General features: G+C 34.8%; 5 protein-coding genes and 4 long non-coding RNA genes across 13 annotated transcripts in view; 7 read left to right on the forward strand and 2 right to left on the reverse strand.

Moving 5' to 3' along the window:
• Window positions 1-606: 606 nt before the first annotated feature.
• On the forward strand, window positions 607-13,984 carry LOC124456056. Its single transcript, XR_006952088.1, has 2 exons — window positions 607-762; window positions 13,813-13,984. It is a non-coding gene; the product is annotated as an uncharacterized LOC124456056 (long non-coding RNA).
• A 25-nt stretch (window positions 13,985-14,009) lies between these two features.
• Window positions 14,010-14,301, reverse strand: LOC124456055. Its single transcript, XR_006952087.1, has 3 exons — window positions 14,260-14,301; window positions 14,117-14,191; window positions 14,010-14,048 (listed from the first exon to the last, which is right to left on the reverse strand). It is a non-coding gene; the product is annotated as an uncharacterized LOC124456055 (long non-coding RNA).
• An 11,633-nt stretch (window positions 14,302-25,934) lies between these two features.
• LOC124456059 (probable prolyl 4-hydroxylase 3) lies at window positions 25,935-41,107 on the forward strand. 3 transcript variants are annotated; one of them, XM_047006599.1, is made up of 10 exons: window positions 25,935-26,400; window positions 27,517-27,817; window positions 28,378-28,458; window positions 28,810-28,883; window positions 29,114-29,157; window positions 29,775-29,857; window positions 30,810-30,884; window positions 31,280-31,354; window positions 40,031-40,116; window positions 40,722-41,107. In XM_047006599.1, exons 1-10 carry the CDS (start codon window positions 25,943-25,945, stop codon window positions 40,798-40,800), a joined length of 1,356 nt encoding a protein of 451 aa, XP_046862555.1. In that variant the 5' UTR covers window positions 25,935-25,942; the 3' UTR covers window positions 40,801-41,107. The 3 variants fall into 3 exon arrangements, with proteins under 3 accessions (XP_046862555.1, XP_046862557.1, XP_046862556.1); XM_047006601.1 differs by lacking the exons at window positions 40,031-40,116; window positions 40,722-41,107 and adding an exon at window positions 38,969-39,021; XM_047006600.1 differs by lacking the exons at window positions 40,031-40,116; window positions 40,722-41,107 and adding an exon at window positions 31,611-31,714.
• A 12,825-nt stretch (window positions 41,108-53,932) lies between these two features.
• Window positions 53,933-56,137, forward strand: LOC124456038. The gene is made up of 5 exons (XR_006952081.1): window positions 53,933-54,773; window positions 54,850-54,928; window positions 55,019-55,162; window positions 55,582-55,672; window positions 55,825-56,137. It is a non-coding gene; the product is annotated as an uncharacterized LOC124456038 (long non-coding RNA).
• Window positions 56,138-82,096: 25,959 nt separating this feature from the next.
• LOC124456081 lies at window positions 82,097-83,095 on the forward strand. The gene has a single exon (XM_047006617.1). The coding sequence runs from the start codon at window positions 82,097-82,099 to the stop codon at window positions 83,093-83,095; it is 999 nt and encodes a 332-aa protein (XP_046862573.1).
• A 1,516-nt stretch (window positions 83,096-84,611) lies between these two features.
• On the forward strand, window positions 84,612-114,052 carry LOC124456024 (dynactin subunit 2-like). 3 transcript variants are annotated; one of them, XR_006952074.1, is made up of 20 exons: window positions 84,612-84,708; window positions 84,781-84,855; window positions 85,112-85,208; window positions 86,015-86,079; window positions 86,448-86,546; window positions 86,972-87,031; window positions 87,561-87,581; window positions 88,403-88,441; window positions 89,770-89,810; window positions 89,893-89,959; window positions 90,154-90,225; window positions 90,305-90,370; window positions 93,556-93,600; window positions 93,944-94,021; window positions 97,029-97,100; window positions 97,340-97,402; window positions 100,145-100,184; window positions 101,021-101,112; window positions 101,499-101,667; window positions 101,896-102,185. XR_006952074.1 is itself a non-coding variant. In XM_047006569.1 (20 exons), the coding sequence occupies exons 1-19, from the start codon at window positions 84,676-84,678 to the stop codon at window positions 101,604-101,606; spliced, it is 1,233 nt and encodes a 410-aa protein (XP_046862525.1). In that variant the 5' UTR covers window positions 84,612-84,675; the 3' UTR covers window positions 101,607-101,611; window positions 101,896-102,185. The 3 variants fall into 3 exon arrangements, 2 of the variants coding, with proteins under 2 accessions (XP_046862525.1, XP_046862528.1); XM_047006569.1 differs by having other exon boundaries at window positions 101,499-101,611; XM_047006572.1 differs by lacking the exons at window positions 84,612-84,708; window positions 84,781-84,855; window positions 85,112-85,208; ... (14 more) ...; window positions 101,021-101,112; window positions 101,499-101,667 and adding exons at window positions 101,676-101,753; window positions 106,061-106,621; window positions 112,678-114,052 and having other exon boundaries at window positions 101,896-102,696.
• LOC124456025 lies at window positions 89,865-90,283 on the reverse strand. The gene is made up of 2 exons (XR_006952075.1): window positions 90,194-90,283; window positions 89,865-90,101 (listed from the first exon to the last, which is right to left on the reverse strand). It is a non-coding gene; the product is annotated as an uncharacterized LOC124456025 (long non-coding RNA).
• A 565-nt stretch (window positions 114,053-114,617) lies between the features above and the next one.
• LOC124456023 lies at window positions 114,618-121,133 on the forward strand. The gene is made up of 3 exons (XM_047006568.1): window positions 114,618-116,310; window positions 116,710-117,461; window positions 117,767-121,133. The coding sequence occupies exons 1-3, from the start codon at window positions 116,078-116,080 to the stop codon at window positions 119,926-119,928; spliced, it is 3,147 nt and encodes a 1,048-aa protein (XP_046862524.1). The 5' UTR covers window positions 114,618-116,077; the 3' UTR covers window positions 119,929-121,133.
• Window positions 121,134-124,123: 2,990 nt separating this feature from the next.
• Window positions 124,124-128,243, forward strand: part of LOC124456082 (E3 ubiquitin-protein ligase TRIM71-like) — an 18,159-nt gene continuing 14,039 nt past the window's right edge. The window contains exons 1-3 of the mRNA XM_047006618.1: window positions 124,124-124,229; window positions 125,853-126,068; window positions 126,273-126,343. Coding sequence (XP_046862574.1) covers window positions 124,124-124,229; window positions 125,853-126,068; window positions 126,273-126,343 — 393 coding nt within the window. The remainder of the gene's footprint in view (window positions 124,230-125,852; window positions 126,069-126,272; window positions 126,344-128,243) is intronic.

Here is a 128,243-nt window from a genome sequence, read left to right on the forward strand (position 1 = left end):
CGCATTCATTTCTTTTTCATTAACTCTTCCATTGTTCTTTCCAACTACCGAACTTGAATTTTCCAAATAAAATCTCCGACTCGAAGGACCACAAAGCACAAAGCACAAAGCACAAAGGAGTTATGCGTCCGCCGGTTCTCTGTGGGACTGCATAAAGCTAGCGCGCAGTCAATCACAACTCTCAAATGTCATCAATTTAATTTTCTAGTCGAAGTTATACATCAATTCCTATTCATGCTCCTTACTCGTTCACAGGCATCAACAAAAGACAATGCCTTCTTAATTTGACCCTTCTAAAATACTTGATAATCATAAGTTTTTTTTCAGCTCTAACGATAAGTTCCTAGTCTCAAATAACAATCATAATTTATTTACATAATTTTCGACTGTGCAGAAGTGTTTGATGTTGTTTGTAAGTCTACGTTGTGTATGTCGTGAATGGTGTCTGATGTATGGTAGTTTAAAGTAAAGAGTTTTTATGGACTGTTCATTGTTGTTGGCCATGGTTATTACATCTACAAATATGTAACGATACTCTCTGGTTCAAAGCATTTGCATTACAACAAACGATTTACATGACATATTTTTTTCAAAATTCAGGCACAATGTCCTATATTTGCGTTCTGGATGATTGGGAAATAAATAGGAAAGAACTAACTATTACGGACAGCAAACTAGGTGGATTGTGCTTTGGCGTGGTGAAGAAGGGGATATATCATAACAAAGACCAAGATATATATATTGATGTAAAGATGCTAAAAGGTAAAATTTTTGATTGACTGCAAAGTATGACAGTTTGAAGAGCAGTGTGCTTGTACTTTAAATGCCCAAGTTTAAAATATTTCACTTAATTAATTGTTCCAAACATCATGAAACATGCGTACATGTGCAAATACAAACACAAAATTAGGAAAGCAAAATATTGACATTGATTTTTTTAATGATGCAACTCAACGAGCCCAATACGTTAATCAGTTCTCAAGCATTATATCGAAGCAGTTTATTTTTTCCTTAAATTAATAATCTCTCATGTGAGCGCTCAATTTTATGTTGTATTATACATAGGCAGACTGGCCTATGTAGCATCAGGAATTTTACCTGTGAGCCCCAGTGATGTGTGCTCTTTCGCGCTGCCTTTCAAGAAATTTACAAAGTGAAAAATGATAAACTATTAAAGTGAAGATACCTACAATGACTAAAGTCTAAAGCAATTTGTATGTATAAAATGTTTTGGTCATACAGTGTTGTGTAAACATTAGCTCAAAGTGATATTCAAAATATAATTTTATTTGAAGAACTAACAACTTTATGTAACGGTTGGGAAAATATATTGCATTTACATATTCATTATTCAAAAATAGTAGTGAGTTAAAGTTTCTATTTCTAATCAGTGATTGTGGAATTTGTGTAAACTTAATAGTATAAAATTATAAAAGTATCTTAATATTGTGGGTCATTTTCCTGACTCAACTTGTGCAAACAAAATACATACAGTCTATTCATCTTGTACTAATCTCTAACGATACTTCCACAACTTCCACTAGGAGCAATGTTTATCGTTCTCTGTAAACAACCGCGAGGAATTGAGACGAGAAAAGAAACTGTAAAATGCAAAAGGGAAATGTCAAAAGAATTAAGTTTATTCATCAAACAAATAACTGCAATGTAGTAATCGTTATAAGTAAACATTTTAAGTTAAGCTGTAGACCTGGAATTCATACAGCGTTTGTTTGTAGTGTAAAAAGTGTATGCATCACTATGCATCACAAGTGGACATTTTTTAATTGTTAAAAAATTGTTAACGAAGTAAAGTTAAAAGATAAAAAAAAAGGGGTGAGTTTGATGATGCATCAGACATGCGTAGGCAGTTTGGAGTTGTAAAGTTCTTAAACACACGCATGCAAACTTTAAGCGTACACAAGCATGCTAAGGTTACCTTCACTTTGCAAAAACACTATCGCTAATGCGCATTTGAACCTAAAAACTTGAATATTGATGTCGAGTAGGTTTTGTTAATGTGGAGTTTTTCATTGATTTTGAGGAAGAATGAGGTGTCTGCAGTGTCTATGATTTTGAAGTAAGAGGGCGAATAGTTGGTTTTACATGAATATTGGATAAATGTCTCGAAGTTTCTCTAAAATATCGGGAATTACATCACGCGCAACTGAATGCATATACCAACATAGATTGAATCACGAATCGGGTCTTTGAATGAGAAGAAGTTTTTGATTTTAAATGATGTGAAAAATAGTCGAGTGTCAATATCTGTAAAGAAGCGTTTCACAATGTTCTGATGAACTATTTTATTTTCACATCACTTCATACAAAACTGGAATTATACGCACACTCAGCTACAGAGCATACAAACTTGACAATACGACCAATGGCTTTCAACGAGGTATAAAAAACATCACATCTATTCTTTTACGAAACTCCTTCCCACTATACTTTATTAACAGAACCGTAAAACGATACCTCGACAACAGAAATAACACAACCTCAAACTAGAAACCGAAACTCTTGATAAAACGACAAAGGCCAACGCAAACGAAAATTCCAAAAATAACAAATCAATGCTGTAAACTATCATACATCGGACATTACTCGCGACACACACAGTGCAGACTTACGAAAATTATGAAACGCTTCTGTACAGATATTGACATTTGACTATTTTCACATCATTTAAAATCAAAAACTTTTTCTCATTCAAAGACCCGATCCCTGATTCAATTAAATCAATTCGATTTTTTAACATAACACAACAGACAAAACTCATATCTTTCGACACTCTTTATTAACAGAACCGTAAAACGATACCTCGACAACAGAAATAACACAACCTCAAACTAGAAACCGAAACTCTTGATAAAACGACCAAGGCCAACGCAAACGAAAATTCCAAAAATAACAAATCAATGCTGTAAACTATCATACATCGGACATTACTCACGACACACACAGTGCAGACTTACGAAAATTATGAAACGCTTCTGTACAGATATTGACATTTGACTATTTTCACATCATTTAAAATCAAAAACTTTTTCTCATTCAAAGACCCGATCCCTGATTCAATTAAATCAATTCGATTTTTTAACATAACACAACAGACAAAACTCTCATATCTTCCGACACAAATCTCATTCATGTAAAACCAACTATTCACCCTCTTCTTTCAAGATCATAGACGCCGCACACACCTCATTCTCCCTTAAAATCAAAGAAATACGCCACATTAACAAAACCAACCCTGACCTCAATGTTCAAGTTTTTAGATTCAACACAATACTTAGTATAAAACACGATCCCCATTTATCTATCTCATTTCCTTACTATTGGTATAATTTATCAATATTATCGCTTCCGCTTAATATTGGGAAAATAAAGGTCTAAAGGCCTAATTCCACGGCAGCGAAATGCGAAATAGTTCGCGCGAAATTCTGTTTCTGCGAAATTTTCTCCTGTAATTCGATTTCCACGCATGAGAAAAAGAGCGCCAAGTTTTAAATAATATAGCAATATGGAGTTCAGCCGCAAACAATTAATTTGCCTGCTCTTGATATACCGAAGAAGAAAACGACGTTTGAAAAAATACAAAAAGAGATTTTGGGTCAGAAAGCTTTTTAAAAGTCGTGCAATACGAGGGGAATTTGTGAACTTAGTACAGGAGTTGAAACTGCACGACCATGAGTTGTTTTTTAAGCAATTCAGGATGGATCCTAGCCAGATGGAAGAGGTTTTAAGCTGGATAGCGCCAAAAATTTATAAACAGGAAACTCGGAGAGATGTTATAAAACCTGAAGAGAGATTATGTGTGACTATGCGCTATTTAGCAACGGGTGACTCTTTCTCAACCATATCGATGAGTTATAGAATTGGAGAAACCACAATATCAAAGATTGTCAGCGAAACATCGAGTACTATTTGGGAAGCAATGTTGGAGAAAAACATTTTGAACATGCCTAAAGCACCAGAAGATTGGTTAGCAATTGCCAAATTGTTTGAAAAACGTTGGAATTTTCCTAATTGCTTGGGGTGCATTGATGGAAAACATGTACTCATTCAAGCACCTGCTAGGAGTGGTTCACTGTTTTTCAATTATAAAAACTTTCTCAATTGTGCTGCTAGCAGTTTGTAATGGAAACTACCAATTTACAATGGTCGATATTGGGAAGCAGGCAGGCAAAGTGATGGTGGTGTATTTTCTAATAGCAATCTTGGCTATTCTATTCTTAAGAATCTCCTGCCAGTGCCTAGACCAAGACAGATAGACAGTTCAAATGTTTTATTTCCATTTGTCTTTCTTGGCGATGATGCATTCCCATTACGTCAGAACTTGATGAAGCCTTATGCAAATCCTAATTTGGACATAAGGAAACTTGTGACCAACTATCGCATATCAAGAGCCAGGCGTATAATTGAAAACTCGTTTGGAATATTGGCTGCAAGATTCCGAATATTTAGACGTCCAATTCATGCAAAAGTTGACACAGTTATTTCAATTACCAAAGCTTGTGTTGCTTTGCATAATTACCTAATGAATGGAAAGACATATGCTAACCGATACTGTCCATTAGGTTTTGTTGACCATGAAATCAATGGACATTTCAAAGGAGGGGACTGGCGAGATATGGTAGTTGATACAACTGGTTTGGGTCAAATATCAAGAGTTGGTTCAAACAACTATGCAAAAGATGCTAAAGAAGTAAGAGACAATTTTTGTAAATATTTTAATTCAAAGGAAGGAGAGGTCCCTTGGCAATGGCATGCATATGATGTTGATGTAAATAATTGCCACAAATCATGATAACTTTATTTAAAAGACATTAATGTCATCCCTAAAATTTGCATGGGAAATGATCATGATTCATGCAAGGAATTCAAATTTTTTTCAAAATAAAAAACATCACAACAAAACTTACAAACAAAACATAAACCTGTCAGACGAAACAAAGTGAATATTCACATTTCCCTCATTCATCATCCATCTCTTTCAGAAGAATCTGTTGAATATTTATTTTTACTTCCAGACTTTTTTTTCTTGGGAACTTTCTCAAAACATCCACAATACTTTTACAAAAAAAGAAATCTTCATCTTCATGTTCTTTCTTATCACTGCCTTGATCTTTTTCTTTTATGGCATTAATTAAGTAGTGATCAATAGGATCCATGTCATCATTTTTTTTCCTTTTACGATGAACTATAGTTGCCTGAGGTTCAACATTAGGGAAGCTTTGATTTAAAATACCTTCTGCACAAGAAATAGGTTCTGATGATGTAGACGAGGATGGGGACTGGTGTTGTGAATGTTGTGGTTCAACAGACTGGATGGTAACGTTGCTATGGGTGGTGCGATTACTTAGTGTATCCCGAAGGAATGCCAATTGACTAAAATATCTGCAGCGAGGTGGCTTATAAGCACCTGCACCTGACCTGCTCATATCTCTTTCTCTGTCAAGACATTTTTTGAAGCTATCACAGAGATTTTTCCACTTGTTTTTCAAAAAGTTAACTAAAAAAGTTAAATAGAAAAATTTAAGAAATTAAGCTAGTGAACACAATTAACACAAAGATCTTTTATTATTTAGGCAACTGCCTTTTTAACCATGCAATTGATGACTAGATGTGGTGCAGTACAATTCACAAAAAATTCAACTGTATCCACCAAGTTGCAAAATCTTGAACATCAGAGTTCCTGAACTGCCTATGACATAATCTGTAAAGGGAGAGCCTTGCATAATTTCATCCCACACCATACTCTAGTAAATATAGAAGTCACTGGTGTAAACAGTAGGGAACTTAAAAAACTTGGAGAAAATAAAACATGCATGAAATATGTAACTTCTGTGTACTCTTTCTTATTACTTATATAGCATGTTCAAAGTGCACCTTCACCTGAAGGCTTGGCAGAAAACACACCAAACTAAACCATGTACTCACCATCGCGTTTAAGTTTTTTTGCTAAATTTGCCCAGACAATCCTTTTCTTGTCTGACCGTTTGAAATCAGGGGATTCTCTCATCCATAAAATTGGCAAAGACTGAACTTCGCTAATAAGTATTTCACAAAAATCATCATGGAAATCGAGAGTTTCGTTGGCATTTATGCTATGAAGTAATAGAGCTGTGTCTTCCGAAAGACTAGTCATGTTGATTTCCAGAGACGCCATATTAAATTTTGTTTACAAAGCAGTTATTTCATTGGTTTCGCTGGTTTTTTTCGCTTGAGAGTTGAAACAATTTCAACTTTGGCGAAACAGAAATTTTTCGCCGAGAAATGTCTCATGGCAAGGGTGCGCATGCGTTATATCAGTTTCCCGCGAACTATTTCGCATTTCGCTGCCGTGGAATTAGGCCTTAAAGGACTTTTTGAGGCTGATGAGCTCTGTTTTCTATGCGCATGTCATTAAAGATTTTGATAAGTACTATCTTTTGGATAAAAATCGGCATTGTGTCAAAGCACATGCCGTTTTAACAAAATAGAAATAACAAATTACATATTTTTTAATGTAAATATTTTACACAATTTAACCAAAAATTTTTACGAATAAATTTTTTCTGTATAGCACAGAAAAGGTTAGGTGATAAAAACGCCACCACGGAAAGAAGCTTATAATAGTACATGCAAAATCGACAAAGAGGAAGGGAGGGGAGGTCAGGGAGATTTTTTGTGAAACTTCCCCTGACGATGGCCACTTGAATGGCATGGGATTTGTTTGTGAATTACCAATGATACTATCCTCTGTGCACGTGAGTGAATCACACTATGTGCATGTGAACAAAATATAACTAATTGTAGCAAACAGCCTGTTCGCACTTGTAGCGTCCGCAATTAACCTTGAACTTCATGACCATAACACGAGGACTGTTTTTGTAAATAAACTAAATAGTAACTAACTTCCTCAGTACTCCAGTACTTTTGTATATGTTAACAGATTGTTCTCCGTTTCTCCCTGATTAACATATCTCCTACTTAAAATTTATATACAAACTAACGCGCGGAAGCAATAAAATTGTTATTCGCTTATGAAAATAACTCCGTTATATATTTATGCATTATAGTGACAATAGTCCAAATAATCTCAGCTTTTTAAACCCAGTGTTAACTAAACTAGATGCTGTTGTCGAATGGTCGTTGTGAGGTTCTCAGTCTTGACCACCAAAACATTAATCTTGCAAAAAACCATTCAATAAAAATATTAAGTATTCGTATAGCACTAAAGCATTTCAGACTGTTTATTACTGGATATTTAATAAGTGTTGTTAATATGATAAAAAGTGAATGCATGGCATCAACATGGAACAAGGAAACCAATCTGTTCATATATAATCTCATGCCAACAAAGGCAAATTCATGTCATAACAATGTTTTCATCAATAATAAAAAGTACTGTTCATTCAATGTCGAATGCCACATCAGTCAAATGAGCCGAGAGTTATCATCTTGTGAATGAAAGTGACAGGTCCTCCAAAAGTATGACCAAGTTAATTTGGTGGTAAAAGTTGTTGAAGAATGGTGTACTTCTGTCTCGATGTCACAAAAATTATTCAAATGTGCCTTCTAACTGTAGCCATATTTTTTGTCTTGTCTACATCCACAGAACCAGGTTGAACTTTTTCTTTCTGTCAGCATGAGCCGTATATTATTTAGCAAAAGTTTCTCAACCCAAAAGTACAATAGATCTTCTTATTTGTCAAACTTCACTCACAAAGCAAACTGACCTTAGCACATTCAAGCCAGGTTCGTTGGGCTGTGATAAATTTCGGCAAGATTTCATCAATCATTGCATTCATCATACACATTTTATCTCTCGTCTCATCCTTCTTGACATAGTTGAACAACACAACATTTAATTTGCTAACCGTATTCACGATTGTATTTAATGATTTTAATAAGACGATCCTCCTCTTTCCGGGCCCAGAGAAGCACCATTTCCAGAGTGTAAGTTTTGCTTAAAACACGATTGTTTTTCAGAACATAGTGCGTTGCGGCTTGAATCTCGGCAATGATCGTTTGCATTCGCAAGTCGCCACTTTACTTAACATACGTTCGGATTACAAAATCTCCGTTTCTTTGTCATATTTCCTTATGATTTTGTGCATTTAACAAAAAGAAAGGTCCTTTCGCTCAGACCCTGTCGTTTAAATGGTTTAAAACCATGCAATGGTGCAATGAATTGAGAAAAAACTTGGCCGATATAATAGTAAATTGTCTTACTGCACCACTCTTCACTCCCAATAATGGCGGACAGTCAAAGTTTGTGACGTAGTGGTGACGTAGGTGCAAACACTCTATTACTTTTATATAAACTTTGTATTATTTATGTAATTATTCACTCATACTGAAGATGGCACTAAGGGATTTCTATTTTCAAAAAGAATTGTCGTCTACATGCGCATGCTAAGGTTATCTTTTTAATTTTGCTGCATCACAAATATCCTGAAAAAATGATCGAACTAATGCCATACACTGATTTCAAATAAGTGATTTGGACTAGCCTAGTTAATGCTTGGAACACGGCACCTAATCAAAAAGCAGAATGCAAAATCTCTAATGTGTCATGCTTCTTAATCATCTAGTTTATTTGGTTTTTTTAAGGTACTTGATTTATACTAGATATAGCCACACAAGTACCCACCAACCCATGCCAATAGATTATGGCTATAAAAAGCACCGCTTTTTACATTTTCAGCGTGATTTATGACGAGACCAGTTCGCCCGTGGCTGTATAAAGTTTCAGTGCCATGTTAATTTAATAAAATTCGGGATTCTGTTATTTGCAGCGTATGCAGCTCGAAATTAAATTTAATTTTAAAAACATAAAAATACAAAAAAGTTTTCAACCACTCTTTATGAGTTATTTGAATCACACTGATTTTAAAGATCGTGGCATAAAACCTTTGCAAAGGTATCATTGTTTTTTTCAATGACTGTCCAAATTCCAAATTATGAAAATTTTCAAATATATTTTCTCTAAGCACAGTAGCACTAGTAGGCATTGCCATGTGTAGTCACAAGTATGCTAGTTAAAAATAGGCTCGAAGCAACGAGTCGAAAGCTCAATAAAAAGTCATTTAAAAGGCGGAGAAACTTTTATCTTTTATGTATTAAATGCCTGGATTACCAATTTTCAAACTTATATATATATAACCGTACATCCTGTGTCCCAAGTGCAGGGGTCACCATTTTAAAATGTGATAGCCGGGAGGGCACATTGCATTTACACTTTGTATATATATATATATATATATAAGTTTGAAAATTTGTAATCCAGGCATTGAATACATAAAAGATAAAAGTTTCTCTGGATTTTAAATGATTTTATTAAGCTTTCGACTCGTTACTTCGAGCCTTCATCAGAATGAGGATATTTATTTACACGTGCTTTTAGCTTGGAGACGTTTAGAGCGAATGAATTTCACTAATTGACAAGCACTTTCCCATAGACCACAAACTGAGAAAACTATTTAACCGCAACACAATTAAATTAAGCTACAGCTGCATGAGCCATATGGAACATATTATTAATAACCATAAAAACGCATATTGAGAGAACCTGACAATACTAATGACACCATCAATGACAAAAATACACAAACTAAAACATGCAACTGGCGACAAAAACAAAACTGCCCACTTAACAGAAACTGCCTACAATCATCTGTCATCTACCAAGCAACTGTTAAACGTTTGGACACTAACACAACTGAGACATACATCGGACTTACATAAAACGAATTTAAGACTCGACACAGGAACCACAATGCCTCTTTCTGCCACAAAAAACTAAAAAACTCTACCGAACTCAGCAAACACATATAGACACTAAAAGACATCAACATCGCTCACGATATCTCATGGAACATCATCACTAACAGCAAACCGTACAACAGCGCCAACAAAAGATGCAACCTATGCCTGAAAGAAAAATTCTTTATCACCTACCAACCACAACTATCATCACTCAACAAACGTAACGAACTTATCTCCTCTTGTCGCCATAGACACAAGGCACTTTTATCCAATTTGTAACCATACACTCAACATATTATGTAATTCTATCTTAATTTTTTACCCTAACTTCCTCTTGTATATATAATCTAGCACATGCTTTTGTATTCATTTAATATTATCCCCTGAAGAGTGAGAAATCACGAAACAGGCTTGTCGGGATGAAATTGTAGTTTTTGTGTATTTTCTTCTTCTCATCAATATTTACGCTCTGCTCTTAAGCATCGAGCACTGTACTTACGGAGATTCAAATAAACAAAACTTCCTATATATATATATAGTGGAAGTGATATATATATATATATATATAATATTTTGCTTACAATTTTAACATCACTAAATATCACTTCACTTGACGTCTTTAACACTTAAAATTCAGGGGTGGATCTAGGGTAGGTCAAATCAGTCACGCGGCATATGTTTCTAGTTCAAAAATTATTTATCAAATTTAATGATTACAATTTTTTGATCATTAAATTTTCGTTCTGTAATCGTTTGGATTTCATAGTCAAAATTCTGTTTTATGTATGAAAACTTATACAAATACCACCTTACTAAACAGATCAGTAGATAAAAACATATCTAGAATTATATTAACTGGCTGAGTGATAAGCGGGATGGCTCGACTGGTTCGACCGAAAACGGAGTTAGAGAACGCTTATTTAAGCCATTCCATTGTTCAATAGCCAGATCAGTGGACGATCTGGAATAATCTCGACCGATAAGCGGGGTGGCCGGACGTATAAGGGAGTCCAATTGCTATCGTGTAATTGGTTCGTTTAAATGTTTGTCTTACTGCGATTGGTTTGACCGATTTCGACTGATAGCCAACTGAACTAACATAGTCAAGCTCACTGTCTCAATTGAATGCAGGGGCTGATCTAGAGTATGTCAAATCCGTCGCGCGACTGATGTTTGAAATTCAAAAAATTACCTATTCATATTAATTAAAAATTCATTAATTATTCTTACTTTATTATCGCATTTACTTCGTGATAAAAATCCAACTTTATTTATTATTGAAAACTAATGACTAATCCAATGAATATCTCGTTGGTAACGAGATCAGTTGAATTTTAATTGACCTGGAATAACCGACTGATAAGCGCGGTGGCTTGACTGGTTCGACTGATAAAGGAGTCTATGAACGCCAAAAACGCTTATTTCATTGGTCAATAGCCAGATCAGTGGACGATCTGGAATAATCTCGACCGATAAACGGGCGGCCGGACCTATAAGGGAGTCCACTTGCTATCGTGTAATTGGTTCGTTTAAATTTTTGTCTTACTGTGATTGGTGTGACCGATTTCGACTGGTAGCCAACTGGACTAACATAGTCAAGCTCACTGTCTGAATTGAATGTTTGATCGTTTCATAGTAATTTTTTAAAGCATTAGAGAAACCAAACTACAATCAGATGGAATTTATGGAAATCTTTTACAAATTCATATATTGACACGAATGCTGCTTTCCAAACTGGGAATTTTTTCAAGAGGGCGAAAAATTTATGCATGAATTGTAAATGCTTGGCAAAGACGATCTCGCGAGCGACATTTCAGTCATTGATGTTCAAAAGCAAGCCAACATTGTTTTGAGTTTTATCAGCAGAAATTTACATCCAAAATCGTAAGTAAAGGACAACTGAAGTGTATGCATGAATGTAATATATCAAAGTCAATTTATGCGAGTGTGTGATGCGATTTATATTAATATGGCGTATGGTAAGCAGATTGATGCTTCTAAACTTGTTGTTGAAGGACTTTTAGCTATGATTTCTTTAGTGCTTGGAGAATCGTGACCGTTATATGGAGGCGAAATCCTACATTCCTGCAAATATATTTCAATGGACAAAAAATCTTTAGCCATAATGCGCCATACTATTATTTACTTTATCATAAACAAATGTTTGGGGCTTTTCAGTTAATGATCATTGATCATTCAATCATTGGACAGTTATACTACATATTGTTTAAGATTTGAGAAAACTAACATTTATTACATGAGAAGCTGTTTACTATAACCTGTGATTTTGAGTCTTCTGACCATGAAGCTTTTTGACAATTTGACTGGAATGGTATTAAGCCTGAGTATTTCACTGACACATACATGAAATGTTGTCACATGTCACATATTGTCCCCTTTTCTAACTGAACACCTCATGTAGAGATGTAAAGGTGTGTTAATCTACAGCTCATACCAGATTGTTTGCCATAAATTCCAAAGGGCTATTGATGTATGAAAAGCATTTTCTATAAAGTAAAAATGTCTTCCTATGTATGCAGATAAACCTTGAAATTTGGCAAAACAACAAAGTATTTTTCATGATAACTAGGTAATTTTTCTGATGATCAGTATAATTTCTTAACTAAATTATTTCAGATTTACATTTAAACGAGCTTTGATCATATGAAAAGATATTTATCATAACCAGTAAGCATGACACATGAACCAATTTTAACATTCATGTAATTATATAATTAAAGACATGTTGGTTACATTCTGTTTGTATTTGATAATACAATGCTACTAGTGATTGCTATATAGCACACCTTGCAGAAGATAATAGTCTAGTGAAATGCCTAATAAACATTTATGGCATTAAGCTGTCCTTAACTGCAAATTTTCACTCTGATAATTTTTGCTTAATCTTTGGCAGAAAAAAATTTTGAGGTTTTTCTCAAAAGGTGAATTTGCTGGCACTGTTGTGGAGATGGGTAAAGGGTTACAATAAACTTGCATGGTTTGAAGTCTGAGCTTTTCTCTATCTATGAACTGTCACTTGTCGTGCCAAATTTCTAATTTAACTCATTACATAGAGGTTTGAATGGGGGTCTCTAGGGGGGTCTATACCTGACAACTTGGTAGAAATTTTAAAAGACTACATCTGTTTTTGAATAGCATTATTGTAAAATAAATTTTACGTTGCTAGACATGCTAATGAGCTTGTATTATCAAATACAAACAGAATGTAACCAACAAGTTATCAAAAAGCTTAATTATGTACTAATTACAGGAAGAATATGAGATCACATCTTAACAAATTCACTATTTATTCTAATTAAGTTAGTGCGTATTTGCAAGTTGCAATTGACTCGCGAATTATCGGAGTCATTCACAAAACCCTGCAAATATATAATAAAAATAGTCATAGCTAATCAGCTCAGGATATTAGACAAATGCAAGCTTTGCGGGTGATCACTAAAATTCAAATTTGCTAGACGTTATTATTTTGGAGAACATTGGTTTTAAAATTTCCATACTTTGGAAATTTTGAACATCTAACTATATATCAAGGTAAATAAGTATATATTTGAAAATTCCTTTTTCTTAATAGCAAAGTGTTATATTTTTCAACGCATGGGCACAGAACACGAATATACAGAAGAGTCGCTCGCGTCAGAAAGTGGTGGATGATTAGGTTTTTTGACTTTTTCCAACCTTTAAAATGATCCGAAGTCATTTTTTAAGTCATAATATACTTGAATTCAATATTAAGTACTGATGTCATGTAATTTTAATGGTTGGAAAAAAGTGAGAAATGCTAATCATCTGGCTGGAATATTGGCTGACACGAGGACGCGTTGTACATCTGAGTGACCCTTCTGTAAAATCATTATTCTGTGCACTTTATTAGATGTGTGGATCAAACATGAGGTAAACTTTCTTGTTATTGTTATTAAGCGAAGAGATAAGCTATAGAAGTTAGACCCCATGTCTGATATAATGACAAGGACATTCAATCCAAGTTTGAATTTTTATTCTTGGTTTGAATTTTTATTTTTTGTTTTCTCTTCCTAGGGGTGTTATTTGAGAGGTATTGGTTTGTTTGATCACTGAAATCTAGTTTTGAACACTCAGGTACATTGTCTAAAGAAAATTTGTGGTCATTGGAAAACATTGATAACTAGCTTATGTGTAAAGTCTTAATGTAATCTAGCTGTTGCAAAACCATTACATTTTACCTTCTTCATTTTCATTTGATTGATTAATGAGAATATCATAAATTTGGTTGCCTTCAGTTGTTTGATTTTCTTCTATAAAGAAATGAGCAACTACAGGGTTTGATGCCATATATAAAAATTGGAAAACTGGCACTCCCAACTTTTCATCTCATCAATGTTAAAACTTTCACCATGCTTATTGTCGCACTCTTTGCTAAGTTGCTCTCCTCTTATTCCTTCAAAGTGTTTTGATTAAGTCAGTATCAAAAACTTTATGTACATGTATTGCATGTCACCAACTAACGTGTAACATTGGATATTTCTTCATGTCGAGATTTCTTTGCTGTAATCAAAGTCTTTTTGTATTCATTCAGTTCTCCCTGTTTCTTTATCTACCTCATTCTATGTAGCTTGCTAAGTGAATTATGTGTATTATTTCTAATAATTCTTTTCCTCGTTTTTTGTAAAAATAGTGTTTCATTGTTTTATTTAAACTTACTTGAAATCTATTAGAAAATAAAATGTGAAAAATTACTTATCCACCCGATGGAGCATATTGAATTTCTTTTCTTTCAATTGCCCTTCGTTTTTTCCCAATTTGGGGTGGAGGATTTGGAATTTTGTATAGAATTGGCTCACTCTGAGGATTTAATCTCTTCTTTTCCATGTTGGTGAACATGCAGTCCTGAAAATTATCTGCACGCAGTTTACAATTTTTGTAATGATATTCTGCACTTTTGCCCAAAAGATCTACACGACGACAATATGTTTACCCATTCCTTTGATTGGAAATACAAAGAAATGCTTAAAAACTTAATTGCCCATGCAGCATTACATATAGTTTCCATAAGACTTGCAAACAAAAAATACGCTTGCCTCTCTAGATCCTTTGGAAAACGAAAAAAACTTAAATCAGGACGAGTTCGTTTGTTTGTGTGCAGTTGATGGCAGCACAATGAGTTCTTGACCCACCGTTTAGTTTGTTTTCTTTTGCCATGAAATATTTGTGTATGAATGACACTGAGAGTAGTACATAAAAACCTTGCAATAACTGTATAGCTTTCCAGCAAAAAATGAATGGTTGTCCTGGTTACTAATTAAATATGCAAATTCACACAGCAAAAACTTTCCAAGTTTTTTATTAAAAAAAGAGTTGAAAAACAACTTTATTGTTAAACATATACAGATTTGACAAACAAGATGAAATTACAAAGTTTCATTTACAATAATGTAGATGCAATGCAAAATAACAAGTCAAAAAACTTGAATTTAAACATCAAACATAGAAGTACTTTAATGTTTTTTAAAGATGGTCATCCACATTCAAAAATAACTGCGTCTTCATCACAACAACATTCTTCGTGTACAGTAGGTCGGTAATTTCTGTTGTAATTTCTATTAAGAAAATCTATTGTAGAAAAAAAAAATAATAAGGCAAAATACATTAAAAAAAATCCTTTATTAGTCCAAAACGATAAATCTACTGGGAAAATGCCTTTCAATATCATACACATTCTAAAAACTTTGATCTCGTAACCAATACAATTCAATGAAAAAAAATTATAAAACGCGTAGAATACGAATGACAAACGTATATTGTATTAAAACTATTTCTTACCTTATGTCCTTTATATCCTGCTTAAAAGCATTAAAATTCAATTTTATGAAAAACAACTCTCCAAAATACTAATCAATGTACATTCTGGCCAGTTTATCTGGTTGGAGTAATGGCGGACGCAAAAGATGCGCACTTGAGTACTGGGTACAAGTAGGGGACAGATTTTTCGCTTTGTTGCGCTTCTGTTATATATCTATTCTGTGCTCCTGTTGTCTCCAAGAACATATTCATGCTTGCATTATTATACATAATAACTTCCGCGGTGAACTTAACATCAACTTCATTCAAACTTTAAAATTAGCAGGTACAATTTCTCATTGGACAAAAATGTAGGATCAAACTTGTGACCTGCGGGCGCAAAAACCAAAGCTATGCTTTTTTTCTTTCATATATTTTCTTTGCAAAGAGCGCCATTTCCTATATTATTATTGTATGGTGCTTGTGCGACGTGAGATTTGTGCTACAACTTGTTATTATAAAAATTTGCGTATGATTAATATCGTCTCAAGTTGAAACAACATTATCAAAAATTACATGGAAACGGGCAAAATTCATTGCTGTCAACAAGTTGAAAAGAAAAGGAGTTAGCAAACTTTGAATAAGACATCTTAAGAATACGAAATGCAATTAAAAAATAGTGCAGACTGCGGAGTGCGAAATTGTGGTGTGTCACACAATTATTATGATAATAAAGAGATTTAGCAAACACGACGTATCATCTAAGACGTCGTGAAAATGGCGTAAAAATTGCGTGATATTCTAATATATGGCTGGATCCATGCCATATTTACGCCATTTTCACAGTGTGTTAGACGATACGTCGTGTTTCCTAAATTTCTCTAATATCAAATGTTGTGATAAGGACAAATAAAATGTTTAATGAGAAGTGCGATATTTTCGATTCTGAGAAAAGAGAGATTCAACTTGTGGATAAGTGTGTTTTATTTACATGAAAAATTAGCAAAAACTTATCTTTTAAAACAGTTCGATGACGTGAATGAAATGTCGCCATTTAAATAAATAAACACACTTACGTAACTTGTATTTGTTAAAATATTATAGATACTTTTTTACTATTTTTGAGCCAATCGGTCATGATGTTTGTTGTTACTTTTTTTCTTGTAACTTCTTTAAAAGAATATACATTCCAAGTATTCTGTGTCTTGCAAAAAATTTATAATTTTTTAAAGGAATTGCAAGAATATGAAAATAGTTGTATTTCCTGCTCATATATTTGATGCGTATATTGTGTATTTGATATTTTTTGAGATTTGTGTGTATGTAAATTTGCACAAAAAATATTTGTAAATTGTGAAAGACGGGAAAGCGAAATATGTTCATTTGCTTTCTGCCTTTCATTAAACTCTCCCCCCTGCGCCTGGATCATCACGTCGTAGTCGTGCAGGAGCTTAAGTACTTCACCGAAGGAAAACTTAGAATGATCCAAACCCGGTCTCCGAACTTCTATGTGGAACTCTCGGAACCACACCTCCAAGCTCTGCTGGCTTGATGGGACACAAGCTGGCTAGATGAGGCGCGCATGGAGGTGTGACTACCATACGAAACTACTACTACTATTAAACTCTCCAAAACGTACTATGAGCGAAGTGAGCCAAGCAATAAATAAACAACTGTAAATGCACTAAGCTGGTTAAATACAAGTATACTGTTCTTACCAATTAATGTTTTTCGTACCGTATGCACGAACGAGAAATAATCGATATTGATGATCACCTGCAAAGCTTGCATTTGTCTGATATCCTGAGCTGTTTAGTTATGACTATTTTCATAAAATATTTGCAGGGTTTTGTCAAGATTATGACTCTGATGATTCGCGAGTCAATTGCAACTTGCAAATACGCACGAATATAATATAGTTAGATAGTTATAATTAGTATAAATAGCGAATTTTCATTTTTGTTAACATTCACATGCGCTCAATGTCTAAAGTTGAACAATCCATATGTTTATTATGGAAAATACTTATAATTACTTTACCATAAACAGCTTTTTATACAGCAATTCCTATTCCGCGTTTTAACCTGATCGTGACTAAAGCACCACACTAGTTTATACGAGTACATACGAGTACATACGAGTACATACGAGTACATACGGGTGACATACGAGTACATAGAAGTACATACGAGTGACATACGAGTACGTACGAGTGACATACGAGTACATACGAGTGATATACGACTATATACTGTCACTAATGAGAAATAGCACAATTCTTCAATAATGCATTGATATTTGCATTCACTTTTGCTTGTATTTTTCTGGACTCTGGGGCAACCATTTGTTAAATTTAAATGCTGAAAAGGTATTTTATTTTGCCCCAGAGTCCAGACAAATACAAGCAAAAGTGAACGCAAATATCAATGTATTATTGAAGAATTGTGTTATTTCTCATTTGTGACCAGTATAGAGTCGTATATCACTCGTATGTACTCGTATGTCACTCGTATGTACTCGCATGTCACTCGTATGTACTCGTATGTATTCGTGTGGTGTTTTAGTCACGATCGTTTTACCCTCTATTCCCGCTTCCGCCATTCCGTTTCCGCGTTTTGCACGTACCCATAATGAATAGAGGAATGACTGACTGAATGAGCTCGCTTGTTGATCTTCTGGATTGGAATGAGACTGTGCCAAAATTCGTTGAACAATTTAAACTTGGTGAAACAAAGACCTGTTATGGCTTTCGTAACTTAATACGCACAATTGACCTTTACCAAGAAATGTCCACATTGCCTGTGAGAAATGTTCCAGATTTATTCATTTATTTTTGTGTGAGTTTCCTATCTTTAATATACGTAAGTTTAAATGTAAAATGAGAATTACGGACTTATTTTAACGCAGACGTAAAAATAATACTACAAACTTACTTCTTGGCGTTCATTGACCTTGCGACGTCTCTCACTTGCCTCTCTTGGTTTTGGTTTATAAGTTACACTGTGCTTAAATATTGTAGGTACTGCTTCCGGTTTCAATATTTGTCTTCCTTTGTGACCGCTTAGACTTTCAACAAGCAAAGTTACACAGCAATCAGACATAAAGTGCTCAAACAGACTAATGAATGTTTGGCATCGCAAAGGTTAACTCGTTGAATTTTTCGAAGCCAAACATTTTTCATGTGGTTTGCATGGCTCCAAAGATCAGGAAACACATCAGATGCAAATTTCATTTTTTCCTTTATTACAAAAACTAATGTGAGCACTGACGGTAAGGTCGACGGCTTTTGTCTTGATATTTTCAAAAATATTCACTATTTTCATAAAAACGTTACCTAGTATGGCTTTATGCGCATAATAGGGAATCCAGACACTTTTTTACAATATAAGATGACAAATTAAGTCCTCATCTTTCGTTGACGCCAAATACCACAATCTGAACGCAGCTGATTAGCGCGACATGTCATATTAAGTAAAATTATCTTGTTCATATTTTAAAGTAAATGATAAGAAACTGTAAATGTCATTCAATTCATTCATGATTGTCAACATAATCAAAATTTTATATGGATTTTGACAGAAAGTCATAACGCACTTTAAACAATTAAATTTTTTATTTTGATAACTTAATTGTCAATTATTTGACTTAAATGATTATAATACTGGAAGACAATAACATAAGATCAAACGTACCTTTCACTCTATACAACGATTTTTTGCCAAAAAATACGTAATCCGTCCAAAAGCGTCATGTTAGTCTTAGTGACGATCGCTGTTTTTAACCGTTCTGGAATTGCCAATGAAAGAAATTTCTCAACTTCCATTTATGGAAAACCGCATATTGCTTTTCAGAATGAAATTGTCAAGTGTTTTTATTCGCTATTCAAAAATGTGACATTTTAAAAAATATTTTAAATTGCATAATTTGTTTTAGCTTTATCACTCATAAAGACGTAAATCGTAGCGTTAAAATTATAATTTAAAATTGTGTCGTATTGCAAAGAATAGAAATAAAAAAAGACGAATAAACCAGTCATACCAAGATGTGAACATAATAAAAACAATATTTTAATAATTACTAAGGTCTTGCTTGTGTTTTTGAGAAAAACCTTTTTTTGCTACCAAATGTAGAATACAATAGCATGACAGATATTTTGAACTCATAAAACGCACCACAAAACGCACCTATGCCACCCGAATATTTGCAAATCATACACGACTTACGGAGAGGTAGAATGGGATTAAGCTTTGAAGTTAAATAAATTTCATTTCGAAAGTATAATGGTTACTTTGATACAACATTTTTAAAAAAGGAAAAGTTTCGAAGAGCAGGTTCGACATGTAGTGCAAATATAATATTCTTCAAGCTCTAAGTTCTTTGTATTGTATAAAAAGCATCCCCAAAGAATTTTTCGCTTTCCTATTTATGTTATATTGTATACATTCAATAAAATCGACAAATCACACGCATACCCGACAAATTTTACCTTTTACCAAAAAGACCTTTTATTTTACCGAGTATGTAATCTACTAGTTTTTACAACTTTTAGTTGAGTTGGATAATTTGTGTCACTGACATAACATTGCATAATAGAGCAATGATTTAATACACAAATTTTGCTTCAAGCCATCATCAAAGCTTAATGAAGTACAGGTCAAATTCTTATTCGTCTATTAATCTCATTGGATGAAACGCTTACTTTTGTTAGATGGTCAAGATATGTGCTTAATGGATCCTACATACCGGATCTGCGGGTAAAGCACGAATGGGGTGTGTGAAACAACCCAGTTAATAAAATCTCCTTACCATCGTTGTGACTCGATATTGTCCTTTAACTTGTTTTGTACATAGTGAGGTAGCTCTACTAAGAAATATTTTACGTTTGCATAAATTCATCTTTAAGGTGTTGAATTTTCGAGACGAAGTGTTGCATTATCTTCGAAATATTGCAAGGGATTCTAGTAAAACACAGCTTGACCAAAATATTCCTACACAGAAACAAAGTAAAGTTTAGAAGCTCTCAATACATCTTCGGAAATATTTCGGTGAATTTTGGGGTTTGAATTTCGAAGTAAAAAATTTTTTTGTTTCAACATAAGATGAACAATGCCTTATAAAAATCAGTTAAACGTGAATTAAATACATATATAGATTGCTTTCATGAATTGTAGTAATTTAAACTTAACAAGTTTGTTTGAACTTCAATCTGTAAAACATGAAGAAAGAAGAAAATAATAATGGAACAGAACACGCAAGTATTATATGCTTAAACAATTTTAAAACAACTGGTGGCTTACAGAAGTGGATGAGTTCGTTTTTACCGTGACGAAACGTTGCAAGTTGCCATGTATAAAAATAACGGGATTAAAAGGCAAAACAACTGGCTGAAACCGTTACCTTTTGTTACATTGATCGATGAAATACCTCTATAACGATCTAGTGGAAACATTAGTGAAGCAGTTTTTACCAGATAGCTGCAAGAAGTAAGTTTTGAAATGGTAGTTTGTGGATGAGCTGGCACACTTGAATTGAATAGTTATTGTAAACATTAAAAGATCAGCGTGTTGTTAGATTCAATCTTGTAAAAGTGATGCTCGATACTCTTCAACCTTTATCAACTAAAAAAGAAATGTTATTTCGTTTTACTGAAAGTTACAAGGAACAGAATATTAAGTAAACAAACGCATACCAATGCTATGACAACCGTGTACCTGCATATCTTTATAATCGTCCCAAAGGCGTCGTGGAATATATAATGAACAGAGATGCCATTGAAATTTAAAATTTGAAGATTTCCAAATCAGCACCATGCAAGATTATTCGATGTTAGAAGTGATGAACAGCATCAAGTTTGGCTGGGTTCTGAAACCCACTTACCAACTTGTCAATACACAGATTATAGAAGCAAGAAACTTCTTTGCAAACATATGTGTGCTGTTTTTTGACAAGCAGGCGTGGAACGGGAATCTCTGAGCTCACGATTTAACACTCACCCTCTGTTTATATTGGATCAAGAGGTCATTCATTTTTTAACTTTGCCATATTCTGCTGATGATCTTTCTAAACAAGCCACTCCGTCGATCTCTAAACCAAAGATGGACGAAATGGAAAGGTTGAGCAAGTCATCAGTAGAAGTAAAACCATCGCCGAGTACATCTGTACTTCCATGTAAAAAAAAATCAAATATTAGAAGGCAATGCATTCAAGAAGTTGAGTCTCATTCAAGAAGTTGAGTCTCTGTTTGATGAGCTCTATAGCATAACTGACAAAAATTTTTTGATAGAAAACACCATCCGAAAGAAAAGGATATCTCCTTAAAAGATAAATCTCTTTCGTCCAAAAGACCAAGAAAACAGAATTGCGTGATAAAAAGTTGTTGAGACAAAAGGCAAAGGACTATTTTTGCAAAAGAGTTGGATCGGTAGTTGAATCACAAAATGCGAATATTTTTGTACATGATGACAAGTGTATTGGAAAACGCAAGAGATCTACGCTTAAACCTCGTCTGTAGTCGATCTGAGTCGTCTGTAGCGCCCCTCCGTATTTATGGTATTACACAAGGTTTGTCAGCCCCTGCATACCTGGTGAAATTCTTTTGCAGCAAAGAGATAGAAATAAGATCATTTAAAAAATCATAAGATTTGCAGATAATCAAAACGCTTTACAAATCGGTGTCGGGAAAGTCCTACAAGACGTTTTTTTACTGCCAACATGTTAAGACACTATTACTAACTTATGACGCAAAAATTGAAGGCTGAATTGAATACTCTCTCCATACAGTAATTTTTTTCTTTCTGTCTACCTCAGCCATTAATAAGAGAATGCGTTATACCTTTTTATTTTATAAAACAACATAACTAATGATTTTTCAAAAATGCATGCTAACTTCATGTTAATTGCTGTCGCAGCCAGCAAGAACAAGGTGTGTGAGGAAGGAGGCAGACCTAAAGCTTACACCTCGCAAATCTTAAGATTTTGGCTTACTAAATGCAGTTTGGGTAAAAGTATGTACCCAAAAAATAACGCCCTCTTCATTCAAACGTACGTCATTAGCGTCAATCTTTATTCATGCAATTGTAATTCCACACCTCCTGGACAGACAGTGTTGTTGTGTAAAAATATTTTTGGACTTGTTTTTCTACATATCAGTGAGTGTAAAATAGTAATTGATCACTCAACTGATCTGTTTCGGGGTGATAATGTCAGAATTTGGTTTTTCCATGGCTTACAGTTTGAGTCATTGTGTGATTGTTGATTCGCTTTTAATGTCGTTCAGTGTTTTGGTGAGGTATTTTTCATGCCTTATATTTAACGTTGCATATTTCCACTCATTTTATAAACTAAAATATTTTTTACGTTCATGTATAAATTATTTAAGAATAAATACGCTCCGCATATCTTTGAAGTCGATTGGCAAAAATGTTTGTATGCTAATTGAGGTATCTTCCGCCATGTTCCTCAAAGGTGTCAACATAATCAACATACAAGACTTTTCTCAAAAATGTCATCTATGAAAACGAGCAGCTTTGTAATGTCAGTCAATAAAAACTCAACTGTCTCAGGCCCTCAGTTACAGCGTCTTATGTCTTGCCGATTTGATCCGTACTATCAGAAAATCTGTTGGATCTATCCGTCAATATAATCAAAATCATGCCGACTTCCAGCATATATACGTTCATAATGTTAAGCATTAATTTAGCTTTTAGTGTTAAAATCGTTACTTAGACTAGTCTTTTTTCTGCGAAAATTTAGCATTGGTTTGTATCTCATATTGTTTGTTTGATGTGTTAACATAAAATACAGTTGCATGTTAATTAAATTTGACTTTAACACTAAAAAGCCAAATTTAAACATACTTATTTTAAGACACTCCTTTTTTGCACGAATCCATCACAGGCCTTCATTCTAAAATTGGATTCTTTCTACTTCTGTTTCGGTGTAGTAACGAACGTTGTTAGTCTTTTTATTCAACTACTGCATCTCCTGGCCAGAAGTGGTTATAATAATTCGAAAATCGGTGGAACCTATTGCGCAAATCTTTGTCATATCACTGAAATATAAGATAATATAATAAATTAATTTCAACTTTACTTGGGGCATATGAGTGGATGGAAAATATTTACGACTGTTATAACGGGCTGTTATGTCCAAGTTTTGTTATTGGCTCACTGCCCTGGCGTACAGTTTTAGTGCAAGTGCTGCTGTGCCTTCTTCATATTTATTGGTGTTCATAGTTTTGGCGCAGTAAAGTTTGGGCCTTCATTTGCTGTGATTCACAGTTTTTGTGTGGTAATGTTTGTGCCTTGTTTAACTGAGTTGAACTTTCACTCGTCTTGTTATGAATTTCCACTCGTCTTATTATGAATTTTCACTCGTCTTATTATGTATTCGTTTTATTATCAAGTCAAATAATGCCATATAATAAACCTTTTAATAACCTCACTTTCTCGGTCTTTTTCTGAGAAATATTGGACCAAGGTATTTCTGTACAGACTGAGCCCGTAGGGCAAAAAGACCTAGCTTGGTTTCTAAGGGCTTAACAACCGATATTTCTCCGTAAAGACCTCGAGCTTGGTTATTAAGGGCTTGATAAAAGGTCTTTACTGGATGCCTGTAAAAAATAATCAACGTTACTGGGAATTTTTTGTATATTTTTTGGGTAATTATATATTGTTTAAATGCCTTAATATAGGGCCTTTAGTTATCTCAGTACAATATTCTCCAACTGCTCCATTATTCAACAGCTCACTGAATGATTTTTACTGAAATAAACTCGACATCAAAATAAATCATGTCTAGATAATGTGAAAGTAATATCCCACTGATTTTACCGATGACATTGAATCACGCCACAGATAGTGAGCTAATTAGGATACAAGTCAAAGGAAAAGGCTTGGATGCTTGAAAGTAACTTTACCTGCTCATTTTCTCTGGTTTTTATATCGACAGAACGCTAACTTTCTATATGCAGAAGCTTATCAATCCTTATCTTAGATCTACAACGAGCAAGACAAGCCAGCTGCATGAACTGTCACTATTGTATTGTGAACTCAAAGACTTGGTGAATTGCTACGAAGATATTCATTAATATAGTCATGCAACTGACTATGTACGTTGGAGGAAAAATATAATGCGTTGTAGTTAAAATACCATTTACGAAAATGCTATCTATCAAAAAGTAATAAATAGCAACATTGCATGCACACAACATATATTTTTAATGAAACATATGTATATGTTTGAAAGTAAAGCTGGCCAGCAACGACTCACTAAAAATGCTATCAGATTGTTTTTTCGTCTGTTAATTTAAAGATAGAGGTCTTGAATCTTTTTTGCTTTCTTAAATAAAAGGTCAATGTAGTAGATCGTGTAATCAAGTTATGCGGTCATCAATGATTTCTAAGTGTAATGAAATATTAATTTCCATGAATTCTGAGGAGCTCAGTTTATGTTTGAAGCAGATCAGCGTTTTTCGATTACTCTTGTAAGGTGCTCATTTAAATTTGCACAGATGTTCTTATCTAGATGTTTACAAAGGTCGTGTGTGTGTGTCATGCCTGTTGGAGCATTAATTTACCCTCTTTGTTTTTTTGAGAAATTTTGCATTTTAAATGTTACAAACAATGTATTTTTTCTTCATAGTATTATCATAATACGTCTGACATATTTGTAAAAAATGTTGAATGACGCAAACGGGCGAATGCCTTTCCATTTTGCTTTTAGGCAATGATTTGAGCAGATGTCGGGCAGAAACATAATATAGTGTATGTAATATGAAGTATTTATAATGCAAAAGATGCATTAGCACAGTACAGAAACAAACAGTAGTCCTACTCTATAAAAGTTTTTGCTAGGCGCATATCTTATTACGCATGTAATTAGCATAGTGATAGGCAGTCAATTGTTTTTCAGCAAATAGGAGACATGGGAAAGCTAGCCGCAGCCAGTAATCTAAATGAATATACAGCACCAAGTTGAGCAGTGGAGTGAGACTACTGTCTGTTCTTATACTGCGGCATTAGAAATAGATTCACTTTTCGCTAGTATATTGTCAAAATTTTAAACAAATATTGAAAATTTAATGGGATAAAAAAACCTTAGTTTGAGAAATATTTGATCGTGCTTAGCACTACCAGCACAACCAGCGCGACCTCTAGCTACGCCTTTGCACTAATTTAGCTATACATGCATCTTTGCAATGATATAGCTTAAGTTATATTGCAATAAAATTATTATTTCACTTATCTTTCAGCACATGTTCAGATTGTAATCACTTGTTGTTTGTTTTGTTTGGAGGGCCATGTGTTAACAAAATTATTATTCATTTCATTCTGATCTGTCTTTGATAGTTATATTTAAGCTTAGGCAGGTGTAATTCTTTTTGTTGTTATGTTGCACTGAAGCAAGAACGATGTGCTCTTTAACTATAAATATAAGAATACACGTTTTGTGCTTTATGTTTCAATTACTTCAATTTTCCTTAATAGAAAGAAGAGTTTTTTCAAAGTGCGCGCCACATAAATTAACCACTTTTTTAAAAAATGCGACTTCTTTGCTTCAAAATGATGCTTTTTGTAATCGTCCTGTTTTATTGCCAGCTACATATCAGTCAACAACAAGGGTTAAAGCTGCAGATTTCAAAAAACTACACGTTCAATTTCTTGACGATCTGGATCTAAAAGCTGACTGCGTATTTGATCATGTACAATGGAATGACATTTTGGACAACATCATTGCAGTTGAAGGGCAGAGAATAACTAAAAATCATGAGCCTGATGTTTTTGTCATACCAAACTTTTTCACCAATGAACAATGTGAAAAACTGATATCTACGCACAATGAAATGAAAAAGAGTGCAAAATCTTTAAAGTGAGTCTTAGCATGTATTTTGCCATTTCCTTGGCATTGTTAATAAAATGCAGTCTTTTTTTATAAGAAACAGTTAAAAATATCCTATTTGGACTCAATGTCCTTATTTTTTTCTCTGCTGGTTTCAGACTCAAAATTTTCTCATTTTTTTCTTATCATGCATTCATTTCTCTTATTTATGATAAATATTCTAGCTACAATGCATGAATTTAGAAAACACTAAGTTTATGATCAATCTTAGGATTAATGTTTCGATTACAGTATCTCAATAGTAAAATTAAATAAATTTATTGACTTCATATAGTACACACAGTTTTCTAAGATGTCAAAAAAGACAATTTTTCGGCTTTACGAACATTACTGTAGAAATTTAACAGAGATCAATTGCACGTATAAAGATTACCCTTTACAATTCTTCCTCATCCTCAAACTTTCTATGTAATCTTTAGCCCAAAAGTTTTTATTAGCTGAGTTCTTTTCATAAGTTATAATGTCAATAAAATATGGCCTTAAATATATTAATGTTGCTAATTCCATTACTTAGGGCCCAAATAGATGGATACTTAAATGCAAAACAAAAAAACGAATGAGGCAGTCAATAGTTTTATTACAGACAAAATCTGTTCCCGCTTTAAGTTTGAATTTCTCAACAACTATTTTTTTGGAAAATAACTTAAAATGCCAATATATGGCTCAATGTACTGTTTCCAGACAGCTTAACAGGATGGAATAGTTATAGATGGAATGATTTATAACATGTTATTTAAAAGCTTATAGCAAGACTGAGAATACGATTTTTGAGAGAAAACTCATCCTTACATGGGTTTTCCCAGTTAATAATAAGTATATATTTAAACAATTTAATATTATTCTCACACTTTATTGTCTAACCGGATGAATGCTCCATTCGAGTTTATGGAAGATAAAAATGTTGATTAGTAAAATCAAATATAACTTAACAAACAGATTATGTAGCTAGTAATGCTTTTTAAATGCTTCGAGGTATATAATAGTACGAAAATATAAGCAGTTTTGATGATATAAACCGCCATATAGTGTACGTTTAAATAAGAAATTAATAAATGTGCTTCTTTCTGATTTCAAAATAAATTTTAGAAAACTATGGAAATTTGCAACATCGCGACAGCTGCTTGAAACAATACATCAATCCTTCCTAAGCCCCCATGAATACAAACTTGATTTCTGCAAACAATATGACTGTGATGAAGTGTCAATTACTGGAGAGAATATTGACGAAAAATTATTGTACAATATCAGCTTTAGCTCTAGTGTATTATTAGCAAGGGGTGAAAATTCCCTTGTCGATTTACTGGAAGGTATAATTGAAGAAAAATTGGGACTGCCCAAAACGAACGCATATCACACACAATTAGTGAAATACAGAATAAATAGTGAGGTAAGCCTGTACTAATTTCGTTCATTCCTTTTTTTATTAAAGCTTCTAATTTATCAAAAAATATATATATTTTCTACAGCTGTGAACAGGCACATAGCAATCTGTATAGCTAATTGTATAATTTTGAGTGCAAACATAATTGGCCCAGAAATCTGCTTAGGTTTTATGCAGTTGATTTATGTTAGACCAAAATATCGAACTGTTGAGACCGTACATAGGTGGAAATCACGCGTGATTGCGTGCGTGACGAGCATTGCACATGAATCAAGGAATGTACTTACAATATTACATACATAAAATATATACATGCCAGTATATGTCAAGTTCTACCCACTGTTTTATTAACCAGTTTATTAGCCATTTACATTTTCTATTCATCATAAAGTTGTTTTCTTATTTCATAAAGCTATAGTATGTTTAAAGAATAAATTGCCTAAAGGCTATTTCAAAAATATAAAATTAGTGATCTACATACGCTAACAAAGTATAAGGCCAGTTCATATCGTCAGGGATCACACACTAATTTTGATGTTAACACATGCTATATGTATACATTTCAGTACAATATGCACACTGATTGTCATGAAATTACTAATGACAGAATGGCAACTATAATTGTATATCTCAATGATGTTGAACAGGTAGCATTGCATTTTAATTTTTTCAATTTTTTCCCGCATTTTCAACTCTTCTTCTTAAAAATTTTCAATGTGGACATGTAGGAACTATATTAAGATTTTTTAGACAGTTCAAATACGTTTGGCCTTATCATTTACGAATAAAAGAGAATAAAGCTAATTTTTTATTGGACATGACCCAGGCAAAGATATTCTTTAAACCTTGAAAATGATTTCCTTTTTTTATCTCTATAAAGGATTAATAAACTAAATATAAACAGCAATGTGGTTGAGTTTGTTTAGTGCTTCAACAAAAGCAATAAGCAGTGATGCAATCAATAATTTACCAATTTTATTAATCACCTGAACTTCTAGGGTGGTGAAACAGTTTTTCAAGCAATGAATATTTCTGTAAAGCCTCAGAAGGGAAAAGCAGTTGTCTGGAAAAAGTATATAAATAAATACCTTTTAGTTGATAGACATGCAGTATTAATTTGGACAACGATTGTAGACTTAAGCTTGTATGAAAATTATATGAGCGGATAGCTACAACGTTTTTCGTGATTTTTTCCCTTGAAACGAGTTTAAATTGAAGTGTATGTAATTAATATTTTCTGTAGTCCCCTTTGTGAGTATTTGTGAGTATCTACGATATAAAGTGATATATTTTTGCCTTTAGTTTAAATCTTCAAGGAAAGTGTGATGCAGCCACTTCCCATGTTGGTAAGCATTGGTTAATCCTGTTTATGTCAACCGTATCAGTTGATGCAGTTAAAATTTGCAAGTAGTGAAATTCAATTTACTATTCCTGTTGATATTACACTTACGGTGCGATATTATTTTCTCGAAAAAATTGTGTTGTTTAAAATTTTCCTTGAGAATTTCATATTTAACAATGTTTTAAACCAAATTTCAAAAAAACTCTTCAAAACACTTTTATACCAAAATATCTACATCGTTGTGCACTACAAGAAATAATAGGTTGTTTATCTCTCATTGTATTGTTCAGTTTCTTCAGCAAAAAAATCTGTTGATAGTGAGACGATTTCATTCATTGACAAATAATGTTCATCATTTTTCTACATTTGAAATAAAAAGCAAGATTTTTTTGCTTTTCGAAAATTTTAACTTAAAAAATTTTTCAGGATGATACTCTAAGAGCCTTGTAGTAGCTTGTATTAATATTGTCAACTCAAAAACTACACATGCACACTAACAAAAAAACTTATACATCTTGTCGTAATGAAATATAGTCAATGCTAGATCCATGGCTAAGAGAAGAAGAAAGAACGGAATGCATTTTTATTTTTAATTGCATATGCATGCATATATTATTATAGCTGCTAAAGTGATCAAAGGTCAAAAATTAATTTATCAAAAATGGTTTTATCAGAAACCAATAATGCCAAGCAGCAGAGAAAAGGTACGTTTACAGAACTTTATTTTTATAGTTTGATTGAAGTCTTTGTAAAACTTGAACTTACCCATTGATGACAGATCTCACTTACTCATTAAATATCATGCTTTCATTAACTTACAAAATAAGGAACGAAAAATATTTGACTTGCAAACAATAAATAGTAGAAAACATTACGAGGGAAATTTTTGTATGAGTTCTAGTGTAGACTAATATTAATTTGCAAGCTCAACTTGAGTTTAGTGTGTGCCCGAAATTCCTTTGGGCTTCAATCATTAGTACGTCGTCAGTTCATCTTTTCCTAACCACAAAATTTGCCAGTGACAAGCATTTTCTGATAATTACGAGTTTTTCTAAAACAAAAGTACGTTTCAAATTGTCTTTGAGAAAAATGTACAGGCCCACACTTTTTGTCAATGAGTTTATTCATGGATACATTAACTTTAGTACCATTGTTAAAATAGTATTATAGTACCATTGTTAAAAAAATGCAATTCAAAATTGAAAAGTATAATATAAATAACATTTCAACATTTATTGCCTCAATTTGAATGAAGGAATGCGAGAGAAGTGCTTTAGATGTTGAAATTTCTGGCGCTGAAAGGATCTTACACGAACTTTTTTTTGTTTTACAAACTTTAAAATTTATCAAGAGTGCTTTTCGTGTGTTTCTAATGATTGAAAAACTTTTGCAACAATAATGAAGGTAATTCACCTTTAAAATACCGTTTGATGAAGATGCACGATTGAAATATTTATAAAATTTTTAAAAACTCCTTTCTGAATAAAGATTGCAATTTTTAAAAACAAATGTGCAAATATGGTATCAGGTTAATAAAATACACTCTCAGGCACTAAAATAAATAACATACTTGGTGTCGAAGTAGCTAATTTTTTCATCTTTTCATAAATTTTTGTAAATGTTCAACATCGTTGTTCATGCTCTGTACATTTGAAGATTCCAGTGTATTGTGATTTAAGTGGCAGCTGTCGTGAATACATATATAACGTATCATCAACTAAGGCAGTAAAGGTAAGTAATTTGCACTTTTATTGTTAAGAGTTTTTATCACTATTCACAAAAGATTTTATTAAGCAGCGCCAACTTGGAATGAGAGCTGCTTATGTGTAGTTGAAGACTATAAGCCCTCAAACCAGTAAATACGTTAAAAAAACTAGTAAAAAAACACTGTAAAACTTGTATGTTTATTTGTAAATCTGACTAGAGTAATTCGCTCAACAAATAAAATATTGTTATTTTGTTTGAGTTGTTTTCAAATCTTCAAATGTTTCAAATGTTATTTGATATGAATGAAACAAATTCGACAGAGAAAAAACTAGGAAAGATTTAATTTCATATCAAAATGAAAGAAAAACGTTTTTGCTATTTATCTCTAAATTCAAAACAGCAATACCATGTTATTACAGTTGATGAATATGTATGAATATGAGATGGACCCATACAAAAGACTGGAACACTGTGAGCAAGCCTTGTATGAACAGGTGCGCATTCATAAATCAATTTTAACAAAATACAAGAGAAATGTGTTGAATTTTGTAAAAGAGTTAAAACCATACAATTTTGAATATTTTCAAACCAAATAAATCGAAGAACAGTCTTAATAGATTGTAGCCTTTATAGCTATCTGCTTTATCGATTTGCATCAACCTGCATTCTGTATCAACCGGCAAATTTATGTGGTATACATGCAATCCAATCATTCCAATAATTTAGAAACCATTTCTTTTTATATCTTAGTACTGTCAAGATGAGGCAAAGACGCCATTTTGAAAAGTGATAAAAGCAAAACTCAAAATGAAAAATAAGCTAAAAGAAGGATTTAAAACGCATGTCTTATCAAGCATTTTAAAAATTAAACCTAGATGATGAAATTTGCAACCGTATATAAACTCACGGAAAGCTGATATTAATCGTAAATATAGCCGGTTCTGCCACCTTTCAAGATGGCAGCTTGCCTCATTCCTAACTATAGAATTTTAGAGTAGTCAGATATCTAGTAGATTGGGCTCTAGGTCATTGATGCAATCTTTTTCAATGTTCATTCAATCTTATAAAATATGGTTTTGCAAAATTTCTCTGTAGTTGGATGTAAAATTGTCTAATCATACTGTAACCTAATTGGCTACAAAGCAGTGAAAGCTGTCCAGATTGCTTTTAATTCAAAAATGACAAAGCTGCAGTTTGTACGTAAAAAAAATCCTACCATTGTAATCTTAGCAAAATTGAGAATTACAAACAATGAAAAAAATAAGATGTTCATAAATATTAAGCTTTTCTTTATTAATAGAGGGTTAATCGTTACGCGTTTTTCGAAAAATCTTAAAATGTAATACTAGCAACTAACACTAACAGTACAGTACTTTTCGTGAGAAAATGGCAACACACGCACTCGTGAGTTTTTAAAGACTGTAATTTTGTTAAAAAAAATTCACTTGTGCACCCATAACTGTACTCGAAACGAACGTTAATTGAGATCAAAAACTTTTGAACAACTTATTGAATAAAATAAACAATTCTTATGCCCTTAATAACTGAACGCGAGGTCTTTACGGAGAAATATCAGACAGAAGTAAAGACCGAGAAAGCAAATTATTGGAAGGTTTATCATAAGACTTATTTGACCTGAAATGAAGCTTGCTTTCTTTCTCGTTTTTGCTGCTTTTTACCGGCTGGCTTTCACTTTTCTAGTTTTCGTCCAAAAAAAATAAATTGTTTCAAATCGTATCGTCTGGATAGTTAAACAGTTTTCCAAGTGTTTTTCCTTCGCATCACCTTTGTAAATGGTTTCTTGCTTTGTTTATTTTGCGTTTGGCCATTTGCATTACTAAGTTTGTTTACATTTGACTGTAAAATTACGCATTTTGGAACGTGTTCGATTACGGAAAACAATGGAATGGCAAAAATGTTTCTGAGCCAATCGAAGCGCGCCATTTTGCCGGAAGTGACGCTTGCCATATAATCGTCAAATCGTCATTCGTGGGAAAAAAGTCAATTTTCTGATTAAGCCCACTTGACAAGCTGTCAAAGAATTTTGAAATACCCATATTTCCATATGATCGCCAATCGTCAAAACACCCAAAAAGCATGGGTTCTAGGCAAAATTTGTGCACATTTCGAATAAAGCGGGACCAAAAAAAAACAATGGAAAATGTACTTCTAAGACAAAACAAATATATATATTTATCCTATAGCATGTACATGTCGTCTAGACTTGCCCAGATGGTTATAGTGCCTAAAAAATCTGTATTATGGAAAAGCTTGAACAAATTATTTTGAGCTTCTCTTGAGCTTTTAAGCATAAACGTGTTGAGGACGCCATATGTAAATAGATGGAAGATTGCTTAAGATTCTTTCAGTGATGATCACACACACCGTTCACATAAAGACATGTTATTAAGAAGTTTACAATACATCTAATATGCTATATATACATGAAGTATACTCTTATGAAGTCCGCTGATCATTGGACTGTATTAATTTACACTTAACACACCCACTTAAATTAATAGTGGTTACATCAAACAGAGGAATAGTAAATGATTCTAGTTACATTTTTTTCACAAAGAAAATATTTATAAGAGAAAAATAAGTTTAATAAAGAGCTTAACATCTCATGAGACTTTTTAAGAATTTGCAAATCTGAAATCTCGTCATGGGTTTTGTAAAAATGTCAGATATGTTATCTGCCAAAGCTATATGTTCAACCTGTATCACTTTAGATCTAACATTATCCTTCACAAAATGATAGCGTATATCTACATGTTTTATCGTTGCTGCTGCACGGGTTCTTAGAGGGAAATATGGCACTTTAGTTGTCCCCGAAGATTGTTTTTGGAACCATTACTACAATAAAGAGCTCACTGAGAAGGTTTTTGAGGTGTTTAGCTTCCTGAACCACAGGGGCCAAAGCCATATATTCGGCTTCACAGGTGGATAACGCCACCATAGGCTGCTTCCTGCTCTTCCACGACACTGCCGAGCTGCTCTCTGATAGTTTGAAAACATATCCTGTAATGCTTTTTCTATCTACAGAAGACCCCCAATCTGCATCGCCAGTAACCTTGAAGGTTTACACCAGTTGCTGACTTTCTAAAGATTAACTTATGCTCAGATATTCCCTTAAGATAGCGAAGTGCATGCTTTGCTAAAGATAAATGATTACTTGTGGGATTTCCCATGAGCTCTGATAGTTTAGTCACTATGAAAGATAGGTCAGGTCTAGTTGCAGTCATCAGATATATTAAACTACCTACTATCTCTTGGTTAAGTTTCTTATCACACCGCTCTGCAGTTTCTTTACTAATCTGATTGGCTCCCAATTCACACGGAGTTACTCTTGGCTTACAATCTAGCATTTGAAATTTAATTAAAATTTTCTGACATACTTAGTCTAATCTACGGTAACTCTGGTTCCATGAAAAGAGAATTTAATACCTAGGAACCAAGAAAGCTACTGAAGGTCTTTCATTTTGAACCTTGTACTCAAATCATTCTTTACCTCACTGAGAATATGTGTGGATTTAGACGCAATAACAAGATCGTCAACCCAAACCAAAATGATGGTAGTCTCATCCACATTTTTACGAACATAAACACAATGATCTGATTTTAGCTGATTAAACCATTTTTCTGTCAAGAAACAATGTAAAATAGAATTCCAATTGCGTCCACTTTGCTTCAAACTGTAAAGTGACTTGTTAAGACTGCACACTAATTGTTTTCCATCGCTTTCACATTTGACATAGCCCTCAGGCTGCTCAACGTATATCTCGCAGTCTATAGGTGTGTTAAGATACGCAGTCTTAACATCCATCTGATGTATTGACATATCATATAAGTCAAGAGCAAGCTGTAATAATATACGAATAGAAGTTATTTTAGTCGTTGGAGAAAGTGTATGGAAATAATCTACACCAGCTGATTTGGAATACACTTTGGCAACAAAGCGAGCTTTATAGCTTAGTTTTCCCATATGCCCCTCTTTTACTGTGTAAACCCAACGTGCCCACACTATACTCTTACCCTCTGGCAATTCTGTTAACGTGTACGTATTGTTTTCGTCTAAAGACTTTACTTCCTCATTCATAGCCTGTTGCCCCTCTGCACGATCGTCTGACTCTACTGTCTCCTCGTACATTCACGTTACAACTGACGTTACACAGCAATATTCTATGTTATAACCTAATTTGTCATCATCGTCCTTGTCCTGTTCCAAGATATAATCGTGCAGATGTTGTGGTTTCCTAATTTGCCTAGTTGGATACCTCCTATCCTAGTTTTGAGGTTCTACCGATGGGTCTACGGCTGTATTCTCTGGTGTATCTATTCTTCCGAGATGTGCTTTCCCCGCCCTAGGATCCACTTGTGGAGGGACTACTTCTCTATCTACATTACCCTTTGGTGAAAAATAAACATCTTCCTTCACATTTCTACCTGGATAATTAGAAATACTGGACTGGTATTGGTTTGTAAATTTTACATTTCTACTTTTTTCTATTTTACCTACTTCTGGAAATATAACTATGTACGCTGAGCTATTCTTGTCGTAGCCTAAAAAAATTCCTTTCCTACATCTTGCATCTAGCTTCTTTTTGTCGTGAGTGTAACAAAAGCAATATGGCCATGTTAGAAATTTCTGTTTTTTTGCCTGTAAGTGCATGATATGATTTTTCGTAATACGATTATTTTTCGAACACCTGTTACGAATATAGGTTGAAGTCAAGATTGCATGAGGCCAAAATTTCTTTTCTAACTTAGCATTAAAGAGTAGACACCTTGCCATTTCGAAGAGTGTGTGAAAGTTCCTTTCTGCAGTATCGTTCTGATGTGGAGAGTATGGAGCTGATATTTCGTGCATGATCTTATTTTTTGTAAGAAGAGATCTAAATGCTTGACTTATAAATTGTGAACCATAATCTGACCTAATAAATTTGATCCTCCCATAAGGAGATGAATCAGCAAGAAATTTTTCTGTAGCAAATAATGTATCAGAATTATTTTTTAATAGATAAGTGAAGGTTGCCCTCAAGTAGTCATCTGTAGTCACAGACATTCTCCTTTGTTTTCACACAAGAATGCATGCCATTGACAACACCCTCAAGTTTAATTGTATCCTTTAAGTTACAATGTCCTAGAATTTCGTGCCATGTTTTCAGGTTGTGCGAGCTAGATTTTACCCCATATAAATAATAGAGCCTTCCTTCCTCGTGAATGTCAAAACTTTGTTCCATCCCTACTGCTTAATGTTGCTTCATGTGGAAGGAAGGTTATTGTTACACCATTCTTAGATGCTGCCTAAACTGAGAAGATAGTTTGCGAGAAGGAAGGTACATAAAGAGTATTCTTTAAAGATACATTATGCTGGTTTCCTAAATTGTCTTGCAAAATTACTTTAGCATTGCCCCTTTTTAAAGCTAGGTTATTATGCCTGGTACCATCAGCTAACTCGATAAATGAATGTTTGGAACAAAATTGTTCTCAAAACTTACAAAGTTCTTCTCATCGTTTATTACAAGTGTGGTAGCACCACAATCAACTGATAAACTTGCCATCAAACATTTTGTATCCTTGCTGTTGCTCAGGTCATCAGTTACTTGAAAGATAAATGCATTCCTGTCTTCTTGCTTTTGAAGTCTCTCGCGTGCGTATTTTGCTCCGTCAGATTGCTGTCCGTGATCTTTCTTTCTACAGTCTTTAGTATTATGGGTACTTGTCTTGCAATTATTACACCACTTCTTTGACTTGGGACACTGATCTGATTTGCATCCAAATTGCTTGCACGTATACATTTGATCTTAGAATTAAATCCCGTTTTCAGCACACTGTCCTTAAATGATGGCTTCTCCTTTTCTTCGTATGCCCGAAGTGCGACTTTAAATTCCGAGTACGTTGGTTGTTTGTGTTTTTGCGTGATTACAGTATTAAAAGCTTTTTGTATTCCGATGGAAGGCCCTTAGCAATCATTGTTATTAGTAAAGCATCACTAACTTCTTCTACGTTCCTCAGTGCTCCTACTACCGCCTCCGCACGGAGCATGTAGTCAGTCACGCTTTCTGCTTCCCCTTTACACAGCGTGGTGAACTCTGTATAAAGCGCGATGACTTTTGGTTTACCGCTTGACCTGTAATGTTCTCTTGGGATCTTTATTGCGTTATTCCAGTTATCCTTGGTATCTCTCGTGACTAGAGAAAGTGATCGATCGTCCAGAACTTGGATTAATTCCGCAAAAACGTCAGCGTTCTTTGCCGGATTAGGTTCGTCATTTTGGACAGTATCTTTCAACTTTAAAATATGAAGATATCCCATAAACTTTGTCTCCCAAAGTTCATATTTCCTTTCGTCTCATCAAAATGTATTCGTGACCTGGTCCCAAAACCTGTTGAGGTCGCCTTATGTAAATAGATGGAGGATTGCTTAAGATTCTTTCAGTGATGATCACACACACCGTTCACATAAAGACATGTTATTAAGAAGTTTACAATACATCTAATATGCTATATATACATGAAGTATCCATATGTGATTAGTTTTGTCTTGTTCCTTTGTAGCTCGTTTGTGTTCAGCAAGTCTTATGTTTAATTTCCTGTCAGTTTCCCCGATATTACGTACAAATCATATGTGATTCACCGGACGCTCCACACAACGAAAACAACTATTTCAAACGTGTTTTTGACAAAAACAACTTACTCTGACTTCATGAAACGTAACACTTACAAACACAATGAGCCCAACGAAACGAACAACTCAACGACAACAGCAGCGATACCTTACATGAAAGGTACGTCTGAGATAATCTTGCGTATCTTACGACTATACAACATACGTGTCACACATAAACCAATAACAACATTACGACTAGTACTACAACGAACAAACTAACGAACGAAGAGGTGCAGTTTACAAAATAAACTGCTCCGACTGCCACGCCTCCTATATCGGGGAAACTGTCAGGAACTTAAACATAAGACTTGCTGAACACTAACGAGCAACAAAGAAACAAGTCTAAACTAATCACATTGCCGAACATTACCAAATCACAAAGCACAACATTGACTGGGACTCGGCAAAATGCATTACTTACAGTACTGACTATAGACATTAAAAAGTTGGTATACCAACTTGGAAACAATCCCCATGAATAGATCACAGCAATTACCGGCACCTTACAAACGACTTATTCACAATATAAACAAACGATCAACTAAAAGCATTACACTTCACACTAATTCACAACGACAATACACATTTCCTGTACACACAATACAATGACGTTAGAACCAGATAACAAATACGGCTAACCTGACGTTTACTCCTCATTTGACTCTGGAGATGACTACCGCTAAGGTTGTCGAAACGTCAGTCAACAACAACAAAAACAGTCCTTCTCAGGACTATACCAACCTGGACTATCTACATTTACAAACATGTAATGAAGTATACTCTTATGAAGTCCGCTGGTCATTGGACTGTACTTGTTTAAACTTAACAGTCATAAATCATTGAAGGATGTCCTTTACAAGAACAACATTCGATGATTGATGCTTATTTGTTAGAAGAATTAGAAATGCAATGTCTATTTTGGCTTTACTTTAGTATAAATTCATGGTTTGAATTATTTTTATTGCGCGCTAAATCGTCGAATCGCCTGATTCCCGGTTTCCATTAAAAATTACAATCATCGGCCATTGCCGCTGGCAAAATTCGATCGTCAAGATAGAACTTGGTTCATCTCGACTCATACTGACTCACTGAACACAGTTGGTGAAGTCAAACGCTGAAAGCAAATGAATTTATTTTTCTTTCGAATATTGTGCAAAATACAAATATTATTTCTATGGATTTACAATTTTAGCTATTTTACATCAAGAGAAATATGATACGTGTAAAACTGTGAACACGAAATATGAAAGACTTGCAATCATTTGCAATGCGCAACGCAAAGCGTTTACTTTCAAATTTAATCTAATACAAGTCATAAGTGTGTTGTGTTTATGGGAATGACGTTCTCTTAACAATATCTTAGACACGTCAGAAAACTGTTTTGAAACAAAATAGCAAAAATGATTTACGGTAAAAAAACTTTTAAATTTTTTTAGAAATCTAAATGACGTACTTTCCTTGATGCGAGGCTTGAGCACAGTCACGTGACATGCAATCTACGCTAGAGCTTTCGAAAAATGCAGAAAGGGTTAAACAATTAATTGGTCATATAACTAAAGAATATTTTCAAATCTTAAACAAGTTTGACGTGAATGATATTAAATACATAGTTTTATTCGAATAAGGCTCATATTATCTACTTCATTTAGTAATAGTCTACTTCATAGGCTACCCATATGTACGCACGTGCCTATTTTTGTCGCAATGTATTTGTTTACGAAGTAAAATTTAAGTTTTTAAAACTGATTTAAAAGCGATATAAATTGGTGAACGAGAAGGCAAAGTGTATTCAGATGAATGTTATCATAGCAAGAGTGAATTTTACTATCCAGACGAAGAGAAGTTTGAAGAAACAAATTAATTTTGGGCTCAACATATTTTTTCGCAATGTATTTGTTTACAAAGTGAAATGTAAGTTTTTAAAACTGATTTAAAAGCAATGTAGATTGTTCTGCGAGAAAGTAAAGTGTATTCAGATAAAAATGGTCATAGCAGGAATGAATTTTACTATCCAGACGAAGCGAAGTTTGTAGAAAACAATCCAATTTTAATCTCAACATCAAGTTGTATCGGACCATCGGCCATTTTACAACGCAAATTTCTTCATAATAAAAATAAAAAGTAAATATGTTATATACTGTTTAGGTCGGTCCGTACTTGAAAAATATTTTCACTCGGTCTGAAAAGCGGCCTGAGCCCGAAGGACAATGGCCGCTTTTGAGATCTCGTGAAAATATTTTTTCCGTACGGACCTTCCATTCGGTAAATATCATATATTTATTTGTAAATATGACGTCAGAATTACAGATATCAAGAATTATTTACAGGTAGTTGACCAATCAAAACCAGCGCTCATAGTTAATAATAATATAAATATTATAGATTTTGAAAAAATTGCTTGAAGGTAAATTATTTTTTGTAAATAGAAATTTTATTGAAAAGTTGGGAGTGTAAAAAATTTTTTTCAATTTTTTACCCAGTTGAATTGTTCATTTTAGCCCGTTTATGCTGAAGGACTTTTAAAATGTTCAAAATTGTGCTTCAGTCTTGGTCAGTTGAGACAGGCACTTACCTTTGCTGTCAGGTAATTGTACATGTTTATACATACCACGTAGCTCTTTTTTGAAAATTCTTCATGTTTTCTTAATAATTTGTATTGAATTATACATAAATTAAATAATATTTCTTGCTTCTTTTAAATACCGGATCGAACATTTAACCCCCTAGAAGCCGTTGTTGCTCAGGAGCAACAATCACCAAACGATGTGCGTACAAACTTTCGAGAACGTCCGGCCACTAGAGGGTTAATTAACAAAAACTCGCTCGCAGCCGCATCTGTAGCAGATTGCAGCCCTCACCAGCAAACGGACCTATGTATGTTGCAAGTTTCCATGAGTTGCAAGTTGCATGAGTTTCGTATCGATTTCGGCGGGCGTACGTCGCACGTACAATTTCGTGTTACTTGCTGTTAACCCTCTAGAGGCCGTTGTTGCTCACAAGCAACAATTACCAAGCGATGTGCATACGAACTTTCGAGAGCGTCTGGGTCCTATAGGGTTAAGTGAAAGGTATTCTTTTCTTTTAATAACTACATCTAACAATTAAACCTGTCTTAAATCTTATGTTTAGATAATTTTTAGCCTAGTATTTTGCAAATACCCAACGCTAAACCATACTTTTTCACTTTAGACTTTTGGAAATGCATCCTCGAAATGAGGATGCTTTGAAGATTTTCCATTCAATCTTGAAGTCTTTGGACTTTTCATAGTAATCATTGGATGCATGATAATTTTAAAGGACCAAATCATGCAGCAGTTAATAATTATGAAAAAAGCTGGAAGAATCATTAAAAAATAATCATTTCATTGAACATGATTGGTTGGGACAATCTGTGCATCATTTAAATAATAAAGAATTTTAACATTGACTTGCGTTTATATCTTAACTAACTTAGGCAGAATGGTTTAAGTTGAAAACGCATGGGAATATATAATGACAAGTAGACATTATGATTGAACAAAGTAGCAATTTTGTAAAAGATATGGCCACATGAAATATATCTAACGTAAGAAGGCTGTCTGAGTTCTGCATATTTAATTTTTCACTGGCAGCTCACCATTCCAGTTGATTGGAAAATACACTTGCTAATCATTTGCATGTAATAACATACGTTTCAGACAAACAATTTTACGGAAGTAAAAAGATTGTATGTTCTTCTCACAATGATAAAGCTGACAGCGAAATACGTATAATTACATCTGGAGTAGCGAGCCCGCACGTTTTGTTTCACTATGTAAATTTCAGGGCATTATCACTAATAATTTTGTTACAAATCTATTGTTTTTGGAGTGATTACGTAAGCACAAAAAAATCACATAGAAATCCCAAATATACAAATTAGTTTTGCCTTAAGGAATTTATAACGCTAAATCAAGGGGTGTTGATCTTCATGTATCAGCTCAGCCTGACTGACTCGTTTTAATAACATTGGTAATAAGTATGGAAAAGTTTAGTATAGTACTTTTTTCCTGTCCTCCTAGCCTATCTATTAATTTTGTCCATTGTTACGTCACTTGCTATAACACTAAAAACTACTTAAGAAGATAAATAGAGACCTGATGAACAAGCACTTTCACTTATGATAAATTTTTGCTTCCCTGTTTACTAATTAAGGAAAACCGAACTTCCAGTGAAGTTGGAGTAGTCCAAGAATTTCATTAAATTCAAGCCCACAGGGCTCAATTTTGTGGCTCCCTGCTTGTTCTTTATTTTGATTAGTTGCACAGTTTTGATGATCTTGCCATAAGTGTTACTGTTGTTATTTCATTTTCTCGTTTTGACACCATGGCATGGATTCAGGGGCGTAGAATGAAGGATAATTTGTGGGGTGGGGAACATACTTTATAAATGCATATTATAATTTGAAGAAAGCAATGGACTTTCATAAAAGTTAATCCTGCATGAATAACTTGCATATTTGATTATCGCCCCACCCCCCACAAATCATTAAACTTCCTTCGCCATTGCATGCATTATACAGTTATTTTATTGATTTTCGATAGTTCAGATCGAGATATACATGAAATTTAGAGATTTTTTTACTGAAAATTCCCAAAATGTCCCACATTTTCTTTGCTATAATGCGACAGATAAATGCAGAAAAAAAAAGGCAAACAAGCATTCTTTCTATTGCGCAATTGTAATTATATTATTATGCAATTCTATTTATATTATTAAGCAGTTCTTCTGCCGAATCTAAACAAAATATTATTTTTTTGAATAATTTTAAATATTATATGTCATAGGGAGGCGAGAGTAGGTGACTTACTTAACACGCGTAAATGATGCAATTCTTGTTCCATCTAATGATCTATTGTCATCGCAAAAATATTGATTTTTCATAAACAACAAAGAAAGTTAAAGATCATAGCGTATAGCATTTTTCGCTTTCCTTCTTGCTTAAGGCTTTACTCAGTGAGTGTATGTATAACTCCTTGCCTCATTTGTCAAAACAATTTCAACTAGTGAATGTTCGTCTTGGTGCACTTTCAAGGTTCGTCAGACATTTTTTACGAACATATGTGTACAAGGTACATAGTTTGTTATCATTTTTAGTTAGTGTTTTGATTTTTGTTAGTTTTCTAGCTTGGCAATAACCATTCCGTTAAACACACTTAATATTGCTGTTGCCTTTACTGAATTGATGACTAATAATGGATTTTCCTAATTGTTTCATTGGTTGAGTTGAACTTTACTTGTGAATATTGAAATAAGCAAGTTCCTCTTATTAAGCACTTTCTGCCATGCACACTACTTGCACCAGATACTGAATATACTAAATAAATTTGAAAACGACTAAACATTTCCTCCAAATTTGGGCATGTGTTTGTTTCAACTTATTTATCTGTATGCTTACGTGCACCTTATTATGTCCGTTTTGTTTCATTTTATTTAATGGAATTGTAGGTTACACACTAAATTCTATGAAGTAAATGAATATGGGGTCATAATTACATATTTCAAGGGTAATTCCAAATCAAGGTATAATAATTTACCCCATTTTATAGAATAATGAAAAGAACTAAAATAATTGCCAAGTTTTTGGTGTTCTGGGGTAATAATTACACCAAAAAGTGGAAGGATTTGTTTTACCTTGACGACAATATAAACAGAAGCTGGGGTGAACTAAATTGGTAATAAAAAGTGCTACAAATTACTACCAACGTCTAGGGTAAAAGTTTAATGGGGTCAACTATGGGAGTCCAAGGGCATGTTCTTCCGGAATATTTTGAAATCCAGAGCCTTGGAAACAGCATTTCCTACGATTTCGAGGGCGAATTATTTGTTGTACAATAAGTTAAATACACGTTTTTATTAGCTGCATTCTTAATGTGGCAATTTTCAAAACTGCAAATAGTTAAAGGTACTAAAGGTGGCTCAGAGAAACGTTACGCAGGCGGTAACTGTCTCCTAAAGCATAATGAATCAAACTCATCACTGCCCCTAAATAAACAGAAAAATTTGGATTAGCACAGAAAACAACATAGTAAACGATACTTCCTAAAATGCATAGGGAGAGATTGTCCTTAGCATTTCACTAGTTAGCTTACACTTGTTTAAATTGGGGCAGGTAGAGTGAGATGGCTTTGTTCTTTAAAGTAATGCTTAATTTTCTCAACGAACCACCATAAAAACAAATATAAAAACACCTTCAATACCCATCATTTATGAAAAAAGGCCAGCCTCCAGGGTTTTTCTACAAATTTTTCAACCACCTCATTTTGCAACACCTCTGATTCCTCTTGTTGTTCAATGATATCTTTGTGAATAGATATTCTACACAAAGAGCTAAGCCAACCTTGATCCATTCTATTCCTCACATAGCTTTTTACTCTTTTCAAGCAAGAAATGACCTCTCTACTGAAGCACATGTCACTGCCAAGACACAATTTAATTTTAACAAATTTACCACTTGACGTAAACAGGACTAGAGATTAAAATTGTAGATGTATTTAAGCACCTTGTTACTGCACTCTTTGTGAAAGTTCTTCTCGTTGCAACTGAAGGAAAGTTGACTCTCCAAAGTTGGAAAGTCAAAAAGAGGAATATACTTGTCTTTCAGAAGATTGATCTTGTCACGTTGAACTATGCCCTTCCATGTAGTAAATAGTTTAGGATTTACAAGATCTAAAAACTCGAACTATAATATCTTGAAATCGTTCAAGTGATGCAATGAACTGCTTGAAATTGTCAATCTTGCTTATGCCATGATTAAAATGGGTTTCCTTATTTTTAAAAAATGGAATACAAAATTATGGACAGTTCTAAAATCCTATAAAAAACACACACTAGAGAACAAAAGAGAAAGCTATCAAGATAATGCAGTAAGCCACTTATTTTACTTAATGACTCATCATCCCACCCAGCTGGTTGTTCAAGTACCCCCTCAAAAATATCTAAATGTTTTTTATAGTTTTTGTGCAATACATTGATTAATCTAGAGCAATACTGCCATCTTGTTTTACCAGGGGCAGGAAACTCAAGTTTGTTTAAAGTGAGAAAAGCTTTTCTTTTTGGGACATTGCTTGTAAATTTTAACAGGTTAAATTGATGAGGCTGACTGGCATAGGACCAGGTTCAATCTATGAGCTGCACAATGAACAAAATGGGCAAAAGGATACTCTTGTCGAAGCAGTGCTTGAACACCATTGATATGGCCAGGCAAGATAGAAGCACCATCATATGTTTGCAAAACAAGTTTTTCTTTTATATCAGAATAATCGCCAAGCTTATAGTTGACAACTTGTGACTTTGCTGTGGCATTTCTGTTCATACTTACATCCACTAATCCTAATTGCCTCTCAATAATTTCACTTGCTTTGTCAAACAGAGCAATAACACTTAACTGCCTTTTGGTGGAAGCATCAGATGCTTCATCAACCTGAATACTCATATATTTGCATTCTTTTATTTCCTTCCTAATTTCACCCTCAAGAATGGAATCAAGGCAGCTAATAAGATCATTTTAAATTTCTGGGGACACTCCAGTAAATCTTCTGTCACCAACTAAATCAGATTCTGCTAGTCTGCCGAATCAAACTAAGCAAAACATTGGAGCAACTGTCTGTATTTATCTTTGTTCAAGCTACCTTCGGACTCGTCGTGATCTCTAAATGGCAACTCTTGCTTTGACAAGTACAGCACTGCCTCAGTAACAGTTTTTAAAATTTCTCCATTTTGTCCTACCTCCTCAGTGTGACGCTGAATCTCGTTTCTTCTAGCGATTGACATAAGACAATCAATTCGTTCACTAGCTCCATACATTTTCCATATCTCAAAAGCAGTCAAATGCGATTTAGATTTTTCATGCTCTTAGCATCAGACATAATACTCCGCATATCGTTGTAGCCATTGATGGCAATGTTGGCAATGATGGCGATGTTGGCAATGATGGCGATGCTTGCAGGAAAAACATTGGAAACGGCCAACAAAACACTTTCTGCCAAATTGTAGTGCCACACAGCCAGTCCTTCATCTCATACCAATCTCTCTAAAATGCTTGCTCTTTATTTTGAATTATTAAATCAGGAGTAGGCTGTTCATGAACGATAACATTTTGTTCAACAGACGATCGAAGAGAGTATGGTTTAGCTAATAAGCTATTTACTAAATCAACATCAGTTGAGCAAATCGCAGTCGCACTTGAAGCCATTGTGTCATACACAAATACAAAATAGCAATTTTAGAGCAAACACAATAGAAAATTAATACCGACAATAATCTCATAATTTGATAATCACTAACCGCTGTACTCGTATCAAAAGCTCAAATAATTATAACCTCCGCCAATTTAAAATAGCGGGAGTTCGACTATAAAAAAGGACATTTGAGCATGCGCCAAGTGCCTTAACCAACCAGAGACAAAAAATTCTCATATAGAATTATATTCTATATTCCGCCCTATGAAAATAGGCGGAACACGTGGAGAAATCGAGCGAGCACGCACTGAAATGTGCAAGGAAAGGCGGTTGCTAAGTTACAAGACAAATATTGACATTTTGTGTTGTTGCAATTAAGAACCACCGAATAAAAACGTGAAAATGAACGAATAAAAGATAATGTTACAAATTATCTTTTAAATAATGTATATCTCATCTCGAAATAGAATAAATATTATTTTTTTGAAAATTTTTAGTCTCGCTGGGCGGGAGAAGGGGGACCGCTAGTTACGCCACTGCTCATGTCGGAACCTTTGATTTTCGAATCCCCACTTTCTTGAAGCAAATTCGAAAGCAAACCCACCTCCCAGCCAGATACTTCCGCTAGATTGCAATTGAAAATGTAGATGTTTTTACAAATATATCGTTTTACACTACAAAAGCTTGGAACCTTATCTCCTCCGCAAGATGCTAACTTTGTGTAAATATTTTGGCAAACTTTTGCTTTGTACGTGAATTATTAGTAAAATAGCATTTTCTTGCAATGCTATTCCATATTGATTTTGTGAAAGTATCTTGCTAGGAAGTCACGCGTGCGCAGACAGAAATTACGACACAATTTTAGACGAGTGGGCCTTCTGTTAGATGTCTATTCTGTGTCTAAGTAGCGCGTTTGAGGAAAAGTAGGATTGGCTATTTTCTCTATTGCTAAGACATAAATCTAGGTAAATAATATAGGCACGTTATGTACGTCACTACAGGAGCCCCCAGCTGGTGTCAAAATTAATGAAATTAATAAGAAACGATTGAAATGTAGCGTTGAGGAATGTGGACAGGACGACCAGATCGTATTTACTTTATGAGTGGTTGTGAAGGAGGGGTACTCGTACTGGTTTGACTGGGCTGGATAGTTTTGTCGTCTGTATGTAGGCATTCATCGGTATTGTTGATGAGTGTCGTAGCGAGATGTGCAGGCTTGAGGTGGTCGATAGATATGTTATCGATGCGATTTTCTAAATCAACTTTAAAGTGTTTCTCTGAATGGGGAGATAAATTTTAATGGACCGTCATACTGAGTTGTACTGTGTTGTGGTTTGAAGATCGCTCGGAAGGTGATGAGGTTTTGTCAGATGACGATCTGGAGGTGGTTGTTAATCATGGAGAGTTCTTTAAGACGGTCAACGTATGAAGTCAGATCGAGGTTTAGAGTACGAGTGGAATGGTGAAAAAATTAACCTGGCAAACAAAGTGTTGTGCCGGAGACTCGTTCAACAACACTGTGTCCAAGATCATTTTTAACGGCTGTACGAATGCCAAGCAGGACAAGAGGTAAACGTTTGCACCTGTGATTTGGGTCATTGGCTGTTTTTAATGAATCTTAGATTTAACGATAAAATCGTCCAACAAGGCCGTTAGCAATAGGGTAATATAGGCAGTGGTACGTATGCGCGTTAATCCGAGAAAAGACGTAAGAGAAGAGAACAGTTGACTTTCAAAATGTTCACCTCGATCAGTGATAATGATTTAAGGAACACTAAAACGGAGATCCAGTGAGTGACAAAAACTTTGGCGATGGTGTTAGCAGTGATGTCAGAGATGATAATAGCCTCAGGCCAACGAGTGAAACGGACGATGCAGGTAAGAAGGTACGTAAAAAAATTTGATGGAAATAAGGCACCAACAATGTCGAGATAAACATGGAAAAAATGGGAAGTAGTGATTGCAAATGTGGAAAGCGGGGCACATGTGTGGTGATGGATCTTGCTGCGTTGACAAGACAAACACGTTTGGGTCCATTGTCGCACGTCCCGATTTATGTCGGGCCAAAAATACCGGTCTGTGATCAAACATTAAGTGGGTTTAATCTCTGCATGAGAAAGGTTGTGAAGGGCATTAAAGATGGATTTTTTGAACGACGAAGGAGTATACGGGCATAGCTGGCCAGTGAAAACTTCGCAATTGATAGTTTTGTTAGAAGGGGTATCGGACATCTTTTCAGCATCAACGAAGAAGCAGCTTTACTTCTATACTAAAAAAGTTTCTCATCGCCTTGTTGGGTCACGGCAATGTCTTCTACATTGATTTGATCCGGAGAAGTGAAAGAAGAGATGCGGGAAGGGCATCGGCTACCGGATTTTGCTCACCTTGAACATGACAAAGGTCTGTAGTGAATTGAGAGATGAAATCGAGATGCGAAGTTCTCAAGGAGAGTGTTTTTTTTTATGGTTATGTAACGCATAACATAAATGGTTTTTGGTTAGTGAGGACAAAAAAGGGCCACCCTTCCAGGTGATGACAAAAATGGCGGATGGCAAGGTAGATTGCAAGCATCTCTGGGCCAAAAGCACTGTAGCGAGTTTCATGTGAACGCAAACGTTTGGAAAATAAACCAAGTGGTTGCCACATGTTGTTGACTTTTTGTTGGAGAACAGCTCTTACTTTAACGTCTGAAGCATCCGTCATGAGACTAAGTTTGGCGTTGGATTGTGGGTGAGCCAAGAGTGCCGTGTCAGGCAATGCTGTTTTAATATTGTGAAATGCAGTTGTAGCAGAGGCAGACAAGACAGGTTTAGTAGATTGGGATTTCTTTGGTGAATCTGATATGCCCAACCTGTCGGTGAGAGGCTGAGCAATACTGGAGCAACACTTCAATGAGGTCTTTACTTGCTCTGGCTAACTCTCTGGATTGGGAAGTTCATCAGATGGACGTAAAGTCAGCGTTTCTACAAGGAGATCTGGATGAAGAGATTTACATGCGTCAGCCAGATGGGTATGTTGATAAAGGTAATCCTAATCATGTATGCAAACTGAAAAAGAGCTTGTATGGCTTAAAACAAGCAGCTCGATGCTGGAATTCATCAATAAATCATTACTTGAAGACAAGTGGGTACAAACAAGCCGATTCAGACCAATGTTTGTATATGAAATCGATCAAAGCAAAGGATGGGAGAATCAATTTTGTCATCCTGTCCATTCATGTAGATGATATTTTACTTTTCTCTAACAATATCGGTATGTTAAATAAAGAAAAGTTATTAATTGGCAAACGATTTAAAGTTCAAGACTTGGGTGAAGTGAACTATGTTCTCGGCATGGTAGTTAAACGTGACCGGAAGTCAAGAAAGCTGACCATTAGCCAACCAAAATATCTTGAAGGTATTCTCAAGAGATTTCAAATGGAAAATTTTAAACCCGTCAGTACACCAATGGAAGCAGGAAAACAGTTTTGTGCATTATCCGAAGATGAAAAGCCCATTAATGTTCAAGAGTACCAAAAGATGATTGGATGCCTTACATATGTTTCTACGGCAACACGTCCCGATTTAGCAAGTGCAGTAGGAATTCTGGCAAGATACATGTCTAGACCTGGAATGGAACATTTCAAAGGAGTAGAAAGAGTTTTAAGATATATTAAAGGGACTATTAATCATGGTCTAGTATTTAAAGCTAATGAAGAAAAGCAAATGATCATTGGATATTCTGATGCTGATTGGGGAAACGATTTGGATACTAGAAGATCAATATCTGGGTATGTGTTTCAAGTCAAAGGAAGTACGGTAAGTTGGTGTAGCAAAAGGCAAACATGTATTGCAAGGTCTTCTACCGAAGCTGAATACGTCGCACTAAGTTTAGCTACACAAGAAATTGTATGGTGGAAGAAGCTCCTACAAGATGTGAATGTAAGATCAGAAAAATCATTGGTTATTTATGAAGATAACCAAGGAGCTATCGAACTATCAAAGAATGCTAAGTTTCATAACCGCACCAAACATATTGACATTGCATTTCACTTTATTCGAGAGAAAGTTGGGAATGGGTCAATTGATGTGAAGTACTGCCCTACAGATCAAATGTTGGCCGACATCATGACCAAAAGTCTATCCAAGGAAAAATTTATAAAATTCAGAGAACAATTGGGAGTTTCTGAAATCAATTAACTTTAGTCTTGTTTAATAATGATATCCTCAAGTGGGAGTGTTAGGAATGACGATACATTATATGTGTATTAAACTAAGTATAAGATATCTGCTCATAGAACTAGTCACATGATCTAGTAAGCACTATTTATTGTATGCTAATTTAAATATTTTCACCTTTTGACTTGTGTTCTGCTCGACACCGCATGGCAAATATATGTCGTTTTGCTTGTGCTTTAACAATAAATTAACAGCAGTGAGAGATGAAACGTTGGTAGAAATTAACGAGACCAAGAAATTCACGTAGCTTGCGGAGAGAGTCTGGTCGAGGAAAATTGCGGGTTTATGATAACACTATACTGCCGAAGATGAATGAAGAGAAGGCGAAGATGTTGTTAGTGCTTTGAGGCGTTTGAAGTTGCAATGAGTATGTCATCAATGTAAATGAGCACAAAATCTAGATCACGAGTGATGTCGTCCATGAAACGTTGAAATGTTTGGGCTGCATTACGGTGACCAAAACGCATGTGGCTAAATTCAAATAGACCAAAGGTTGTCGTGACAGCTGTTTTGCATACGTCTTCCTCGGCGACAGGAATTTGATGATAAGCACGAACTAAATCGTGACACTGCATATTTTAGGGGGTAAAAATTATCTTTTATTAGGGTAGTTATCAGATGGGTAATTGACTAAATTACCCATCTGATAATGACTAAATAATTGACTTTTATTAGGGTAGTTAACAGATGGGTAATTATCAGATGGGTAATTGACTAAAGAGTAATATTTACTCTAAAATCTTGGGTATTTTGCTATCCGTAATTTAAATTTCACCCTCAAAATAATGGTAACGTTTACAATGACCCTCTTTGGGTGTAAATGCAACATGTGGGTGTAAAAACTACCCCATGCGTTTGGGGCAATGCCAAATGCAATGCATTTTTTAAAATAAACATGGCGGAATTAAGCAAGAGTGAAAGAAACATGCTTCTTCGTCAGCAGAGTCGAAACCACTTTATCGGAATATTAACATTTATGGTCCATTTCTCCAAGATTTCTTGAATAAAGTAAGTATATATTATATTGATTTATAGTATATTTAAATAACACCACGTAATGTAAGAGTTGTAAACGAATACTGAATACATGCTCTCATTACTCTGAAGTTCTGAACTCTGTTGTATCTTGAATAGCCTCTTGTATTAATAACCATTTAGGATATTTGCGTACTATAGAAAAGGCTGCATTTAGGTTATTTTAGCAAAATGACCTAGAGATAGAATCTTAATTGTCTAGGGTTAAGACTATTTTTCTTTTGAGTACGTTTCTCTTTGCGATTGTCGCTCTTGAACAACTCAAATGCAACAGAGGTTGTGTTTTGTTTTAATGGGAAACATATTTTTCTACTAGAGAAGGTTTATCCTTCTGATTATATTTTAATTCATATTATGCTCGCCTTTTAATTCAACGTAAAAATGCAAAGTTTTGTTCCTTAAATAACAGGTATTTGATATTTTGGACACACAAATATTTTGTTTTGCCCATGAATTTAAAGCCAATGTTGTATATGAATTTAAATGTCCAGGTGACCACAACCTATACATACATAGGCAAAACTGAACGAAACCTACACACAAGACTAACCCAACATGCCACTAATTACAATAATTCTAGTGCTGTCTCACAATATTTATTCATTTGTCCAGACGCCAACTACATCTCACATCTTTTCTCACTTCCTGACGTTGATTCCGACCCCGATCTCACATTTATTTATCTATTTATTTACACTTATTTAAACACGGTAGTATCTCAACTTAGATCCTAAAATACAACTACATATAAAAAAAGAGTTGATTTTCAGATAGCCGTGTGATAAAATAAAAATAAAAAGTATACTACATCTAGGTATAGAATAAACAAACAAAAAAAACAAAGTATGAGCTATATAAAAAAAATATTAAGTCTATAAAGTTTATGCATGCAATGGATATTTTCTTTTAGCTTCAATATTATTCCAAGCGTCTGCACCTCTCTATGCAAAGCTACGTTTTAAGACATTTGTTTTTGGTTTTGGCAAGTTGAGAACGTGATTGTTATTTCGTACTTTATACATTCCATTACTACGTATTGAGAAAAACTGTTGAAGATAATCTATAGAATTATCTTTCATTATTTGCATCATTAAATTCCCTAATTGCGTTTTTCTCCTTGCCTCTAAGGTGTCCCAAGAGAGTTTAGCTCTTACAGAGTCTGAGGCAGATTTATAGCAATCACCTGTAATTATTCGGCCATTTTTATTTTGAAGTTTTTGTAATTTAATCTGTAAACTATCGGAGCAGTTGTTCTATACCAAAAAACAGTAATCAAAATGTGGCAATACAAAAGCATTATACATGACTTTAAGCGTGTCTTTATCAAGTATTTTTTTTGATTTACGCAGTACGCCATTTCCCTTGGCAGCATTTTTGGCCACATTTTCAATATGATTTTTCCAACTGTGCACTTATCCACAACTACACCAAGTGTCTTGGTGGATGAAACACGTTTAATGGCCTCAGTCCCTATCGATAAAATTGGATCAGCACTAACTTGGGACAACTTTTGTCTTGTTCCAATTAACATATTTGAGATTTAAGGTCAGCTTATTACTTAAAAGCCACATATGGACTTTATGTAATTCAATTTCCAAATTTTTTTGAATCTCGTTTCATGTAAAGGCACAAACTGTGAGATTTGTATCATCTGCAAAAAGTGCTGGTACGGAGGAACTAAGACAATTCGGCAAATCATTTATATAAAGTAAGAAAAGAATAGGACCAAGATTTGACCCCTGTGGTACACCCTTCGTTATATTTTTACTGTTTGAAATAGATATTCCTACTTTACATACTTGTTTTCTGTTACTTAGATATGAGATGAACCAGCTAAGCGCATTATTTTTATGCCATAAAGTTCTAGTTTTTTTTAACAAGATACTATGATCTACGGTGTCAAAAGCCTGCTGTAAATCCAAGTAAACTACGCCATTTATGGAGTGATGACAATAGCAGAATCTTTCAAAAATTTGGAAGATATTTTGTCTAATCCAGCACCTTTATCGCTTTTAAGTTTTGATATTTTTTGGTAAACTGTTTCATCCGAAATTGTAAGAAATTGAAATTCACAATCTAACGGATTTAAGTAATCAGAGAAGTCTTTAGGACTTTCAGGAAGTTTATTTGATAATTTAGGGGCGATTTCTACGAAATATTTATTTAATTGACTAGCTCTTGATTTTTCATCATAAATATTATTGCCCATTTCATCTTTGATTGTTGTAATGGTGGAGGTTTTGGAACATCGACCATTTTCACTAATGACTTGATTTATATTTTTCCACATTTCTTTTGGATTATTTTTGTTCATTTCAATATTTTCCTTACAATATCGTAATTTTGTAGACTTAATCAACTTATTAACTTCGTTACGTTTAGCTTGAAAAACTCGGTAAACATTTTCTGAGTTTGTTTTAACGGCTCACTTTTTCAAGTAATCACGCTTGTTCATCTCACATCTAATCTGAGCTGTTAGCCAAGGAGCATAAGTGCTTCTGACTTTCCTAGTTTTTATTGCAGTATAAATGTCTGATACGTGATTAAAAATGTCTTTAAATTGTGCCCATAAAATATCAGGATCACGATGATTCCTATTAGAGTCTGTCAATAAGTAAAAAAAATGGTTACTGAAATGATCAATGTTGTAATTTTTTAGATTTCTAGTTTCAACAATCTTAGGTTTTTCACGCTGCAAACATATTTTAAAACATGCGTATACCATTAATCATTACTTACTAAGAAAAACGAAACCGGCTGTATTTCAAAGACTATAAACTGCTCGAAACAGTGCAGTCTAATTTCTCTCTTTACTCTTATTTTGATAAATTTAGCAACCACGGACAGCTATCGTTAAAATGTTCTTATTTATGAGCGCGTTCTTTTTATTTTACACATATATTCATATGGACCTGTTTACTTTACCAGTTTTCACCTGCTGTAGCATCCGCTTTGGCGAATAATTGCCTGACTGGGACACTAAGGAGCGAATTTATAAGGGATATATGTACAGACATAGCATCTCATAGCATCGCTTACATAAACAACGAGGAAAGAAATAAAGTTTCTTTGCCAATTGTCACTAAATACCCACATCTCAAGGATGCTATAGGAAGTGGATTCGTATGTCATAACTCATAGAGTAATTAAACGTACAGGTATATTTAAATTTTGCGAAGTGATCTTGCGTGACAGTATATTTAGCACAAACTTCTTTTACCACAAACGACGACAGGCAAGCATTTCTGCCTGAATTTGAACTTGTTCCTATTATTGTGTTTAGGCTACACGAAAGAATGATTCTGATAAGCAAATTTTTCTATGTTCCTTTACTGCAAGAACAGTCAATTTCCCAAGAAAGAATTAAATGATGCTCTGTTTATAGCTACAAAGCAGAGCTAAAACTTCTAATCTAGTTAGATCAGTTTATGTTTCCCACATATATCATAATGATCAAAGTGAAGAATGTCTAAGTGTAAGTCAACATTCTGCTATTTAAGGAAAATGAACAAGTGTGCGCTTTTCTTCAAAAATTATAAATATATACAATAAGTGGTGATTTGAAAATTTTTAGGGGTCTTGGTCTGAATCAATCAAAAATCGACTTAAACATGTTCGAAAAAACGAGAACAAAAAGAAACGAAAGTCATTGACTGTTGACTTTGATTTCCAGGGCAGCGTGACTCATCCTCGGAAAGGAAGGCCAAGACAAACAAATATCTGGAGCGAAGTACCATCATGTAACAACACAACGGAGACCATTCACAAGGAGCATATTTTACACTTGCAAAGTGAATGCCGCAAATCATCATCCATTCAAGATTATGGAATTATTAAAGTATTAATGAATTCAACTTACGATTTCAGACGAAGAAACATATTGACTACAGTTGTTCCTGTTAAAGATATCGTACAACAATATCCTCCTTTATCCACACTTAAAGGGGTTAGGGGTTGAATACGTTGCATTGTGACAAAGTCTTGCTTTCACTATATTTTACAATAAATCAGATGTTTCACAAACATTATTTTGCAGTTTTAGATTCGCCATGAATACTGCAGAGTGATGAGAGATCATTCTGCCGTTAAAGACATGAAGTCGTCATTCTCTAATTATCGAAAAGCAATCTTGAAGTACCTAAAAAAACAGTATCAGAAGAAATAGAGGACTCCTCCGGAGGTAAAAATAGCATAGTAAAGACCTCTGAAAAATACTACTAAAAGATAATCTGCATGAGCATTTTGTAGCTATGGAGTATAATATTTAAAAATTATAATACATACAGATTAGAATACATACACTTAGGAAGTTAAAAAAAGTATATACTAAATATACAAAACAATTGCTCAACCTAAAATTCGAAATAAAGCCATTTTTTTCTTTTTTTTCGAATTTTATGTTGGGCAATTGTTTCTTTAATACGTATCCGTTTCCCAACTGGCAAGTCTCTCGCTTTTAGTCACAGGGTATTATAAATTACAAGGTGTAGCGATGACACTGTCATCCCTATATGCTTTCCGCGTGGTAAATTTATTATCACAATATTTAAGGAAAATATAATCATTTATAAATGTTAAGTTGTGTTAACTTTTAAACAGACTTTGAAACAACAAGTTCAGTGATGCTGTTAGTCCATTTGCTAACCAAGAAAACGTCTGAAAATAGCCCAGCATGATGGAAATGCTGTCGGTAAGCAATGATAAAGACTTCCTAGTGAATTGCATGCAACGCTTGTGTCGATGTTCTTCTTTAATTTACTAGAAACGTTTTCCATACAGTGCGTTCATCGAGGCAACTTTCAAACACTGAAGCATTTTCTTTTTTGTGTATGTTTTATGAAGATGATGATTTGCCGTACAAAATAACCCGCACCACCAATCCACGAGTTTTGGTTATTGGTGAAAACATACTGAAACCTGACCGGCTACTATTGTGCGTCGAAGGACGACAACTCGTTGACGTAACTTCATTTTCTTTAGACACAGTCCTTTTTACGCTCTATGCAACATACTATGTATTTTCTATAGCTTATTCCCAAGATCATAAGGATGTATTTCTTTTTATTGATTCCGTTTTTGTTGGGTTGCAGCACACTGCTACCAATAGAATTATCTTGCAAAAATTTATTAAAGCTCTTTGCCAGTTTAAAGTAAACATTAGGTGGACATTCAAACCATAACACTGGACATTTAGACCATTTTTCTGTTACGGTGGACACATGTTTTATGTTGGCGTAGCTAGCTTAATTATTGAGGGGAGTACTCAAGGGTGGCGGAGTATTGAAAATTGGGGGGGGGGCGCTATTACTCATTTGTGCCCGTTCTACTTTACATTAAAATTAATTAGTTTTAGGAATTATAACATATGAATATATGAATTCCCCTTCCCCCTCACAATTATCAATGTTCTGCCAATGTTAGAGTATTATGTTTGCCAATACTCTGTCAATGGTTGAGTAGTTATGTTTGCATGTTGAACCTCGTTACTTTTCCTTAAATCAAATCTTTTTTCATTTAACTCCTAGCCTTAAGGGTAATTTTTACTCCCCAAAACTTACAGTGCGATCTTAGAGACAATAGCCATGGATTAGTTTAATTGGACGGTGTGGAATGCGTTATCATGGGTATTGGTGTATTGTGAATATAATTGGTGTTAATATCATTAGATTGTGATGTTGTAGTTTTGGTGTTGTTTGTAATTTTTTGTCATTTTTCTTTAGTTGTGAGTATATGATTGGCATGTCAATGTGTCTGTTTATTGTGTCGTTGTCTTTACTGTACCAAGCTTCTTTAAATTTGCGTGCGTGTTTAGTCTGTGCGCGTCCGATTAGTTTAATTTCTGTCGAGTCGAATGTGCGCTTGTTTCTGTGGGTATGTCCTGCCGGTAGTGAGTTTGGATCTCGTCGTTTTATGGCGTTTTTGTGTTCTGTGAGTGTTGCTTTATTTATCTTTGATGTTTGTCCTACGTATTGTTTTGAGCAGTCTTTACATGGTATCTTGTAGATCGCGTCAGTTGTATCATGAATTGTTGTTTTGTCTTTATGTTTAATGACACGTTGATATTAAATGGTCTGGCAGTCATTTATGAAGTTCCGTTAATGTATAGTAATGTAATGATTTTTATTGTTTCGTCCCGTTTCTTGTTGCTTTTGTTGGTTTGTGTTTGTCTTGTATTTTGCTTATAGTTTTGTTTATGAAGTTTCTAGGATAATTGTTTTTAGTAAATGTGGATTATAAGTAGTTGCGTTCTGTTTTCTTGGCTTCCTCGGTGTTACAATTAGTGTTTATCATGTTAAGTGTTCGAATGGAGCTTATTTTGTGTTGTGTTGGTTGATTATTAAAATCGAGTATTTCGTGAGTATGGGTAGTTTTGCGGTATACTTGTGTGTTTAGTGTACCGTTATCTATTCTGGTTAGTAGGATGTCATGGAAAGTAAGTTGTTTGTCGTGCTCTTCGTCTTTAGTGAAGGTTATATTCTTTGTGGTATTGTTTATGGTGTGTAGGATTTGTTCAGTTTTGTCTTTCTTGACTATGGCAAAGATATCATCGACATATCTTTTCCATAGTCTGATGTTTGTGTTGTTTGTGACTGCTTGTGTGGTTTTGTGGTGTTTGTTTTGTGACATATATATATATATATATTCATAAAGTGATGTAGGAAAAATCACAGAAACTACAGATTCATCCCGACAGGCCTGCTTCGCCATTGCTCAGTCTTTGGGGGATTTACTGAATAAATACTTAGGTTAGAGTATTAATTAGCGTGTATAGTTAAAAATTACATAGGAGGGTTTGGGACCTATGGCGACAGTAGTTATAGTGCAGGTATGCTCCCGGAAGTAAACGGAGCTCTTACCTGTGTCAATTAGTTTCCAGTCGTAGGAAGTAAACATGGCGCGCTCGTTTAAACCATTGAGTTCTATAAGACCTGGAGGGGAAACGTCAACCAAATTACTATAAATTATCAGCGCGCGGCTGCGTGGTCAAAAACATGGCGGATTTTGGTTGTCAAAGTCAGCGGAAAGACGTGGGCTCATAAAATGAAATTTTTTTCGCCCACCCGGATTTGACAACCACAATTGCGATTATATAAAATATCAATGCCAAGCACAAAAACTTTAGAAATTTTATCTTTAAAACATGCTGCAAACTTGTTTGGTATACGGATGCTGAAGTAATGCCAGAAAAGGAAACATTTCATGACACCGGTGAGCAACGTAAGATTGTTTACCATTTAAAGTGTTCAGTGTTTTGTTTTAAGTCAATACTTGAAGTGTGATGGTATATATTTTGTGAATGTTTTTACTTCTAAGTTATAATTTAAGTTATGTATATCCAGTCTTATTTGTTCTTTACTTAATCGCTTGCTAGACGAGGCAAAGCAACCAATTCTTATCGAGATATGCATGTCTTAAAACTCCTTGTTTCAACTGACTTTACCTCCAAGAAATGGAGGATTTTTTCATGACATTTTCTGAAAATATGAAGCAAATATTAAGAACAGAGCTGTATTGAAATCAAATGCAGTGCAGGATTAATTAATGAGCTCTTTGGTACATGTCTTACAATAAAAATTACCTGTATTAAACAGCTAGCCTGGACAATTTGACAGATTTGGACAAGCATGACGATGGTGTGTAAAGGTTTGCTTTATGCTAAAAGTTTTATAAATGCCATCTGGTGTTTCTGTAAATGAATTGTTTGTTACACAGTGTAGTAAACAGGTTAGTACATCAAAATCAAGATAAAAACTACTTTGTTCAATAATGTGCCAAATTTTGCTACTACCTTGAAATATTTGCTCAAGAAAAGCTTATCATGACATGCATGAAACATTAAATACAGTACTGCATCATCTGACAAAATCCATACGTTTTTCAATTCCAGGTGATGAAAAATTCACATAAGATGCATTGGTTGCAATGAAGTTGAATGTGGAAGAAGCAAAAATTGATGGCAAAGAACTTTTTATGTCTTTTGAAGAATTACAATATCATTTAAAAGAATAAGAGTAGCAATCTAGTAAAAGAAGCCACATGTGCCTTCAACATGAGACTTTTCCAATTATGTATAGTTACTTTGTACAAAATGCTATTTTAGATAAACTTGATTTTTAAGTCATTCACTGATATTTTTACCAAAAGACAAAAAGAAAAATTCAAAGGCATAATGTAAAATTCAAAAATTTGTCAAGTTGTTTGAACCTAGAAAAAATTAGTATAGGTAACTGTAATTTGTAAGGACACAAAAGAAAAGTAGTGCAAGAAGGTTAGCATTTTTGAGAATTAATAAGTTCTTGACATACATTACACAAGGCCATAATATTATAAATAATGTCTGTATAATAACAATTATACAACATGCTAAATATCTTCACCTACATTATAATTATTTAAACAGGTTTGCCTTCATGCAGCAATAAGAAAAGTGTTATGTCAGAGAAACCAATGCACTTTAATTTAAGAAATAGTATTTTCAATGGGAAATTAACGTAGTTCTGTTCAGTAGTAGATCCATGGTTGTCAATAACAATCCAGTTTCTAATATCTTGGCTCAAAACAGAACCAGCAACATGATTAGAGAATTTCTGAATTTCGTTCTTTTGCTCTCCTAGTTCAAGATATTTCCCTCATAAGTTCTCAGTAGATTTATCAGAATATCATAATACTTTATAAGACATCCAGAATCAATCCTACAAAAAAAAACTCAAAAAATTACATACCTACTAATAATATATTTCCAGTCGACTTTAGTCGTAGGGGTAAGCTAACTTTTTCTAACTCCTTTTTGGACATTTTAACTAAGATTTACCCATCTATTCAAGAAAGACAGTTGCACCAAGCTGTTCACAAACAGTCAAAAACACAAGTAAAGTGCATGGGATTATGAATTAAAGCTTAACAACACATTGACAGTGTAAAGATTGCCGTTTGATATTTATTTCTAATATAGCTAAAGCATTACTTGAAAAAATATACGTTATTTTACAGTAGATTTACCTCAATTAAATGTGTGTGTCTATTTCACAAAAACCTGAAGCATTATTTTCAATATTTTATGCTTACGGTATTGTGGTTGTTTTCGCTGGTTGTCATTACTATGAGCAGTAATAGAGATCCGTTTCGGGAGGGAGCGAATGTTAAAAATTTTTCTCAAAGTGGAAGTTTTGACAAACAAAATCCGCCATTACCGCCATGTTTTTGACCACGAGGCCCAGGCTCCTTTTCCCCTCCAGTTATTATAGAGCTCAATGGTTTAAACCGGAAAAGAACTTAGCGGGGTGATGTTGAATGTAATAGGTTATCATAATAAAGGGAAATGAAACAAATGACAAATGACATTGCGTTTATAACGGTAGTGACGATGATGTGTTGTTTTCCATCAAATAAAAACATTTTTCGAAACTTAACGTGACAAGAAACATTGTGACTTTGAAAGATCTATCTGTTCAAGCAGTTTTCCTGAACCTGTATCAAACATTGGTAAATAGAGGAGTTAAAATATCCTTGGAGACTCTAACGAAGTATAAATTCACGTTGTATTGGTTAAGTATAACGAAGTATTTATTAAGTATAAATAGTAACACACGTTGATTTGAAGAGACATACAGATATGGATAAAGTCCTGGAAAAGTGTTTTTCCGTGTAACGTTAAAAGTTGGTTTCAGCTATGAGTACACTGCTAGCACTACGCGTCAGAGCCTGATTGTTTTTTCCACAAAGCAGATTTGTCACTACAAGAAATGTAAAGGCATAATTGCTTATCCGGACAATGTCGGCAAACTGCATTTGTTTCCCAAAAGTTGGTGACCTGAATTAAATAAACTCATACAAGATCATGAACAAATGCACTTGTATGCAGGACGAACATTTAAGTCTAAATTGAATTTTATTTAGCTTTTTTTGTTGCAATGATAAATTTATGTAGACCTTTAAATTTTGAAAAGTATGGGAACAATGTTATTCGTATCATAAATTTTATTACTTTAAAGATCAAAGGCAGCCTATATTGCACTATATGTTCCATCTTATGTTGTATTAAATAACCGGAAATATTGATGTAATTAATTTACAAGAAATATTAGCTAATTTATTAAAGCATCCAATAAAATGTCAGAAAGCACTCATTGTGTATTACACGATTCTATATATAGTCGAACTATCGTCTTAAAAAATGTTATTTGCGTTGCTTATTATTTCTTTGCTTTTGGACGTTTTGGAAAAAACAAAAAATAGGGCACACGTGTTTAATATATACTTGCAGACACTGTTGAGTTTGAAGAAGTTGGTCACAGCGATCTTATTAATTTAATTTTCGTTGATTTTATATGTAAAAAGATTCAAGAACTACGAAGAGCTGAAAACGATGAAAGTAAAGCAGACCCTTGGGTAGAGTATCAAAACTGTATAGAAATAATGACTGAGGAAGATTGTTGATTCAATTTTGCAGATCGGGCAGTCGAAACAATTAATCGAGAGCATGTCTAGAATGGAGAAGCCTTTAAGTTTCTAAAGAGCTGTGGACCTTCGAAACCTCATAAGACATATTTTGACAAACTGTTAAGTGCCACTTGGATAGAACCAATGTTAATGTACACGGAGACAAAACGTCCTCCTTTTTTTCAACATCTCTTTGACTATGCTGATTGTAGTTGTAAACTGAAATACAAATCAACGATGTAATTACCTTGAAAAAGAAATAAAATATAAATTTTAAATGTTATTGCATTTTGACGTCAGTTGTTTTATGACTACGTTAATGTGAAAATGGGAATCGGTAGCAGCAAACGTGAAAATAGGAACGCAAAAAGGGATAAAAATACCGATAAGTACCTAGCCAGTGTGTACCTTTACCCCAAACGTTCAGGAAGCTAGGGGGTGTTGAACATTTGTACAATGATGTAAAAACCGAACGAATATATCATATTACACATTTAATATAAACGACAACTTTTTTGAAAATAGACATGTTTCGACATCTCATGATGCCATCTTCAGTATGAGTGAAATAATAGGTGATACAAGGACATTTATAAAAGTAATATGATACATAAATTACAACAATAAAAAGGAAATAAGATAAATTAATGAGGAGCGTCTGAGCGTATTATAAACTAAATATTGTATTGAATTTAAAAACTAGAACATTGAGGTCAGGGTTAGTTTTGTTAATGTGGAGTGCTTCTTTGATTTTAAGGGTGAATGAGGTGTCGGCAGTGTCGATGATTTTGAAACAAGAGGGTGAATAGTTGGTTTTGCATGAGTGAGATTTAAGAAGGTGTCGGTAGATATGAGAGTTTTTTTCTGTTGTGGTATGTTCCTTGATTCTGGTGGATAAATGGCGCGAACTTTCGCCAATGTATCGGAATTACATCCCGCGCAATTGAATTCATATACCACCATAAATTTAATTGAATCAGGGATTAGGTCTTTAAATGAGAAAAGGTTTTTGATTTTGAATGATGTGAAAATTAGTCGAATGTCAATATCTGTACAGAAGCGTTTCATAATGTTTGTAAGTCTGCGATGTGTGTGTCGTAAGTAATGTCCGATGTATGGTAGTTTGAAGTATAGAGTTGTTATTTTGGAATTTTCATTTGTGTTGGTTGTGATCGTCGTGTCAGGAGTTTCGGTGTCTAGTTTGAGGTTGTTGCTTTGTTTGTTGTCGAGATGTCGTTTTACGGTTCTGTTGATAAAGTGTAGTGGGAAAGAGTTTCGTAAAAGAGCGGATGTGATGTTTTTCATGTCTCGTTGAAAGCCATTGTTCGTATTGTTAAGTATGTATGCTCTGTCGATTAGTGTGCGTATAAGTCCGGTTTTGTATGAAAGTGGTGTGAAACTAAAATAGTTCGTCAGAAGTCCTGTGTATGTTGGTTTGTGGTATGTAGATGTTGTACAGCTGTCATGGTATTTTGTTAGTAAAATGTCAAGAAATGACAGTTGATCTTGTTGTTCAGTTTCAAATGATAATCTAATGTTTGGGTGCTTTGTGTTAATGTAATTATAATACTTCATGGCCTCAGTTTCGTTAGTAAAAACACAAAAAATATCGTCAACGTATCTGCGGTAAAATAGTGGTTTAGTGTCGTTGTAGTTGTTTAGCCAGTTTCGTTCATGTGAGCCCATGAAAATGTAAGCAAGTATGGCTGCTAAGGGAGAGCCCATCGCAACACCGTCCGTCTGGTCATAAAATTTTCTATTAAATAAAAAATGCGTCTGTGCTATTGCTATTAAAAACAGTTGTGTGAGGTCTGTCCTGTTTATACTGAACCTGGGGTTGTGAGTGAATATTTAGTCGATTGCTAGGTTAATGGTTACAGTAAGTGGTATGTTAGGAAATAGGCTTTCAACGTCGTAGGAGATGAAGAATTTGTGACAAGAAGTTGATGAGTTGAAAGATGAGAAGTCGTCGAGGAAAGTGAAAGAATCTTTCGGGGAGTGGTCATCTGGTATGAGAGGTGTTAGTAGAGAACTAAGATACTTAGCTAAAGTGTAATTGTAGGAGTTAGTTGATGAAACTATCAGTCGTAGTAGAGACGATTGTTGTTGTTCTCGTTTCTTGTGAAGTTTCGGTAAGCCATAGAAGCGTGAGTATGTTTGTGTATTGGCAATAGTACTTTTACGAAATTATGTGATATTAGTCGTAAAAAAGTTAAAGAATGTTTGAGCCAGCAAAATGGATATACAATACATAAACCAATTCGAAGAAAGTTTGAAAGAAATAGCGTTCTGGTGAGTGGTATTAACGCCCAATGGCAGTTAGATTTAGCAGACTTACAACCTCTAGAAAAGTATAACGGAGGTTATCGGTATCTTTTTATCTGTATCGATGTTTTTTCAAAGTATGCTGGGGACGCTCCATTGAAAAACAAACCAAGCCGTACATTAGTGAACGCTTTTCAGAAGATATTATCATCAGGACGCAAGCAATTAACATTCAAACGGATCAAGGCTCGGAATTTTTCAAGATTTCGAAAACAACCGGAAGCCGTTATGCTGTTGATTTGTACTGATCTGTCATGATTTATGTATATTGCAACAGTGTACAACCGCAAGTTGTTGGAGACGTCGAAGCAAAATTACTAAAGGCTATTGCAATTTAAGGAAAATATCGACACACTGTTTCAAGAACACTCACTAATATTCAATATTTACGCGTGCAAACAAAATCTTTTGAGGACATCGAAATTCTCTTAAGGGACGAGTTAGGAAATCCCATCTCATTTGAGCGAGGCAAATCGATAGTAACACTTCATTTCAGAAAACAAGCCTTATCTTAATAAAGTAAATGGTTTGAACCCGGGAGCATCGTTACATGTTTGTAAATGTAGATCGTCCAGGTTGGTATAGTCCTGAGAAGGACTGTTTTTGTTGTTGTTGACTGACGTTTCGACAACCTTAGCGGTAGTCATCTTCAGAGTCAAATGAGGAGTAAACGTCAGGTTAGCCGTATTTGTTATCTGGTTCTTACGTCACTGTATTGTGTGTACAGGAAATGTGTATTGTCATTGTGAATTAGTGTGAAGTGAAATAATTTTAGTAGTGATGTGTGATTTAGGTTTAATGTGTGGGTGTCAATTTTGTATTGTCATTGTGAATTAGTGTGAAGTGTAATGTTTTTAGTTGATCGTTTGTATGGTGCCGGTAATTGCTGTGATCTGTTCAGGGGGTTTTTTCCAAGTTGGTATGCCAACTTTTTAATGTAAGCCGTATCTAATGTAAGACGTCAGTCAACAACAACAAAGATTTCTCAGGACTATACCAACCTGGACGATCTACATTTACAAACATGTAAGCCTTATCTTATTTTACATAAGAAAAAAATATGAGTCGAACAAACCGTGATGTTCAATATTATCTTAATCAGCAAAAAGGATATGGATCGCAACCTATCTTTTGGGTAGCAACCTGGCAAAAAGGTTATGGGAAGATGGGTTATGGTCTTGGTGGTTTATTTCGTAGATTGGCTAGAGCTGCAATACCTTTTGGCAAAAACTGGCGTAAAAGCTCCAGGTAAAATTACCGCCGATACAGGTGCAAACGATTTGGGCGATGTTATCTCAGGAAAAAGTTTTAAAAAGGCTGTAAAATCTCGTGTTAATCAAGCAGCAAAAGACACAAAGAAAAAGCTGTAAACCGTATGCAACAGTTTGCTCAAATAGGAAGAGAAAAACCCCAGAAGAAACAGGCAAAAAAACATTAAAGTAAGATAAGCATCGTCTTCTCATGTCTTTTACCGTTCAGCCAAGAGACATCAAGCAGCTAAAGAAGGAGAAGAAATTTTTGGTTAAATATGAGGTTCGTTCATCCAAAATCAGCAGAATGTACAAAATATGAGCTTGATATATTTTTCGTACCCCCAACACAAACCAGTTTGGAAAAAGAGCGATGGATAAACCACCACTGGTCTCTAGTGTATCTGAAAGCGATCCGATTACTTTTTTAGCGCTATATGTACAAAATATTATTTTGACTTGTCTAACACAATATTGATGCATGTTTGTAAATGTACATCGTCCAGGTTAGTATAGTCCTGAGAAGGACTATTTTTGTTGTTGCTGACTGACGTTTTGACAATCTTAGCGGTAGTCATCTTCAGAGTCAAAGCAAGAAAAAAAATAATTTTTTTGACGAAAAATGACGAAAGCCAACAGTGGAAATCTCTCAAGATAGCGCTAAAGTTGGGCCGGTGAACAATTTCTTGCAGAGTTTGTTTAAGCATGTTGATGTGTTTTTGAAAGGAAAGCTAGTAACCAAAGCGACAGTAACTTATCCTTATCGTACATATATCGATACACTTTTGAATTATGGTCCATCAGCTAAACAATCCCAGCTGACAGCTGGGTTGTTTTACAAGGACGAAGCTTCAAAAATGGAAGTTACTGACTCAACAAACGCCAGTCCAAACAACGGCTTAAAAACATGAAGTAAGTTTAATGCGGGAAGTGCAATTGTCCAAATAAGAGGCCCTGATGTTTTTTTGTGATGTTTTCTTCGGTGAAAGCTTCCTGCTTAGCTATGTTGATTTGAAAGTAGTAGTGAACCGTACCAGTGGCGAGTTTGCCCTAATGGCATTCGAGGACGATGCAGTCTTTAAAGTGAAACTGGTGGATGTTGATCTAAAATTTCGCAAAGTTAAAGTGAATCTTAGTAGAACTATGTCTCACAAAGTTGCACTGAAAAAAATCCCGGCTGTTTACCCTGTAAGGTGTGCTGACTGCAAATGTTTCATCATTCCATCAGGAAACCCATCGCTGCAAAACGATAACTTTTTCAACGGTTTGGTGCCGAAATCACTTGTCGTCGGTCTTGTTGCAAGTGCTGCATTCAATGGTGCCTATAAAATGAGCCATTCGATTTCCAGCATTTCAACGTTTCATCCTTAAGCATTTCAGTGAACGACGAATCTCTACCATCTCAATCTTTCAAGCTGTCTTTTGGTAACAATCCTAGATACATAAAAAAATTTCTATCACAATTTGCTACCAATGAAAAATATTTTTGGACGCCGGAAAAGGAATTGCTTGTCACTAGTTTCCAAAGGGTTTTACTTTCTACTGTTTTGATTTGACATCTGACATGTGTAGTATGGGAGAACATTTAAATACAGTGCAAGAAGGAAATCTTGTACGAGAAGCTTTGGGCGTTGTCAATTTCGTTTTTGATGAGCTAGGATAAACTGTTTCGCTTTCTTCACTTGGTGAATTTTCTGTTTTAGCCTCCTTCCATCTCATATCGTTCCTAACCTAATCTCGAGGAATGTTTATTTTTGATAAAACACGAAAGAATTCTATAGACCCTCAAGGATTGAAATTTTTCCTTCCTCTCACAGCATCGCTAATTAGATCTGTTATGTTTGATTGCGCAATGGTGACTCCTTCAAGTTTGACTTGTACAGAACCATCCCAATATAGAGTCAGCTAATGTCTGCATTTCATTGTCACTTATTGAGTTTTTCCATTCCCATCAACAGTGTCTACCACGCATACCATGGGTATCTGATTATATTTTGGTTGCTTCAATTTAAGGAGTTGTTCAAAGTTTGCGTCAAAAAGTTTTTGTCTTTGATCGCCACTCACGCCGTCTTATTAAAGAATATGTGAGAGCTGCAAATCTTTGTTCATCATATTCATCATGATCAGACTAGTTTCAAGTTATTGTTTTTTTTTGTATCTGTTAAATACATCTTCAAGAACAAGAATCATACGTTTGACATGTTTTATTTTGTGAACAAACTTCCCAATATACTTATAACAGGCGGCAGTAAAGCAGCCAATAAATTTCCTCCCATCTGATTCAAAAGATTTTTCTTCTTTGCTCGTGAGATTTTTTGTTAGCTAGCGCTCTCAGGTGTTTCTTGTGCCTCGACAACACTCCCTTTTTGATTGGCAGACACTGGGACTGTTCCTTTTAAAATATTGATAGCACATTCGCATATGCACAGAATAACGTCGGAGGGTCCATGCTCAATTATCACCTTTCGAAATTTTGATTCAGATTTATTCATTCGTTTCAACATGATGCATTTATGAGTGCTTCTGTTTGTGCTTATCGCTTATGTATATCACAATGTGCTTTTCATCACGCAAAATGTTTGTTCTGACAAGCAAATTGTCAGGGGTTAATCGATGTAAAACGAGCATGAGATAACCGTATGCGCGACTCGTAGCGTCTTGAAACGATTTCAAATGTAGTTGACATTTTTAGGGTATATTTGACGGGCCAAAGTTGAAATACCTAGAGAATCTCTCGGGTTTTTTAAAATGATTATATAGTGAGAATTAAGGCTTATTGTTCTTTATTGTTTACCCGGGGGGGGAATAAATTTTGCGTTAAATACATAACAGCTATCCCGTGATGATGTGACCCACGGGTGAATAAATCAGACATTCGTTGATCATTAAAACATTCTGACATAAGATCGTCTACAATGACTAAAGAGTTTTGACATCCTTCCAAAATACCGGTCAAGTTGTCAGAAAACCCTTCCACAAAAATCACATTCGGTATCCTTTTAACCATTTCGTCAAATACCATCAGAGGTTTGCCGTAGCAATAAATTATTTTACTTGGAACTGGGTGAAACAGCTCATTCAAATTATAAAGAATCGACCTAACGAGATGGCTCTTACCAGATCAGCTTTGCCCGCAAATATAAAAGTTAGCTGGTGCTTTAAAACGCACGTCCATTGTCTTGCAAATAAAAACAGAATTGTTTTACAACAGACTATATGCCATCTTGCATGTATCAATTATATATACTCTATAAACAAGTTAAATACTTAATTAACAAGAAGCTCATTGGATGTTTGGCTCTAAAACACTGAGCACATAAGCAATCGCAAACATTTTCTTTCATCAATTGATTGGTTAATCATGTCGTTCACATGGCAAGACGTTGTGAAAAGTTGGGTTTCCTCAGCTCAAGCTAGCAATAGTCAGCCATGTATAGCAGATTTGATAAGCCATTTTGCATATGGTCAATATTATTCCAACAAGAATTATGAACAGTCAAAGCCTCCACATCATTCTATTGGCCCCAATAATGTTAGAAACTACGGATCGTGTTTCAGTACCAAAAGCAAAGCAAAATCCAACATACTCCGTTTATCGTGCAAATGCAAAAGAAGTAATGGTCCACGACCTTCAAGATAGAATTGCGAAAAATATCAGACAGGTGGAGAATGATGAGTGTGTAAATATTCATCATTATTATAAATTGAACATTGAAAAATGATGGACATGCATTAACTACTTTTTAAATGTATCTTTAAAAATACTAATACGATGTCAATAAGCATTAAATTAAAAATTACTGTTAAACTTTCGATAAAAAGAAACGCTATTTTCATCTTCAGACATTTCAATGTTGTTTATAAATGTTTTATCATATTCGTTCTCTGATTCAAAATCCACATCTTCCTCGTCGTCAGTTTCCAATAAACTAATATCGTTTGCGTTTACTTCATTCTAAAAATCATGTCGCCGTCATCGCCATCCTTAACAACATCATTATAAACCAAAACGTCTTCCATTTCTTCATTACTACATGTCTCATCGTTAGCTTTGTCATCAACACAGCTATCATTTGCTCTACACACTGTAAACTACTAATCTAGCCCATGCAGTTGTAAAAAGTCCTATGAAGATATTTGCTAGTTGGTTTTCTACTTCTTACTCATGCTTTCTCTTAAAGACAATTTCGACTAAATCATCATTCAAGATGCAAAGATTGTGCATTTCAATGTCGTCCCCGTTCAAACGTCTGTAGAAATGTAGAGAATCATTAATAAATTTCGCACAATCTGCGCTGGTTCACTGTTCTACAACTGTGCTGGTTCACTGTTCTACTACTTCACACTAACGATGGGACTGCATTTTGAATATATAATTTTAACACTTCAATAAGATATTTACAGTGTTGTGCACGATTTTACGTTCCAAGCGTTGGTTCTTTGCGATACGGAATGATTAAATTTGATCTCGTTAAGATTACGGACAACCGTCAATCTTAGAACTGGGTTTTCGAAATTTATTGCCTTCTGCAATACGACTCTAATTCATCAAATTTGTATGAGCAGTTCATACACCAATAACTACAACTTTTCCGAACTCCCAAACCAACGCTTGCAAGCTATATTTATATATAATTATTCGGAAGTGGTTTTTTGGGCGTTTACATATGACGCGCAACTTTGCCATCCCATTTCTACCTACATCCTACCGCAATGACGCATTGCGGTGAGGAAGTGTTCTCTTAACATGACTATATTATTTTACATCAACTTAATATCCGTTATATCTTATAATCTATAATAAGACACAGTCACACACTACATAATTTTACATGACAATTTAGAACAATAAAATCTGTATTTAGTCGATTGTCTTTTTGACAAAATTCACCCCACAAGCTGTTAAGACATAGCTTAGCTAATGCTCTTAAACCTGGATTGTAGTCTATTTTATCATGCCTTAACAATATTCCCTCGTTTTCATAATAGTCGGCCACGTATTTCTGTCTGTCCTCGGGAGTTTGTATACGACTCGGAAATCCTGAACTCTCTTGCTTTATACGAGAAAATAATTCATATAATCCGAAAACAAATGCGAGCTTGTGTTTTCAAAGTGTCAAATTTCAAAAATTTCAATAACCTTATATCCTTTTTCAATAGCTTTCAACACTACAACTGTGGTAAAAGTACCCCAAAAAGAACGCTCATTTTCCGAATGAGTACACACTGAAGAGTTTTGTACAACACACTGTTTATCCAAGAGTTTATCCTTTATTCGTGCTGGTAAAGTTGGAAGATAGAAATTTCTGGGTGCTAAAACTTTGCATTTTGTTAGTCCGAAATAACTCGAAATTGTTTCAAAATTCTCGCGAATAATTGTTGGATGACCAATGGGATAAACTTTTGTTTTGTTAACGTAGCTATACAATGATGTAAAATCAACATATTCAATTGTTTCATCTTGTTGGGCATCCCTAAAAAGCTTAAGCCCATTGACTCTGCCACCAAAAAACGCATCGCGTGGTTCAAGATTCGTTATAATGTCAAGTGTATCCAAAAAATATTTCATTTCGTCCGTTTCTTTAAGTTTGCGATAGTCATGTGTCCCAAATCGTCTTAACATCGTAGCCCAATTGTAAAAGTCTATTTTGTCGTCTAATTGTTTCATCAAATACGTCAGCCATCTGCTTCTCATTAAAAAAGAGATGATCATTTCTTAAATCGTAACAAGATGGGCATGCATGATAAAGACAACCATTAAAAGAAAATAAAGTATTTGTTTCTTCACAAAAGCCGTCGACATAGTACACTTTATCTAATTCCGGATCTTCTATTTTTTTTCTCCGCCATTGAGACCGTTTTGTATTTTGCAGTTAGTTTGTGCAGATACAAATTCAAGCCCCACGATTGCGCTTTGAGAGAAGGGTTTATTTGAATTTCGATACATATTTTTTGGTACGATTCCGATTGTGTTTGATTGAAGATAGTTTGACCGATAAATTGCCATTACGGCTGCTGCAATGGTACAATAGCAGAATGGATCAACTTTAGTCTCTGCGAGAAATAAGTCTCTAAATTGCAAACAGCATAAACGCAGTATGGTAACGTCTTGAAAGCAGTACTTAGACATTTCCTTTTGGAAATCAATGAAAAAGTTATTTTTCTTTCGTTCTTCATGCCACGCAACCAATTTAGTGCGATCTTTATCGAACTTTGAATCAGGACTGTAATATTTAATATGAGGTATTGGGCCAACATAATTTTGATTTTCTATTGTATTAAACAAAAATGGAAAGTTGCCATAGAAGTACTTGAAAAGAGTACAAAATGTTTTAGGAAATTTTGATAAAGGCATTTTAAAAAGTCCAGCGAGTCAATTAAACGCATTTGATAATCTTTCACTGTCAGTTGCATAATTTTCTCTCCCGAATTAATAACATGTTTATCACCAGTCGGTCTGTATTCAGTTAAACATCTCTGAATGAAAACACCGTCAAATGCCCTAGCATTATGGGCAATTGCTGTAAAATCTTTATGTTCTCTTGAAAATAAGAAGGAAAAAAACTCGTTCAATGCGTTGTAACCCTTGAAAACAAATTCTGTACCGTCTAAATATTGTGCAACAGCAAAATTAACCACATGTTCTCCGGTTGAAAAATCTGTCTCAAAATCGTAAAATATTAGACTATCATTCTTGGGTTTTGGGTTTTCCGTTTGCATGAAACATAAATGATCATCAAGTACAAACTTATTGCATATATGACATACAGTTTCCCCACAGCGATGTTCGTTTTGTCTGTCTTTGTCAACTATAGATGAACACATTTGACATCGAAACGACTTGTCACACATTGATGGCAAGTCAACCCCTTTGGACCGACGCAATTTTTTATGACGATTAAAACATGCAGTACAGCGACAAATCATGAAACCATCCGAACACATTTGTTTTTCATCTGAAATCTCAACGCAGTCTTTTAGTGTGCACGTTTTACAAACATTATAACAAGGGTGATTTAAACCATTTTTGAAGAACTGGAAACGTTTGTCACAGTAGAAACGTTCACCGTGGAAAGCCGGATGTTTCGCCGGATTAGTAACATTGTAATATTTTCATCTAATGAGAAACGTGTTATTTTGGAACGTGATTCAGATAATAAATTCATTTTAAAAACAAAAATATCATCCCGTGTTGTGGATGAAAGTGGAACTGTTTATGTTAATGATGATGATGATGATGCGAGGATGATTGTTTCAAACCCGCTGATCTAAAAGATGTTGCAATGATTGATTGGATGAATAAATTTTGCAAAATATATTTCAGAAAAGATGACGCTTTGAAAACTATATCTCAAAAATTGCAACAATTTGTTGGATTTGTTGTGATTTATTAAAAAGTAAAAAAGAAAAGAAAAAACAAACGAAAAGAAAGGAAGCTAAAAAAAACTAAAAAAGAAATGCCAAACACTTTGCCAAGTAAAAAAAGAAAAAACGATATTAAAAATGGTAATGACATTGAAGCTATTTATGTATTGAAAGAGTTTTCTAATAAATTAGATATTTCAATATATGATTGCATTGCTTATTATAGTGAATAAAATTTTAGAGGAAAAAATTTGAAAGAAATATGATTTTGTAGCATTTTATTAAAACTATGGAAATGATAAAATTGAAAGAATATATAATGACATTTTTCTTTCAGTGCTTGATTTTCATCATCCTACAACGTTTGTGAATGATGATGATTAGGAGAAGGAAGAACAAGACTAATAATTTAATTAATGATGACTTTATAAAAAAGCTGCAAGATTATTAAAAGATTAACATTTAGAAGAATATGAACAAAATTTATATAATTTGTATCGAAAGAAAAAGAAAAAATATAATCGTTTAAATATAAATATATGGGAAAAATTGATTTATGGAGTATTGATTTTGCTGAAATGAAAGATTTGGCATGATACAATGATAATTTTTATTATTTGTACATTATGCATTATGTGTAGTTAATGTTTATTCAAGATATGGTTTTGTTCGTCTATTGCAAAATAAATCTAGTAAAAATATCATGAAAAAATCTTAAGATATTTTATTGATATTTTATTTTAGGAAATTCAAGGTAAATTTGATCTAGAAGAATTGAAAAAGGTTAAAAAATAAAAAATATTACATTAATTGGTAATGTTAATAATAAAAATAGTGAAAGAAATTATATAAATCATTTTACTACAACCAGGTCAAATTGACGCATTAAATATTAGTAGTTTCGTATGGTCACACCTCCATGTGTGTCTCATCAAGCCAGCTTGCGAAGTTATCATCTGCTTTGTGCACTGTTGCGTAGCCACCTTCAATGCGTGTGAACGGACATTGCAGGATGACATGGTCCATATTCTGGTTGGTGGCGTTACATGATGGGCAAGTTGGCGAGTCTTTGTAGCCCCATCGGTATAGGTTGTTAGCTGTTCTGCCCTGTTTCGATCTTATTCGGTTACAAGTGCTCCATTGTTTACGAGTTAGCTTCTTGAAACCAGGAAGAGGGACATTTGTGGGATCTTTAATTAGATCAGCACCCCTTGGTTTATTTTCGTACCATTGTTCCTTCCATGTATTGTTGAGGTCAAACGATTAAATATTAAAAATACATAACTGTGTTACATGTTAAAGTAAATGGTTTGAACCCGGGAGTATCGCTACATTTTTGTAAATGTAAATGTAGATCGTCCAGGTTGGTATAGTCATTTTTTTAATTTTTTTTCACTCTGAAGATGACTACCGCTAAGATTGTCGAAACGTCAGTCAGCAACAACAAAAACAGTCCTTCTCAGGACTATACTAACCTGGACGATCTACATTTACAATCATCTGTTACATGCTTTTTATCTAAAAACAGCAAAATATATTAATGAAGATGAATGCTGGTGTGATTTAAGAATTAAAATTTTCAAAATATTTTATTCAAACAGATGTTACTACTAAAAACACTGATAAAAGTTTATATCCAATTTTCAAGTTCACTTTACCAAGAATCAAAATACCATCGGGAATATATAACAGCAAAAAAGTTATATCGCTTTTGAATGATTATTTAAATGATTATAATATTTTTTTTAAGAATAAAAATTGTTAAATTAAATGAAGATATGATCTTCGCACTTTGCTGGACAATTTAAGCAATCGTCTCAGGACCTGAAAAAATCAGGTGACTCAACGGGATTTTTTCAGGTCCTGAGACGATTAAACAAAAAGATCATATCTTCATTTAATTTCAAACACCGCACTGCATAAAACATTCATATAATAAAAATTGTGAAACAGAGACTTTGTCGTGGTGACAAACTTAAAGATGGATTTCGAAATAGCAAATACCATGGTGAATGGTGATAATAACAATGTAATAGTTCTTAAAAGAACTGTTTTAACCAGATCACTAACCCAACAATTCAAAGGAACCGTTATTTACAGCTAGAAAGAGACACTATGCATTTCGGCAGACTACTCGTCAGGTGTCAACGTCTGCTAAATGAGAGCCTCCAAACCATGCTATATTTATAACGTTACAAAAGATCAATGTCATCCCTATTTTTAGAGATGACACTTAAAACAGAGGCAGATTAGCACGTAATCCTTTTGTCGGCAAAGGACAGGATTATTCAATTTAATTAATACCGACTCCATGACGCGTGGTTGGAATAACGAGCGACATTTTTTAATAATTCTAAAGTTTTCATCAGAGCTGTAAATAACGGTTCCTTTGACTTGTTGGGTTAGTGTTCTGGTTAAAACAGTTCTTTTAAGAACTATTACATTGTTATTATCACCATTCACATGGTATTTGCTATTTTGAAATCCATCTTTAAGTTTGTCACCACGACAAAGTCTCTGTTTCATTAATTTCCTAGTTGTTAAATCTCTATCGAGGATAAAATGGTTCACTGGAGTCAACATTCGTAGCTTTATAAACACAACTGAGCTATGAAGTCACACAGTGGTGAGCAGGTCAATATTGTTGGGCTCATGTTTTCTCGTGAAATGAATGTCATATGAATGTTTTATGCAGTGCGGTGTTTGAAATTAAATGAAGATATGATCTTCGCACTTTGCTGGACAATTTAAGCAATCGTCTCAGGACCTGAAAAAATCAGGTGACTCAACGGGATACAAACCCATGACCTCTGCGGTGCCGGTGCAGTGCTCTGACCAACTGAGCTATGAAGTCACACAGTGGTGAGCAGGTCAAAATTGTTGGGCTCATGTTTTCTCGTGAAAGGAATGTCGTATGAATGTTATATGCAGTGCGGTGTTTGAAATTAAATGAAGATATGATCTTCGCACTTTGCTGGACAATTTAAGCAATCGTCTCAGTAACCTTTATCAAACACTTCAATAAAGGAATCTTTCTTCTATGCGAAGAGAAAGAGTCAAAGCGCGTGTGCAAACCAGTGAAAGTTGCCTTGCGATGAATGCTTGTTAAAAACTGACCATTGCGTTTGTGTACAAGAACATCTAAAAAAGCTAATTGATTGTTTGACTCTAGTTCAGAGGTGTAATTTAGTGCAGGGTGAAGAGAGCAAAGTTTATTAAGAAAAAGTTCACGATTTTTATCGTTATGAAACAAAGAAAAGGTGTCATCCACATAACGCTTATACCACAGCACATCCGGACAATCTCAAGATGCAAGCATTTTGCATTCATGATAGCCAACAAAAATATTCGCAAGAACCGGTCCAAGTGGAGAAGCCATAGCCACCCCGTCAATTTGTTTATACATGTTGTCATCAAAACTAAACTCTACACTCTATGTGGCAGCCATCATTAGTTCTCTAAAGGCATTCTCAGACATGTCCGGCAAAGTCATGTCCGAGTGAAAAAGATTTTTAGCAAAAATTTCAATGGTTTCTTCTAAGCGCACATTAGTGAGGAGACTAGTTACATCGAAAGAGCACATCGTTAGATTAGAATGCATTGAAAAATTTTGTTGTTTAAGCTCATCAGTAAAAGTAAAAGAGTCTTTTAAAGCGTATGTTGAAAACCTCTCCAAAACGAGCGAAAGTACCACTGACAGTTGTTTGGCTAGCTCATGTTGAGCTGAGTTAATCATCGCTAGAATTGGTCGAAGTGGAGCGCCTTCCTTGTGAATTTTTGGCAAACCATACATACGTGGTCTCTCTGCCCACGTTGGGCGGACTAAATTATAAAAAGTTTCATTAATTTGGTTTGATTTTTTCAAGTTTTGAAGAAGTGTTTGCAATCTCCTTTCTAATGTACTAGTTTTATCGCACTCTGGCACTTTTCCAAGCGCTCAGAACTTGTTGTTGTCTTTCAAAATATTTAGCATTTTGCTGTTGTAATCTTCTCTGTCTAGAATTACTACACCAGAGTCTTTATCTGGTTTACATATGACAGTGTTCTTATTCTTTTTCAAATTAGACAGTGTGATCATGTGCTCTTTTGTAAGAGAAAATATTATAGAATTAACCTTGCATTCAGAATAAGCGTGTGCAAGACTTGATAGTTTACTCTTAAAACCCGGCACTGCTTCGCTATCATTTGGCTGAAACTTTACCAACTGCGACCAAAACATTTCAAACTCAGAAAATATATCCCCTTTATTTAACCTACTGGGGATTCCAAACTTAGGACCTCTAGATAGTACATCTAATTCGACTGCAGAGAGTTGATACGACGAATTATTTGTTACATGTGATGCAGCAGCATCAATGTGACCGTATCTTTTGCGTGTTAGCCGCTTCAATTTCTCTTCTTTATCTGCCCGTTCAACAGTCCATGTTTTGAATCTAATATTCCAAAATACGCACAAAACCGTATGTAATCATACTTTGATAGAAAACCCTTAACAACCACCATTTGTCTCACAAGACAACTCTTTAAATAATCACATTTGCATTTCTCCTTATTAATATCATCTATCAGAAAAGCCCTTTCTATATATAAACTATGCCTTGCCCTAAGCATACGCTTTAAAAGACTCTTTTACTTTTACTGATGAGCTTAAACAACAAAATTTTTCAATGTATTCTAATCTAACTATGTGTTCTTTCGATGTAACTAGTCTCTTCACTAATGTGCCCTTAGAAGAAACCATTGAAATTTGTGCTCAAGTGTTTGTCTCAAAAGAGTTTATTGATAGTGATCTTATCTCACTGAAGAATATTTTTGTGTTAAATGAATATCCGGACATGACTTTGCCGGACATGTCTGAGAATGCCTTTAGAGAACTAATGATGGCTGCCACAAAGGGTGTGGAGTTTAGTTTCGATGACACCATGTATAAAGAAATTGACGGGGTGGCTATGCGTTCTCCACTTGGACCGGTTCTTGCGAATATTTTTGCTGGCTATCATGAATGCAAAATGCTTGCATCTTCAGATTGTCCGATGGGCTGTGGTATAAGCGTTATGTGGATTACACCTTTTCTTTGTTTCATAACGATAAAAATCGTGATCTTTTTCTTAATAAACTTTGCTCTCTTCACCCTGCACAAAATTCCACCTCTGAACTAGAGTCAAACAATCAATTAGCTTTTTTAGATGTTCACAAACGCAATGGTCAGTTCTTAACAAGCATTCATCGCAAAGCAACTTTCACTGGTTTGTACACACGCTTTGACTCTTTCTCTTCGCATAGAAGAAAGATTCCTTTATTGAAGTGTTTGATAAAGCGAACGCATAAATTGTCCTCAAAAGAGTTTATTGATAGTGATCTTATCTCACTGAAGAATATTTTTGTGTTAAATGAATATCCGGAAAAGTTGCTAGACAAACTTTTCTTATCCACTAACATTGAACGGAATAAACTTTTCGGACCGGCCAAGTGCCCAGTTTTCATGGAGTCGGTATTAATTAAATTGAATAATCCTGTCCTTTGGCGACAAAAGGATAACGTGTTTAATCTGTCTCTGTTTTAAGAGTGTCATCTCTAAAAATAGGGATGACATTGACCTTTTGTAACGTTATAAATATAGCATGGTTTGGAGGTTCTCATTTAGCAGACGTTGACACCTGACGAGTAGTCTGCCGAAATGCATAGTGTCTCTTTCTAGCTGTAAATAACGGCTCCTTTGAATTTATGGGTTAGTGTTCTGGTTAAAACAGTTCTTTTAAGAACTATTACAAATGTTTGTGATGTTATAGATTAAATTTGAAAATTTTATACAACCAAATTATAGCACATTAACATCCTCACTACAATAATAATAAATTGCATCGCGAAATATGTATTCTTTTTCACATTGTTTGTTATACCATGTGTCAAAATCATTTGTTTTACTTTCTGAAATATCAAAGTACTTTTTATCAGTCATATTTCCCCTAAACGTTAAATCAAAAAATTGATATGGATGATATCTTTTTGCAGTATTATCAATTTTGAGTGATTTTGGAAAGTTTGCAATGTCATTGACAAAAATGAATAACTATCAATAATTTGTAGATTAAAGATAAAATTTTATTTCCATTCATAACAATTTCGGGAATTAGATATTTTTTGTCAATAAGTATTTTAGTAAAAATATTGTGTCAAATCTACAACCATTATGTGCAATCCAAACAGAATTTCTTTGTACAATAAATTGAACTAATTGTGATGTTACATTATCGTTATTACAATCAAATACAAATTGATAATAACCACAACAATCAACGGGATCCATTGATAAGTTAGTAATTTAATTCGTATTGGGTAACAAATGCTCAAAACTTCTGTGAAAAAGTATATTTTCTCACATTTTTGACATATTTTCTGAACAGCACATCAGAATAGTATCATTAAATTATGTTCATCAAATTTGCTTTTAAAATCCATGAAAAATAATGTTGATGTACGCGCATAATTATTAAAGTCTAAAGGTTTGATGTAGCATTTATGTTGTTGCTTGTCCAAATATTTTCTACAATGAGCACAAAATATTTTTTTGACAATCTTGAAAAACAAGCTTATTTTTTAACAAAGAAAAATCTTAGAACAATTTTATTACATGTATTACAAAAAAAATTTTTTGACAAGGAGTGACCTTAACGCAGTTTTTATTTTATGAACAGTTTATTAAACAGATGCTTTTGAAAACCATCTGTAGATTATGAAATTATATTACATTCTGTTCATTGAATAAAATTTTTTCCTTTCCTACAGTTTGAATAACATTTCAAACAGGTATCTTCATTCTTACATATATGAGAGTCGAAATACTCATCAAATGTTAAATAATGCATGCATTTAAAGCAAAATATATCTAGGTTTAATTTAGAAAAAAGTTTCTGATTTAAGATTACGTCATAGTAAGAATCATTTTACCATAAAAAAATAACGTTATCCTAAGAATCTGATTTAAGATTAAGTCATAGTAAGAATCATTTTATCATAAAAAAATAACGAAAGGATTTGTGATTAGTCACTTCAGAATCATAACTTATTTTATATAGTTTAGCTTTAGAAAAAATTACTAAATATAAATTATCTTTCTTTAAATAGTTTTCATAAATTATGTTTACTTAGTTAATGGAAAAACTTCCTTTTGGTAACTTAGCTTCTTTAAAGTATGATTTAACTTTGTCTACAGATACTATTATATCAACTGATTTATTTCAATTTATTTTAAATTTAGATAGTTTATCGTCATTATTAAGAAAAATTTTTACAACTAATACAGCCACAGCAAAACAACAATTCTTAATTTAACTTTGTAATTGTCACACTTAATTTGTAAAATACCATTTCTGATTTCTCTTTGATGCTTCAATACTGGACGATTTGTTTCACCACCTCCACTACTATTATCATCACGATTTCAGTTATAAATAAGCTTTTTGTTTTGTTTTTCAGAATTGGACTATTTTCTAAATGAGATTTTCTCATTTTTATATTGATTTGGAACAATCATAATGCATACATTAGTTTCCCAATCATTATTTAAAAATTCTGAAATGTTAGTCTGTAAATTATGTTCAAAAGGATCTAATAATCTCTGTATATTGAATTCCTTTAAAGGTAATAGGCTGTCGAAAAAGGTGTTAATGGAGCTTTTTCAAAAAAATCTAAATCTTTCTCAGAATTTACAGACAATTTTGCTATATTATGCAAACATTGTAATAATTTTTAAACTTGTATAAAAAAATTAGGTAAATTGTTGAAATTGTTTTTTTTATAAAAATTTGATTTATGTGATCCTTAACTTCACCATTTAATGAAAAAATGTTTTTTTATATTGTAAATCAATTAATTATTTATTTATTTTTATATATTAAACTTTTTCATCAATTCTTGAATGAAATATACTTAATATTTTCATTATTTTATTATTTGAAATAATTTTCTTTTTTTTCTTCTTCTTCAATTTTTTCATTTTTTCTTTTTGACATGATTTTTCGTCTTCTTCATTTTTTTTTCTTCACTGTCTACATTGTCATGATAATCATTATCATTTTCGGATACTTTTATACACATGCAGTTTAGATTTATCTTTATAAGCGGTGTTAGTTGGATGGTTTACACATAGAATTACCCATTGCTAAAATTAATTAATAAAATGGCTGCAAAAACACTATGTCATATGGAAGTTCACTTATTTTTTAATAAAAATAAAAAAGTAAAAATAAATACTAATAGAAGAACCATTACTACTTGTACCTATGAAATAAAGGATAATGATAAATGTATTTTATTCTCACCTTTCTTATTTCAACAATCAATTCAATATTGGAAATCAGATGATAATGATGATAATTCTGTAAGATATTATAATGTTAATACAATCTAATAAAATCTTCAAAAGAAAATGGAAGACTGGAAACTGAGTTGTCCCGACGAGTCTTTCTTCTTTCGCCCGCTTGCTAAATATTCAGCAGAGTCTTTGATTACTAAAGAAAATAGTGTTGATAGCGAAGAAGACGACGATCACGATGATGATGACAACACAGTTTTGCCAGAGTCAAAAAATGGGTTGTTATTCATTCACCAGACTGTTAATCAGAAACGTCTTCTAAAGAGATATGGTAACGAACTTACCCTTCTAGATGCCACTTACAAAACGACAAAATACAGCCTCGCTTTGTTTTTTCTTGTGGTAAAAACCAATGTAAGCTATCAAGTCGTTCGTTCTTTTGTTCTGCAAAGTGAAACATCGTACGCTATTGCGGAGGCTCTTCAAGTTATAAGAGGTTGGAACAACGAGTGGAATCCAGCGTATTTTATGGTAGATTACTCTGAAGAGGAAATGTCGGCGATAAACCGAGTATTCCCAGGTTAGTCAAGAAACCTAGAACTAAACTACTTCCAATACCAGATTTCTCAGCAAAATTATTGTTCATTTCTTTAGAAATTCGATGCCATTCATTGTCTTTCCATTGATTAAACACAAAAATATATGATTTGTAGAGGTACAAAAAAACGGGCTGGGGAAATCGCTGCTGCTGTTAGCGCTAGTATTTTAGCAGCTACAACGTTGGAAATTCTTGTCTAATTTTACAGATACGTCGAATTAAATACGAAATTGCAGAGCAATTACAGGCAGTAAAATTATGATGTCCCGTCATACCTTCACGAAAGACCACACTCTATGATTAGGCATTGTATGGAAAGACTTGCATCGTCAGAAGATACCCTTGCATCACACATCATGGTTGTTGACGAAATGCATGGAATTTTCAAAGTTCGTAGTCAAGACGACATAGGCAAGCTTTAAACATTGTCGTTTGGAAGTGATCCATGTGATCTTCCATGCTGTGATTGTTATGACTGGGAAAGACACAGGTTGCCATATAAGCACTTCTTTGCGATTTTCAAGAACTTTCCATTTTGGTCATTCGATAAACTACCGAAGTCGTGCACGGAATCTCCATTTTTAACAGTTGATCGAATAGGTTGCACGTCAGTAATGGAAACAAAGACATTTGAGGTAAGCCAATGTCACTCCGATGATTCTTCACAAACCGTCGAAGCACCAGAGGAAAACGAAATCCACGTAACTAAGGACAAGAACATTTTCCCCACCATTGTAGCTGAGCTAAAACGAAAGCCATCTTCACATAGAACAGAAGCCGCAAGGTGTAGAGAACGGTTTGGACAAATAAAGAATTTAACTTATGTTGCTGAGGGATGGGGAAAATGGCAATGTTTTGCATGAAGTAAAAGTCAAATTGGATGAATGTTATAAAATACTGACTGATGTTTCTCCAAAGGAAAATGGTTTAGTGTTGGAAGTGCCAGATACAAAGATATCTTCCCCAAAATGTAGCGTCAAAAATAGCAAGTGTTTAGTAAATCCGTTTAAACCCATACTAAAACCGGCAAAGAAAAATCCCTGGTCAGGTCGAAGTGGTGCAAAAGCAGCAACTTTAAAAAGAAGTTATGCTTCAACATTAACAGAAATAGAAGGAAAGCAAGCAAAGATTAGACGAAATGATTCAAATATTGTGACAGATGAAATAAACTCTTCCCATTACAGACCTATTGAGCCCTTGAACAAAGAATCAGGTAATAAACTGGAAAAGATCGTTCAGACCCCAAAGCGTGGATTTTTTAAACTTAGTGACATTGACACAAATATAATCATCACCAGAAAAGACTTAACAGATCACATCATTGGTGCTGCACATAATGGTTTGCAGAAACAATTTCCTGTCGTACTTGGTTTAGAAAACACAACACTTGGCCCTGTTACCAATTTTTCTGTACATCGGGGTACTTTTTTCCAGATTCTCCACACAGGTACTCATCACCGTGTATTGGTTTCAAATATTGACTGTCAGAATGCTTCAGTCAATTTATATGACAGTTTGTACAATGGAAGAGTCAGTTGTTTAACAAAAAAACAAATTGCCAACCTACTCCATGAGCCATCACCATCAATCACAATCAACATACCACATGTCCAGTATCAATCCAATTACGTTGACTGTGGGGTGTTTGCAATTGCATTTCTTGTGTCATTACTTTTTAACCAAGATCCAACAACTTTGTTGTATAATGAAGGTTCCATGCAATTACACTTGTTGAGTTGTCTGAAAAATATGAGTTCACTCCTTTCCCTTCGACAAAGAAAAGGAAAATTGATGACAAGAGTCAAATCCAAAGAAAATTGAAATTTTCACTGATGTGCCACTGTCGAATGCCATGGAACCAGAAAGATCTTGAAAACCCTGACCTATGGTGTACTCAGTGTGACAAATGCTTGGAGTGGTTCCACAAAAAGTGTTCACCAAAAGTGCCAGATTCAGTTTTCCACAAGACAAATGTCACTTGGAAGTGTCCAAAATGCGTATAATGAATCAAAAGAATAAAATGCTTTAGAGGAAACTCAAAGTTGTAACTATAGAAAGAATTGTTATATTTTGTATTCAATTGTAAGAGTTTCTCTGGATTTTTATTAATGATTTATTGAGCTTTCGACTTGGTGCTTCATGCTTATATATATATGTGCATGTACATTCATGTGTGCATGCACACACAGAAAGTAACCACTTTATCAATATTTCAATGTTCAAGGTGACTAATAGCAACTTTCCATTTTTGATATATATACAAATATGTACAAATAGCGACAGCAAAAACTTGTAGATTTTATTTTACAAATATGTAATATATATCTAAGATGGTAATTAGTTTCCTTAGTTACTTAGTTACCTTGAACATTTAAAATGTTACATATATAATGTAAAATTACTATTACTGATTTTCCCTTTATACTACATGAATATGTTGTTAACAAATTGCCACTGGCACATGCAAAGCATAAAACACAATTGGCAAGATTATATTCTATAAAAAATATGTCAAAAATTTAGTACATAAAGTGATATCAAACCATCATCTAACAAAAAACCAGGGAAATGGAGAATAAAATGTCTAGAATTTTCAATGTTATCTTACCTTTCTTGATAAGTTGATTTAGATTTTTTTATACTGTAGAACAAGTGATGGAGAGCTTACATATGTAATACCAGTGAGCAAAATAATTTCAAAATAAATTGCGCTTTAATTTGCTTTATGCTTTCAGGTTTCAACACATTTAAAGTTAAATAAATGTGTAATGGTATAAAATTTTTAAATTCTAAACTGCTATACATTTCCATTTTGTTGATCACAATAATGATTAAGAATCACAGGAGACCATTTGTCTTTGTTTACTTGAATGCAACTATGTCGAATAACATAGAATATATATATAGAATAATATATATATAATAATATATAGGAAGTTTATAATTTATGATTTTCCGTGTAAAACAGTGCTCGATGCCCGAGAGCAGAGCGTAAATATGTGTAGTGGTGTAGAGAAAAATCACAGAACTACAGATTCATCCCATGGGATGAATCTGGGATGAATCTGTAGGGATGAATCTGTAGTTCTGTGATTTTTCTCTACTATATAATAATATATATATTTATATATTATAAATATATATTATACTACAATATATTGCGCTTACCTTTAAGTTTGGTCAGATCAATAGTCTGTTCAAAACACCACGACCATTTGCCTATCTGTTGCTTTTATTTAAATTATATGCAGCGATATTTATCGCTCACATACACGCAGAATCCACGCAATACGAAAAAATAAACCTCGGGTGTCGGAAATCATCTTCGTAAAATGTTTCCGAATGCGCCTACTTTTGCTAGATGTCCGAGTGTGCATTCCCAAAACGACAGTAACACGAATATGGAAGAAAAGTATTCTGGATTACCTGGCATTGTATGTGATGTATGATATTTTCTCTGAAACGACAGACAATTTTTTTTAAATTCAAAATATACTATTGTTTAGGATACTTATTCGCCCGATGTCTTCGAAACTAACGACGAAGGAGTGGCAAAGACCAATGATCAAATATCTACTCAGGTTTGTGATGATGAATGAACGAATGTCGCGAAAACCAAATTAAATTCCTGGTATAAAACCATTAGAAAGCAGAGATCTATGTAGATTGTTTCGATATGTGTTCAAATTCAGTAAAAATTTTGAAAGCTGAAGTGTGTGCAGTGGATTGCATTATTATACGTATTTTCTTTTTAGCACGTTATTCAGTATTTTTAGCTGCAAGTCGTCCGTCGAATTCATGTAAATATATACCCTAATTGTTCCTGTGCCTTTACAGGATGAATTTGAAAGCAATGATATTGAGCATGTAAATGTGGATAAGAAAGAAGCTTTTAATAAATTCAAAGGAAAATATCTAAATAGTAATTCAACTGGTAAGGTTCTTCATAGTAAAAGAATGATATGCTCTTGCAATAGCAAAACTTTGTAAATTTTTCTTGCAAACTTTTGTGAACATATATTTTTTGATTTAGCAACAGTTGCATCAAAAAGTTGTTGTCTGCAATATTTTTTTCTTATGGGACTTCATATCCTTGACAACATGTTCTACTGTGTTATGAATAGTAAAAGTTGCAGCAATATATTACATTGTTCCAGGGATGTAGCTAAAACGTTAATTGGGGGCGTGTATATGTATATATTCGGTTGTGCCCGACTGATTTCCTTCGAAAGCTAAGTCCCTTTCATAAGAAGTCAGTGGAGCACTACTGAATACATGAAAAGACATCCCACCCCCAGCCCCAGTTAGCATTTTAGCTATGCGTGGTTGTTCAAGTAATCTTTCACTTTATTAACCTTTATGCTTACCTCTTTTTGGGGAGATTTGAGGATAAGAGAAATTGAATTAGTATATGATTTTAAAAATTCTTAAACTTTTTATTGAACATCATTTATCGAACATTTCTTGACCCATTTTTTCATTGGTCAATTGAGTTATGCAGTAAATTGAACACATCAATGGGCAAAATAGTAGTTTTAGTTGAAAAAATACAACATTTAGTAATATGACGATATTGTGACAATTAAATTATATAACTGGTAATTATTTGACATACCAATTATCAGAGTATCATGGCTTACTTGAATCCTATTAAGATAGTAATTTTGATTGTTTGTTTCCCATCATATCAATTACATGCAATTGCCTTTCTAGTTTTGCATAGTAACCATATGTGTTTAGATTTCTCAGAAACTATTGGCAAACCTATGATGAGAGGATATGAAACATATGGTGAATATGAGATTGTAAGTTTCTTCACATATATTCAACCTGTTGTTGTTTGATTTAACAATCTGTGTGTTTGTTTGCAACAGGCAGTATTCACTTCAATCCAGCTGGTCTTTTTAAATGCATAGTAATAATTATGAAAATTTAAAAAGTTAGTGATAATGTGGCAAAATTCACATAATTAAGACATTGAGTCATTGTGTAAACTTTCTTGGTTTTGGATCTTCGAAAAGTTTTTGATTTTCGATGTACAATGGTTTCATGTTTGTGGTTCTGTTTGTTATTATGAGAGCAGAAAATTATTTTAATGAAGCCATCCCTGCATTCCTAGTTGACAATTGGTTTCCATAATCAATAGGCTTTTGTTATTTAATTTTTCTTGTAGATTGCCAATAGATCTATTACCAAAGAAACACCAGAGCAGAAATTCAAGCGATTGCAATTAGAAATGCAGGAATTACTTGAGGAAGTTGAAAAAATAAAGGTTAGATTCTCCGAATGTACATTATATTGTCAATATCAAGCGCAATTAAAAGATGCATTGTTTTGAAATGACTGATAACTTTTGAAGGCAATGCTTTTGTGCATATGCTCGATGAACACTCAAAATACTTTTCAGTTAGTGGAGATTAAAAGTATTTTGGCTTACTAGGTTTGCTTAATGTATGCACTGCTGTATTAGATGTAGCTTTGTGTACTTTTCATTTGAACAGACTGTTTACCAAACTCATGCTAAGTTAGCTGGAAGAGCAGTAGTATTCTGAAGACAATCATAACCCCAGTCTTGTGATGTGCAAATTCCGTTTTTATATAAATTTTGCACTTGTGAAATATATTGTACTAAACATTTTAACAGTGTATTTTTCTTCTGTGTTTTTCTGTGAGGAATTTTTTTCCTGTGTTTTGTAGGAAGAAGCCAAAAGTAGTAAACAACAAAAGGGTTCGTCATCAACAACCTTAGCCATCGAGGTAAGACTTTTTCTTTTTACGCCTTGGTTTGAATAATTATGCTGCATACTAACCTTGGGATATTTGTGTAGCCTTCATTGATTTTATGCCATATAGCCTATATAGCTTTCTTTTGTGAAAATACCACCATGCAGAAAATGTTTTACAATTAAACGTTCCATATGTATGAAGCTGATATGGAATAAATATTCGGTTTCTTTGAGCTTGCAATGCAAGTGTGTATGTGAGCATAAAAGTTAATAGCATTGCTAAATTTAGTATGGTCTTTCTATTACTAAAAAAGATTGACATCTTAGCTCGTAGACGATACGAAAAGGCAATGCTTGTTTACGTAAACATCTAAAGAGTCTAGCAATGTCGTTTTTGCTTCACTTACAGCTGATGAGTCTCAAATTTCAGTAATCTCGAGAAGTTACATCATGCAAAAATGTTAACAGCAATAAAGCAATTTAACATGAGAAATATTTCCAATGAGGATTTCTATTGATTCTGCAAACACTTAACTTCTGCTTTTTAATTTTTATTGTAGACAAGGCGTCTGCAACAACAGGTAATTGATTTATTGATGCTAAAGTTTTACTTACGCAAACTACAACACAAAAAAATCTTCAGTCTATTATCAAAGGTTATACGTAAAACCTCCGCTAGTTTGTACATAGGCGGCCCAAAAAAATCACTTAGCTAGCTAAAGAGTTTAAACAAACGATAACCCTCCCCATTCCATCGTAACGGACCGTGCGCCGCAAGCTTTGTATTAATTAATTGTATCTATATTATATATTTACCAAAGGTATGCAACTACTATCATCGCAGTTACGAAAACATGCCTTTATATAAAGTAATAATACGTAAAAAAAAAAACAAACAAAAATTCAAAATAATATTTATATTACTAAAAATGGGATAATTTTTCTATATAAATCCATACGTAGCTTTTAAAAAAGACGACAACAATCCCAAAAAATATGCGTGAGCTTGTTTGTAAAATGTTTCTGTGTCCATTGTGGACGCCTCAAATTGGTGCATACGCCATTATTTTTAAAGAGACTTTCAACTGCAATTGGGTAAAATTTATAGTTTTAATAAATATATAATATAGATGCAATTAATTAATACAAAGTTTGCGGCGCACGGTCTGTTACGATGTGATGGGGAGAGTTATCGTTTGTTTAAACGATTTAGCTAGCTAAGTGAATTTTTGGGTCTCCTATGGTTATATTTCAGTTCTTTGTTATTCTTCCCAACATCGACGTATCTTAAAACTTTTAAGACTTTTACAAACGACTTTTGACAATAATTTTGCCAAATGAAATTTGCTTTTCCGTGTTTCTTACCGAAGTTTAAATGACAAACGTGTTTCATTTTTATTAGCTCCAGTCATGGCAAGCAGATACTTTAACAGGAAATGAGGTACGTAACCCTTCTCATTTTACTTATTTATGTGCTTAGATATCTGCTATACGATAGTATTCTGATTTGGATGAAATGTTTGAACTATGGTGTCGTCTTCGTGAGCGGTTTCACAAATGCTTTGCAGAGAAATCTATAACTCGAGAATAAAGTAATGGTATTCATTTCTTTCGAGAGTGAGGGTGGGGGTCACACCAAAATTTGTGATACGTGTATGGAATGCAAATTGTTGTTATAGCCACCCGAATTCGTATGCTACCTTGTAAATGCAGTTTTCAATTTGGCCGTTATCGTTGCGCACATAAAAAGTCTTTTTAAATTCCTTGTACTGGCGTGTGACTAGCGTTTTCTGACTATAAGTTTCTCTTACGCAACTCCACTTTTTGCAGTATAGTAGGCAAGGGTTAACAGTTAACCTATTAAAAAGTTATACACATCAATAGACAGTTACAAACATTTTTTATTCATATTGTTGAACTTGAAAAGACCAACATTATTCACGCTTTCAATTGTATCCGTATTTTTGTAACAGTTTTAACTCAAGTAAAAGCCATGTGAATTTTATTTTGCGTTGATTTTAAAGGTAAATCTTGCATAAGATGCAAGTAATACCAATTAGCTACTTATAGAATCAAAGTATTTATGTGTGTTTATTTTTGCCAAAAAGTGATTCACCAGTTTGCATCGACACTTTGTAAAATATAACTTGTGCGTTATTCTAAACACTTAAAACAATAAACTGAAATGCTGTACCTGTACAACATTCTATTTTATAATGCTAGAGTTAGAAAAAAATAGGTTACAAATTTGAATTTATGAATATTGAACAGCAAAAGTGATACCATGATATCCTTTCTTGATACTTTAGCTCAACCAATGTGCTCTTATATCAATGCTGTTTTGTATTAGAGAAATATGTTCATCACAAATTTTATAGCGTAATAATCATAACGGCTTTAATCGGGAAGATACAGTGTATAGTTTATAAGCTTATACATCTGACGTTAGCTTCCTCTCTCTTTGTTTTCATGATCAGTTACAATTATAAAGTACGTACGAGAATGGGAAAAGGTTATTAAAAATACACTGTTAGCAATTGTTGTTTTTTGCAGTTTTTTATGTACTAAATTGCTGTGTGATCTTTGTGAAACTGCGAGCTAAATTGTTTATTACAGCATCAAATTTTGACAAGAAGTAAAATATTTGTTATAAATGTCCATATTTGCCGCTATACTGATAAATGCCACGGGGAGAAAAGTAAATCATAGAAAATAATTTGTTGTTGAATATATGATTAATTTACTCATCTGAGATTTGTTTTTGTTTAGCTTGCAGCAGGGGGCAACTTTCCTCAAGGAACTGTTCAAAAGTAAGAAATTAAATTTTATGTTAATTTGTTTAAACAATGTAATCCACATAGCAATTCAATCATAGCGACGATTTTACTTTAGAAAATTGCAACAAGAACTTATATCTTACAAGGAAAAAGCAATGTCAAAGCCTACTAAGAAAGAACAGGTTCGTATAGTGGTTTGTAACGGACTGGTAATTTTAACTGAATAGCTACGTAGTTACAACTACGTATGACATCTACGAAACCTTGCAGCGGTTGTTTTCATAGCGCTTGTTCTCATATAGTCGTCTGTCGGAGTACGACGAGCTTCGAAGGAAAAGCATGTGAACATTGATGACGTGTATTTGTAAATTTTCAGATTGATGAACATTGTATTACATACAACCTTTTATACAAACCTGAACATCTCAAGTTGACCCACTTATCTAAGGTAAGTATTCTGTTTTCTACTGCTGACCCGATTCGTCCTTTTATCTTCTTTTTTGATCTCATGACGAATATGTTTTTAGTTTAGCGAGCTTGAAGAAAGATTGACGAAACTTGAAGATCTACTGGGAACCGATATCCCTAATTTGGTATGTAGCTTATTTAACACCTGCATGCTTACGTTTTTGTATTTGTTGGCTTTTTTCTTTTGAATTAAGGTAGTTGTACGGGACAAATATACTTTTCTCTTGTTCTGTTCTATTTGTACGAACTTTTTTATGTGGGGCAGTTTCTCTGGGCAAACCAGTGTAATATTGCTCAGTGATGTCGTTAACTAATGTTATCATTACTAACCTTGATGCCATCCTTAACATCATCCCGCAACTCATCCGACATATTACTCTCCTCTGTGAATCCATTCTGCCCCATTGGCAGAACTTTGATGCCCTTCGTACATTCATACAACCGTACCTCACCTACGCCTTGCGAGCGGGGAACCCCGTAAAGCAGTCCCTCCACGAATACTAGCGAGTGTTAATTGCCGCTTTGAAAGAGATCTGCTGTCTGCCAGGCGTACTTTTTCGCCCACAAGAAAGGCGTTGATCTTCCCCTAGCTGTTCTATCCACGTAATGAATGCGATATTCAGGCGATTATCGCAACTGTTGTGGCTATGACTCGACATTAACTCAAAAACATCGTTCGTCGCTCCACTAAACTCAACGGCAGACCTGATTTCCACGTACCTGTCTGGCACGAAAACCGACGCACAGACAAGTTGTTCTATTCTTATTCCTCTCTGTGTTTCCGTATCAGTCAGGTATTTCGCCGCCTGTTTGTTTCCTTCACATACAGTACTCTGACAGTGATCCGCCTACCATCAATGTAGATGAATCTCCTCCCATTAAATCTGTCTCCATCAACTTTCGCTCAATCAATGTTCTCAATTCTCATTTTAATTAGAGATGAGTCGATAAGGAAAATTGCCGATTAATGAGCCCAATTATCTTTTGGCCAATTATCGCAACTAATCGCCCGATTAATTGGCACTTGCCGATTATTTTAGGAAGCAATAGACAAACACAAGTTGACCGACAAACATGGAAATGCGGTTTTATGTTTACAATACACACTATGTACAATTAAAATCAGCTTGACATTTAACAAGTAAGTTATGGTTGTCTTAATAGTCAAAGTTTAGTTTTGGTAAATTTTGATACAAAAACTGGATATTTTCAGCTTTATGCGGGGCTATTCTACTGCGTTTCTTAGGGGCTGTTTGCACGAGCCCGGTAGCAGGGATTCAACGAAGCGTTAAATCATTTTGGCAAGTGGAAAAGATTAAATACTTCACAACAAAAAACTTATTTTAGCAATTTCTCTACGCTCTGACTTTGCAAATTCACAAAACCTTTAAAATGAAAACAATTAATTTCGCCTTATTTGAAAGTTACGACTAAAGTGACATATGACGCTTCTAAGAAAAGGTTGTAAGTTTTGCGCATAAAGTTTTAATCCTTTCAATGTCTCAAAATCATTTCACGCCTCGCTGAATCCGATTACCTGGCTCTTGTGAACAGCCCCATAGTAGAAATGTTCCCAGCTTCACTGAACACACGCTCTCTGAGTATACGCTTTGAGCTCGGCAGGCTTAGATACTTAAGCGCGATGCTGAAGATATGACAAATTTTCTTGTTGGAAAGCCTCGACTTTCATGGTTGTAAGGAAATGCTAAGAAATGCGTTCACCTCTTCCTAGAGAGTTGGAACGTTGTTACCCGACTCAGACCCAACTATTTCTTCAAAACAAGACCATATTTCTTGATGCGGTTCATCTCCGCGAGTTACTATCTCTTTCTCCTTTGGTTGGATGCAACCATGTCTTAGTGAACTGTTTTCGTGATTTTCCTCCTCTGCTGATTGCGATTTGCCAGCTTTTTTCGTGATAAACTTTACATATTGCTTTCGTGTTGTCATCCTCCAAAACTTCAAAATATGTCCAAACTGCGCTTCTACTTGCCTGCGCCATTACCAGTAAAATTGTCACGAAATAGCTATCAGTATTTACATTTCTCCCTCTGTATTTAAAAGATATCAGGATTCGTTTGGGACAATTAGAAAACAGAAGATGGTTTGTGACTCATCGCACAGAATGCCACTCACCTTCCCATTTGACTATCATTTGCAGCAAGATGTGAAAAACGACTTGCTTTTTAACATTTCTTGAAATGTGCAAAATATGTGGTATGGCCGATTATTTGCCGATTATCATAAAATGATCGGCCGATTACCGATTATTTTAAAACTGGTGGACTAATCCAGTTTACCGATTATTTACCAATTCACGGCTCATTCATCACGTTTTACATAGACTGCTCCGCTCGGAATCTGCACTGCCCATTTAAAAGCTGCAAATTCCATAGCAAACGCGTGTACACAGTCAAAAATCTCTCTAAACTTTTCCTTAAGATTCACACGCCAGGAACTAATTATCAACTATTACTGTGGCACTGGTGTTTAATTGGATCCAGCAGAGTATCAATCCCGCTGTGAAGCGCACACCATGGCCTCGGAGTCTGGTGTACCGTTTAGTCCTCCTATGCCAGTCATTGATTCCACTACTCTAAGTTAGGCGCCTTTCCTGTTTTAGAGTGTGTTTACGAGGATTTCGGAGTATTAGTTAGCTGCGCATGTTTTTAGTAGGAAAGAATTTAAGGAGTTCCGGAAAATTGGTTATAACATTCGTCTGTATCTAAGGGAGCCTATTTATAGAGACTTAGGGGCTGATTACATGAAGCAATTTCAACCCGGGCTGAGTTTCAGCCCGGTTGGCCGGGCTGAAATTTCAGCCCTGGCCTGTTATAATATCCTGTCAAAATAGCGTACGCAATTACATGAGAACAATTCTAGCTGAAAATATTCACGTATGCGTAATTGAGTACCTATTGCTTATGATAACGACAACAAAATTCCACAAATTAACGACAACTGGCGATCATGCCTCGTACGAGCTTCGTCAATTTCAGCTCGGTTTAACCACCTGGCTAAAATTAATCATATAATCACACGAAATTTCACCCCTATCCAAGATCATTAACAAACGTTTATTTACGCATAACAGAAAAAGTAGTCAACATATTCATTTCAATCCAAGTATATAGCATATGGCTCGTGCCTTTACTTGAGCCTGTTATGTACCGCTATTTACACAAATACAATCATTTATAAGGGTGATTTTGCTTGAGTTAGGAATCTCCATCTGTTGTTTGTGACTTTCATTTCATAAGAAGTCAATCATTTTATATTTTATAAACCCTAATTTTTTGTTAATTTTTAGTCAACCTTATTTTATCCGAATTTTACCAAAGAAAGAAGCGTAATGGTGAGTCAAGTTTCTTGTATGTGTTTCATACCTTATTTACGTAGTAAGCATATGGATTTGTTTGGATTGGGTTTTTTTTGTATGATTTTCCTTTTATGTGACATCTTCTTGTTCGTAATATCTGACCGTTGAAAAAATAAATTCATATGGTGCGTCATGCAGATATTGTCATAGTTTTTTGGCTTGTTCCCTTTTTCCGACTCTGATCACTTAAAGATATGATAACGTACAATATGACGCCGAAAATCAATTATAATTCATGTGTATTTCTTTATGCATGTACAATCTTTATAGTAAAGTCTTCTTTCATTAATGCTTTTTATGTGTAATCATTATATGTTAGGCCGCCCTTTCTAATGTGCAAGATAAGTTGGCTGTTCTTGATACAACTGATGTTGAACACATTGATGCCCGACTGCAGGTGAGCAAACATGTATTTTTTAATTTAGGCGTTTGTGAGATGTTGAGGTGTGTATTATGTCAAAGTGTTTTAGTTTTCAAAAAAAACATGGCAAATTTTATGAATACTCTTTGAAAAAGTCGAGTGTGAGTGTACGCTTATGTCTAACGTCATAAGTACGTACGACTTGAGTACGGCTTGAATATGCCTAAATTGGTCTTAAAAAGGAATGTTTTATTTCACTTTTCAAATAGCAAACACTTTCAAATAGTAAACTAGTGATCCAAGGGTAGTGCAAAGTTTCTTAGAAAAAATGTTCCTAGACATGCAAATAAAATTGGTTTCGATAGAACCTTGGCGTTCCAAGAAATGCTAAACTGAAATTCATTTTGAGAAGTGCTTATCAAAGGCTAAGCAGTTCGTTTTTTGGCGAAAATACTCTGCCAAAGTGTAAGTGATTTGTAATTGCCAATGGGATTGTATTTACAGAAATACGATACAGTTGTTAAAAATCTTATTTCCCTATTAACTATATATTTAAACTAGGCTTTACAAGTGTCGCATTGTCCAACATCATATATATTTATATTTTTCTGTTTTGGTACACTTTCAACCATTTTGCAACTTGCAAGCTATAATTTTCAACCCAAAATATGACGTCAGGTGCAATGATAAACGATGGATGTACTACGGTTTTCAATTGAGCGTGAACGCGTGAATTTCACGTGCTTTTTCGCGAATGAAAGGAAATTGTTGCTTCAGCAATTGTGCTATTTCTAAAGCAAATGTTTATGACCGTTAACTTCAATTTTTCAAAAGACGTTTTTAAAGACGCGTACAAACCATAATAAACGTAATATAGGACCCTGTTTACACGATACCGTTTTTGTTCCAAAACGTCATGAATTTATGCCGCTTCGGTTTTGCGTTTACATGATACCGTTACATAAATAGATCAAAACGGTATAAAATGAAAACGTTGTTCTAAGAATGAGCGGAATAAACTTTTCGGACCGGCCAAGTGCCCTGTTTTCCTTAAACTTCCCTGTATGGGTAAGGCCTCTAATAACATCGAGAAGGAAACTAAAACTATCACTGAGAGTTTTTTGCATGCAATGTGGTCTTTATATTCTCAAAAAGAACTATTCTTCCACCCACTCCCAAAGAGTCTCTCCCTGCTCAAATATCAAGCAATGTAGTCTACGAGCTTAAATGTGAGTGTGATGCTCGCTATGTAGGTAGGACTTCTCAAAGGTTGAGTGAAAGAATAAAACAGCATGTACCAGCTTCTGTCAGGAATAAAACTGTTCCTTTACGACAACTACCAAAACGTGGGTGTAAAAGTGAAAATCCGATTCTATGTGATTCAGCGATTGGAAAACATCTTTTAACCAACACTCGCTGTGCCAATGCTTATTCTGATGAAAACTTTAAAATTATTAAAAAATGTCGCTCGTTATTCCAGCTACGCGTCATGGAGTAGGTATTAATTAAATTGACTAATCCTGTCCTTTGCCGACAAAAGGGTTACGTGTTTAATCTGTCTCTGTTTTAAGTGTCATCTCTAAAAATAGGGATGACATTGACCTTTTGTAACATAAATATAGCATGATTTGGAGGTTCTAAGAGTCATTCAGAGCAATTGAGTCGACTTTCTGAGTCTGTTGCTCCTTTACATCAAGCTCGCTGGTGTTAGTGTCGCTTTAAAGTTTGAGCTGTTTGGATTGAAATGAGAGCAGTCTTTCTAACTGTCTCTTGAATAATTGCGACATTCAAATCTGCTCGTTGTTGATGGCAGTTTAGACAATATTTCAGCATTTACAGCCATCTCAGCCAGCTGTTGTTTGATATCACCAAATGTGGGTTCAGCGTCTTCTTACGCTTCACCAAGACATTTCAGTGTGTCATCAGGTGAATTGGGATGTATTTTATCGGTTTTGGTATTGCTAACCATTAATTCTGATAAATTATCATCGTCATGATCATCGTTAGCATGAACACAGTCGCTTGTCTCAGATACGAGATATTCGTAAACACGAGATCGTCCTGGTTATTATCAGACATGCTCCTACTCGGCAGAGAATTGCAGCAACTGATTTTATCGCCCTTTTTGTAACAGTTTTTGACCTTTCTATACTACAGTTTAAATGGAAGGCATGCGAACTCAGTAAAGAACATTCCACTTAAATTGAAAAATTTGTAGTTATGTTAGTAAAGTTAAATCACGAAATACACATCCTCCAGATTCATTATCCCTCGCCAATTATGCTGGTGAAGTAAATCGCCAGAAGATGAATGTCCTCCAATTTTTAGTGATTGTATGGGAGAAATGTTTTCAGGTTTTTAGACTGATCACGGAATGCAAGATTGCTCTACGTTTGTAAAACGTAAAAGAACTGATTATAAATTGGTGGAAAACCTACCCGACGCTCTTTTTTCTGTTGTGCAAAAGTTATTGACCAACATTTTCGACTTGTCCATCTGTAACTTTTGATAGTCCGTAGGTGTGCTGGATTCTCTGTAATTTGCCGCTTGTTGACAGAAAAATACATTTAACAGGGTGCCATGACCAACGGTTTACTATGGTTCAAAAATTCATTTTCAATAACTTGAAACGAGGAAAAGATGAACCAGCGAAGCCAGTTTGGGAGTTTCTTCTCTTTAAGTCTGTTCTGGCACTGCTTTTCCTCGTTTAGAAAATACCTGTTTTTTTCTCTCTATTAAAGAATGAGGAAACCTTCCGATAACGCACCTTTGTACTAGGGCGATTTGGCATTGCTTTCATTACTGAAAATTGTAGCAGTGGCGTAAAGACTCCTATTGGTTAATGTTTTATATGTTTTTGCCGAAATCTTTTTGAATTTTTTGGATATGTAGAATCTGATAGGCGTTACAACATTGTTACCATTGGCTTTTTCTCATCCCGTTTTAACAACACTTGACAAGCGAGACACTTTAACTGACAAAAACTTAAGAAGACTTACAAATTTAGGTGTGATATACGTTTTTACCTTCTATTTTTATGCAGGGTTTGTTATATCATCTTGATGAACTTTCTTCAAAAAAGTCGGACAAAGAAAATGTGGAAAAACAAAATAAGGTTTAAGTTTGTTCCCTTAAATCTCTGTATTGTAGAACAAAGGCACGCTGACTGGAACTCAGAATAGATTAACTTTGTCTACATTTGATGTTAAAAGTTTTTGCAACGCACATTTTTTATTTTAGTCTTATCTCAATTTCTTCGTTACGGCTCATGTTCACAAATATTTTGATTTCTGAATTGGTTCCTAATTCGTTTCTCATTGACGTTTGTCCTTTTGATTTGTGTTTCCTTTCTAGGTATCTGATCTTTACGCAAAGGTGTCTAAGTTTGATGCAACTGCAGATGTTGTTCCTGAGTTGGTAAGTGTTTCGCACAGTGTTTATATTTTCTGGGAGCACCAGGCACATTACAATGTTTAAACGACAATCATAGCTTTACTTTCTTCTTAACTGGCCATCTATTTGTGAAAATCCTGGCTACAACACTGATCAATACTTGCTATTAAATGCAGTAGATGAAAAAACAACTTGTATGAACTGCAATGACGACTTTGTTTTACCAAGTTCTGACTTTCCTGAGTGCTAAGATTGCTTTTTGACATGTGCCTATTTATATCTGAAGCTTTTCTACTCAGTTTCTTTTACTTGGCAATTCTATAACTTTTCGTAACTTTTACTATAATATTTTTTGCGAACCTCAATTATTTTCTCGGACCAGTGGTCCCAAGATCCGCTATATTAGAGTCTTAGATTTGACTACGAGTACGAATACCGTTACGCGATTGCTCATTTTCGCTTTTTTATCGTGACGACGTACTGATGAAAAAAGTCTTAGTCGTCGCCTAATTGAATACGCGATTTTGAAAAATATCGTAGTCTACACTACGAGTTAAGAAAGTCATTATTTTTAGAGCATTTTTTATTTTTATTTTTGCTTGAGTTAAAAGGCATATTTATTAATATCATAAAAAAGTGTTGATATATTTGCTTTTTTGATTGGCTTTGAAAACTGTATTGCCATATTACGAAGTTGTTTTTTTATATATTTATGAGAGAAACGTTTGGTATCTTTTTGTTAATCACTACTGTTACATTTGTTTTTTTTATTGCCGATCATTTTGTTCTTCGCGCCATTGTTTTTCTCGAAAAAATATTATCACTGACTTTATGCAATAAAATTTATTGAACAAAACAAAATATTTCATTACTTCGGTATGAAATAGATTATTTAGCCCTGCTAATCCGCTGTTTTCATTTCTCGCTGTAAAGCTATTTTTCCACAAATTCACCAAGAATGTGACAAGCTTCGCTGATCATTTGTTCAGTTACATATTTTGACTGTAATGCCAATGCGGAAAGGACACTTCCCGGAGAGTTTTTTCTTGCTACTTCAATACGTTTTCTACGCTTACACATTCTTGAGTAATGAATGCTTCAAAAATAAATATATTACAGTGTATTTTAACAACAATAATTCTTCACTACGAGTACGACAACCTGTTTATCGAACCCAGATTCCTCACGATCAAATCACATAGCGGTAATCATACTCGTAGTCAAATCTGAAACTCTATCATGCAGCCCAGACCCGCTTCCCCCCGCAAGAAAAATTCTAAAACGGTGTTACATACTTTAAACTATTGTTATGAAAGTGTTAGAGGGTAGGAAATTGTGCAGTAAGGCTAAGTAATAGATGTAGCTCGTCCAGGTTAGTATAGTCCTGAGAAGGACCGTTGGTGTTGATGTTGATTGATGTTTTGACAACGTCAGCGGTAGACGTTTAGATTCAAGCGAACAATAAAAGTCAGGTTCGCCGTATTTGTTGTTTGGTTCGAACGTCCTTGTATTTTGTCTGTAGGAAGATGTGTTTCGTTGTGTATAGTGTATTAATCTGAAGTAATGTGTTTATTGTTCGTTTAAGGTTTATTAAGTCATTTGTTAGGTTGCAGTGATTGTTGTGATATGTTTAGTTGTAGCAGTTTTTTGTAACTGTAAACTGCACCTTGTCGTTCGTTTTGTTGTTCTTTGTTTTTGACATACTGCAATAACTTACAAACAAATTAAAACCCAAATCTACAATCCACCAAAACCTTCATTAAAAAATAGACACCATACAAACTCCCGACAACTGCACACTGGTGTTTTTTCATTCAAATCACTGTTCACGAGTATTTCACTTGTTCTGGCTCTGACCTGTACAAAACTCTCATTACAAAGACCACAGACATACTCCTACCACCGACTGAAAACATTATGAAGCTACTGAAACCTTTCTCACCTTGACTTCCAGTACACAACACTAACACTAAAAACAATCACACCGAACACCAATGGTCTCATCCATTTCTGTTATAGTTGCTGAAATTGTCATGCAGACTATAGAGGTAACAGGTGTTTGCGACTTACCAATATGCACTACCTTTTTGGTTCCGCTGCTTAGACGATACGATCACAGCACTACACGCCCACGAGATTGATGATTTTCATACTCACATTAACGAACAGAAAATCTTCACTTCGAAATACATCTACACACCAAAGATGTCGAGGAAAACGGGACTCTTTCTTTTTTTGACTGTTTAATTAAACATGACAATCAAAAACTACGAACCACAGTTTCCAAAAACCAACACACACGGACCAACTACTTGACCAATCATCGTACAGCCTTGCATCACACAAAGCCACCACAATTTGAACATTAATAAGACGTGAACAACGATGCATCCCACGTGGAAAGTCTGCACCTCTCCTGTCAAATGAGCAATCATCCGCCTCCGTTTTCGCAAAGTCAGTTTAAAACATTGTCACGATTGTGCAGCGTGGGTATTGCCTGTAGCTGCAGTGCAAACGATTTTCTGGCGGTGGAGTGTGGAAGATTGCTTGGGGGTGCAGTGTAAACGACAGCTTATTACAGTTTAAACGATAGCTTGGAGGTTTAGTTTGACCGATTGCTTTAGGGTGCAGTGTGAACGATTACTTGGGGGGTCATTGTTAATGATTGATTTGGGTGCATGGTGAACAATTGCTTGGTGCAGTGTGAGCCGTTTCCTGCATTTGGAAATACATCAGTTTGGCTTAAATGGATTTACATTTATTTAGATTTATCGCTTGGAATTGCTAAAATCATTACACAATCAAGGTAAGTTCCTGAAAGCGATTTTAACGTCGAATGGCTATCTCTCACTTTTTGCAAATGTGTAACAAAATTTTAAAGACGTATTTGTTGACATGTTTTTCCTTTGAAAGTAAAAGTAAGAAACACTAGATTTCATATACTACTATTTTTTACACAAATGGTTAATTAAGAAATTAAGAAAATGAGCACATAAGTACGTACTACTATTTTTGGTGTCTTTAACACGATAATACACGATAAACTTTTTCGGCCATATTTCCAAAAATGGATGACCAGTGTCGTTAATACTTGTCTATTATGGGTAGTGCCAATAATTTTACACATGTTAAACCAGGGGTGGACAACATACGGCCCGCGGGTCGGGTCCTGCCCCTGAAGGGATTTTGACCGGTCCGCCGACTGTATCCGTTTATATCTGTGATTAAGATATTGAATATTATTCATGTAATAATCCGGCCCACCAATAACTTCATTTTCCTAAATCTGGCCCGCCGACTGGAGAAGTTGCCCGCCCCTGTGTTAAACCTTTTCAACATTTCTATCCCTTGTTTTTCGTGGCTTCATCGAGACAGAAAAATTTCGCTCTCAATGTTCTTGTTTTCAAACAGTTTAATGTTTTTTATTTTTGATGTTTTGTGCAATTAATGTAATCATAGTTGACAGTTTCCGGGTGGGATCTATAATTTAGATTGTTTAATTTACTATACAGTCACATTGCGGCTGGAAAAGATAAATATATGCGTAGTAATTTTTCATAAATAAATAGGCTTTTTTGTATTGTATACGTATACCGGTAAACGTACATGTCTTAGTCTCATAAAATATTTGCATTTTTGTAGCCAACCTGTTTAGCTCTTCTTTAACTCATTTGGATTCAACTCAAACTGCTATTGCCGGCCAACTTCAGACGCAGCAGAAACTTTTGTCACAGGTTTGTGCTGGTACAATTGGGTGTTTCTGTTTATATACCTGTGAAAATTGACATCCATGTTTGTGATGGATGCGAATTTTTATCTTTGAAAGAGTATTTCAGATCTATCTTAGTCTTATGATAGACCAGCTAAGTTTGATTTTTACTTGAGTTTTCTTATTATAATTATTTATTTGTATACCAGCTAGGTTTGATAACGATCCAGATTGATTTTCATACGCTCGTGTTTTTGTATGAAAACAATTTTTTCACAAAGTGTACATATATATTTTTGATTACTCTGTATACGAGGGAGGTGGGAGGTGCTCCGCGTTAGAAAAAGTCAGGGGCACGTGAAAGGTTAATCCGGCTCTGATGTAAATGCGTTGAATATGTTTTTCTAATAGGTTGCCTCGAACTTTGAAAAAAATGTTGCTTCAATTGGAGACAATTGCCGCAAATTAGATGAGCGAATATCGTCTCTCTTGAAAATGTACCAGAAATCGGGATCCTAGAAAATGTATGATGCTTTTAAAAATCTTTGCTTTTACTTGTTCATCAATGTAAAAGTCTGAGGTAATGTCTTTAATTGCAAATCTTTCCTTAAAGTCCCTGCCAAAATTAAGGACAACTTGAGATGAATAAAGATAATGCATGCTCAGGTTACGCTGTGTTTTTAATTTTTTGTTTTTTTTAAATGTTTCATTTGATCTCCTATTTATTCAGCTTTTCTGCGTCATGGGGTTGCTTTTGCGAAAGGTTTCTATGTGCTAAACATGGCTTAAATCTTGTTTTCATATATAGGTATTCAGCTATCCTTGCCTATGGCCACTAAAGAAAGTAGATCACGATAGACAGAACTCAAGAATATAAGATAAAATATAATCCGAAAAATCTAGGACATCTTGCAAAGTTAAATTCAAGTTATAAAGCAAAACAATTCAAACTGTATTATTTCGGCTTTATTTTAAAACCATTATCAGACAGAATGAAAAACTTGTCTTGTTTTATAACTTGAATTAAATTTCACAAGACTTCCTTGTTTAGATTATGTTAGATTTTTCTATTTAATAAAACTGTCGTCTGGTGAAGGATTACGGCTCATGACTGTTATATATAATGTCATAAATGTGAACAAGTCGACAAGAAAAGTACAGTTTAAGACAGCGGCATAATTGGCTGGGTATCAAGGTATCACCCAAATTAGGCGGGAGCATACATTGTATCTGGTGTTTGTTTTGTTATGTGTTATGTCTACCCGCGTTCTTGTTGTTATGTGGTTATGTGTTATGTCTATCCCGCGCTATGTCTATCCCGCGTTCTATACACGTTCTTGTTGGTTGTATTGCTTTCTCTATGACGTGATCTTTGAAATGTTTAGAGCCTTTAGGCTGAAGACTATTACCTATTTTATTCATAAAAATATCCGACATGGAAGGACAGTTTTGTGAAGAGAAAAATTCGAGCAGCGTACACAACACCGATGAAAGATTGATTAGAATTTTACAAAGACTAATGTATATGGGCTCCTTCAGTAATGAAAGAGTGATCGGTGATGACTCTCCAGCTCAATCGAATGTGAATGATGATCTCACAAAACCTGAGGTTAGAAATTTTACTTTTAGTGGAGACGAAATATGTACAAGACAAATTTTTGAAACTATTGCTGATTTAAAATTGCGTTTTACGACAGGTAAGTTTTCACGTTTCACTGCATATTTTATATTCGGGAATATATATTTGAATATGTTTAAATTTCTCTGTTTATATGATTGCTAAATTTCTGCTCGGCTAAACCAAATATTTTTATTTATCTGATAAGTGTTTTACTTGGGGATAAGCGACACTAAAGGTCTATATGTTAGAATGATTGTCAAACATGTGTAATTATTGTCACATTGTCAAATTATGTGATTTTCAAACTTGGCTATTAAACTTATAAACTTGAGTTTCTATTTCTCTATAAGATTTCGTAAGAAATTTAAAACCAATTTTAGCCTTGATATACCGAGAGATAAAAACAATGTAGTCTGATATGTATAGACCAGTATCACACAAATAGCAACTGTTCTAAAGGTTGAATTCTTAGGACAAGCAAACCAAGCAAAGCCTTAATTACAAGTCCCCCTTCGATTCAAAAGCGCAAAGTGCTCTCCAATATAGAAATTATAGAATTCATTTGTACATTAATAATGTTTTAAAAGACAAAGATTTCTTGGTGCGGAAACTACGGTAATGACGTTTGCCTGTCCTCCGAAATAGAGCTTTAGCTCTATTAAGAGTACGACTACGACAACGAGTACGAAGTTTGACCGTGTAAGGGAATGTCACGAGGAAGTTTGTTGTCGTTGTCGCTTCGTCAACATTTAGTTTTAGCTATAAACAACAGAGCAGTCTTTTTATTGTGAAAAACACCGACGTTTGCGAAGCAGCTACGGCTCCATTTGTCAATAATGATATCAACTAATCGGTAATACTGATTTTGCAAGAACATAGGACTCTTTAGAGTGAAAAATCTTCACTATTTTAAATTTTATGTACGATATATTTATGCTAATTTATTGTTTGTTTACCGTTCACTTTGCGTACGGAATACATGAAAGTTATCAAGGTCATATTTCCTTTTAAATGTACATATGCGCTCAAAAAAGGTTCTAAAGAAAGCCTGGATGCTCGAAATTAGTACTGTAAACTAATTTCTTACACAATGAAAAAATATACCTACTTTCTGTCCTTAAAAATACATCACAATACGGCTAAATAAATATTCGCGCCAAAATGACGTAATTCGTACTCGTAGTCGTACTCGTAGTCTTTGCTAAAGCTGTCTAATGTTTATGAAACCGGTCTACAATCTGTTCAAACCAACGGCTAGTGTGGCGTCGGTATGCAATGAAACGAAAACGCGAGTTACCATTAAGAAAATAAACTCCTAATGCCATAGCTTTGTAACAAAAGAATGGACTACATACAAAAATATTATGTTCTGCTTTCAACACAACTAAATTAACGCATTGACTAAAATTATGTTGAAATGCTTAAGCCAGGTGGGATTATGTTGTGCATTACTATACAATGTTTCTCCCGTATTGCTATTTAAATATTAGCTAGAATACGAGCTCTAGTTTCAATGAAGAAATATAAGAAAGTCTACGTTTCGGTGCACATAAGGCTATACGATACTATTCTATGCAATGTAAGTTGTATTTTTTTTTTGCTCCTCTGTTGGTTTCATAAGTCAGTTTTTTACATATAACTAAGCTACTTTTACTTTATCTGGAAAATACATTCAAATACCAATAGATCTTCAGGCCACTCTCTGAACGTGTTAAAGAATGTAGGCCGTAATCTGTGGAAGATTATCGTTCAAATATAAATGAATGCAAAATTTAGTTAGCAACAGCAAGTTTTTCTCAGCCAATGCATGAAGAATGTAAATCTTTGCTTCTGATTTTTTATGTCATCTGTGTAGCAAGGTTTACCAGAAAATAGCTTTCATGGCTGATTTAAGTTGTTGTTTTTTTCCTCATACGTATGAAGCTGGGCCTTTCTGCAAAATGTTTTGAAACCCAATTCACCACTCAGCTTATTATCTAATAACGTGTTTTAATTTAATTAAACTGAAGAAGGTCTTTCAACTTTGCAACTTCAAAAATCATTCGCCAATGTATTCAGTGGCGTGGCCAGGCCACAAATTTCATCGTGCAATGTTTTGAGTACGTTATTTTTTTAATACATTCAGTGGGGCTGCCCGTTCATTATCATTATTCATTTCTTTAGGAATCTATTGTTTTTACAGTGAGTGAGCACAGAAAAATTTACATAGCACTACCAAACTTGCGGGCTGCGCCACTGAATGTATTAAAAAGAAAATAACGTACTCAAAACATTTGCACGGTGTATGCAAAGTGCTCTCAATGGTCCTTCATCTTTTCATACATGTGTTACCTTTTATGTGAGAACAGCTGCTCAATGAAACCGCAAAATCACTTGAAAAAGGTTGTTATTGGGCACAAATTATCACTGAACTTGAAATTGTGTACGGTGTTTCTTGAAAAGTTAAAACTTTAATTTCTTCACAACAAAGTCAAAAATGAACATAGCTGCACAATTCCTGCAAGACTTCAAAAGCTAAAGAACAACGCATTATTTTGTTTTCAGATTTCACTATAAATATTTAAATCACTCGACACTAGTTAGCTATATCTGTATATTTATCTGTACTTTAGTTTCGGGTTTTTTTCATTTTCATAAAATTAATAAAAGATAAGTTGTGGTTTGGAATATATAAACTCGTGGTTTGCCAACTTAAAGTGAAAAGCATGAAAAGTAAACAGTTTACTCTAGTAAAGTTTGCTATGAATACATATTAGTTGAAACTGAAAATCATATTCAATACTATTTGCGAAATGCAATCACTTCCCAAGTGGACAAACATTTAAAGGCAAAAAGTTTTCATGTTTTTGCCAGCTAGAGTGCGCTTTATTTGTGCTCGGTTTTCATGCTGATGGCAAAACCATTGTCTGTTTTTATTTAATACAATTTCTTTTGATACAATCAAAACTTATACTGGCAAAGAATAATTGTGTTCATGTATTTTTCTTTTTAAGTGGTTCAGAAAAAACAATACTTTTAAACAAAAGTATGTAATTATCTTTTAAATATTTCTTTCATTTCGATGAATTATCCGATTTTTTATTACCCAGTGTAAAATTTTCCTTTATTTTTGTCATTTTGTTATTAATTTTTTACCCTTTGAGAGGATCAAGCTTTGTGCGAGAGATATATTATTAATAAAGAAGAATGAAGCACACTTATTACTTGTGTCACAAACAATGTGTCATTTGTGTAACTAGATTAAAAATTAAAAAGAGGCAAATGACGCCACATTCATTCGCACTCGCTGTGTTACCTTCTCAACCACACATCGAAGTTTATACAAAGATTTTTCTCTCGTAATTGTGTATAGATCACAGAACCGGTGGAATTTACTGCCTCTACCCATTGTATGGTTAAGCGACTTCAAGGATCACATTCTTGCATCACGTCTAATGTAAACACAGGCAGGCCAAAGACTGAGCAAGCTTGTGTCAGTAGACATTCGCACCTACTTAAGAACGATGATGGAAGAAGAACTCAGCAGGAAATGTCTTTTTCAAAAACTCAAGAAAAGGCAGAAGACGCTTTACACTTCAGCCAACAGGCGAGGATGAATGACTTATCGAATGAACGTAAGGTGCCTATATTTTTGTCAACCCTGCATGGTGATGCAGTTCCAGAAAGCCCCATCGAACAACCCCAACACACCAACAAGATGGCCCCGCCATCGTATGAAAGCTCGCATCACGACATGTTGTGTAGAGATGTTTTATCTGATTTAAAGTGTGCCATGTGTCATCGGCAATATATTGAGCCTCGACTACTTCCATGTCTACATAGCTTTTGCTTAGGATGTCTGGAAGATGAGGTATCTCACCGAACAGAAAATTGGATACGCTGTTTAAAATGTCAAAAAGATTTCGAGGTTGATGTAAGTATCACCGGCCGTTTTCATAAAGTTGTACGATAAAGTTGACTAGTTTGTTGAGATTTGGTTAAAAGATATGTTTCAATTTACACTACCAAAACCACTGGTTAACCTTCTTAAAATTGTTTTCAGAGTCCGTTTACAAATCCAACCCTTGCATGTCAGCAATATGGCAGCCCTGATTTTGTTTTGATTAGTTATTAATGAAAAGTCTTATGCATACCCAAACTGTGGCGGATCTAATAATAAATTACTACGGTTTAAATTACTGCAGTTTATTTTGGCATATATTTACATTTCTTAGCAATTTAGAGGCATACCATTGGCAATATTTTATTCTTTAGAAATTCAAAAGTACTTTGAATTCAAACTAGAGGAGTTACAATTTATTTTGACAAACGCCGGTCCACTAATGTACAAAAAGATTCCATTAAATGCTCGCAAGTTAACAAGGAAGATGTGTGCTTTTTCTTTATTTGTGAGAATTCTTGTTTCTTGGGCACTGAAAAAAATTGAAGAGAAAACAGCCAACATTCACGTCGGACTCGTGTGGTTGTGATCTACATAAATCTAACTATTGTAGAGTATCGTTTTTAGCTCTTATCTGCAACCTTCTATCAACTTTGTTTTCTGGGTTGATAATTTGTGTACAAACGTTTACGCTCGTTGTTTGTTGACCAAACTGGTACTTGTTTTAGCTAGTGTACATCATTGCTGAAACCCATTTTCGGGAGTTTTTTAGCATCAAAACCGTGAGTTAAAAGTGTATCATAGACTTGTAAAACTTCTAAGAAAACAAACACCTGTTGATTTGGAAGATTGCTTAAATCATCTCAGTTTGTAATTTCCTTTTGTAATACAGGGTGACCCAAAAAGATTCGTACCCATGAAAATTTCAATTATGGCTTTAATTAAAAAGCTATTTATTTCAAATTACAACCACACATCATTCAGTTTATGGAAGACTATTCACAAGAGTTTCGGCTATTTCTGTCAATTTTTAGTCAATTTATGGCTTTCCCAAGATGTGTTCCAAGTGTCCACCATTTCGTTGCAAGCAAACCTGTACTCGTCTGGCAAAGTTTTGAATCACTTTTATACACTCCTCTTTCGGGATGGCTCTTATTTTTGCTGTGATGGCAGTTTTAAGTTCTTCAGAAATAAGAGCCATCCCGAAAGAGGAGTGTATAAAAGTGATTCAAAACTTTGCCAGACGAGTACAGGTTTGCTTGCAACGAAATGGTGGACACTTGGAACACATCTTGGGAAAGCCATAAATTGACTAAAAATTGACAGAAATAGCCGAAACTCTTGTGAATAGTCTTCCATTAACTGAATGATGTGTGGTTGTAATTTGAAATAAATAGCTTTTTAATTAAAGCCATAATTGAAATTTTCATGGGTACGAATCTTTTTGGGTCACCCTGTACATCAAAAACTCTTTACTTAACACTACAAACAACAACTCTCATGTATATCTTTTTTCTTCCTTACTTCCTCTGTTCCCAGTCCCAATATTCTGATCTGCTATCATAGAATAGAGAATGCATACAGAGGCAACTCGCTGGTTGACGCGTGGCATTTTTTGTCCGCATGCGTAAAATAAGCTATTACTCTGGCAAGTAGCTTCACGCTGGCGTACTTTAAGATTTTGCGAAACTTACCTGTAATTTGATGTATTGTAAAGCGTTTGTGTAGTTTTATGTTCAAAAACACCTTTTAAACGTGTAAAAAGACCGTACTAAAGGGTGTATGCCAAATGTCAAGCAACCGTTTATTCCAATTATGGTTTCAATTGCTGATCTTGCTGTGTTGACTGCGATATAGCCAATACCCTCGTATTCACCAGCTCTGCGAGAAAAATAATACCATCTTTCACAGAAGCTGAAACCAGGCTAATCTATTCTAATCAGTAGTTTTCTCACTTGATAAAGCATGTTTGGTAGTGTTTTTTGGTTCCGTTCTTACATGCTTTCATGATGATGTTTGAAGCTGTTGGTAAGTCTGTGTGCATGCAACTGTCCCTAACAGGTGGCAAACAAACTAATCCAGTTTCTTGTGTGACAGATGTACCTCCTAGAGGACTAGGCAGAGTTAGTTATTTGACCTGATGCTGCAATAGGACTGGATGGCTAACCAACATTCTCTTTGCCATTCAATACCAAACTTGTGTTGGCCAGTTGAGAATTATAACTACTCCGGTGGCCTTGTCCTGTTCTAACTTTTGAGGGACCTTTAGAATGACACTGAAAGGCGGAAAAAATAACCGTTCATTTGGTCCAGCCCAGAAGAGTTGGTCGATAAGTAATGCAATCGTGTATCAATTATGTCAATAATTGGAACCTTGTTAACTGTTTTTGTAATTATGTATGTTTAGTATCCTTATTGCCTTCAAGATGACACATTAGATGCAGCCCTGGCTGACTAGAACTTTTGCCAGGAAGAAACACCTTATGGAAAGGGACTTGAAAGGAATCGTAGCTATTATTATCAGGTTAATTTCCAAATAAATGGAAAAATCTGCAAGGATTGGTCGACAGTTGAGTCTTCACATAGATTTAATGTTGCGCATGTACACACAGCAATGTTAATTAAAAACTTTCTTTTCATCAAACCTTATTTCTTGACATTTTTTCTATGTCCAAGCACAAGAGTTTTGCAGTGAACGTAGTAATTGTGATTTTGTTGTATGGAGTGAAGAAATTCTTTTTGTACAAAAAATTTTACAAGTTGAGAAGATTTGGAAAGAAAACGTATCTCGATTAGAAACATTTCTTATCTAGAGGATTCTTCTTGAGCTGCTTGGGAAACGGTACTCTCGAACACACTTATGTATAATGTATTGATAGAGAAGAGAAATTTTTTTAATTGATACAAAGTGGTCGCAACACACACGAATATTTGCAAACTTCTTTGGCGTAAGATTGTCGTCCCTGCATGTTTGTCGAAGCCATTGCTCTTACCTGTTTCGTTGAAGTTCTTGCTTATTTGAGTTCCCATTCCTTCTGATAGTTGGTAGGCGAAAAAACCGTCTATTCTTTTGAAGCAATGCGTCAGTTGTGACGTCAAACGCAAAGGGTCTAAATGAAATGTATTTTGGAATTTGCGTATTGAGCCTGGATGCAATCTTATCTATCTTTGGTTGCATTTGCATTCTATTAAGAGGCTGGTGTATGAAATGTTGATTTAACATCCATTCATTACTGATGCTTAGTATCCTTGGCTCCCTATCTGCATCATTGTTAATTCTCCTAGTGATGTGCACTGTCGACACCTAGATGTTTCTATAAATACACCATTTCCAAATGTTTATAGCTAATGTATTACTTGGAGTTAAGCGGCTAGTGCTCATATGGTTCATTGCAACCACTTCTGTAGTATTGTCCGTTGTTTGTGTGTGTGTGTTGCATTTTTTTACATGCAAGTGCCTAAAGTGAAAGAAGGGCTGCTTCTAATTCCACGTAATTTATATACTGATCAGCTTCATAAGGCGACCAAAGGCCTCCACATGTAGAGACCCTTCACACATTTCCAGGCGTAGATCTTGCGATTTTACTAGCTCAAATTTTCCGCACAGTTGGAGACTCACGAAGATAAAGAACTCAATCCCTTCCTTCAGTTTTGCCTCTCAGCTCGCCTTTTATTTGCAAGATCACCCAGATAAACACAAACGACAAGGGGGCGCATTATAATCTGTGTTGTTTCTGTCACCCGAATCCTTAGATCATGTCGTCACCATTATGTTTAACATTATCAAGCATTTCAGGTACTTCCTGCTCTGAATCGTAGGAAGCTTCCCCAAGCACTTTCTGTTTTCTGCAAGAAGGCCCTTGTGGGATTTCTTTTTGATATTGTGACGGTTGAGACACATTATTCGAAGCTTTACGCTTCGCAAAAGCATCGGTGATGGGTGTGTTTTGCGTTCCTGCCAAAGAATTCAGTTTCCTTTTCAAGTTACTGATAGCTTTCCACATAACGTTTGGACTTACGTTTGTGTCACAGGTGATAAAATGGTCTTGTTCTAAATCTTCTTTCTCCTCGAATGATCTTTCTTCGTAATTAACCAAGCAATAAAAGGATTTTTCCTGCAACTTCTCATTTACTTTATTCGCTATTTTCAAAGCATGCCACATATGCTTTAGCTTACTTGCGCAATGTTATGTGATTCCTATCGGACGTAGACTATGACGAAGAAAAATTATATTTTAAAAGTGTGGTTTTGGAATATCAGTCGCCTTGTACGCAAAAGATTTCGGAAGATCATTCGAGGTTGTGACAAAACATGATATAAATAGCCTGGGAGATCGTTATTTCACTGCTAACACGTTTATCATTTTTATTGGTAAAATTCAACCGTTTCAATGAGTGAATAGCTTATACTTTTGATATAAAACATTATTTTCAGAAGTATACAATTATTACTTTTATTATAGTTTTGCTTCAAAGTCATTTTTCCTCTTTTAAATTTGTCAGGCAAAGTTATAATTAATTGTCTGATCTTTTTTCTGGTTGCTATATTTCCCGCACGTGGTCAAGCCATAAGGCCAATTGCTTGCTTGATTCTCAAGTAACGACTGTGTTGCTAGTGACTAGTACCATGTAGTATTTCATCCAAAGTCTAACAGTGCTTGTATTTTTAACAATGAAGCTATTAAATTTTTAAATAAAAAAAAATAAACTGGTTTTTTGAAATTTAAACCTTTTGTAATTGTTAGAGCTTTTAATAAGCAATGGTTATCGAGGGCAAAGACTTGTTTTTAGCCATGTAGTCAGTGTAAAATGAATACGGTTTGGTAAAATTTTTTTATTTTTTTATATTTCTTCATAAACACCTCGATAGAATAAGTTTCTAAATATCATTCAATTATGAAAACACTTTTTAATCACCAGTGCCTGCTCAAAATTATTAACCTTTTTATCTGAAAGTTATGTCAAATGATCTAGACTTCGCGCTTGTAAGTATTCTAAAAATGCTGCAAAGAATAAAGTGAACCAGAAGAAAGCGGTCGAAGTCGTTCCATACCCACAACCGCATGCTTTCGCAATTGATTCTGCTGAATACCAGGAGCTAAACATTTGTCGCTAAAATGTCATTATGGAAAATGCCAATGCATATGTTCAGGTTTTCGTAATATGGACTGTTCCAAGCTCTACATTTTTCTGAAATGCACTAATGCTCTTTCATATGAATGAAGTGGGTGATAACATGCTTTTGTTCTGACATTTCAAAGCATTTGAACAAAGCAAATTAAACATTCATTATCTTCTTGTCTGCAGTGCATTGAAAAACCTGACTGAGATAAACCACACAAGGAGCGCCAGTGTTGGTGGAAATATTTTAGACACCATAAAGTCCATATACCAGTATCATCTGAATGCCAAAAAACTATTTGTAAGAATGTACATTTATTCTGCCACTGTTTTGCGAATGAAAATTGTGCAGTAGCTAATAATTTTAATGCAAACCAAAGACAACAAGTCTCAAATTTTACATTTAAACTCACTTAAAACAGTTCCAACTTCGTATATTTTTGTTGTAAGTATTCTACTCTTTACTGGCCCGAGTAATGGAGTTTTTTAAACTTCCGGTGTGCAAAGAGAAGACTGCGTGCAACGCTAACGTCAGAGGTTACCGATGCGAGTTGCCCTTCTATGTATTGTCTATTCTATGCTGCTGTGTGTCACTCGAAAAAGTTGATATTGACATTGAGTGCGTAAAAATAAAAGCTAATTACTGTACTCGCAGCTGCAAAATTGTTTTTTGTTTAACATATAAACATATAAATAATTGTCAACACTAATGAAAATTTAGCAGCACACCTCTGCTCTCTCGTAATTAATAGATATAACCCTGCTTTGATCTAATGTTCTGTCTCGCTGGAGAGACCGTAAGGAACTGAAGCGAGAAAAGAAATTTTCCTCTAAATGATTATTTGGTAATTTATGATGTAGTTTATTCGCGATTTTTACTGAAATTTACTATTAGTAAAGTCTCTCGTCTAGATATACAAGCTCTGATATACTTAAAATTCACATAATCTTTTATTGTTTTTGTGCAGAATGTTAATAGTTTACCTCCAGACATTTTCGTCAATACGTTGCTTGACAGAGCTGCACTTGAGCGTTTTGAATTGGAACCTATTTTCTGCAGTAACTGTGACGACAAATTACCAGCGACTGTTCGCTGCCTCGACTGCATGGATTATCTTTGTTCAACATGTCACGTAGCCCATCATCGATTGCGTTTAACTAAAGGTCATCAGGTGGGATTACATTTCTTGTTAAATCATTTTGGATTGATGCCATTATAGGATATTGCATAGGAATAGTTTTGAAATATGCAGCAAAAGAATCTAGCAAGGAAATGTTAGTTTTCACAACTTTGCCAACTTTTCAATAAAAAGACGTCACGTACCCAAAAAAAATATGAGGGGGAAATGCTAAAGATATGGTGAATAGTCTTTTAAGAAAAAGGTTAGAACTTAGTTCTGCCTTGCGATTTTATTGTTGAGTTTTGCAACTAAAATGCGTTCTTTCGTCAAGAGATTATTACAGTAAACATACTACAAATCTAAACAATGTGGGCATCGTTGTCCTCTCGTGTTCTGGTCTACCGATAAGTTTTTCTTCCTGTTAATTTTGAATTGTTAATTTTGGCTCTGTTTACAACAACTGGCACCTGCTAGTACTGTTGATTTGTACATCTGCGACTAGCACCTTGCGTGTTAACTTAGCACAAGCGAAGGTGTAATTTAAACACCAATATCAAAACTTTAAAATTTTTAGACGCTAAATCAACATTTTTGCCGTTTTATAGTGTTAAATCAGCGCCCACATCAGAACTAAAATAATATATATGCTTCTTTTATCACCAACATAAGGCGTACGTTAGCACTAGTATAAGTTAATTTTTAGCACCTCAAAATCAACAGTGTTGCATTCAGTGTTTTGTTTCTTTGTTCTCAAAGCCCTTGTTTTTCAGGGGAAAAGACATACTTCCCTCCACAATGTATTAGTGGCTTTTTTAATTATGCTAGTTTTGAAATAAATTGAACGGTTTGAATCCGGGAGAATCGTTACATGTGTGTGGATGTAGATCGTCCAGGTTAGTAGAGTCCTGGGCAGGAGTGGATACAGGTTGATGTTACTGATGCTAGTGCATCAGTCAGATTTTCAGATATTGCGCAATCTTCGTTATTCCAAAAAACGGTCAAAAGTGAAATAAATCGGCAAAAATGCATACAGTTCACCCTGTGCATTTCTAGTGAATTTATTTAATACTGTTACGTTAAGAAAATAGACATTTATGTATGATTGAAAAACTTAAACGAAGTAATACAGAAATGAAAACAGATAGTCCGATATGTAAAGAGTGACATTTCAAATCTTAGAAGACAAAGATTTAAATTTATAAATATATTTACTCACTCGGAATTTCAAGCAGGGTATGTTGTGAAAAGTGCTAATAATGACATACACGCCTTGCTCGGTTATAATAATGTACTCGTATCTTCTACTATTGGTAGAATTGTTCTTATGATTGTTTCTACCCTTCTCGTTCACCGAGGAATCAACAGCACGGTCCGGTTAAATAACAATATAATTCATTAACTTTATAAATGACAGTTCACGTGCGAATACACGTGTTTACTACAATCGGGGCAAATCCAAGCTCTAATCGAATATCATGTATTCGAGGAAAGAACGATTTAGAAACCAGATTCAGTATACCACGCGGTCAAACAATTTATTTCTATTAGAAATTATAACTCACTATTGACTGTATTGAATTACTAATAACTCGTTTCAAGTTGAAAACAGAATGAACAGTTTAACATCCGATGAGTCAAAAAGGCCGCAAATCATTGTTTTTGGCCTTTTGATTGACATGCTTTTCTCCTTTTACAAACACCAGTCTTGGAATGTTAAAACAAAATAAAACAAATTCCGAAAACGGACATCTCGTTTTCTTGGTATTCAAGATAATACAAGAGTTTTAAAACAAAAATGGTGTAATATTTCGTCTTTATTACAACGGCAACATCAAACTAATAGCACAGAATAGATACGTATACAATCCTTATTCTGTGCTAATAGTTTACAATGCAGGCTGCGAAACTTTTATAAAGTTATTTACAAGCGAAAGTGACAGTTACGTAGTTAGAGAACCAAAAGACTCAACAATTAGGCGGTATACTTACGTTTAAAATAGAGATAATTTCTTACAAGGTTTGAGAGCACTATTTAGTTGTAGCATATTGTGTTTTATCAAAAGCGTTTCTAAGATGAGAAGTTGGTTAAGATTATTATTATTACAGCGATATAAGATTTTGGTAATACTTGGAATCATATTACAAGGATTAAATGGCACGTGTGTAAGATCGGGGTCGGAATCAACGTCAGGAAGTGAGAAAAGGTGTGAGATGTAGTTGGCGTCTGGGCAAATAAGTAAATGTTGCGACATAGCACTAGAATTGTTGTAAAGGCCCGTTTACACGAGCAATTTTAATATGACATTTTTATTCGACAAATATATTTGACCGTGTAAACGACACAAAATATATGTAAATAGATCTGTTCGCATAGAGATTGATGTATTGCGCCCATTGTAGTGATGAACAGTTTCATGCCGACACTTCATTTTACGACGTACGTTTAATGCAATGTTTGTGCAAAATGGCGCTGATCAAGGCCGAAAAACTTCAAGCAGTAGCTATAATTACATCTCTAATACTGCACGAAGTGAAAAAAACGAAAGTCACGACGATGGTGGGTTAAACCGTGGAAAACTGCGCAGCGCCGATATTAGGGTTAGCACAAAATTTAATTCAAGAGCTCCGAGTGAATAACCAGGAGCGGATCTAGACCGATGCAACCGATGCGAATGCATCGGTCAAAATATTTAGATATTAAAATCTGCGAGTTTGCATTTTAATGAAATAAATAGCAAATATTATTTTCGAATTATTTAAAACGCACATTTGACAGTGATATATTGTTTAGTTAACTTATAGATTTAGCAGTTTTAAGCTAAAATTTGTTCTAGAAATAACATTTGTGTTCTCCGATAATTTTGTCGTATTCCATGACACAAATAGCGAAAGAAAAGTCGATAAAATTTAGCGAAATTTTGTCGTGAATACATAATTAGTAATTAATTTAATAGTATTCTGCCAGCACGTCACGGTAGATGGAAGAGGCATCGCTACGTCACAGTAGATTTGCGATGCATCGGTCGATGCATCGGTCCCGAGTCCTTTTCCGCGTGAAATCTACTGTGACATCAGCAAAACCATTGTTTTAGGGCCTACGTCACGGTAGATTTTGCCGCTGAGCGATGCATTTTCCATAATTTTGTGATTGTGGGCACATGGCACCGATGCATTCAACTTTGAACTTCAAAGTTGAATACATTGTTATTTGATCACTTGATATAACTCGCAATCATCGATTGAAGTCATGGCTGTCGAGAATATCAAACACGATCTGTGTACTCTGCTTCGAGAAGAGAAGTCATTTGATATTAATGGAGTGCGTCGAACCTATGAAACGAGAGCTGCTACTTTTATTTCAAAATCCTCTCCTTGGAATCCCTTTTCAAAGGGTAAAAATGGGAGAGATATGTCAAGTGAAATGTTAATACCTAAGCACTTGACAGTTCATTGGCAAAGTGGAGAACTAAGAGCTTTAAAGTAAGTAAATTTACCTTTATGCTTGCATGTTTTAAATGTAAATAGTGTACTCATTTCAGACTCAGAGTGTAGTCGTGTAGATAACGACGAACAATCATCATAAAATATACACGATGTCATATTACTTATGCAGCACTTATACTTGTATTCATATGTAATATAATACAAACTGTAATATGCAGGGGGTAGGTGCGATTTTAGTTGCATTTTAGTTTATGTATTGTATGGATTACATTAAAAATGTAATGACTGTATTCCTTCTTCCAATATACTTATGACTTCAGTAGAAGCTAACATTTTCTTTTCCAAATAACCCTGTCAGACATTTAAGTTTTGAATTCTTCTGATTTCTAATTTTTAGCCACACAATGAGAATTTTCTTAACTCTGCTATATTTAGAACTAGAGGTGATGGTAATTGTCTGTACAGAGCCTGCTCAAAATTACTTTGTGGCAAGGAAGACCTATGTCATTTGCTGAGAGACTTGACAAGCATTGAGCTATTCAATCACCAGGAGTATTATGCTAACCACCCTTACTTAAAAGATAAGTTGCATTTTTTTAAGTCAGAAAATACTGCTTTTTCTGCATCAGTATCAGATGTGGCCTTAGGCAATGGCTATGATAGGAAAAATCCAAGCACAAAGGTAATAGTAGTTAAAGAGGAAGCTCTAAATAATGCATGCAATGGTACTTATTCTTCACTTATGTGTATATTTGGTTTGTCTTCTGTCACTGGAATGACTATAATTTCAGTTTATCTCGAAAAGTTGGACCAGGAGACCAAATATTCACAATTTCTAAATGGTAAAATTCTTCCACGGCAAGCACACCAACATATTTCAAGTCAACTTGTTCAGCGTGCTAAGTTAATTTTAATGTGGACAACTACTGGTGCTTATTCTCTTCCAGAATTAGATATAGAATTTCAACCCAATCATTTTGTACCACTAATTGAATTTAATCAAACTAATAACTCAAGAGTTAATAATAAAAAAAAAATTACTGACCACTTTAAAGTTGATGTCTTACAGAAAAATAAAAGTGGACTTGAGCAACAAATAGACGCAACTTTGGTAGCACCTGCAAAATCCTCACCAAGGGAAGACTTAGATGGCAGCAGCTATGATTGCTTGAAGACTTCCTTAAAACGTGGGTTAAATTAGTGATTGTTCATGTGCAAATATATTTTAATTATAGGTAAGCATGCTTTTCTAAGAACATAAGTAAAGCATACCATGCAATATAAAGTATTCGTTGTGGGATGGAGGATATTTTTTGTACATGTGAATAAATCCTTCCTTCTAAACATGAGATCGTCAAATTGGCAACAAGCTTTCACTAAAATGCACCAAAAACAATGACCTATGATATATGACCTTGCATGTTAATGCGCATTCAGGCTTTATTATTTTGAGTGCAGTCGTATACCTACATCTTAGTAATGTTTTATTTAGGACCTCTTTCATGCGACTTTGAAGATGGAAAAGTATCAAATGCTTCTTGTCCCTTGTCAAAATCTGTAAAAACTGATATGACAGATGTTGATCCCTTGGATATTGGACATTTTGTATCTGTGGCGGCCCTAGATGACGACACAAAGCTAAGACTTATAACAAATCACTGGAAGCCTCTCCCTTCTTTCAATTTTCCTTTTTCTGAGAATGGTAAATCTTCAAGAAAATTTTGTGCTGGCTGGCTAGATCGTTGGTCCTGGTTGTGCTACTCTAAATTATTTGATGGAGCCTTTTGTTATTATTGCGTTTTGTTCGGTCATCAAACAGGACATAATGGTTCAAAGCTTAGTAAATTATTTAAGGAACCCTTAAGAAACTGGCAAAGTGCGGCAACAAAATTTTACCAGCATGACAAATATTCCCTAATTCACCGTGACTCCAAGTTACGTTTGTCGCAATTCCAACGTGTGATGAAAGGTAAAACTATTGGCATCGACGAACAAGCCGATCATCTTAGAAGTGCCCGCATTCAATACAATCGTGACGTTTTAGGCTCTTTTATTAAAACTATTATACTGGCAGGCAGACAGAATCTTCCCTTACGAGGCCATCGTGACGACTCAAAGTATTTTCTATCTTCTAATCCTGGGAACTTTCAAGCCTTTTTGAATTTTAGAGTAGACGCGGGTGACGCGAAACTAGAAAAACATTTTGAAAATGCAAGTAAGAATGCAACTTATCGTTCGAAGACAATTCAAAACAAGCTGATAAAGATCTGCGGGGAACAAATCAAAGAAAAGATTGTTTCTGACATCAATTCTAGTGAATGCCTAATTTACTCAGTCCTTGGTGATGAGGCAACAGACTGCAGCAGTATCGAGCAGATGCCAATTGTTGTAAGGTATGTTGACTCAAAGCAAGAAATTAATGAACGATTTATTAAATTTGTTGAGTGTGAAGGAATGACTGGCGAAGCGCTAGCGAAGAATATCGAAGATACTTTAAACGAAGTTGGGCTACTACTTTCCAACTTTTGTGGTCAGTGCTATGATGGTGCCAGTGCAATGTCAAGCAAATCAAAGGGAGTTGCTGGTCGTATTTTAAAGAAAAATCCAAAAGCTTTGTATATCCATTGCGCTAGTCATCGATTGAACCTTGTTGTTGCTAAAGCATGTGGTGAGCAAACTGTCAAAAACATGTTGGGGCATGCTCAAAAGATCTTCAGTTTCTTCAGCCCATCCCCCCTACGAATGCAGTGCTTGAGGCAGAATATGGAAAAGTCTGGGTTACGTCGTAAAAAGCTAGGAGCTCCATCCACAACGCGTTGGGTTGAACGGATACGTACACTTGATGGATTTGTGGAAGCATTTGTACCTGTTTTTCAAAGTTTAGAGTACATGAAGCTCAATATGAATAAAGATTTTGATAATTCAAGTAGGGACGCAGAGGGATATCTTCGTTCCATAAAATCTTTCGAATTTATTGTTAATCTTGTGATTACATCAAATGTTCTGCATCACACAATGTCGTTGACTGTCCAACTGCAGCAAAGGATGATCGATATCGCTGAATCAATTAAACATATAAATCTTTTGAAGTCACAATTAAAAATTTTACGCAGCTCGGCTGATACAATTCATGACCAGTACTACGAAGAAGCAGTGGAGTTAGCAAACAGAGTAAACGTTGATGAAAAAATTCCTCGACTTTGCAATGTTCAGACAACTCGTGAAAACTATCCTGCACATACAGCACGTGAATACTACCGCATGAAACTAACCATCCCTCTTCTTGATCACTCGATTGAACAGATGGAATTTCGGTTTTCTTCAGAGGTGTGCGATATTTATCGTGGATTCTATATTATACCTAGTATTTTTCTCAATTGCAAGGACGTTAATTGGAAGGAAGAGTTTATGAAGTTTGCTGTTGCATATAAAGAGGATATGCCACACTTTCGGAAAATACATGCTGAATTAGGATTGTGGGAAACAAATTGGAAAGGGGCTTTGAGAAAGTTAAGTACGATTCAATTGCCGACACGCTTCGAACTTGTAACAAACTTGCGTTTCCAAATATATTTACAGCGCTTAAGATACTCGCTGTTGTGCCAGTCACTACATAAGAGTGTGAAAGATCCGTTTCTGCCCTTCGTCGAATGAAAACTTGGTTACGTAGCACAATGATCAACGAAAGGTTAAATGGATTAGCCCAAATGCATATTAATGATGATATTAAGTGTGATGTCGAAGAAGTGATTAATACCTTTCCTAGACAAAACCCAACGAGGATACAATTTCTTGATATCCTGGAGGATAAAGAAACAGATGCTTGACGATGAGCTCCATGAGAAATTCTTAATGCTGATAAACAACATACATTTTCTTTGAGAGTTATCTTGTTTTCAGCCGTTATTGAGAGGACGAAGACCTCGTTTAAACATTGATTTTCTTAAACATTTCATCTTTGCTGTGGTTGGAAGAAGACGATCTTTCAACATTGCTTTTATAAATGTTGTCATCTTTGCTGCCGTTAGAAGAAGACCATCTTTGAACATTGCTTTTATTAAACTTTTCATCTTTTTTACCGTTGGAAGAAGACCACCTTTGAACATTGCTTTTATCAATGCTGTCGATAAAATTTACGCTTAAGATTTTTCTGTCACCTTTCCCAAATCGCTGGAAAATGCTTCTCGGATAGTGAAAATTCAAAAATTTTCTTGGGGAGCATGCCCCCAGACCCCCCTAGCGGTGGCTCGGGCCTTCGGCGCTCGCAATGCATCGGTCAGCTAAGGAGCTGGATCCGCGCCTGGGATACGTAACGAAGCTCTGCACTTCAGATACAACAAATTGTAGTTACTTTGAGGTTCTTTGCTTCGGACAGTTTCGTACAAGTTGTACAAAATAATTGAATTGTTGACATGTCTAGAACGGTGAGAGCTTTATCACTGGCATTGAATAGAACTAGGAATCACTTTTAAAAAATGGACATCTTCCATTGATGAAAAACAATTTAATGGATAAAATAAAAACAAATTTTTTTGCAACCTGGCTTTCCGTCTGTGATTGGTAGTGTTGATTGAACTCACATTGCTAATTAACCTTATTTGAATTCGCACGCTTTTAACCGAAGTTTTAATGTCTTATCCCAGGGTTAGTCAACCCAGCGCTTAACTCAGCTTTGAACAACGCAATTTTAACAAGGGGGAATTTCGTTTTGAGGCAATCGGAGGTTTGTTTACATTTTAAAAATTAGCCAGTCAGAACTCGCAAAACGCAAAAATGTAAACAAATGGAGTCAGAAAATTGCACTTTGATTGTAGCCTTTGGTGAGCTACGTTTTTGAGTAAATAAATTTAGAAACCAAAGATTCGTGTAAAGCAGCATTTTTCTTCGAATTTCTCGTAGGCATTTTTGAATTTCGATCTAGAACCAAATTTATGAACTGTTGAACAACTAGACTTTACATGCGCGAAGTAGCATTTGTCATGTGCCTGGTTTACAAGAGTTACCTATTTTACTGGCGAAATTTAGCAAATTTTTACACAATGTATAACTAATATCTTAATGAGCTTGAAGAATTTAGTATTTGACACCTGCCATCTTGTTCTTGTCGGAACTGTGTCGTGTAAGCCTCTAGCAACCAATGGTCTCGCCATATTTCCCTAATGACAGTGACAAATCAGCGGACAAAATTCTGCAAAATCGTCCTCATTTTGTGCTTTTGGTCGAAAGTCGTACAGTTTTGGTTGCCTTTCAAGTGTGGCTACCGTTCGGCCAGGACAAAAAGAGAAAACTTGAATTGTCAACCGACTATTGATTGTGCACACTCCAGGATTGATTTGAGTCATTCAGTGTCTTCATTCAAGTGTTTATCGCTATCCTTGTCTACCGTTGAATGTAGCTCTGCCTTGGCTTAGACAGCTCATCTCCTTTTTTATTCACTTCTAATAAATTCAAATCTTTCCACACGACTTTCATTTTTCACCATACTTCCCAAACTCTAATAACAGACATTTATAATCCTGTTTTCCGGCTTCTTGTTTTAGTTTATGTCCACTCAAACTTAAGTATACGTTTTGTCAAGTGTTACCTCTTTATTCTATTCCGTACTACAGTAATTTGAGTTTAAAAAGACTGCACCTTTGAAAAGTTTCTAAACAAAAAGACTTCGAAAGTAGTTAACTGCTAGCTTTGTAATGTTGCCACACTGTGCATAAAACACTCGGAATAAATTTTAATTGCAGAAAATCATGTCGTTGAAATTTATTTGGGCGTACAGGGTCCTGCCAGTGCCATATTTTACGGTGGCTTGGAAGGGCCATTCGTCTCTCTCTCATTTTCTTCCTTGCTTTCAGCTAATCCACCACTTAACAGCCTCGCATCTTGTTATTCGGCCAGTTACCCCGCCTCTTATGCCACGGCTTATGCCATGACTTATGCTGTTCTTGGCGCATTTATTAGTAAGATTGAATTGCATAAATTGCAGCTTCATATTTTAAGCATCAAGATTTATTTATGTGTATTATTGTGCTTTGTGTTTAATTCAGCTATTGCTGTACAACCAACTTATTACAGCTTTATTCTGAATCATGAAAATGAGCTCAGCCGAAACGAACTTATTGAAAAATATTTTCATTTGGGACTTCAAGCAGCTGAAATACATGGATTTATTGTTAATGTCCATGGCGTTGCTTTAAGCATTATACAGCTCAAAAGAATTTTGCGTGGCAAAGGCTTTCAGAGAATAAAAGAGCCCAGTAATTTTGAAGAAGTCGTCAGATTTATTAATATAGAACTTGCATCAAACTTAATTCAACTTGGGTAACAGGCGATGCATCAGAAATTAACAAAAGATCATGGCCTTGTTGTAACCAGAAACGTCGTTCGTCAAATCCTGAAAGTTGTTCATCCTGAAAGCGTACAAGCACGCTCTCGTCATCGATTGAGAAGAAGACTACATTGTGCTAAATCCGAGGAGCAAGGATGTGACACAGAATTTACAAATCTAATTAGAATTATAATGGAAGAGGAAGAATTTAGAATGCCAACCAATCCAAATAAAGCAAAAAATCTATAATTAATGTTAATGCTACATATTGCTGAGTTAAACAATGAATAATCGTAAGACTTTAATGAAACAACATGAACACTTAAAGTACAATATAAATAAGCCTTGAGTGAAGTTTTCAATTGACACGCCACCACCATAGGTAAATGAGGGTAACGTAAAAAAAAAACTTCTGCGAACGTAGTAGATAGGACTTTATCCATTTTGTTTTTGTTTATTAAAAAACACAAATAATATCCACCACGGAATGACGGTGACATAAGATTGAGTTAGCACTGGAAGAGGATAACTACTTCCTGGGCTTTTGCTAATGATGATCGTTCTCTATCTCCCCCCAAGTTTTAAATGCTTATTAACAAAACAACACTTTACGATGGCTTCTATGACATTGCGTAGCCTCTATTCCTTTCAACCTTTATTATTATAATGCATGAGCCATCCTAGTGCGAGTGGTGGTTTACGGTTGGTTGTTCGAGTCTCGGTCTGTGGTTGGCAAACAGGTGTGCTTTGTTTGTTGAGTTTTGAGGGAATCTCAGTATCGTTGTATCGTGTTGCTGATGGTGTAGGAGTAGCTGCAAAGGATGGTCCTAGCAGTGTACTGAGCAAACGAAATTCATCCTGAATGGTGCGGGTTGCTGTAGGTATTTTCACAGGTACGTATTGACGTAAAAATTTACTGTTACGGATAGTTTGCCGTCCAGAACCGTCAAATTTAACGACATATTGGATGAGCTGCTGTATCTCTATCACTCGTCCAGTTTTGTCCTGTTTGCTTATATGTGTTACCGTTTTCTGGCAGACGAATGATCCCTCCACTATTGGGGAGGTGTTTTGTATGCTCTGACCCGCGCTCCGCTGCTTTCCTATGTCTGTTGCGTAGAGCATTTTCACGGACTAGTAGCGTGTCTTTCCACGTAGGTGGGGAGGTGTAGCGACAAGATTTTATCGGTATTAGATCTTTGAATGGTCGGCCAAATATGCATTGTGCAAGTGGCAAGCCCTTGTTTCGATCCGGGCCGTTTCTTTATTCTAATACGGCGCATTGCATCGAGTCAGTATCCAGGGTACCAACTGGCTTATGTTGTGACGTAAGATGCGTTTCATTGTATTGACGCCGACCTCAGCCCGACAATTTGAATTGGTGAAGGCAACGAATGACAAGCGGTGACAAATATTCCAATCCTTGAGGACTTTTTGAGTTAATTATGCGAGAAAATTCTGGGCCCCCGACTGTGGCGATATCGTAGATGTCACTCCTTGATGTAAGCAGTGTAGTATGTCTAGGATATGACGGCGGAGTGGTGCAAGGTTGACGATTCGTCCTTTGTAGAGGATTACGTCGTCGATGGTGTGCCGGTGTTTGCAGAATGGGAAATATTCTTGAATTTTAGGGGTAGGTTATTTTTTGACTTTGGGAAGCCTGATTCAATGATGCACATAAGCGTTAACAAAGAGGGGTCGCTTGTGGTGGCCTGTTTCACTGAATCCCATGATATTGCAAAATTTTTGATAATTACTGCAGCTGATGAAGGTGAGAGCTCGTGGAGGGATGTGTCTCAGAGATTATCTTCACATCAAGAACCAACGAGAAAGAACCACGCAATGGTATCAGTCTTTTTTATTTCATGGGCTTATGTAGTTGAAATTTAGTCCTGTAAGGGCAGGGCTTCGAGCTGCTTGTGGTCTGTTGGATGTCGTGATAGGGCGTCGCCGGCATTTTGTCTGGCGACAAGTAGATGAACCATTTTGAAGCGGTGTCGAAGGGTTTTATCATTCAAGTTACGCAGTATTAAGTTGGGGATGGTCTCTAGCGATCGGTCGTTGAAGATTTGTAACAGTGGATTGCAGTCGATAGCCATAATGATGTTGTTTCAGCCCAATACAGCGAATCTAGCCTTGTTAAGTGTGTCTGCAAAGGCTCAGGCCTATCCTTCGACTGGTACATATCTTGATTCTGATTCGTGGGTGAACAGACTGCAATCTTCGATCCGGTTGGACAGCAAAAGTGGTCTTTTCGATGTACACTAGTAGTGTTTTTAGAAGAGCCGAAAGCCGATGCCATTTTTTGGACCAATCTAAGGCTAAGCAGGTTGCTTTCGATTTATAAAATGTGCGTACGCTACTTTCGATTTATTTAACAATGACGTGCTTTGATTCTTCAAAGAGGTTATGTAGGTTATCGTTCCAATAAAATGAAGAAGCTGGCTTCGGTAGGTTTCTGAATGGTAGCATTCTGCTGGTGGTGGTGAATGCATACTATACTTTGTTGACGAGTTTAAACCATGAGCGAATGTCGGTGATATTCTGCGGTGTCGAGAAGTGATGTACTGCGTCAAAATACTCGCTCGTCCGCATGTAACGGGATGCTGTGATAGCCATTCCAGCATTCAAATAACAATTTCATGGTGTGTTGTGGGACAAAGCGGGCCTGGTGGAATGGTCTTTGGGTGTGATGCGTTTCTCTGGTAGCGTGGGCGTTAAGGGTGTTTACATAAACGTGCGACGTGGTTTTCCGTTTTTCTAAGGGCAGAGAACCATGCAGTGGTACCATGTGGCTAGATTGCTGATAGGCACTGGTTCGATGACCTCTAGTGCAACGTCCTAGTCGAGGCCCTCCTTCACCACAGCTTTCAGTTGAGTAGGATTGGTACTGGTGTGTGATGTGTGACGGATTTAGCATTCGGGTCAACTGTAAGTTTCACCTGAATACTAAATGAATGACCACAATCATTGGGATTGTGTCCATAAGTGGTTGTCGTTGATGTTTGCAGGTGCTGGCGCTGTTACGATATAATAGCCATTTTTGTAGGCGTTCCCGGGTGTTCTCTTTGGTACAAAGGTCATTTTGAGTCTGGATGGCTGAAATCTTGGTAAAAGGCCCAGGTTGCAATAGTCATTGTTACGAATGGTTGTAGTTGTGAAGATTTTCTTCACTTGTTGTCATTTTTGTCGTAGAAATGGCGGTCCAATGCAACAGTGTCTGTGTGTCCGATGAGTTGTGTTTCGATTGTTTCAGTGCAAAAAAATTGTCAAAGATTGCTCCTTTGGCTGAGTTTGTCGGACAGAGAGTTGGGCTTTGGGTTTGTCTTTGCTGCGACGTACGTGGGGAAAGTGGTTTTGTCTGTTGAATGTCTCACACGCGTGTCCGTACGCTGGGCATTTGGCCTTTTTGATTTTTGGTGGTGCGTTCTGACCATGTCCTTGGGTGCCGCAGATGATGGCAAGTTCAGAGGTTTGTTTCGTTTTTTCGTGTGTCCTTCATCATCGCGTTGTCCGCGTTTGTATTGGCTGCGAGTGGCTTCGGCTTCCTGTTTTTGGAATAGTTGGTTGGGTGAACGTTTGCCCATTTCTCTGCGTTCTACGAATTGTACTATTTCTTCCAAAATCTTATCCACCTTTTTGTCTGCAAGTAAATCGAGCTGTATTTCATTATCAGCCAGTCCCGATTTAAAACATCGCACAGTACATGATCGGTGTAATTCACATTATAGGCGCAGCTTGGGCAAGGTATGTTGAAGTTACAGAAGTTTGCTTGTTCACGTGCCCGTGCGCAGAAGCTTTGGATGGATTCGTCGTGGTCCTGTCGCAAGCTGTTCATTTGTGCACGGTCAACCATGGGACAACAGCTAGGTGTTTGATGGCGTCTAGGACCTCGTCAACCGATTTGTCAGAAATTGATTGGCATGCATTGCGGGTTAGGTGCTGCTTTTCGCAACATTGCAATAGTTGTAGAACTTTGTCGTGACCAGATATCTTTGTAGAATCAACGTAATCTTTTGTGACAAGAAATAAGGCCACTCTTAGCTTGTTCCATTTCGGGAGATGGTAGGACGTTTAATTTTTTCCGCTTTCGATGAGTTGGGGCAGGCTGCATTGTTTATATGAATAATGTTGGAGTGCAGTGCCAATAATACAGCTTCGAGGGCGTCTTCAACGTCGTCTGCTTCATATGTTTGTACGGGCATTGACCCTTTGCATTTTCTCGATGAATTATGTTTAATGTAGTGGAAGCACCGTGGTTGACGTGTATTCACATTTTCTTAAAAAGGCGTGACGATTTGTCGACTGCACTTTGTATCGCGCGTGTTTCGATTTGTATAAAGAATATCGCGAGATATGGCTTTATAAATGCCTGTTAATTGTTCCAGGGTTGCCTCATGATGATACCGTAATAGATAGCACTTTATCCATTTCCTTTTTATTAAGTAAAATACACAAATAATACCCGTCACGGAATGACGGTAATATAACATTGAGTTACCACTGCAAGACGATAACTAGTTCCCAGGCTTATGCGAATGATGATAATTCTCTACTTAAAACGTCAAATATGAAATGACGCACGTTATTGCTCAACACCAAAAATACAACATATAAGTTACAAGGCATATAGCAAAAATAACAAGAAAAAACTCAACAAAATTAATTAGAAAATCGAAGAAATTATTTAACAGTTATATCTCAATGCCAATTGTTAACCATGCGTTAGTTGGTATGATTAGATTGGACAGTCATGCAATGTCTATATCTGACGAAAACTACGTACATGCTGTAGAAGTTTAAAGTGGAAAGATTTGGTGTGTGCATTTTTTTAAATAGTGACTTGCAACAAAACAACATTCCGAACGTGATAAACATATTTATACTGTAGAGTATTACAATTAGTCTTAATAAATAATAAAAACCTAACGTGTGTATGTTTGGAGTACACGATATCCGACATAAGTGGCGCCTCCGGGAGGGCGATACATCAAAAAGGGCAACAGTCGAAGAACTCCAAGTTATTATTCAATTGAAAATGCAACTAAAAAACTTACACAAATGGAAACAAAGAAATTTAAAGGAACATTTGATATTGACGCAGAGTACGAGACTTTAGAGGAACGTCATAAAATTATACAGGATAGATTGCTGAAGTGTTATGCCGAAGAAGTAGGGTACATAAAATCAAGTCTTAGTACTAAAGACTGTTATGGGTGCAGTGTTAATCCCCCTTCAAAAGCTGCCATGAATGTTTGATGATGCCGAACAATGAAAAAAACATTTTACTTTGATAATGCTACATTAAAAATTGATGAAGAAGATTTAATGAAATCGTTCTTCGATAGCTTAAGTGACCTTAGTTCAAAAGATAGATCACCGACTAAGTCGTGAAATTATAATTAGTTTTGCTTAACGAATAATTGATAAAGAAAAGAATTATTAAATGGAGGTGCGTGTTTATTGGACCTAAACTGGAATTTTTCAGTTGCAAATTTATCGACTGTCGAATACTTTAAAAAGAGAGAAATCAAACACTTTTTGATTAACAGTATCATTTGCCACAAAAACTATTTCGTTGATCTATTTTTCGCGTGATATTGCAAACTCCGTCATATGAATATATCGCTCATGGGAGTTTAAAACT

Source organism: Xenia sp. Carnegie-2017, unplaced genomic scaffold (assembly GCF_021976095.1).
Source record: "Xenia sp. Carnegie-2017 unplaced genomic scaffold, XeniaSp_v1 HiC_scaffold_41, whole genome shotgun sequence".
Classification (NCBI taxonomy): Eukaryota; Metazoa; Cnidaria; class Anthozoa; order Malacalcyonacea; family Xeniidae; genus Xenia; species Xenia sp. Carnegie-2017.

Bases quoted from the DNA above. Each gene is read 5' to 3' on its own strand.
- LOC124456024 (XM_047006569.1), top strand. From the start codon at position 84,676: ATGGAAGAAAAGTATTCTGGATTACCTGGCATT. The intron at 87,032-87,560 runs GTAAGACTTTTT...TTTTTATTGTAG, and splicing joins CAACAACCTTAGCCATCGAG to ACAAGGCGTCTGCAACAACA. The intron at 90,226-90,304 runs GTAAGTATTCTG...ATATGTTTTTAG, and splicing joins AGTTGACCCACTTATCTAAG to TTTAGCGAGCTTGAAGAAAG.
- LOC124456081 (XM_047006617.1), top strand. From the start codon at position 82,097: ATGTTGCTGAGGGATGGGGAAAATGGCAATGTTTTGCATGAAGTAAAA.
- LOC124456023 (XM_047006568.1), top strand. From the start codon at position 116,078: ATGGCTGTCGAGAATATCAAACACGATCTGTGTACTCTGCTTCGAGAA. The intron at 116,311-116,709 runs GTAAGTAAATTT...TGCTATATTTAG, and splicing joins GGAGAACTAAGAGCTTTAAA to AACTAGAGGTGATGGTAATT. The intron at 117,462-117,766 runs GTGGGTTAAATT...TGTTTTATTTAG, and splicing joins CTTGAAGACTTCCTTAAAAC to GACCTCTTTCATGCGACTTT.
- LOC124456059 (XM_047006599.1), top strand. From the start codon at position 25,943: ATGTGCTCTTTAACTATAAATATAAGAATACACGTTTTGTGCTTTATG. The intron at 28,459-28,809 runs GTAGCATTGCAT...CTGAACTTCTAG, and splicing joins ATCTCAATGATGTTGAACAG to GGTGGTGAAACAGTTTTTCA. The intron at 29,858-30,809 runs GTACGTTTACAG...GTACATTTGAAG, and splicing joins TGCCAAGCAGCAGAGAAAAG to ATTCCAGTGTATTGTGATTT.